Source organism: Lacerta agilis, chromosome 14 (assembly GCF_009819535.1).
Source record: "Lacerta agilis isolate rLacAgi1 chromosome 14, rLacAgi1.pri, whole genome shotgun sequence".
NCBI lineage: Eukaryota > Metazoa > Chordata > Lepidosauria > Squamata > Lacertidae > Lacerta > Lacerta agilis.
This window is the reverse complement of record NC_046325.1, coordinates 12814001-12932497: the sequence shown is the minus strand read 5'-3', so window position 1 is coordinate 12932497 and position 118497 is coordinate 12814001. Positions and strand designations below refer to the sequence as shown.

The window sequence follows — 118497 nt, the reverse complement described above, 5'->3', positions numbered from 1 at the left end:
AACTGTAGATTTGGAAGGGACCCTGAGGATTGCAGGAATCTCAGCTACATCATACACCACAGGTGTTCAAAAACCTCCGAGGAAGGAAAGTTCACCACCTCCCATAGGAGTCTGTTCCACTGTCAAACAGCTCTTACCGTCAGAAAGTTCTTCCTGATGTTTATTCGGAATCTCCTTTCTTGCAACTTGAAGCCATGGGTTTGAGTCCTAGCCTCCAGAGCAGGAGAAAGCAAGCTTGCTCCATCTTCCAGGTGACAGCCCTTGAGATATTTGAAGATGGCTATTGTATCTCCTCTCAAGTCCCCCTTTCCCCCCAGGCTAAACAGACCCAGCTCCCTCAGTGTGGTGCAGTGGTTATGAGAAGTAGACTTGTAATCTGGTGAACCGGGTTCGATTCCCTGCTCCTCCACATGCAGCTGCTGGGTGAACTTGGGCTGGTCACACTTCTCTGAAGTCTCTTAGCCTCACTCACCTCACAGAGTGAAAGGGAAAGGAGATTGTTAGCTGCTTTGAGACTCCCTAGGGTAGTGTTAAAGTGGGATATCAAATCCAAACTCCTCCTCTTCCTCCTCCTCCTCTTCTTCTTCATCTTCTTCAACTGTTCCTCATACTAACAACCTCAAAGTAGAATCATACCGCCCGATCTCATTAATACTAAGGCTAGGTTTCCAGACGCTCGATCATCTTGGTCGCCCTCCTCTGCACACGTTCCAGCTTGTCCATATGAGTGGGTTGATTTGCCCTTCAAGTGCCCCACCTTGCAGGCGATAATGTTATGTTTTGCCAAGGAGCTCGTGAACAGTTACCCAACTGCAGTCTGGGGTGTGCCAGATATTGCACAACTGAAGTGAGGAATATGGGGCAGGAGGTGGGTGAAGTGGAGTCATTGGGCGACTCTACCGTCTCCTCTAACACACTGGACTTCTCCTTCTGCTGTCCTGGGTCATGGGGGGAGACAATGGGTCTGAGTCAGCACCGCACAGAGATAGAGAGTCCTTTGCTCCACTTCCTGTGGGGCTGAATGACTAATGTTTGTGTTTAGATGAATGGAACCTTTCAAAATCTGTAATGCCAGAGAGGATTAGCAATATACCCTCGGCCATAAAAGAGATGTGAAGCGTGTGGCATTAATAACCGAGTCCTCCCACTCTGGGGTGAGGCATGATGAGTCATTTGAAAATTTAAAGCCAGAGCATCTTTTTTTCCCCTCTTGCCCAGAATTAGGGTGACACCATTATCTCCACTGCTCTGTCCTTCCGAGATAATAATAATAAAAAATGGTGTGTTGTTGTTTTTTTTACACTAATTCTGGATCTCTAGTCTGGGGTATGGGGAGCATATAGCTAAACATTCAGTCAGGCCTAGAATTGCTGCAAAGTTGGTATCTAAGATACTAGCATTCCAGACTTCAATTTCAGAGACTCTAAAGAAGACTATACTTTGTTCCGAAACTTCTGTGACAAAGAGCTTGAACAAAGAGGAATGTTGTTCAAATATGCTTCCCCCCCACTTCCAAATAATTTTTTTATTGATTTTTATGTAAATACAAGAACAACATAGAACCACATTAACTTGTCCGGTGGTACATTAAGTTTAATATGCAGTAGACAAGCAAGGTGTTTATTCATGCATTATCAATTCAAGTATCCTCTCCGCAGAGATACCTGTGTTGTGGGTGGAATAAAGGCATTTTCTGTCTCATTTATAAAGGAAAAGAATGGAAGCCAAGTCTTGCCAAAAGGGTCTATTCTTGAAGTGCCTTTAAATTACCCTTCTGTGACGAGAAAAGCATCCTGATAGAGCCATATTCCAAATATTATTTACCCAGATTTCAATGGGGATTTCTGTAGGTTGGTTTTTTTTTAAATAAAAAATTATACTTTTCAAGTTTATACATTTCACTGATTTTCTACACTTCATTAATTTTACAATCATTTTGACATTTCAAAACTTGACTTCCTTCTCCCTCTTTCCACTGTTCCTTGAATTTATTTTTAATATCTTCTGCATATCCAAATTAACCTACTGTATTTTGCTCATTTATTCACCTTCTTTAAATATACACTCTTATAAAACTGCAGGTTGTTTCCAGTATTGGGCTACTGTTAATCGGGCTGCTGATAGTAATAAAAATACTAAACCTCTGCATTTAAGGTTTATGAAGAGGGGATCTCACTGAATACAAATTCAAGTTGGGAAATTTACTTAGTACGTTACAAAGGGAATGCCTATCATCCCTGACACTGGTCCTGCTAGCTAGGGATGATGGGAGTTTGTGGTCCAAAAACAGCTGGAGACACAACCTGCCCTGGTGCTAGAGGCACAGACTGAGCACCTTTCTGTTTTTTTCCTCCAACCTATTTCTTTTCTCCAACTCCCTATTTCTTTCCCCACTGTCTCCTCTTCCTCATAGGACCCTGCCTCTTCCCAGATGATGATGATGATGATAATAATGAGAAATAATAATAATAATAATAATAATAATAATAATAATAATAATAAAATACTGATACCGAACCCATCTGGCCAGGCCTCCCCAACCACTCTGGGTGGCTTGCAACAGAATATTAAAAACACAATAAAACATCAAACATTAAAAGCTTCCCTAAACAGGGCTGCCTTCAGATGTCTTCTAAATGTCAAAATAAAATAAAATAAAAAATAGCACCTTAGAGACCAACTAAGTTTGTTCTTGGTATGAGCTGTCGTGTGCATCCATGAAATGTCAGATAGTTGTTTATTTCCTTGACATCTGATGGGAGGGTGTTCCACAGGGCAGGCGCCACCACCGAGAAGGGCTTCTGCCTGGTTCCCTGTGACCTCACTTCTCGCAGTGAGGGAAGCACCAGAAGACCCTCGGAGCTGGACCTCAGTGTCCGGGTTGGACGATGGGGGTGGAGACGCTCCTTCAGGTATACCCAAAGTGGCATGTTCACTGCCCTGCTCTCAGAGGTTACCAACAAGATTGAGGTTGTTCAACAATATAGCTCAGTTGATAGAGCATGAGACTCTTAATCTTAGGGTCCTGGGTTCGAGAGCCATGCTGGGCAAAAAGATTCTGGCATTACAGGGGGTTGGACTAGATGACCCTCGTGGTCCCATCCAGCTCTACAGTTCAATGATTCTAGTATCCCCTCTCAGCACTTCCGGAGGGAGAGGGGACCCCGAGGAGTCCTATTCCCAGTCCCCACTTTCTTCTCTCACCTGGAACCGGTTTGATGCCCTCCAGCCTCCAGATGTTTCCTGGGGCGGGGCGGGCGGGGCATTCATCGCTTGGCGCGGGTGTGATGCATCTGGATGTTGGCACCGAAGGGGCGGGCGCAAGGAAGGAGTGGCGGGGCGGCTCCTTGACCCAAAGGAGAGGGATTTTAAAGACGGGGGTCGAAGAAACGGCAGAGGCGGCAAATCAGGACGTAAGAGCGGGAGACCTTTAAACCGTTTTAAGAATCGTCCAGAAATCTGTACTGGTTCTCGTACCGTCTGTGAAAGAGAGAGGCGAGAGTAGACGACGGGGTGGAAGCGAGGAGGACAGGGGAAATACGACGAAGGAACCGAGAGGAACAGAAAAGAGAGATAGATAGAGAGAGGGAACGAAGGAAGTAGAAAAAGGTAATTTCTAGCCCTTTTTTCTTTTTTTGAATAACAGAGCTGCGCATACAGTAAATAGCAAATAGATAAAAAGGGGAGAATTGAAAAATAGAAAAGTCAGAAGAGGAGGAGGAGGAAGAGGAGGGTGGCGGTGTCCTGCACACAATAGAAGAAAATAACTTTAAAACAGGAAAGCAAGGGGAGAGAAAGATAAATACAGATTCCAGGGCTGTGTAGTAGGAAAGGCCTGAGATCCCCATGGCGGCCCCGACGGGAGTGGAGCACTTTGCCGAGGACCTGATCTGCTCCATCTGCCTGGAGCTCTTCCAGGACCCCGTGATGCTGGAATGCGGGCACAACTATTGCCAGAATTGCATCGCCCGTTACTGGGCAGAGGTGCCCGTCGGTGGCGGTGGCGGCAGCAGCAGCGACAGCAGCAGCAGCGACGGGGAGGACGCTCCTCTGCCCACGTGCCCGGAGTGCCGCCGGGAGATCCCGGGGGGCAAATTCACGGCTAACCGCGTCCTGGGCCAGCTGGCGCGGAAGACCCTGGAGACCCTGTCCGCCCGGGCGAGCGACGAAGACGCCGAGCCCGACGGGCTGCTGGATGACGAAGTGCAGGGAGAGCTGCTCTTCTGCGCCGACGACGGCTGCCTGGTGAGGGCGCTGCAGCCGGATCACTGGGGGCACCAGTGCATCCCGTTGGACGGGGCTGTGGAGCGCTACAAGGTCGGTAGGCGGCGCTCAAGCATCCTAGATCATAGAATCCTAGAGTTGGGTTCCAAGGGTCATCGAGTCCAACCCCCTGCAATGCAGGAATCTCAGCTAAAGCATCCAGGGCAGATCAGACTTCCCCCCATGCTAGTGCCCTCCAGCTGCCTTTGAATACTCAAATGTGGAAGAACTGTGCACTGGGTTCAGTTACTGAGCCTGAAAACAACCCCCTAGCTTCCAAATCCCTAGCCTAGGCTTTTATTTAACTGTGAGTCTTTGGGAGATAAAGGGGGAGGAATGGGCTAGATCTGACACGTCCGCCCTCCTCTGCTTTTAGGCGATGATGCCTGTTACTTGACTGGCTTCCAAAGAATGGCAAGACAGCAGGGCTGAATTGGGTGGCTGTGGTGCTTCTGTTTATTCCACTGAGCGGGACCTGCCATTTCTGCCCCAAACTTCTACCCTGTTGCACAACCGCCTATTGTTGCTGGCTGCAGTAGCCCGTTGCGCCACTAGGGGGTGCCATGCCGCGTCGCAACTTGCACTTCTTAGGCCCGTCCAGTTTTCAGCGACAGTCAACGCAACCAGAATTCCGCCTCGCTGGACGTTATAGCTTAATTTTTGCAGCTCAGCAAAGCACGTTCTCCACTTAGCTGGCCCGTGCTTGTAGAAACAGGAGAGCATTTTTACATCAAATGTTTTCTCATAATGTTTGCAATTGGACGTGACTGTTACCTGGCACATTCAGAATCGTAATGTAGTAAAGCCCTGTTCGGACTGCCTTATTTCAGAATGCAGGTGTAGGCTTCATGTTTAGATTCCTTACTGTGAAAAGCAAACCAAAGCCCAAGAAGCATATCATTATTAAATTTGCATGCCACCCTTCGTCCGTAGATCTCAGGCTGGTACACAACATAGATAGGAAAGAGCTGGCCTCTGGGTCTCTTATATATTAGCTTAGTATGTGTGGGGAGTTTAAAAGAAAGAAAGAAGAATAAGCTGCAAGAGCCAGTGTGGTGTAGTGGTTAAGAGCGGTAGACTCCTAATCTGGGGAACCGGGTTCGCGTCTCCTCTCCTCCACATGCAGCTGCTGGGTGACCTTGGGCTAGTCACACTTCTTTGAAGTCTCTCAGCCCCACTCACCTCACAGAGTGTTTGTTGTGGGGGAGGAAGGGAAAGGAGAACATTAGCCGCTTCGAGACTCCTTCGGGTAGTGAAAAGCGGGATATCAAATCCAAACTCTTCTTCTCTTCTTCTTCTTTAAGCAATGAGTTCCTTACCTTTTGGTCTGATCTGTGTTGCAATCTCCATGGGGCTGTTCCACATGATTAATCTGGATGTGCAATTTATTCTGTGATACCTGTGGGTCTCAGAGTGGAAGAATGGCTCACACATCACCTGACCGTTACTCATTTTTGAAGAAAAAAAAAAGGATGCCTGTTGCTTGAACCTTGGGCTCAGTTTCGCAACTCTAGGCAAACAGTCTTTCCTAGATGTGATTCAGAGTTGTACATCGAGCTGCTTTAGCTGTATGTTTCCAAACATTTCCGCTAGCTGCGATGCCCTAGAGGGGGCTGCATCTCACCCAGTGGCTCCCTTTAGTTTCACGTCTGCTGTGCCTCTCAGGTACCTTGCCGCTCTTTGGACTGCTTCCCTGACTTTCTTGGTTGGTGAGCTGGTTTTGCATTCACTCTGAGCACCGGCACCTCTGGGTGGGTGTGCGCTGCCTTCTTGCTCAAGCTGCTGCAAGCGTTGATCACTTGCAGAGCCATGAAAACCAGGTGAGACATCGCTACGTGCGTTGTTACTCAGGACGGTGACTTCGCTAAACACGCCGTTTAATAAATACAAGCTGCTAATCCAGGCTTCACTCCAAAAACGGCAGCGTCTGGTGAAAAGGAACATGCCAAATTGGGAAAGGGGGTAGGAAAAAGAAAGGAGTGCAGGCAGTTTATTTTGAAGAGGGTGTCGTTCATGTTGCTGGAACCATGTTGCCATACATCCGGAATCTCCCGGGCAAAGACTTCGTAAGCAGCATCCGGGTGGAAATCGCTGAATTGTCTGGGGAAATCCGGACGTATGGCAGCCCATGTCGGCAGTGTAGATTTTGGCGAATTGCGTTTAAAATTAAAGCTCAAAACATTGGCCAGAAACAAAAACACAAAAACAGAACCTCTTTCACTTTTTGGAATATTGCCAGGTAGAAAAAGTCACGTCCTATTAATAACAACGAACTGGGTGTGTTTCTTTGAGAGGCGGAGCCCAGCATAAAGTTTATGTCTCCTCCTAATGGCTGGTAAAGTGGGCTAATGTTGCCTTTTGGTTTTCCCAATTCCAAGCAACCAAACAACAACAACAACAACAACAACAAGACCCCCTAACCAGGCTATTGATCGCTGTGGCTAGTTGGCGGCCCTACATGAGCAGCAGTTTCCAATGTATCCACATTGCCCTTTTGTGTTCATTCTTTGCCATGTCTGTTTCCATGCAGGAGGTCCTGACAGCTGCTCAGGCGGTGCTGGGATCCAGAGCCCAAGCGGCGAAATCGCTGCAAGAGCAGAGCGCCCAGAAATTTCCGGAAATCTCTGTGAGTCCAAGCCTCTTTGATGCTTCCGCCATTGTTTCATGGAGCCAGGCTGCATGTTACTTAAAGCACACACACTTTTTGCTTTTTGATGTGCGTTTAATGCCCGGTTTGAAGTGTCAGAAAACGGCAGAATCAATTAAGAAACATGTCCGAGAGGGGGACATGAGATAGGACGGAGCCTTAAAGCGCAATCGCATGTAACTTGGGTTATAAACATTGACGTCGGGTGAGCGGGAAGTCGCTAGTTTTGTTGAATTGCAATATAATTGTTGGGTAACAATTTTCTATATGGAAAAAAAGAATAAAATATTCTTCTGAAGGAGGATCTCCACCCCCATCGTTCTGCCCGGATACTGAGGTCCACCTCGGAGGGCTTTCTGGCGGTTCCCTCACTGTGAGAAGTGAGGTTATAGGGAACCAGGCAGAGGGCCTTCTCGGTAGTGGCACCCACCCTGTGGAAGGCCCTCCCACCAGATGTTAAGGAAATAAACAACTATCTGACTTTTAGGAGACACCTGAAGGCAGCCCTGTTTAGGGAAGTTTTTAATGACTGATGTTTTATTGTCTTTTTGAAATTCTGTTGGGAGCTGCCCAGAGTGGCAGGGGAGGCCTGTCCAGATGAGTGGGGTATAAGTAATAAATTATTATTATTATTATTATTATTATTATTATTATTATTATTATTTATTAAAAAGTGCATGTAATGTTTCTGCCACTTCTAAATGAAAGAAATAACAGCCTTGCGCACCCCAGTTCAGTCTGGGAGGCTAACACTTGGCTGCTGGCTTCCTCCCTCAAACAGTCCCTTTTCTCTAAGCACACTGGGGCTGCCGGATCAGAGCCGGTGCCCATTGCTCACATGTCCTCCTTTCCCCTCCATTGCTGTTCCTTCCCAAGGCCCAGCGCCTCCGCCTGGAGCAGCACCTCTCGGCCCAGTTCACCGAGCTCCACCAGTGGCTCCAGGAGAAGGAGGCGGCGATGAGGAGGGAGATCCGGCGCGAGGAAGAGCTCCTCCTCAGCGAGCTGGAAAGGAACCAGCGCAACGGGCAGGAGCAAGTCCGCGTGGCTGAGGAACAAGTGGCAAAGATCCAGGCACGGCTGGAGGAGCAGCTGGACCCCGAAACCTTCCTTAAGGTCAGTGTGTCTCTGAATGAATCTACAGGGTGGGTGAGTGGGTGGTGGGTGGGCTTCATTTCTGGATTGCAGGCAGAGGTACTCCACATCCTGCACATGCAAATGAAATATGTTTCCGTCTGTTTGCTTATTATTATCTGAAAAAATTGGAAGTCCTTGGGGAATTCAGGAAATCAGATAGAGTGTACCTGGTACACTTTGACCATAAAACTAAGAATCGACTGCTGGTGAAGAATAAACAAAACAGGGCCTTGTCCTGGAGTTAAAAATCATTGCAACTGGAATTTGTGTCATACTTTAAACAACAAAAATAGAGGAAACCATTGTTTATTTTCATCCTGGCCTGAGTCCTTGCAACCTTTCTATTTGCTTGTTAGTATCTAGCAGAAGGTATGACAAATCTGTACCTGTGTAGAAAGGGGGTGTCAGGGGAGTGGCACCTGCAAAGGATTCGGATTAAGATGTGGAAAGCAGAGCCAATGAAATCTGCCCGACAGGCGCGCCGAGTTCCACCCAGCATTGTGGGTGCCTGGCACATGTGTGTGATGTCACACGCGTGCGTGATGTCATATGTTGCCGCCGAAGCAGAAGGGCCCGATGGAGCCCCCTGTCACAGCGGAAGGGCCTGGACTGAGTGCCCTGCCACAGCACCTTCTCGGTAGTGGCGCCCGCCCTGTGGAACGCCCTCCCATTAGATGTCAAGGAAATAAACAACTATCTGACTTTTAGAAGACATCTGAAGGCAGCCCTGTTTCGGGAAGCTTTTAATGTTTGATGTTTTATTGCTTTTTTGTTATTATTAATAATATTCTGTTGGGAGCCGCCCAGAGTGGCTGGGGAAACCCAGCCAGATGGGTAGGGAAGGAAGGAAGGAAGGAAGGAAGGAAGGAATAATAATAATTATTAGTCACCCAGCCAGGCACCCACAGTAAAAATTTTGTGTGTGCCTCGGCACCCATGGTCCCCCAGAGATGGTGACTATGCTGCCAGTGATGCAAAGTTTGGAAGAACTGCAAACCCTTTTAGAGAGGGTGGGATTAATTATTATTAGTTATTAAATTTAAACACCGCCCTTCACCTCGGGGCGTTTCACAAGATAGAAATTCAGCATAAAAGCACAAATTAAAAACTTAAAAACAAAACAGTATTCCCCCCCCCAACATTTTAAAGGCTGTAGAATATGAATAAGCCGAAGGCCTGGGTGAAGAGGAACGTTTTTGCCTGATGCCTAAAGAAGGCACCAGGTGGGTTAAAGTTCCATAACAAGCTGTAAACCACCAGAGCGCTGGGTTGCTGAAAAGAAAGAGAGGTTCAACCGAAGTAATTTTTAAAAGCTTTGAATGTGGGGGAAGGAAACCCCCATGGAATAAACACAAGAAACAAGGAAGCCAGCAAGAGCGTTTCCTTTGCTGAGCAAGCCCTAGGCTACAGAAAGTCACCGTGACTGCCTCAATTTATATAATCCGGCTGCAACACACAAATCCAGCCATCATCTTGGATGAGGTCATGAGAAGCCTCGTGTGACAGGCAATTGCATTGCTTGCTTCCGTTTGACCAAGGGTGGAGGACCTTTTTTCTGACCAAGGACTGCATTTCCTTCTAGACAGCCTCCTGGGGGGGGGCACATGCCATTGGTGGGCGTGGCCAGGGGGCAAAAGTGGGCGGGGCAACCAATATGAATCTTTGCCTTTGCACAACTGGTTTCACACCCAAAAAAGCTTGGAGAGCTACTTTTGTCTCCTTGCCCCGAGGCCTGAGGTTCCCCACCCCTGGTTTAGACCTTGGCTGGGATATTACGACCAGTTTTGCGATGGCTTGGGGCCCAAGATGGCCTCTCTCAATATGGGCCGGCCCATTTTCTGTGACTGTCAGGGGAGGCCCAGCACATGGTCCTGTCGAAAGGTATTGCCCATGGGATGGTGTCATGAGGCAGGGCCTGCTTGGTGGTGGCTGTCCCGCTCATGGAACTCCCAACCCTGGGGAAAGTTGGCTGTCCTCATGGTTGACAACTGTTAAGCGTCACTTGAAGATGCATTTAGTCATTCATTCAAACCTTTGGTACATAGACGCAGTGAGGAGTCCATTAGCTTAAGTATTACTATATTTACGGTGCCTGTAGCATCACACTTTTGAGTTTTGATATAGGTTTTAGCTACTATTTTAGCAATGGGTGTTATCGTGATTGACATCTGCGATTGCTGCATGACACTCTGGGTTCCCGTGTGAGGATAATAATAATAGTAATAATAATAGTGATAATAATAGTGATAATAATAGTAATAAAATTTCTTATTTGTACCCCTCCCATCTAGCTGGGTTTCCCCAGCCACTCTGGGCGGCTTCCAGCAAAGCTTAAAAATACATTAAAATGTCACAGGTTAAAAACTTCCTTAAACAGGGTAGGAAACCCATAACGGTGATGAAAAATAATTTAAGACGTCCTGTTTTAAGCAGGTTCTGTGATAGCCAGGAAACTATATTCTAAATGGTCAGAACATCTCTGCAGATTCCCTTTTCCCTTTTTTCTTTTTTTGCAGGACATCAAAGCCTTCACAGAAAAGTGAGTAGACCCTACGACTGAACCTCCTGCTTCTGTTCTCAACCCTCTCAACAAACATGCATTTATTTGACTTCATCTGGGGATGTAACTAGAGCTGTGCCAGCAATATTGTTAGAGGGTGGGCCAGGGTCTTTTGTGGCTCCCGGATCTTCTGCCTCTCCCCATCACTTTTAAAAATGATTAAAAAAACAACTCTGCTTCCAGCTTTCTCTGTCTGCTGTTTGTTTTCGACTCATGATCTGTGATCCACAACTAGAGCTCATTCCCTGCTAAGATCAGGAATATAACACCAGTGCCTTTTGCATCGATTAATCCACACTAGCAACCACTCCCGTGTTTGAATAATGTAATATGACTCATATTTAGGGGCTACCTGTAAATGAGTATTAGTACAAAGAGCAGCACTTTCAGATCTGGCCACTAGGTGGAGATAAAGAGCAGCTTGTGACACTCATAATCATGTATTCAACTTTATACGATTTCCCCCCCTGTTCTTGCAGATATTGCCCTAGTGATGAGAAAGGATCCACACTGCCTGTGGTCGCCCGTGAGTTCAGCCTGGGCCAATTTAAGGGCCCTATTCAGTACATGGTGTGGAAGGAGATGCTGCCAGCTCTGAGACCTTGTAAGTATTGGAGCGATGAGGATTTATTGCCACAACAGCTTGGCATAAAGTGTTTCTGTGATACTGTGGCAAAATCTGCCACTTGAGGCCAGTGCTGCTCTGTAATAATAATAATAATAATAATAATAAATAAATAAATAAATAAATAAATAAATAAATAAATTATTTATACCCCGCCCATCTGGCTGGGTTTCCCCAGCCACTCTGGGCAGCTTCCAACAAAATATTAAAATACAATAATTCATCAAATATTAATAACTTCCCTAAACAGGGCTACCTTCAGGTGTCTTCTAAAAGTCTGAAAGTTGTTTATTTCTTTGACATCTGATGGGAGCATGTTCCACAGGGCGGGCATCACCACCAAGAAGGCCCTCTGCTTGGTTCCCTGTAACCTCACTTCTCTCAGTGAGGGAACCGCCAGAAGGCCCTCAGCACTGGACCTCAGTGTCCGGGCTGAACGATGGGGGTGGAGACGCTCCTTCAGGTATACTGGGCCAAGGCCATTTAGGGCTTTAAAGGTCAGCACCAACACTCTGAATTGTGCTTGGAAACGTACCGGGATCCAATGTAGGTCTTTCAGGACCGGTGTTATGTGGTCTCGGCAGCCACTCCCAGTCACCAGTCTGGCTGCCACATTCTGGATTAGTTGTAGTTTCTGAGCGCATTGCAGTAGTCTAAGCAGGAGATAACTAGCGTATGCACCACTCTGGTGAGACAGTCTGTGGGTAGGTAGGGTGTCAGCCTGTATTCCAGATGGAGCTGGTAGACAGCTGCCCTGGACACAGAATTAACATGTGCCTCCATGGACAGCTGTGAGTCCAAAATGACTCCCAGGCTGCGCACCTGGTCCTTCAGGGGCACAGTTACCCCATTCAGGACCAGGGAGTCCCCCACACCTGCCCACCCCCTGTCCCCCCAAAACAGTACTTCTGTCTTGTAAGGATTCAACCTCAATCTGTTAGCCACTATCCATCCAACAGTGTGTGTGTGTGTGTGTGTGTGTGTGTGGAATCTTGCATCTCTTTTGACCCCTGCCCCATCTGAAGCAAACTGGGATAGCTGAGCTGTTAGAGCATGAGACCCTTAATTTCAGGATCGTGGGTTTGAGCCCCAAAAGATTCCTGCATTGCAGGGGGCTTGACTAGATGACCCTTGGGGTCCCTTCCAATTTTACAGTTTTATGATTCTATGAAGTGCCATGCCTGCTCTTGTACCGAGTGCCAGATGACGAAAGATCTCCATTTAACACAACTGGGTTGCAGCTTGTGAAACTTGAGTTCTTTTGTGGTTTAGGGTGGACATTAGAGAAGAGCAGGGCTTTATCTGAGGAGATAAAGAAATAAAGAACTGCATAACTTTTAGAAGATATCTGAAAGCAGCCCTGCATTGGGAAGTTTTTAAATGTTTGACATTTTAAAAATGTTTTTATGTGTGTCGGAAGCCACCCAGAGTGTCTGGGGAAACTCAGCCTGATGGGCAGTTTATTATTATTATTATTATTATTATTATTATTATTATTATTATTATCTTTAACCACTATGCGGCAGGCAGAAATTTAACAGGTTATGGCTTTCCAAGACTGGAACTATAATTACAGGAAAAGTTTCTCCTGTTGACATTGTGGCTAGATCTACACAGCTATAAAAAAAAACCCCTGTGAAAACGCTCTGTGAGAAACCATTGTAATGCTCACAACTGAAAATATCACTGAGTTGCGATTTTAGCTCTACAGTTCCATCTGGTGCCACAGTGTTATAACGCATTTATAACGCTGCATTTTGTCGAATGTAGCTGAGTTCTCTGTCTGTCTTGTTGTGTGTGGCCCCTGATTTGTCACCAGGCCCTCTAACATACAGTACTTGCCAAACACAATACGAATTTGTATGTGAAACAAAGGATATGCAGATACTTGTTCTCTTTGTGTGAGAAGGGTGGCGGGCCTGATGCACATGCAGTGTGCTGGGCCCAGAAAATCCTCTGCTTAGTGTAGATCTACCCTGCCTTCAACATTTCTGAATGTAATGTAAGGTGTCGGTAACCATTACGTTGGTCGTATCCCAACAGCTCCCTGTCAAATCACCTTGGATCCTGCCACCAACCACCCCAACCTCGTGCTCTCCAAGGACCTTGATAGTGTTCGTCTTGAAGACAACCCTGAGGATGAGGTCCCTGACGGGCCTGAGAGGTTCAGTAAGTGCGTGTGTGTGCTGGGCGCTCAGGGATTTACCTCAGGACGCCATTACTGGGAAGTAGAGGTGAGGAATAAAACCAGCTGGGACATTGGTTTGGCCAAGGAGTCCGTCAACAGGAAGGAAGCCAAAGTGAAAGTCAAGCCCAGCAATGGATTCTGGGCCATCTGGCTGAGGAACGGTAGTGAATACAAGGCCCTTGAGTCTCCCCCCAAGCTGCTGTCCCTCAAGGCCAAGCCCCAGAAAGTCGGGGTCTACCTGGACTACGAAGCAGGGCAGGTCTCCTTCTATGATGCTGACACCATGCTCCACATCTACACCTTTTCGGACATCTTCTCCGAGCGCCTCTACCCCATGTTCAGCCCTGGAGTCAACAAAGACGGGCTCAACGGCGAAGCCCTCCACCTCCTGTCCCTGCGGACATAGCAAAGGCTGTACCTGGAAGTCCCAGCAAGCCCCGCCAGGACCCTGTTTCATTTGCAAACGGTCTTAATTTATGTTGAGTTGCTGGAAAAAGGAGGACTTGGACCAGGTGGTGCCTGGCTAGGAAACCATTGGCGCCCCGTGCAAAGTTGATCTGAGCTTCCCAATGAAAGAATGGGCACAATTCAAAGTGTTGGTGCTGACCTTTAAAGCCCTAAACAGCCTCGGCCCAGTATACCTGATCATTCAGCCCGGACACTGAGGTCCAGCTCCGAGGGCCTTCTGGCAGTTCCCTCACTGCGAGAAGTGAGGTTACAGGGAACCAGGCAGAGGGCCTTCTTGGCAGTGGCACCCTCCCTCTGGAAGACCCTCCCATCAGATGTCAAGGAGATAAACAAGTGTCTGGCTTTTAGAAGACACCTGAAGGCAGCCCTTCAGTTTAGGGAAGTTTTTAATGTTTGATGTTTTATTGATTTATTATTATTATTATTATTATTATTATTATTATTATTATTATTATCCTGTTGGGAGCTGCCCAGAGTGGCTGGGGAAACCCAGCCAGATGGGCGGAGTATAAATAATAAATCATTCTTATTCTTATTCTTATTATAATAAAAGTATGATAGGAGTTTGCATTGTTTTGTGGTGTATCAGAACCTGGGGCACTGCCTTGAAGGAAATATTGGCACAGATAAGGATAGTAATATAGGAGGAGGGAGGGAGGGCAGAAAAGAGACTTGCAAGTAAATGATGAAGTTCTGGACAATGTAAAACGACAAGTGACCTATGCACATTTTTTTAGAAACCACACACCCTCAATTTTGAGTGATGAGGTAGAGCAGCCAGAAGCTAAACGTTTCGGTTCTGAAATGGGAACCAACTGATCCTCCTACTTTAGCAAAGAGGGGGAACTTCTGAATGTACACGCAGGGACGCATTAAAGCCACGTAACCTCAGCCTGGAGAGGGCAGCACCAATATCCCATAGCTTCAGCGAACGATGCCTTTCTGAACATCTCCGAAACTGCCACGTTGACAACAGCAACATTTCATTTTTTATTGGAGCAACAGAGGAAGGCAGAAGTGGAAACGTTTTGCCATCGGAATAAAATGTTTCCTGTTAATCACAGTTAGTGCTGTGTGTGTGTTTGTGCAAAAGCAAATACCTGCAAAGCCCAGGATTAGTCTCCCTAGCTTACTCTCTGCCAAAGATATCGGTAACTCTAGAGCAGGGGTGGCTAACCTACAACCCATCCAGGTGTTGAACTACGACTCCCATCATCCCCGACTGTTGGCTGTGCTGGCTGGGGCTGATGAGAGATGGAGTCCAAGAACTTCCAGAGGTACAGAGGCAACCCTCCTTTCCGGGCTGCTAAGATTCTTTTCTCTTCTTGTAAACAGGACAAAGCGAAATGGTGTCCTCAGACAATTGCCATTCCCATGGAAATAAATGAGAATTAATTGCAGCTCCTTCTGGCTGCAATCTTAACCTTACTTCACTGCTAGTAATCCCTGTTGAATGCAATGGGGTTTTCTTCTGAGTAATGACTGTTCATCTGGATCAAATAAAAGTGCCTTGTGTGCTCCCACTTGCGGTGTCTGACAAGCATCTAAGGGAGCTAGAGGCCCAGATCCCTGCAGAAGCTGTGCCCAAAGAGACATGTTATACCTGGGTGCTTCTGGGAAAGGGAGGGCGCGGGTCTACTGATGACGCCTCAGGGGAGGATGGGGTGATGGTAGAAAGGTATCAGTCGGATCAGCCTGGAGGCTTCTCCTCGGATGATGGGTTGGGTCATGTTTTCAGAGGTGAGTGCAGGTTGTCTGTGTGTCTGAACAGGGAAGGGGTTGTTTAAATTTTAACACCTGTGCACCTTTCTAAAGGAATTTGTGGCTCAGTTCTTCCTTGATCTGTTATATATATATCTGCTCTTGGGAGGCATCAGTTTGGGTGTTCCTTGTTTGGATGCTTGGTAGACGTAAGAGCCGTTTTATTCCTTCCAGATTTCCGGAACAATTATGATGCATTCTGAAACAACACACATATAGCATCCACTATAGTGCGATAGTCATTCACACAGAATTTTACAGGGAACCGACTCAAAATAAGGGAATAATTTCCAGTTTTCCTCTCATCTTCCAAATCTAATTTAAACCACATTTCTTTCCTCCTTAACATTTTTATGAATATTTATATTCCATAATTAATTACTAACGTTTTCTTTTCTTCCTCCGCTTCATTGTACTTCTGCACTTTTCTAATTCCTCTACCAATTTTATCCCCCTACCCTCCTTTCGGCCTCAAAAATTTGGCTGGTTTTTCTTTTTTAAGCATTTTCCATTATATGTTTATTTTGAAGTCAATAGGGGGGATTTGGGGAAGTCAGTTTAAAAGATGAATTTGTTGGATGTATGAATACCTGGCCCAGGAAAGGGGCTGGGCTTAAGCAATGATTTTAGTATAATATGAGGTTAAATGTGGAATGATTTTGTGTGCTCCTGTGAGAGGGGGGTTTGGATATTTTGCTCCCCTCGGTGGGAGAGGGGGGAGTATGAAAAGTTTAACCATGTAATGATTTGTGCTTGTAATTGGAAAATCTTATAAATTTTTAATAAAAAATAAAAAAAAAACAAAATAAGGGAATAATGCTTTATGCATGGTATCTGAGTGCAATAATGTTCAGCTTAAAAATCTTGCTTGAGGCAACCTGCTGCTAGGCAATCTTCTGCAACCTGCTGCTGGGCGGATGTTGCTGGACTTCAGTTCTCAGTACTCCCAGCTAGCATGGCCAGCCGTCAGGGGTGATGGGATTTGTAACCCAACAACATCTCGAGAGCAACAGGCCCAAATGGCTTCCTTCAGCAGAACCTGCATTCTATAGTTCATTTGGAGATTGGTGTTTTCCCATGAATCGGTTTGGCATTACAGCCAGCCTTGGCAAATGCTCCACTGAGTCACCCCCTAAGGCTGTAAAGTATGCATTGATTGATCAGTCAAAACTTGATTTCAAAACTTCATTTTGAGTTTTAAAAATTGCCTCGGGAGTAATTCCAGTGTAGCAAGATCACCATGTGATAGTTCAAATATTAGGCAAATTAACAGAAGCTGGGTTTGTCCACAGCTGTTAGTCTTGGTTGCAAAACATGATCTCCACGTTTACATGCAATCTACTTCTTCTGGAGAAGATCAGGTACTGGGGACAAACAATGTAGCTGAGCTCCTGTCTTCGTGTCGTCCCTGTGAGCTTTCCAGAAGTATCAGCCAGCTCATTTTTGTAAACAGAAAAACGGATTGGCTCAGCCTTCCCCATCCTGAAAACACCGACTGTCACATAGGATGATCAGAGGTCTTCCACGGGTCAGTTTTTCTGGGAAAGAAACGTGTTAGATGCCTTTTCTTTCCAGATTAGATGCCAGGTAAGTGAACAGTTGGGTTTTCCTTTGAGCAGCGGCAAAATGTGTTCCTTGCATGGGGAAAATCCGCAGCATATTCAATTCATGGGATCCTTCAAAGTCCCCTCTGTTGTGCATTCATGTTTATTTGTGCTCATCGGGGTACTGCTGTGGTTATATGTGATGCCGCTCTCAATACTATTTTGCTCCCACAAAAGTTTTGAAGAGGACACGCTGCTTCGTTCCCAACCTTTGCACGCCCCGTAACTTCCTGCTGAAATCCTGTGTGTGTATATTTTTTTCAACTTAGCTCCACACCACAACCCCATACATCTGAACGCTAAAAGGGGCGACTTCCAAGTCGGAGTGTGTGTGTCAGATAAGTTGAAATTAAGTCCTGAAACCTCTGCCAGGGCTCATCCGCCTTTCCTCTGCTCTTTCTAGGCATGGCCTGCACTTTAAACCGCAGCGCCCAAGAACCCTTTCCCTGCCACTCTGGTGCTCTCCCCGTAGAAACACACTCTTTAAAATTCAATCAGCGCAAACAGCAACCCGCAGATAACCTGAATTGACGTTTGCTCTGATTGAGTACTGAAGAGCAGGTTTTTTTTCTGGGAAAACTTCTGGAGGAAAAAGGTGAGTGTGGGTAAACCCTGTGCTAAGCAATGGGAAGAGAACTGTAGATCGTTTGCGACTGGCTAGCTTTCACCATCTATGTCTCTGATCTTCTGCAGCTGAGTCCTTCTCTGTTGCGGGCCATGGCCAATCATTCTTCCCTGGTGAGCGAATTCATCTTTGTCGGTTTCTCTGGGCTGCCGCAGCGGCGAATGCTCCTTTTTGCTCTGGTCCTTTCCATGTACACCGTGTCGCTCGCCGGGAATTCCATCATCACCACCGTGATCAAGTTAAACCCGGCCCTCCACACGCCCATGTACTTCTTCCTGACTAACCTGTCGCTGTTGGAGATATGCTACACAACAGCCATTGTCCCCAAGATGCTGGCTAACCTGTTGTCGGAGAATGGGAGGATCTCTCTCTGGGGCTGTGCTACCCAGATGTACTTTTTCACCCTCTTTGGCATCACGGAATGCTGTCTCCTTGCTGCCATGGCTTACGACCGCTATGTGGCCATTTGCAACCCGCTGCGGTACAGTGTGGTCATGAACCGAGGAGTCTGTGCCCAGCTCTCGGTGGCCTCGTGGTCGGTGGGAGTGATGGTTGGACTGGGTCAAACTAACTATGTCTTTAGCCTGACCTACTGTGGGCCCAATAGGATCAACCACTTCTTCTGCGACATCCCTCCCCTCCTGACGCTAGCATGTGGCGATACTTCAATGAACGTTGTTGCAGTCTATATGGTGGCTGTCCTTTTCATCACAGCCCCTTTCCTTCTGATCCTCGCCTCCTACATATACATCATCACCTCCATTTTGAGGATGCCATCGGCCGAGGGCAGGCGTAAGGCCTTCTCCACTTGCTCATCCCATCTCATCGTCGTCTCCCTGTTCTACGGTTCAGGCATCATTACGTACCTTAGGCCCAAATCCAGCTACTCGGCGTCGAGCGACAAGCTCCTGGCCCTGTTCTACACAGTTGTGACTTCCATGCTGAACCCCATAATCTACAGTTTGAGGAACAAGGAGGTCAAAGTGGCCTTGATGAAAACCATGGGTAGGAAACTACGCTGTGTGGAATGTAAAAAGTGATTGTCGCTGGGATGGTGCCTCAGGGCACTACCCATGTAATAAACCTTTGAATAAAACTTTTCTGACAGAAAACCTGTTTTCATCTAAATTCTTACCACACTTGCTGAGGACATGTGCCTCTAAACAGCTCCAAGCTGCTTCCCTGTGTTCAGGAAACATGAATAATGGAAGGAATTGAGCTCAAATGATGGGTTAAGGCAGGGGCAAGGCAATCCAGATGCTGTGGGATTACAAATCCTATAAATCCTAACCTTCAGCTATACTGGCTGAGGTTAATCTGAGTTGGAAGTCTAACAACATCTGGAGAGCTACAGGTTCCCGCCCCTATGCTAGGTGAACTGCCTCCCACAGAGATTCCGGCTCTGTGTTACTGGAGGACAAATTATGGTTGGTTTGGTAGAGACAACCCAACCGGCACACTAACCAGAATACCAAAAGGAGGTAAGTGTAGGTAATACTCCGATCATTTAATCTGCACCACAGAATGCCCCTGTTAGGTACTTTGGGGAGCAATGGAGATAGATCATGGTTTTCCAGATAATCGAGGTTCATTGGGTGAAACATGACAAAGTAGACAAATTATTAAGCATTAATTCTTGCCAGGCACAGAGGGGCAGGAGAGGGGTCATGGTGCAATTGCGTATTGCATACCTCCAACATCTTGCTGATCAAAATCAGGACCCTCATTTTCTGGTTCTGAGCTCTCATGGGAAGGAGCTCATTCACACGAGAGCACAAGACCAAAACACAAACATCCTTTGCTTTGACATGGACTGGGAAAGTGGGGACCTGTTGCCTATTAAGTGCGAGACAAAAGGTAAGTGTGTATAAGCCCTAAGTAGAAGAGCTGGAGATGGCTTCTTCCTTCCTTCCTTCCTTCCTTCCTTCCTTCCTTCCTTCCTTCCTTCCTTCCTTCCTTCCTTTCATTCTTTCTTTGGTGATCACTTGTAGCCGAGTAAGATTGTCTCCCATAAACACAGTTTTAACAGTGAGTCAGTAAGTGACTGTGGAGGCCAATTCTGGATCCACACATCCTTCCACAGTGGGGACATAGGTTTCTGGATGTGAGTTGATCATGGTGAGGGTTTTGCCAAGCATGCCTTCCTCTTAGCACGTTCTCCCTTTCGTCCTGAGTTCGAGCATCTTCGAAGTCCATGGCACCTTTGGTAAAGGCTGTTCTCTAATTGGAGCACTCACAATGTTTCCCAATTGTTGATGTTTATACTACTTTTTTTTTTTTTAGATTTGCCTTGAGACAGTCTTTAAACCTCTTTTGTTGACCACCAGCATTACGCTTTCCATTTTTAAGTTCGGAATAGAGTAGCTGCTTTGGAAGACGACCATCAGGCATCCGAACAACATGACCAGTCCAACAAAGTTGATGTTGAAGAATTGTTGCTTCGACACTGGTGATCTTTGCTTCTTCCAGTACACTGGCATTAGTTCGCCTATCTTCCCAAGTGATGTGTAATTTTTTGGGGGGGATACATTCATTACCCTTTAGCAATGACCTTCCATAACTGTTTCCATAACTGCTTTGACATAATCTCCTCACAGTTTTGTAACTGCTCTGGGGCTCATTCAGAAGCTGACTGAGCTGCATCTGTAGACGCTTGTTTGTAAGGACTCAAAATACGTAGACAGGGCTTGCTTTCAGGCTCCCTAGGTGTGGCCTTTTAAGCTCGTGAGGGAAGTAGCTGAACTGTGGGGAATGTAAGATGCTCTCTTTACAGGAGGGATGCTGGCCAAACTACTTTATTTAGAACAAACTCAAACACACATCATGCAGGGGTTCACCTAGGGGTGGGTGAGGTCAGCCTCCCTACCAAGGGCCCAGGCCCAGGGGGAGCACAAAAACCGTGACTCTACACTCTGGCTCGGAGTGGTTGGAGCCCACCTGCATGCTCAGAAAATGGACCGATGGAGGAGGAGGAGGGGAAGAGCAGCCCTGACCATGGTTGCCATTGAGAAAGTCACTGGTGGGGCATGAAAAGTAATGAAAGGTAATGAGTTTCTGGTCCCTGGTCTATTCCGACTTCAGAGGCCCCAATACAGCACTGAAAGATACTCGGAGTCCAGTGTGATTTTCATGCTCTTTATTCAGCTCCTAGTAGTGAGGAATGTTGTTGTTGTTGTTCAGTCGTTCAGTCGTGTCCGACTCTTCGTGACCCCATGGACCAGAGTACGCCAGGCACGCCTATCCTTCACTGCCTCTCGCAGTTTGGCCAAACTCATGTTAGTAGCTTCAAGAACACTGTCCAACCATCTCATCCTCTGTCGTCCCCTTCTCCTTGTGCCCTCCATCTTTCCCAACAAGTGAGGAATGTAGTTCCCCCAAAATGTTTGCTTTATATACACTATTTACACAATGGGCCCCACGTGATTGGCTAATTCCGGGATACTCCTGTATGCCAATCGGAATGCGGATTCACTTCCACCTGGAGCTGGATTGGGTGGCTCCTGCAGACCAATCAGACTGCTGCAATCTCAATCCTATTGTTCTGGGACCAGTCAGACTGCTGCAATCTCAATCCTATTGTTCTGGGACCAGTCAGACTGCTGCAATCTCAATCCTATTGTTCTAGGACCAATCAGCCTGCTGCAGTTTAGATCCTATTCAACTCAGTACATAACACCCCTCCCCTCTAAGTTCCAGTCCTGCCTGGGAGGTTGCATCCATAGTCCTCAAGGTACGCTGGCCGCCTACGTGTGCGTTGCGGCCTGGGCTGTTCCCTGGTCATGGGTTCTGGTTCAGGCTCGTGTTCCAAGGCTGCTGGTTGTGATGGGGCTGTTTGGTCTGGCACAACCAGCTCGCTCTGTCGTGGCTCTGGTTCCGGTGCCCTTTCGGCCTCACGGGTCCTCTCAGTATTTACTGATTCTGCCTCCCCTGCCGGCCCCTCCTGCTCTACGGGTCTCAATGCCCCACTGTTCCCTTGGGACTCCTCTGACCTGTCCTCCTCCTGGTTTTCTCCTGGGAATCATCGCCGTAGCTGGTCGCAGTGGCGGCGCCAGCATTGTCCCCCCTCTGTTAGCACCTCGTATGACACGGGGCCCGTCACCCTGGTGACTGTGGCGGGTACCCATGCCGGGCCTGCCCCAAAATTCTTTGCGTACACTGGATCCTGGGCCACAAAGGTCCGGGGGTTCCTGCCTTCACCCACCACTACCTCATCCTGAGCTCTGTCGGGGTGGAGGCGGTCCAGTCTGATTGCGAGGCGCCGGCCCATTAGTAGTTCCGCGGGGCTCCGGCCAGTCGTTGAGCTGGGGGTGCTGTGCTGTGCTAGAAGGAATGTGGCAAGGCGGTACTCCCAGTCCCCTTGCGTCATGCGGCGTAGGGTGTCCTTGGTGGTCCGCACCATGCGCTCTGCTTGGCCATTGGTGGCAGGGTGGAATGGTGCTGAGCGGATGTGGCGGATGGCATTCTGCGCTGTGAAGGTCTGGAATTCTTCTGATGTAAATGCGGTTCCGTTGTCTGAGACGAGAGTGTCAGGGAGTCCATGGGTTGCAAACAGCCTGCGTAGTACCTGGATGGCTGCGGACGTAGAAGTGGATGGTACCAGTGCGACTTCCAGCCATTTGGTGTAGGAGTCCACCACTATGAAGAATGTTTTCCCCTGGAAGGGACCCGCGAAGTCCATGTGCAGGCGTGACCATGGTGCTCGGGCGGACTCCCAGGACTGCACTGGGGCCCTTGGGGGATCTGGGCGGGATTCTTGGCAGGCCTGGCAGTGTTTGACCCAGGTCTCTATCTCTCCGTCAATCCCTGGCCACCATACATAACTCCTGGCGAGGGCCTTCATTCTCACTACCCCTGGGTGTGTCTCGTGTAGGGCTGCAAGGACCCTTTTGCGAAGGGGCTCAGGAACGACGACCCTGCTTCCCCATAACAGGCACCCCTTGTGGGCCGACAGTTCATGTTTACGGGTTGTGTAGCCAGCGAATTCTGGCCCGGGGCTGCTGCTGGGCCATCCCCTCCACACCCAGTCCAGGACCCGGGAGATGACCCTATCTTTCTTGGAATGGTGTGCAACTTCTTGTGCCTGAATAGGGCGGCCGGGAAGCAGCTCCAGGCTCATAACCTCTTGTGCGGGTGCTGGGTCGGGGCCTGTTTCTGGTAGTGGTAGCCAGCTGAGGGCGTCTGCGTGGCCCATCGCTTTCCCAGGGCGGTGAATCAGTGCATACTGGTAGCCGGCAAGGAAAATTGACCACCTGAGGACGCGAGGAGACAGCACTTGGGGGGTCTGCTTTTCGGGGGCAAACAAACCAAGAAACGGCTTGTGATCAGTCACCACGGTAAAGGGCCGCCCGTACAAGAAATCATGGAATTTTTTTACTCCCTTCACGATTGCCAGACCTTCCTTGTCGATTTGCGAGTAGTTCCGCTCAGCTGCGGTGAGTGTCTGGGAAAAGTATGCCACTGGCACCTCTCTTCCATCTGGGAGTTGGTGTCCAAGGACAGCACCGATGCCGTAGGGTGAGGCATCACATGCTAGCACCACCGGCAGCCTCTCGTCGAAGTGTGCCAAGACCGAGTTTGAGACGAGCAAGTCCTTGACTGCCTGGAATGCGGCCTCCTGGCGCTGGCCCCACACCCAAGGGGCCCGCTTGTCCAGGAGTCTGTGTAGGGGCTCTGCTACTGCTGCCTTATGGGGAAGGAAGGCATGGTAAAAGTTCAATAGCCCCAAGAAGGCCTGAAGTTCAGTCTTGCCCTTGGGCGCTGGGGCATCACAAATGGCCCGTACCTTGTCCCCAGTCGGGTGGACCCCTTCTGCATCCACCATAAATCCCAGAAAGTCCACCTGAGGCACTCCTAGTAGACACTTTTCCCGCTTCACCTTGAGACCCGCTGTCTGGAAACGATGCAGAACGGTGCGAAGGCGGTCCTCAAACTCCTCTGCCGTGGGCCCGGCAGCCAACACATCATCGAAGAAGGGGGTGACGCCAGGAATCCCTTTAAGCAGCGAGTCCATTAGATTCTGGAATATGCCTGGTGCCATGCTGACACCGAATTGCAGCCGCTTTACCTTGAACGCTCCCCTGTGCGTCACAATCGTCTGTGCCTCTGCTGTGGCTTCATCTACTGGCAGCTGTTGATAGGCTTGGGCCAAGTCCAGCTTGCCAATTTTTTTTGACCCAGCCAGGGTGGCGAGGACATGGCTGACCACTGGCACTGGGTATGCGTGGGCCATGAGGGCCTTGTTTATAGTACATTTGTAGTCTGCGCAGATGCGGACCGAACCATTAGGCTTGACGGGTGTGACGATCGGGGTTTTCCAGGTGGCATTAGGCACAGGCTCCAGCACTCCTTGCTCCACGAGCCGGTCCAATTCCTCGTCTATACGGGGTTTCAGGGCGAACGGGACCCGGCGGGCCTTGAGCCTGACAGGACGTACTGCGGGGTCCAGCTGTAGGGCAATGGGGGGGCCCGTATACTGTCCCAATTTCCCATTGAAAACTGCCGGAAACTCCTTGCATATGGCGTCCACATCCACTTGTAAGCTAGTGCGGTTCACCCCGGTGACGGCTAGCCCCAGTGGTCCAAACCATGCCAATCCCAGTAAGCTAACGTAGGAGCCCTTGACCACGAGCAAGTCCAGTTGCCGCGTCCGCCCTCGATATTGCACCCTGAAGGTCCCCACCTCCATTGTGGGGACCTTACGTTTCTGGAAGTCCCGGAGGGTGAATGGGGCCGGCATGAGTTTGGGACCCCCACTAGGGCACAGTTTCCTTAAAGTCCGTGCCGAGATTATGGATAGGGTTGAACCTGTGTCCAGCTCCATGTGGCATGGGGCCCCCTCTATCTGTACCTCTACATAAATTTTCTCTATGTTGGGGTGGGGCAACTGGTATACCTGGTAGTCCGTGGTCTCTGTCGAGTTGCCTTGGTGCGTTGGGGCCCGGGACCTGGGGCTTTTGGGGTGGTCATCTGATGCCTGGCATCGGATAGGCCGAGCCCGACACACCCGGGCGATGTGGCCTGATTTTCTGCACAGCCTGCACTCGGCATTGCGGAAACGGCAGGTCCTCCTCTCGTGATTCTCCCCGCAGCTTGCACAGTTCCCTCCTTCTGGTCGATGCAGCTGTGGTGTGTGCACTGCTTGAGTGCGCCGCTGTACTCTGTGCACCTCCTCCCTGTCTGATCCTGAATCGTTGATGAGGTCCTTGTGGTGGACCCTTGGTTGGGACGGCACGCTCGGCCGTGCCTCTTGCATTGACCTCTCGGCGGCTTCTGTTGCCAGGGCCTCCTCCAGAGCGACCTGGAATGTTAGGTCCTTCTTGGCATAGAGGCGTCGTTGCAGCTTCTCGTCCCTCAGGCCACCGACGAGGCGGTCACGCAGCATGTTCTCCAACTCTGAGAAGTTGCAGAACCGAGCGGCTTGGCGGAGGGAGGTCCCAAACCCCGTTATGGTTTCCCCAGGGGCTTGCCGCTTTGCATAGAAGGCATTTCGACGAGCCACCACCGAGGGCTGTGGCGAGAAGTGCCCCTTCAGCCGTTCCATTACTGTTTTGTAAGGAACAGTAGCGACATCATCAGGCGCAAGGAGAGCCCGGGCGATTTCGAATGTCTCCTCTCCGCAGACGCTGAAGAATATCGCCCTCTTCTTGGCATCGTTGGTGACCCCTTTAGCTTCTAGAAAAAGGTGAAACGGGTGGCGTATCCTTCCCAGTCTCCTGATGCTGGGTTGAACGGCGAGAAGCTGCTGTCCGTTGCCATCTTGAGTTCCTTGGGACCCGGAGCTGAAGCCTGGATACACGGTGCGAGGCAGCTGTGCGGCAGGTGGCGTTGTTGCGGTGCTGTGTGTGGCAGTCAGCTCAGCGGGATCCCACCTTCGTCGCCGGAGTCGAGTGTGAATTTCATGCTCTTTATTCAGCTCATAGTAGTGAGGAATGTAGTTTCCCCAAAACGTTTGCTTTATATACACTATTTACACAATGGGCCCCACGTGATTGGCTAATTCCGGGATACTCCTGTATGCCAATCAGAGTGCGGATTCACTTCCACCTGGAGCTGGATTGGGTGGCTCCTGCAGACCAATCAGACTGCTGCAATCTCAATCCTATTGTTCTGGGACCAATCAGACTGCTGCAATCTCAATCCTATTGTTCTGGGACCAATCAGACTGCTGCAATCTCAATCCTATTGTTCTAGGACCAATCAGACTGCTGCAGTTTGGATCCTATTCAACTCAGTACATAACAGTTGCCATTGAGAAAGTCACTGGTGGGGCATGAAAAGAAATGAAAGGTAATGAGTTTCTGGTCCCCGGTCTATTCCGACTTCAGAGGCCCCAATACAGCACCTTGTCAAGGGTGCAAGGGAGCCTAGGTACGCCCCTGCACACACAAGACATGATAGAAGCCCACCAAAAATTTGTGTCTTCAACTACCTGAAGGCCCAGTCTCTGCAGCTCCTGAACTTTAAAAATAAATAAATCATGGACCCGAACTGCTTCAGACTTTGGTGACCTGGAATAACACAGACTGCATTTCCTTAACACTGCAGGGAGCAGCTTCTGGAATGAATATTATTCACAGGGCTGCAGCTTATTGTGCTGGGAAATGAAGGACACCTTTTTGTCTTATCATTGGTCATTGGAGACATAAAGAGATGATTGCTGGCACTGAGGCAGAGCTCTGGCGCCTGCTATTCCCTTGTGCTCCTCATGCTGGGACTTAAAGGGAAAGGCTGTGCTGACAGAGGAACAGACAGACTCTTCCTTGATCTCAAGGCAGATGAGAGGCATTCTTAAGTGTGAATATGCGCCAGTCATTGCAAGTGTGTATTAGCTATTGGTTTAATGGGGGTATTTTTATGATTAAGGTCAAGAATGAAGGAAGCTGGGAACACGTAATGTTTATAAGGGCAAATTGCACTCACCTTTTGCCCCACTCTTTCCAGGTACAGGTCCACACTTAAAAGCTCCATGTCCTCTTTTTTGCCTCGAAGTTTCCCCCATGAAAATATGCTCTTTAGCGCTCAATCAGAGCAAACATCAATTCGGCTTCTCCACAGATTGCTGTTTGCTCCTATTGAGCTTTAGAGAGTGGCTTTTCACAGGCAAAGCTCTGGAACAACAACAACAACAGCAGCAGCAGCAGCAGCAACAACAACAACAACAAAAAACGGCGCTTGGACATGGAGATTTAGAATGCAGACTGTGCTTGGAAAGAACAGAGGAAAGGTGAGTGTAGATAAGCCCTTAGCTAGTACAGATAGAAGGAGCAAGGCTCCTCAGTAGAAAGGATCTATGGAATGGGAGTGATATATGGAATGTTCTGGAAAGGATGTTCAGGTGAATAGGAAGATGTCTTAGATGAGCATTCTCACAGAAAAATTCAAAAATTCACATTCGAGTAAAGACTGTATTAGGCTCAGCAAAATATTAGGAAACGGTGAGCAAATGTTTGAGTTCTCCAGACGGCTTCAGCTGGTTAGGTGGCAAACACTCTTGTGAATTAGGAATTGGTTATGTTAGAAGGGAAGGAGATGAATAAAGGGACACTTCTCCAACTGGAGAGATTTAGAAAGTGGAGTCCCCCAAGGATCTGTATCGGGACCTGTGCCAGTATAATAATGCAATTATACAAATGTATGGTATGGCTGCCTTTGGAATACTGTGTACCGTTCTGGTTGCCTCACCTGAAAAAGGATATTATAGAGTCGGAAAAGGTTCAGAATAGGGCCACCAAAATGAGCAAGGAGATGGAGAAACACCCCTATGAGAAAAGGTTGCAACATGTGGGACTTTCCACCTCCATGGTCGCTGGCAGAAATGCTTCTGGAAAGCAGCTGCTGGAAACTGCAGGAGGTGAGTTCTCTTGTCCATGGGTGATGCTTGTGGGTTTCTCACAGGCAGGCACTAGTTGTCCATTGTGAGAACAGGATGCTGGACTAGATGGTCCATTGATCTGACTCAACTGGCTCTTGTTATGTTATCTTCTTCAAGCAAAGCCAGGGAAGGAACAAAGGAATGGTGACGCCCCAGAGTCTGCCAATTCACAGTCTCAGGATGGAAGGGGGACTGAAGGGAGCAGCATACATTCAGAAGACTCTTGCTAAGTACTATGCAGGTTTCGGGTCTCACTGGTTGTGTGTGTGGGGGGGGAGGGAGGGGAGGAAAGCCCAGATTCAATGCTGTCGTACGGCACAGTATGTATCTCTAACAAAATGGCTAAGAAGCAAGTTTTGACTGAGGGTGGGGTGAGCTATGCTGCCTCTTGTAGATCAGTCTTCACAACCAGGACCTGGGATATAGGTCAGTTGGTAGAGCACGGGACTCTTAATTTCAGGATCATGGGTTTGAGCCCCCACATTGGGCAAAAGATTCCTGCATTGCAGGTGCTTGGACTAGAGGACCCTCGTGGTCCCTTCTAACCCTGTGATTCTATGACCTACACATTCAGATCTGAAGAAAAAGTCTTTTTTTTGTTTGTTAATTAGAAAACTTGAGGGGATAGCAATTGGCATGATAGAGGATATAGATAAGTTGGCAAAAATGTATCATGGGCAATGTAATAAATGCTGGAAATGTAAGTAAGTAGAAGGGACATTTTTTCATATGTGGTGGACGTGCCCGAAAATAGAAGGCTTCTGTGTGAAGATATATAATGAGTTGAAAAAGATGTTGAAAAATACATTTAGTAAAAAACCAGAAACCTTCCTACTGGGTATTTTAAATCATGAAATCCCAAGAGAGGACAGAACAGTCTTTATGTATGCCACAACAGCAGCTAGAATCTTATTAGCAAAAAAACTGGAAGACAGAGGATATACCAATGACTGAAGAATGGCAGATGAAAGAGCTTGCTGAACTGACCGGGAAACTCCGAGACTAGAGGGACGATGCGGTGGAGAAAGATTGGAAAAAATTCAAAGTATATTTGAAGAAGTATGCTAAAATTAGTATTTAAAACAAGCAGGAAGAAATAGTCAAGCTGCAGATATAGAAGTTAGATAAGATGTAGAAATAGATGAAGTAATGTTAAGGTTATTAAATAAGATAAGATGATTAGAGTATTGATATGAGAATAGAAAAAGGTAAAGAAATTACTAAAGATGACGTACAAGGAAAGAAGACGGAGAGGATGTGAGGAAGTCAATTTACAACGTTATAAAGAAGGATAGATAGGTTTAAATAAGTGTTTTTGTTTTGTATTTTGTTATATTGTTTTTTTATTGTATGTAGTGTTCTGTTTGTGTTTTGTTAAAAATTAATAATTTTTTGGGAAAAAATAGATATAGATACAGATATAGATATACAGGTAGAACTTGAGGAGAGAAGCAATGAGCTAGAGAGTGAGCAGCTGGACCCAGGAGAGGGAATAAGTGGTCTGTCAAAATTGTTCTTCCCCTGTGCTTTAGCATAGATATATCTAATCCTCGTTCAAAACCACCCAAGCTGTTGGCCATCACTACATCATGTGAGAGTGAATTATAGGGTTTAAATATGCACTGTGTGAAGAAGTCATTTCTTTTGTTTTTTTCTTGACTCTACCAACACTCAGCTTTATGGGATGGATCCAGGTTTTAGTACTATGTAAGGGAGAGAAAAACCTCTTCCTATCCTCTTTCTCAGCACCATGCATTATTGCGAACACCTCTATGATGTCTCCACGGTATTTGACCCCCCCCTCCAAAAAAACTTAAGAAGTCCTAGTTGTAACCTTCCCACATAGTAAACCGCTTACTAATTTTGGTTGCCCCTTTTTCTGAACATTTTCCATTTCTACAGTATCCTTCTTAGAATCATAGGATTATAGTGTTGGAAGGGACCTCAAGGGTCCAAACCCTTGCAGTGCAGGGATCCTGTCCACAGTCACCCCTGGGTGGGCTCAAACCACCAACCTTCTGGTTACCAGCCAGATGCACTGACTCATTGTGCCACCTTGAGGCTGAGGCCGGCTGACCAGAACTGCACACGGCCATCCAAGTGTGGGGTCAACACAGGTTTCTATAATGGCATTGTAATGGCAGGTTTATTCTTCCTAACATGGTGTCTTTCTTTTCCTCAGCTGCTGCATGCTGAGTTGACATTTCCATTGAGCTGTCCACTTAGGCCCCTAAGGCCCTGCTCCTTAATCAGGCACTGCCAGCCCAAACCCCGTCAGGATAAATGTGAACATTGGATTGTTTGCCCCAAGGAACATCCCTTCACATTTCCTTACACTGAATTGTACTATTTGGCAATTTAACTTCTCACAAACCCAATTTGGAGAGCTCCTCTCAATCCCTAGCATGTCTGCAGCCTTCAGCATGCTTAATGTGTCTCTTATGCTTTCAAACTCTTCCAGGAAAGCTCCTTTCTGAACGGAGAAATTGGGAACGGCACCCTAGTGACAGAATTCATCTTAATGGGGATTTCTAATCTCCCTGTGGTTCGCTTCTCCCTGTTTGCTGCCATTTTGCTCATCTACCTGATCACGCTGGTAGGAAATGGCACAATTCTTCTTGCCATAGGAATTAGCTCTCAATTGAACAGCCCCATGTATTTCTTCCTCAGCCACCTTTCCTTGCTGGACATCTGCTTCCCGACAGCTACAGTGCCAAAGATGCTGGAGAACTTCTTGTTAGAGATCAATACCATTTCCTTTGTTGGCTGTGTGCTACAACTCTACTTCCTGGTGGCACTGGTAGGGACAGAGGTCTACCTCTTGTCTGCCATGGCCTATGACCGCTACGTGGCCATATGCAACCCTCTACGATACACGGTTATCATGAGTAAGAAGCTTTGTCTTCAGCTGGCCGCGGTTACCTGGGTCACAGGGTTCCTCAACTCCTTGCTGCACACAGTCATGACGTTCACTCTACCTTTCTGCAGATCCAATAGAGTCAATCAATACTACTGTGACATTGCACCAGTGCAAGCTTTATCGTGTGCTTCTACTTATGCAGCTGAAATGTTGGTCCTTGTCGTTGGTGGGTTTTTGGGTGTGGGGGCTTTCTTTGTGACACTGGTCTCTTACATCTACATCATCTCCACCATCCTTAGGATCCGTTCTGCTGAGGGGAAACGCAAGGCCTTCTCCACTTGCGCCTCCCATCTAATTGTCGTGCTCCTCTTCTATGGTACCATGATTTTCACTTACATTAGGCCTCTCAACAGCCGCCATCCAGACCGGGACAGGATGGTGAGCATGTTGTCTGGGGTGATTACCTCCATGCTGAATCCCTTGATCTACAGCCTTAGGAATAAGGAAGTAAAGGTGACCTTGAAGAGGGCGATAGTTCATATGTGCTTAAAGGGGGAATGTGTGGCTTAGTTATCTGTATTTCTCTGTTAGATGAAAATGGACACATAAATAATTCTGAGCCAAGGAAGTGTAGTATACCCATTTTTTGAAAGGGAAAACAAAGGCAACATTTTGTCTCAGTTTTTTTGGGATTTTATTGAATACATAAAATAAGAATACGTAAAATAGAAAATGTAAAACTCTCTCCAGACATTTGGGATACGTAATTTCTAATTGGCTGAATGTTCTGCTTGATGTAATATGGAGACTTTTATTCTTGGTTCTCATTGTGCCTCTGGTCACTTCAGTTATAGGTTTATGTTTCCGCATATCTTGCGAGTCAAAGGATGTGGCGCGCCACACTGGTATGGTAGGAGAGGATGGCAAGTGTGGCAGGAAGATCCAAGGGCAGTCAATATTATATTTTGGGAATGGTTCATGTTCTTATGCAGCTGCATTGTTTAATACTTTTTGGATGTCCCATGAGCATATTATGAAGTAGTTGTGTTCTATTCTACTGTATATATCAAGCACTGCTGGGAGTTGTTCCTTTTCCGGTGTATTTCTTATCAATAAACAATTCAGTGCGGTGTGAGGTAATTTTTATTCTGAAAGTGTGGCCCAGAGAAAACAAAGTTTGAGAACCAATTTGGTAGATTTTACATGGCAGAGAAGACCCACCAGGAGGTCATATAGCCAGGCTGAGGAAGACCTGATGGAAACGGATACTGCCAAGATGGTGCACTGTTCAAGTGAGGGCTCCTGTGTGGACTGGAATCCTGATTTTAAGATTGGAGAAATGAGAATCGAAGATAAACTGACAATGACTGATTCACCGATCCCTACATCAGGGGAAAAAGAGGTTGCAGCATGGCCCACTCCCTGTTTTGACACATATTTATTTTCAGGAATGTGCTTGTTTGTTTGTAGCGCTGTAATGAGTATAAGAGATTTGTAGATTGGATTAACAGCAAGGGTTAAGGCAAGAAACCTTGTGAAACTTTGAGAACCTATTATTTCAGCTTTGGGTTTGTTCCAATTGAAAATGTAGATCTGAGGCGAAGACAGGCTACATTGCTGGGGATCGTGTAGGATCAAGGGGCTGCGCGCGACCCCGCAAAAGCGCCCCACATTTGAGGTGGGGAGCGGTCATTCTGGGATTTACTATTTTCGATGACAAGTGGGAGAAAAGATTGCTACATATATGATTCCTGCCATGTCAGATGGGAGGCTAAACATCTCTCTTCTCCCTCTCTTCCCCTCTATAAGGGGGAGATCATTTTCTGTGCAGGAGCTTTCCTTTCAAGTGTTGAAATTTGATGTGGTAGAGTCCACACACAGAGTAACCACTTCTGTCAGCAGAAAGTACTAGGGATGGTGCAGAGAGTGTTCTTGCTTGGCCCCATGTGCGCTGTTTGGATGTTCTTGGGACATTACAGCCATGGACTTTGGACAAAACCATGATTATTTTTATACATCTTCTGAGGACCTTTTCGGAGGGAGCTCTGTGGTAGCAGATGAGATGGAGACCGCTCCATTATTGTGAACAATGAGCTGTGGGACTCACGAGGGAGGTGAAAACACTTGCATGGTCCCATTTTGGGACGAGAGAAATGTGTATGTCCATCGCTATATTTCAACATCAATACCTACAGGGAGCACGATCTCCCTGTGGTTTAATAACCTCTATGGGCTTTGTCTTGGAGGTCACCAAGTACTGTCAATTATAGACATTTAAATGATAAGCCTTCCAACAAGTAGGCCCAGCTCCACATGTGTGATTCTTCAATCTTGTTCTTAATGCTTGGACTCAGTGATGATTTAACGTTGGGATACAATAAAGTTGTTTCTGAGCATATGCAAAATTTCTCCTCCCATTGCTTGGTTAATCCTGCCATCCCCACATAACTGAATAAGCCATTGACTTCAGGTGTCACCATAATTGCTTTTGGTATTCTTATTTATACAGCACCACCCATGTTGGGTATTCATCTGAGGTGCCTCCCTGAGATCAGAGGAATTGCAGATGATTCCATCATCTTCATTACACTTAACAATGCTCTGTGGGACTCATTTAGGAGGGAAAAAACACTTGAATGGCCATATTTGGAAGGAGAGGAACATAGCTTCATTTTTATATCAATATCTGCAGGGATCATGATGTCCATCTAGTTTTACCTTTTCTGGGGGTTTTTCATTATGAAAGTCACTGAGTACCGTCAACTACAGACATTTTATGAAAACTCTCCTAGCTTCTTAGGTGTGTGTCTTCAAGCTTGTTTGTAATGCCCAGACTTTCATGAAGTCTGGTGGGATATTAGAAAGATCATTGCTCTTGGCAATGGTCTTCTGCCAGTGTTTAATTACTGCTGACACCCCCATATAACTAAGGGGTCCCAAGCAGCAGGTCCAGAAATTAAGCAACTTCCACAGGCCTTGATTATTTTCAGTTATATGGAAACAATTCACCAAGCATTCTCCTGTAAGAAAACGAAGGCAAATTAAATATATGTCTAGTACATATGATCACGGAGCTATAAAGATAACTGGGCTTATGAGGGCACCAGAATGCTTCAGCTAAGAAGAATAGATGAAATGTGGTAGCCAGGTCACTACCAGAAGTTCCTACTAGCTTGAAGGCAGGCAGGAAGGCAGGCAGCCACTAGAATTAGGCTAGCTTTCTATACAGAGGGCAAGGAAACGAAAGCCCCCAAATCAGACATGCAAGGGAGGTTCAAATAAATTGTTGTACAGAACAGACAATGGCCTAAATTACCGGTACGTGTTGCACTTCTGCCATTTTTATCTCGAAACAAAAAGGCACAGGAAAGGCCCTCAATCCAGCACTTCACTCACAATCTGGATTGGCCCTCTGCTCCCGTTTTCTGCCTAAAATGCTATGCCAATGACTATTTGACCCTGAACATGCTGGTATGTAAGATGCTATTTCATCATCATCATCATCATCATCATCATTTCAAAGCAGTTTATAGCAATTGTATACACACAATTATTATTATTATTTTTTAAAAAAGGATCACTAGCTATTATGGAAAATGTTTTTCTCAATTGCTTGCATAAGCCTGATAGCAAAGAGAAGATTTCAGGAAACATATAAAGGTTAATATGGGAGGCACTTGCTAATACCTTTCCCTTTCAAAGGACAAGAGGTGGTGTTGGTCATGTTTTTTCTTTTAAGGCAATTGATGTAACATGCAGTTTGTCCTATAAGCAGGAATCACCATCTTGCAGTCCCTTTCTCCAATGCTGCTCAGATACTGGGGCCAATGCATTCAGGATAGGTTGAGGCATGCTTTCTGCTACTTTTCTCTTTGCGTCTGATACTTGCTCTTGGGAGAAACAAGCCAAACTCTGGGGAGTTACCATCTAGAATGCAGATTATTAATGGTGCTGGGAAATGATGCATTGACATTGGCCATGGGAGATATTTGCTGGCATTGCTGAATTAGCTCTGCAGCCTGGTATTCCCTTGTGCTCCTTATGTTGAGATTTAAAGGAGAATGTTGGGTTGCCAGAGGAACAGACGATCCTTCCTTGATCTCAAGGCATAGAAGAGGAATTCTTCATTGTGACTGTTTGGAAGAATGGACGCACACCAGTCATTGCCAGTGAGTATGTAGATATTTGTTTAATGGGGCCATAGCTAAGACTAGGACCAAGGATTAAGGAATATGGGAAAAGCTAAGTTCCGTGCCATTTTTCTAGAAAAAACTCACCATGAACACCTCCCTCGTTCTCTTAGAATGCCAATGACACCCATCTGAGGGGTGCCAGAACTGAGTTCCTGTGAGTTCCCCCTGAAAAAAGCCCAGGTTAAGTTTTGAAGTTAGTATGGTGGGAAGAAATGAGGTTTATAAATAGAAGTCAGTATACCTGGAATGGGAGTGGTACATGGGATGTTCTGCAAGAGATGCTCAGACGACCAGAAATATGACTTTCATAAGCGTTCTTGCAGAAATATTCAAAAATCTGTAATTAGCACACTGTTTTCATTAGGTCAACCCAAGTACCATGAAATGGCGTGCCAGTTTTTGAGTTCTAGTTCTATCTGGCTAGGAGGTAGCAAAGCGAAGTCAATGAAGAGGGAAGAAGGAAAAAGCAGGCTGAAACTGGAGCCCCCGTGTCTGCATCAGGTCACAGTCTCAAGATGGGAGGTGAGGCAGGAAGAGGCAGCGGACATTCAAAGGAGCCTCTGTTAAGTGTGTTGCAGGTTGCACCAAAAGCCCCTGGGCTGGGTAGGCTGAATTCAAAGTTACTCCGTGACACAGCATCTCCAGAAAAATCACCGAGGAAGAAGATGACTGAGGGTGGAGTGAACTCAACTTTCAAGTTGTTGTTGTTTTAAAAAATTGGAAGACTTGGGAAGATAGCAACTGTCATTCTAGAAGAAACAGCTGAAGCTTGTAATCCAGTACTAGAACCCATAAACACCCAAAGAAATTGATTGGCTGTAATCAGTTCAGGAGAATAGAAAGTACTTCAAACAATAATGTGTATTTAATTAATGGAATTTTCCACCTGAAGTTGCAGTAAGAGCGGATGGTTTAGATGGTTTTAAGGGAAGAATAGGCAAATTCATGAAGGATCGATCTATCAGTGGCTGCTAGCTATAAAAGCTAAGTGGAAGGTTATGTTAAAGAGGCTTGCTGGTTCAACAGGGACAGAGTGTAAATGAAGTGGGATGGCTGTTCTCTTCATTCCCTGTTTGTGGGTTTTCCAGAAACATCTGTCCGGATATGAATAGGAAGATGTATTAAATGATCCCTTCATGAGATCCAGCAGGGTTCTATTTTTTTCTTTTTAGCTCTACATAGCTGTTACAATTTATGTATGAGCTGGTACAATTAACGTTTCAAAATGGGAAAAACTCAGAGGAAATTTTTCATTTTAGTAAACCTTATGGTATATCTTTAATAAACCCACCATGGAGGATGGAAGAGTGGATGGGTGTGAGAGAGATAAACAATGGCAGGAGGGACGACAGAAAGGTCATTTTAAAAACAATGCTAACTTGTTGAAGTGTATGGGATAGTTCAAGTTATAAATGGGCATAAATAAGGGAGAGTCAGGAAAAAGAAACCACTCTATTAGGGAAGATTTATTTCCACAATTTTCTATTGTCAAATATCTTTACAAGCAAAGGCGGCCTTCAATTAGCTATGAGTGCAGACTTCAACATTCTTAATATATCTCTGATGCTTTCCACATCTTGCAGGATACCTTATCTCTGAGCAGAGATATGGAGAACATCACCGTGGTGACAGAATTTATCCTAACCGGACTTTCTGATCTCCCAGCTGTCCGCTTCTCCCTCTTTGTTGCCTTTTTGCTCATCTACCTGATCACCTTGGTGGGGAACGGCACCATTCTTCTCGCCATAGGAGCTGACTCTCACCTGCAAAACCCCATGTATTTCTTCCTGACTAACCTTTCCCTGCTGGACATCTTCTGCCCCACAGCTACAGTGCCCAAGATGCTAGAGAACCTCTTGTCAGAGAGAAATACCATTTCCTTTGTTGGCTGCGTGCTGCAACTCTACTTCCTGGTAGCTCTGGCAGGGACAGAGGTCTTCCTCTTGGCTGCCATGGCTTATGACCGCTACGTGGCCATATGCAACCCTCTGCGATACACGGTCATCATGAGCAAGAAGCTGTGTCTTCAGATGGTTGCTGGTACATGGGTCACAGGGTTCCTCAACTCCTTGCTGCACACAGTCATGACCTTTACTCTGCCTTATTGCAAATTGAACAGGGTTAATCAATATTATTGTGACATCCCTCCAGTCTTGGCCTTATCATGTGCTTCTACTTATGCAGCTGAGATGGTTGTACTTATTTTTGGTGGCATCTTTGGTGTGGGGGCTTTTATGGTGACGCTGGTCTCTTACATCTACATCATCTCCACTATCCTTAGGATCCGTTCTGCCGAGGGGAAGCGCAAGGCATTTTCCACCTGTGCCTCCCATCTAATTGTGGTGTGTCTCTTTTATGGGACGACCATCTTCACTTATGCAAGGCCTACCTCCAGCCACCATCCAGATCAGGACAGGATGGTGAGCATGTTGTATGGGGTGATTACCCCCATGTTGAACCCCTTGATCTACAGCCTCAGGAACAAGGAGGTGAAAGGGGCCTTGAAAAGAGTAATTGCTCATAAACGCCCTTAAAGTTGGGAAGGGAAAGTGTGGCTTAGCTATGTGTATTTCTCAATAATATAAAATGGGCACCGATGTAACCCTGATTCTGAACCAAGGAAAAGCAGCATTTGTAAACCCCCCTTCAAAGCCACCTGCTCCCTGAAACTTTTGCTTAAACTCTCACAACAAAAATCTATATATACATGGTTTTTCTTGCTCAGAGTCCTCCTTTTGTAACTGATTTCCCCTCCTCTCTTTTACCCGATTTCTCCCTCGCTGTCAAAATGTATATTGTAAGTAACTTGGGGTGGGATCCTCTTTCTTTTTTTTGCTCATGTACTCAGTATATTAAGAACAACAACAACAACAACAACAACAACAACAACAACAACAACAACTGGGAGCACACAAGACACTTTTATTTGATCCAGACGAACAGTCATTACTCAGAAGAAAGCCCCATTGAGTTCAACAGGGATTACTAGCAGTGAAGTAAGGTTAAGATTGCAGCCAGAAGTAGCTGCAATTAATTCTCATTTATTTCAATGGGAATTGAGCGCAGCTAACGGTCTCTGTATACAACACCTCCTGATTTATTTATTTTTGCGCCTACCTTTTGTTTGTTTGTTATACCCCCTTGAAGTTAAATAAAATTTAACTTACATCTACATATATAATTTAAAAATGTTATTTTATATGTTAGGCTATCGTAGACAGTTCTTTAAAGGTAAAGGTAAAGGTACCCCTGACCGTTAGGTCCAGTCATGGACGACTCTGGGGTTGCGGCGCTCATCTCGCTCTATAGGCCAAGGGAGCCGGCGTTTGTCCGCAGTCAGCTTCCGGGTCGTGTGGCCAGCATGACAAAGCCGCTTCTGGCGAAACCAGAGCAGTGCACAGAAACGGCGTTTGCCTTCCTGCCGGAGAGGTATCTATTTATCTACTTGCACTTGAACTGCTAGGTTTGCAGGAGCAGGGACCGAGCAATGGGATCACGCCATTGCGGGGATTCGAACTGCTGACCTTCCATCGGCAAGCCCTAGACTTAGTGGTTTAGACCATAACGCCACCAGTGTCCCTAGACAGTTCTTTAGGTTACCGGTATATTAATTAAAATATAAGCACAGTGCAGGGATAGCCAACTTGTTGCCGTCCCCTCCAGATACTTTGGACTCCAACTCCCATCATCCTCTACCACTGGCCAGGCTGAATGGGACTGATGGGAGTTGTAGTCCAAAATCATGTGGAGGGCACCACATTGACTACCCTGATGTAGTAGGGTTTTTTTTTTGGGGGGGGGCTGTTGCTGATAGGTTTAATAGAACTTCAATGGATTGAATTTTTAGATATCCCAGAAGGAGCATCTTAGGGTTGGGATGGATACAATATCCCATAATTTTGGTGAAAATACTATGGATTGTACCCCAGAAGGTCTGAATGACAGGACATTCACAATCTATGTACATAATATATGCCTAGGTTATGATATCCAATGCTGCTACATATTCCCCACCCACTTACAGTTAAATACAAACTTAACATAATGTTAACATACTGTTGTGAGTTGTGGGGGGCAGGGTACCATTTTTGAAGGAGCCAGGCAAGTTTCTTGGTGAGTTAATGGGCCCTAAGCACGTGTGTGTGTGTGTTTTGTCTTGTGCATACCTTGAGGTGGAGTAAAAATGAAGTCAATAAATAGGTAATCTCATGTTAGAGCAATGACAAACTTATATAGAGTCCACTATCAATTATCTGTTTGGGCTTCTCTTCTAACATGTAGAGAGATGCATTGTGTAATTCAGTATCACTGAATAAACTCTTGTCACACCATTGTGTTTTTTTATAGTTGTGTTTCTTACTTCTATGATCATGAATGTCTCTTCAATTTTCCACTCTTCATTAACCCCTTTTCAGCATCTGGGGTGGGGGGAACCCACTCACTTCATTTTCATACCCAAGAAATGCAAGTTTCACATGGAAATTACTTTCTATGCAAATTACCAGAGTTTTCAAATATCACCTCCCCACTCAGGTAGAATCATAGAATCATAGAGTTGGAAGAGACCACAAGGGCCATCCAGTCCAACCCCCTGCCAAGCAGGAAACACCATCAAAGCATTCCTGACAGATGGCTGTCAAGCCTCCGCTTAAAGACCTCCAAAGAAGGAGACTCCACCACACTCCTTGGTAGCAAATTCCACTGTCAAACAGCTCTTACTGTCAGGAAGATCTTCCTAATGTTTAAGTGGAATCTTCTTTCTTGTAGTCTGAATCCATTGCCCTGTGTCCGCTTCTCTGGCGCAGCAGAAAACAACCTTTCTCTCTCCTCTATATGACATCCTTTTATATATTTGAACATGGCCATCATATCACCCCTTAACCTTCTCTTCTCCAGGCTAAACATACCCAGCTCCCTTAGACGTTCCTCATAAGGCATCGTTTCCAGGCCTTTGACCATTTTGGTTGCCCTCCTCTGATATATTGCATGTCCATTCCACACACGGAAAAACAAGTATTTGCAAGATTACAAATGATCCACAGAGAGTAGATTAGGAGGAGGAAACTTCACAAAGCAGTGTGCTGCTGCCAAACGACATGCCAATCTAAAACTAGCAAGATGCTCTTAGCTCCCTTTCCCTGCTGGTGTCACTCAGAAATCATTCCCTCCATACGACGATTTCTAAAACTCCTGTGGAAAACACATGCCGGTATAGCAGGGATAATTAATAAAGCATTCAATATCCACTAACTCTGCCAACACTTTTTTATGTAGACAGGCCCACATAACTGTTTAATGCAGACACTTGAATGAGAATTATTTATTGTTTTTATGATGTTTTACATTTTATTGTATACATTACTGTACACAGCCATGTTACATGTACAATATATAAACACTTTTCTAAATAAACGAAACAAACAATCCCCTAGTATTTCGGACCTAATTTGGGTCTAGTTGCAACTGAAGTTTTAAATCCACATTGCTGGAATTTATCCTTTTTTAATCGCAGGTGGAAGAGAGAGAGAGAGTCCTATAGGGATGATTCCTGCCATTTCAGATGGAAGACAAAACATCTGTTCTCCCTTGCATCTACTTTTCTCTATGGAGGAAATTGTCTTCTGTAGAGGAGAGTTCCTTCTAGCATTGAAATCTGACATGGTGGAGCCCACACACAGGGTAACCACGTCATTGAGCAGGAAGCACTAGGGTTGGTGCATAGCGTCTCCCAAATTGGCCTTATGTGTGCCAATCCCTGTGAGAGTCCCGGGGACTTCAAATCCATTCACTTCGGATGACATCATAATTACTCTTGGTGGCATTATTTTTACATCGCCATGCATGCAGAGCATTTATCTGAGGACCTTTCTGGAAGGAGCTCTGTGGTAGCAGATGAGATGGAGACTGCACCATAAATGTTAACAATGCTCTTTGGGACTCATTAAGGAGCAAGAAAGAATTGCATGGTCCCATTTTTGGAGGAGAGAAGTGTGTATGGCCATAGTTAAATTTCAATATCAATATTTGCAGGCACCACGATCTCCCTGTGGTCTTAGGATCACTATGGGGCTTGGGCTTCATCCTGGAGGTAACTGAGTACCATCAGTTATAGATATTTTTATGGACAGTCTTCAAACACATAGCTTCCTTGGTTTAAGTCTTCATGCTTGATCTTAGTGCCTGGACTCAGCCGTGACTTATGCTGGGATGTGAGAAAGAAGGTGGCTCTGAGCATATACAAAGTGCCTACCCCCATTGAATACCACCCCATTGAATACTGCTGCCACCGCCACATGACTAAGGGATTCTAGGCAGGAGGTTCAGAAACCAGTCTCTCAGGTCCCGCTTATTTTCTGTTACATGGAATTTGTTCTTCTGCCATTGAAAGCTAAGGCCACTTAAGCATAGTCACAACTCCTGCCCAGCTGCTATTCTCCTGAGTTTTGTGTAAAACCTGGAGAAGATCTGTTCCATCCCCTGGTGAAATGGAGCACATAAAACATGGACTGGACTTCCTTAACATTCTAGGGAGTCATGTATTCAAATAAATCATATTAATGGAAATGTAGAGTTGGACAATTATTCACAGGACTGGAGCTTATTGTGCTGGAAAATCATCCATCACCTTTTATCTTGACATTGGTCATGGTAGGCAAACATGCTTCCTGGGACTGCTGGTGTGCTCTGAGGCCTGCTATTCCCTTGAGCTCCTTATGTTGAGACTTAAAGGAGAAGGCTGAGCTGTTGGAGAACACACAATCCTTCCTTGATCTCCAGGCAGATGAGAGACATTCTTGAGAGTGACTGGCGAAATGGAAATGCACCAATCGTTGACCGTGAGTATTAGAAGATACAAGCTTAATGGGGCCATCTTTGTGGCTTAAAGGCTTAAGTAAGACAGGAAAAGATAGGTTTGGTAATTTTATACGTTTGAGGAAATGAGACTCATATATCATGGCAGATGTACAAGGAATGGGAGCAGTACACAGAATGTTCTAGAAGGGATGCTGAGATGAATATTGTTTAGATGAGATGAAAATCCATATAAGGGCAATACTATGATCAGGCCAACCAAAATGTCATGAAATGGTGTGGAGGCTTTTGAGTTCTTCAGAACTTTTAATCAGGTAATAACAACGGCAGGGAGAGGACAAATAAATCAGGCTCATGGTGGAACAATAAAGTCTTCATGTGGTGACAGGCACAAGAGAGAATGTGAGAAAATCCAGAAGTAAATAATGACCCAGCAGTTGACCAGGAGGAAGAGGATCTGGTAGCGAGTATATAAAGCTATTACTCTCCATGTTCTTAGCAGTTAGTTAACAACTCCCTGTCAAGCCCTGTAGCTACAGGACACTTGTTCCAGCTTCCACACCAGGTGCTGGCCATTGACATTATCACCACTTACAGGTAATGCACAAAGAAGCTCTGACGAGTCTTAGTAATTGAAGGACCTAAAAATGACTTTGTCAGATGATCTGATCTAAGAACCATCTAATTAAGCATTGCGTTTCTCACACGGGTCAAACATTGGTCTCTGAGAAATTCAGGTACAGGGCATGAATGTGATCGCTAGGAACTACCGGTAATCTTTGCTTCTCAGAGTTATAAAGTGTCTGAGCAGGGACCTTGCATTCCTGCTTAATATGACTAAAGGTTATATGACTAACACTTTGAAAAGCAAAGAAGGCCTTAACTTGTGTATGCCTGTAGCCTCCAACATGTTTACTATAGCGTGTTCTCCCATCGAAGAGAGCACGGGTTGCAGAAGGGTTAAAGGAGCAGCTCCAAGTTAATGGGAGGAGGTTTTGGGCTGGCCACAGCTAGGATTGGTTAAGGTAAGTTGCTGGGGAGTTTAGCATGTTGCTAGTTGGTTGATTGACAGCTCTTGCCTTTAAAACCTAAGTTTGTGAAACTTTGGTTTCACTTTTGCGGTGTGCAACGGATCTTGGTCTGCTTGCTGTCGCTGCAGAGGGAGCTCTTCGATACGGTTGTATTGAATACTTGCTTTATTTGGCCTGCTAGGCTATTCCCTTCCTATCTTTTCCTTCAGTTTAGTTTAAAAAAAAAAAAAAAAAAAGAGCCCTTATTCCCGTCCCTTCTCCTCCACCCCCCCCCGCATCGGCCGTTCCCGTCCGTGCGGGGTGGCCCCGTCCCCCGTCCGCCGGAGCCAGCGCACTCACCACCCGGTTGAGGAGCGCGGCCTCGGACGTTTCCCGGCCTTAGCAAGCCTGTGAGCTATTTTGGGCTCGGGGCAAAGGGCCGCGTCCCTTAGTTGAGAGAGCGGCTTCCCAGCTCTTCCCCTGCAGCGCTCGGCGCCGAGGGCAGGGAGCGTGTCCTGGGTGCCTGGGCCCCTTCTTCCGCCGGTCCGGAACCCGGCCGGGGGCCTGCCGGACGGCGCCTCGCGCCGCGACCAGCGCCGCGGGGCCCTGCCGTGCTTCGCGTCGCTGCGGCGGCGGCGCCGGGGCTGCGGGAGCGCCCCCCCCTTTTTCCGCGGCGGCGACTCCGGCGGCGTCCGGAGCCGTCGGAGCGGAGCCTTGCCGGCGCGCTTCTCACCCCCCCCCAGAGGGTAGGGCCCAGCCGCCCCGATTCTCTCGCCCGCGCCGCAGGAGCGCCGGGCGGGGTCCGCCACCGGGCTCGCCGCCCGGGCCGCAGCGGCTCCGCGCCGGATCGGCGAGCGCTGCGCGGGCCGGGGCGGGGCTCACCGCTGCGAGCCGGCCGCGGAGGGCGGCGGCTCTGTGTGCGGAGGTTTTTGCAGCGTTTCGGCGCTGCCGGCCGGAGCGCTACCGCCGGCCGCTGGCAGAGGGGGGGGGGAGTTTCCCGCTGCGCCCCGGCTCGGTAGGCCGCACCGGGGTGAGCGCGTGGGGCCGCGACCCCGATTTCGGCAGTGCGCTCCCGCCGGCGCAGGACTGCACGCGGCCTGAGAGGGTGGGCCTGCATCTGGGGCCCTTGGCCGCTACGGTGAGGCCTGCTTGGCACGGGAGCGGCCTAGTTCTACGCCACGGTCCTGTCTGGCCTCGAGCAGCTGCTGGGCGGCCTGGGCCTGACTTGCACGCCGGTGCTGTGCGGGCCGGGCGCGGCCTTGCACATTTAATGTTCTGTTAAATTGCAATTTACGACCCGCGGCCTACTTAAGTGTGCTACGCCTGGCTGAGGCCCGACTCATCGGGCGGCCATTTTGTGGCGGCGGCCATTTTAGGTGGCTAGGCAGGCGGTGCCCCCTAGTGGTAACTGGGCCCAGTCCACTTTTTCACACTTCAGTTATTGGACAAACCAGTGCTAGCGGTTGGTTGGCATTTGTGCGTGCTGAACTTTCTTGTCTTGCAGCAAGGATGGCGCCAAAAAAGAAGGCGGCTCGCCCAGCGACCTCCACTCCATCAAAGAGGGTGATCAGGGGACCATCTCAATCGCTGCGATCGCCGACTTCCCCCCGCGCAGCTGGGAGTGTGGAGTCCTTCATCGCCGGCTTGGCGGGTGACCCCGAGGCTTTGGCCCGCCTGGCGTCTGGGTTGGATGGTCTGCTGCAGCGCACGGCCCCTAGGGGTCGGGGCCGCGCGGGGCCTTCCCATCAGGCTGCGACCTCCCCCCCTCCTTCTGAGGAGTCCAGCGAGGAGGGCGAAGGCACCTCGTTGCAAGGAGGGGCTGCCCGAGGTGGCCGGTCAGCAGGGGTTTCTCGCCCTGTGACCCGAGCGGCGGCACGGGCGTCGCCTTCGCCGGCGGCCAGGAAGGGGAGGAAAAAGCGGGGGAGATCCACCACGCCCCGTGCAGGTAGAGGGGCGCGGATTGTTCCGGCGCCTGCTTCAGACACCGCTATCTCACCTGTGATTCTTTCTCAGTCCGCCGCAGATACGTTGGCTCAGGACCCGTCGTCCGACTCCTCGGCTGAGGACAGTCTGCCGGTCCCCACTAAGGTTTCCTCGGGCGGGAAGCGGCGACGCGGCAGGCGTGCCGGAAAGCGTACTAAGCGGCGCAAAGGGGACTCCTCGTCGTCTTCAACAGGTACGTCTTCAGACAGCTCGGATGACGATTCCGACTCCCAACTGGGCCTTTATTGGGGCTTCGGGGAATCGGTGCCAGGTTTGCCAAAATGGGCATGGCAGCGCAGGGCCAACTCACACAGGGCAAGGTATGGTGCCACCCAGGACTGCCTGAATGGGGTACTGTTACCCGATGTAACGGTGTCCACTAAAAAGGCTAGGGACATAGTGCCGGGATGCCACTTATCCTCCAAAATTCGTGCCAGGATCCTGGATGGCCGCTATGTTGATATTTTCAGATTGGCCCCCCCGGCTGACGAGTCGCCTGGCCAGGCTAAGTCAGACTCAGCGTCTAAGAAACGCTCCAGCTCAGCCAGAGCGGAGCGGACCTTTGAGCGCTGGCTGGACTGTTTTCAGGAATACGCGGGCGTAGTGGCAGCTGCTTATCCCCGTAGGGCTCTGCACCTCCTAGTTTATCAGTCCATTGTTCGCTCGGCCTACTCCATGGCGGGCGAGGCTGCGGCAATCACTTACGATGAGAAGTTTAGGCGCAGGGCCCATCGGATACATACTGCTCGTTGGGACCGCAGGGATCTGGATCTGTGGACCACGCATGTGGCCCCGTCCATTGAAAAGTCACCGGCGGAACAACCTAAGCAAAAGGCGGGAGCATCGAAGGCGACCCGCCGGCTATCCTGCTGGGACTTTAATAAAGGGTCCTGCCAAAGGCAGTCATGCAAGTACTTGCACGGGTGTTCCAAGTGCGGGGGGAATCACCCTGCCTCCAATTGTTTTGGTGGGAAGCGGCCCTTTCGGGGCGGGAGAGGGGGGGCCTCACAGGCAGCCAAGCCTGCCCCCTCCCCCGCAGTCGCCGGGGGCAGCAAGTAGCGTCCTTTCCTCCCTGGCCTTCTCCCCAATTAAGGTACCGGCGCTCCTGCGTTGGCTGGACGTTTACCCCAACGCGGTGGCAGCGGCCTACCTGCGGGATGGTTTTGTCCAGGGATTTAGGGTTCCGGTGGCTGCGCTACCCGTGGCACGGAACCCCCCTAACCAAAAGTCGGTGCGTGAAATGCATGAGGTGGCCAGAAAAAAGATTGCAAAGGAATTGGCGCTGAGTCGCATGGGCGGCCCTTTTGAGGCCCCCCCCGTTTCAGAATTTGCACCTTTCCCCTTTAGGGATTGTGCCCAAGAAAGCCCCTGGGGAGTTTCGCCTCATACACAATTTATCTCATCCCAGAGGCACGTCAGTAAATGACGTAATTCCCCACGAGCTGTGTTCAGTAAAATATGCTTCGCTGGACTTTGCTATTAAGTTAATCAGAAAATTTGGCCCCGGGGCCTTGCTTGCTAAATGCGACATTGAGTCAGCATTTCGGCTATTGCCCATTCACCCGCAGGACTTCTGGCTCCTGGGGTTTCGTTTTGAAGGGGCTTACTATTTTGACAAGGCCATGCCAATGGGATGTTCGGTCGCGTGCGCGGCCTTTGAGTGCTTCAGCACCTTTTTGGACTGGGCCCTCCGCTTTAAAACAGGTTTATCTGGGGTGACTCATTATCTCGATGACTTTTTGCTGGTGTCATCGGGGGAGTCGGGAGACTGTTTGTCACTCATGAGGGCCTTTCAGGCCCTGACAGAGGAACTGGGAGTGCCTCTCGCCGCTGGAAAAACGGAGGGCCCCGCAACTCAGCTGACTTACCTGGGTATCCAATTGGATACAGTGGCCCAAACATCACGCTTACCGGAGGAAAAGTTGGCGGCGTTGCGAGGGGTCATTCTTGATCTCCTTCCCTTGAGGAAGGTGACTCTTCGGCAGCTGCAGTCCCTGCTGGGGCACCTTAATTTCGCATGTAGGGTGGTGGCCCCCGGCCGACCGTTCTGTTCACGATTGTATCGGCTGACAGCGGGAATGCGCAGCCCGCACCATAGGCGCAGACTGCCTAAAGAAGAGAAGGCTGATTTGAAGGTATGGTTGCAATTCCTGGAGGAATTCAACGGAGTGTCACTATGGCAGGACGTGTGGAACCTTCACACCGACTTCCAGGTGCATTCGGATGCAGCAGGGTCCCTGGGCTTCGGCCTTTACTGGAATGGGCGCTGGTGCGCGCAGGCATGGCCTACGACCTGGCAAGGGGAGGCAGTCACGCGTGACCTAACCTTTTTGGAGTTTTTTCCCATAGCCGTTGCCGTGCATATTTGGGTCGAGGACTTCAGGGACCGGCGTGTCTGCTTCTGGTCTGACAACCAGGCGGTTGTGACCATTCTCGCGAAGCAGTCCTCGCGCTCGCCCAGGGTATCGGCCCTCCTCAGGGCTTTCGTGCTTCACTGTCTCAGGTTCAATATTGTATTTTCGGCACGGTTTGTGCCTGGGGTCACTAACGAGATAGCTGACGCCCTGTCCCGTTTCCAGATGGAACGCTTCAGGTCGCTCGCCCCGGACGCACAGCTTCTCCCGGAACCCTTCCCGGCTTACCTGTGGACCATTGGCAGCACGTAGTTTGGCAGGGAGTAGCGGCGTCTGTTTCCCCTTCCACCCTTCGGTCATACGACAAGGCCTGGAAGGACTTCCTGGCATTTCACCGAGAGTCGGTGGCTGTGGGGGTAGAGTTGCGCCCATCATCTTCCCAGGTGCTGCAGTACCTGGCGCACCTTTTCCAACAGGGGAGAGCGGCCAGGACCATAAAATTGCAGGCTGCTGCCATTTCCTTTTTCTCTAAGGCCCTTTTTGATTCGGACCCTTGCGCGAAATTTGTGGTCCGCAGAGCGTTAGAGGGCTGGGGTAGGCTTCGCACTCCCCAGGCGGCCGCGAGGCGGCCCATTTCATTTGAGCTGCTTACCAGCATGCGTTCTGCTTTGCGTGCTATTTGCTGGTCTAAATATGAGGCCCGACTTTTTGCTGCGGCCTTCTCCCTGACCTTTTTCGGTGCGTTGCGTATTGGAGAAGTGCTCTTGGAAACATTCGCAACTGGGCTTAACAGGGGCTTGCTCTATCAGGACGCCAGCCTATCTGACGCTGAGGTGACCTTGACAATTCGTAGCTCAAAAACCGACCAGTTGGGAAGGGGTACGGTCATGGCATTGCCAGCCACAGGGCAGCGTGGGCCTTGTCCAGTGAAGGACTTGGCCAGATATTTGGCCGTCAGGCCCGCGGGCGAGGGTCCCTTGCTGATCCATGCTGACGGGCAGCCCTTGACGCGTCAGCAGTTTTCTAGGGTAATGCGCAAAACAATCGCTGCCTGCGGCGTTTCGGCAGTCGGATTTGCCCCCCATTCTTTCCGCATTGGCGCCGCAACCACGGCCGCACATTGGGGTTTGTCTGTAGCGCGTATTAAGAACATGGGGCGCTGGAAGTCGGAGGCTTACAGAGGCTACGTGAGGGGGCGGCGTTAATTCCGGAACTTACATTTTTCTTTTGACCCCCCCAGGTGTAGCGGCCACCCGGATTTGGATTGTGGGGCACAGCATTGCCCACTGGGCTGGAGTTCGTGCAGAGGAATCTGGCCTCGGAGCAGGGCTTGGCTTCCCTCCACATGTGCAGGTTTCTTGGATGGCCAGGCGGGGCATGCGCTGGTGTGAACTGTTGCCTTTAATCCAGCATCGTTTGAATTGGGAGGCCCGCCCTGACGCCATCGTGGTGCACTTGGGGGAAAACGATTTGCCAGCTTTGGACTGCCTTACTCTACGTTCCACAATCCAAAGGGATCTGGGGGTTTTGAGGTCGCTGGTACCTGATTGTAAGCTGTTTTGGTCTCACTGGCTCCAGAGGCAGGAATGGCGGGGCAGTTTCCGCCCGCAGGGTACGGAGAAGGCCAGGAAGCGCGTCAACGCGGTAGCTTCGGCTAGGGTCCTGGAATTGGGGGGGGTTGCTATTAGGCACCCCAGGATTTATGCTCGAGCAAGTCAGCTCTATCGGGCTGATGGAGTCCACCTTTCTCCCCGGGGGAGCGATATCTGGTTGGAGGATATTGCGGAGGGACTAAAGGTAGGATTGGGACTGTGAGTGGTTGGCGGCGAGCTTGGGGTAGCTCGTGTGGCGGTTAGGCATTGGTATAAATTTGCTTGCACTAGGGGTCAGGATAGGCTGGGCCTGCCCCTAGTAACGCTGCTTCAGAGGTATGGATAGGCTGGGCCTACCTCTGAATGCGCGGGGCAGGGGTAGGAAATTGGTTGGGCCTACCCCTGAAAATAAGGGTATTCTGTTAAAAGAATCCAGGGACTCTTTCTGCTTTTGTCCATACCCAATGGTGGGAGGCTTGGGCCAAGCGGAGTCCTAGGGAGCATTTGGGGGAGAAGCCTGGGTCGTTGCCCGACTCCGCTTCTGCCTTAGGTGTTCACCCTTTTCTGACTTCGCCCTCAAAAGCGAATGTCAGCTGTCCCATGGCTGGGGGGACAGTAGTCGGTTCCAATGCCTAAGCAACCACTCACATTGGCTGTATTTAAATAAAGTTGTGGCCAAAATTATGCCAAAAACCCAAACCAAAATTAATGTGTCATGACTGAATTACTGGGGGGGAGCTTGGACGGTAACCTCGACATGCAAAGCGTGTTCTCCCATCGAAGAGAGCACGGGTTGCAGAAGGGTTAAAGGAGCAGCTCCAAGTTAATGGGAGGAGGTTTTGGGCTGGCCACAGCTAGGATTGGTTAAGGTAAGTTGCTGGGGAGTTTAGCATGTTGCTAGTTGGTTGATTGACAGCTCTTGCCTTTAAAACCTAAGTTTGTGAAACTTTGGTTTCACTTTTGCGGTGTGCAACGGATCTCCCGCCCGCCCTCCCTAATTTGGGAACGGTGCTTTTGCTGCTTGACCTTGCTATGCCTGTCATGGGGTTGTCTGCTTTGAAGCGGGAGCCTGGTAGGAATTTATCCGGTGGCTGATTGGCTTTTGTCACTGGTTTTGCCTACTGCGTAGCAAATCGTCACAACTTGTAAGGTTGGCGGTTAGGCATTGGTATAAATTTGCTTGCACTAGGGGTCAGGATAGGCTGGGCCTGCCCCTAGTAACGCTGCTTCAGAGGTATGGATAGGCTGGGCCTACCTCTGAATGCGCGGGGCAGGGGTAGGAAATTGGTTGGGCCTACCCCTGAAAATAAGGGTATTCTGTTAAAAGAATCCAGGGACTCTTTCTGCTTTTGTCCATACCCAATGGTGGGAGGCTTGGGCCAAGCGGAGTCCTAGGGAGCATTTGGGGGAGAAGCCTGGGTCGTTGCCCGACTCCGCTTCTGCCTTAGGTGTTCACCCTTTTCTGACTTCGCCCTCAAAAGCGAATGTCAGCTGTCCCATGGCTGGGGGGACAGTAGTCGGTTCCAATGCCTAAGCAACCACTCACATTGGCTGTATTTAAATAAAGTTGTGGCCAAAATTATGCCAAAAACCCAAACCAAAATTAATGTGTCATGACTGAATTACTGGGGGGGAGCTTGGACGGTAACCTCGACATGCAAGTCATATTTTTGCTTTCAAACTCTTGCAGGAAAGCACGGGGGAGAAATGGAGAACATCACCATAGTGACAGAATTCATCTTAATGGGCCTTTCTAATCTCCCTGTGGTTCGCTTCTCCCTCTTTGCTGCCATTTTGCTCATCTACCTGATCACCCTGGTGGGGAACGGCACCATTCTTCTTGCCATAGGAGCTGACTCCCACTTGCACAACCCCATGTATTTCTTCCTCACTAATCTTTCCCTGCTGGACATCTGCTGCCCTACAGCTACGGTGCCTAAGATGCTGGAGAACCTCTTGTTAGAGAGAAGTACCATTTCCTTTGTTGGCTGTGTGCTGCAACTCTACTTCCTGGTAGCCTTGGTAGGGACAGAGGTCTTCCTCTTAGCTGCCATGGCTTATGACCGCTACGTGGCCATATGCAACCCTTTACGATACACGGTTATCATGAGTAAGAAGCTTTGTCTACAGATGGCTGCTGGTACATGGGTCACAGGGTTCCTCAACTCCTTGCTGCACACAGTCATGACTTTCACTCTACCTTACTGTAAATCTAATAGAGTCAAGCAATACTACTGTGACATCCCTCCAGTCTTGGCCTTATCATGTGCTTCCACCTATGCAGCTGAAATGGTTGTCCTCATTGTTGGTGGGATTTTTGGTGTGGGGGCTTTTCTGGTGACGTTGATCTCCTATATCCACATCATCTCCATCATCCTTAGGATCCGTTCTTCCAAGGGGAAACGCAAGGCCTTCTCCACTTGTGCCTCCCATCTAATTGTGGTGTGCCTCTTCTATGGGACGACCATCTTCACTTACATAAGGCCTTCCTCCAGCCACCATCCAGATCAGGACAGGCTGGTGAGCATGTTGTATGGGATGATTACCCCCATGTTGAACCCCTTGATCTACAGCCTCAGGAACAAGGAGGTGAAAGGTGCTTTGAAGAGGGTCATTGTTCATAAACGCCAATAAAGTTGGAAGGGGGGGGAATATATGGCTAAGATACAATTATCCTATCCTATATCATTATCTACTAAAATAACCCAATCTCTGAAAAAGAAGAACAGAATTTAATCGGTTTTAAATTACGATTGATCAACACTGACAATGACCTGCTTTGATGTTGTCACCTGACATGAGTTTGCTCCTTCTTCTATGTGTCAGCCCTCTAGATATTTGAAGATAGTTGCATGTCAATGTCCCCAAGCCACCCCCCAAAGAATTTACACTACAGACGTAAATTTTGTTTGGGTTTTTGGCAATAATTTAGGCCACAACTTTATTCAATTACAATTCTGTGAGTGGTTGCGTAGGCATTGGTTCAGACTAGCTGTCCGCTGGGACAGAGCTGACTTTCGGTCAGCGATGGGAGAATGCCATCTGGGGAGAGTTAAGGAGGCTGGGGGCAAAACCTCCCTCTCCCCAGGGGTCCCAGGGGTTCTTGCGTGACCCTGTCCCCCTACCGGGGGTTCGGACAAAAGCATGTTGAGCCCCTGGATTCCTTTAACAGAATTCTCTGCACACCATCATCATTCTGGAGGTGGGCACCACCCTTCCAGTAACCAACACAATAACCAATGCCTAACCGCCAACCTTGCAAGTTGTGACTAGTTGCTACTGCAGTAGGCGAAAACCAAATGGCAACAGCCAATCAGCCAAATGGACAAAATTCCTACTGGGCCCCTGACCCAAAGCAGACGACCCCATGACAGGCAGTTGCAAGGTCAATAGAGAGGCCTAAATAAAGGGAGGGAGGGTGGGTGATCCGAAGCACGCAGCCAAGAGGAAGATCACCCTGCGTGCAGAGCAATATAAAGGATGCTGGGCTGTCCATCACAGATTGCAACATTTATTTTTCCCCAGCAACACCCCAGGGTCCTATTGAAGCTATGGCCAGCTAGCAGCCCCGCCCAGCTAACCAGGGAGGTGGCTTGCCAGGCGCCACCGCAACACGTGCTCTAGCTAAAGGTAGAACCCAATCTATCCTCTCCTTCTCCTATGTTTAGCCTGGAAAAGAGAAGACTGAGGAGAGATGATAGCTATATTTAATTATCTAAAGGGCTGAGCAAAGCCCACCAAAAAGGATCTAGCTTCTAAAGCTTCTGAGATTTGTGTAAACACTGGACTAGAACAGTTCCTTACTCTGGTGAACTAGAGTAGCCTACATAAAACATTGGCCTGATTTCCTTAACATCTAGGGAGTGATATCTTGAATGATAATTATTCACAGCACTGTAGTTTATTGTGCTGGGAAATCAGCCATCACTCTTGGTCTTGACATTGGCCATAGGTGGCGAGCAGAGATGTTTCCTGGCATTGCTTGTGTGCTCTGAGGCCTGCTATTCCCTTGAGCTCCTGTTGAGGTTGAAAGGAGAAGTTAGAGCTGCCGGAGGAACAGACAACCCTTCCTTGATCTCAAGGCAGATGAGAGGCGTTCTTAAGAGTGACTGTTTGGAGAAATAGAAATGCACCAGTCATTGACGGTGAGTATTATTAGATACTAGCTTAATTGGGCTATCCTTGTGACAAAGATCAAGGCTTAGGGAAGACGGGAAGAGTGATGTTTCTAAATGTAGAAGTTCGAAGAAATGAGACTCATAAACTGAAGCAAGTGTATATGGAATGAGAGTGATACATTGAATGTTCTAGGAGCAGTGCTCTTTTCTGGGGGTACTCAAGGGTACTGGGTACTGGGATCTTCCTCCCTTCCCATGTTGAAAGTGTTGCACTTACTGTAACAACATTATAGTGAGTACTGGCACATTTCTTCCTAAAAAAGGGAGCACTATCTAGAAGGGATGCGCAGATGAACAGAAAAATGGTTCAGATGAGAGTGGTATAAAAACATTTGTAAATCCATATGAGGGCAATATTTTATCAAGTCAACCCCAATGTAATGAGTTCTTCAGAAATTTTCATCAGGCTGGATAGAAAACAAAGGCAGGGAAGGGGAGGATGAATAAATCATGCTGAGGGTGAAGCCACAAAGTCTTCCATCTGGTGAGAAGCACCGGATAGAATGAGGGAGGACATACACATGAGCTGACAGATGTGGACAGGATTTTCTGAGACAGTAATACCGCATGCAGATTGGACCTCTTGCTGTAAAAAGAAGGCACAAATTTGCTCAGCTAGGGCTTTTGTCCCCACTCACTTTTCTTGATCACCCCTTTGCCATTCTGCTTGCTTCTCCTTCCCACCCCATGGAAATCTGCTTACCATGATAGGTGGGGTGGCATTGTGGCAGGGTCCATGAGACCCTCAGTTACTTCACAGCTCCCTGTCAAGCCCCGTAGCTACAGTACACTTGTTCCAGCTTCCACACCAGGTGCTGGCCATTGACACTATCCTCACTTACATGTAATGCACAAAGAAGCTCTGACGAGTCTCAGTAATTGAAGGACCTAAAAATGACTTAGGCAGTGGAAGACAGGAGTGCCTGGCATGCTCTGGTCCATGGGGTCACGAAGAGTCGGACACGACTAAATGACTAAACAACAACAACAACAACAACAACAACAACAACAATTGACTTTGTCAGATGATGAGATCTAAGAACCATCTAATTAAGCATTGTGTTTCTCACACGGGCCAAACATTGGTCTCTGAGAAATTAAGGTACAGGGCATGAATGTGATCGCTAGGAACTAATCTTTGCTTATCAGAGTTATAAAGTGTCTGAGCAGGGACTCTCTATTCCTGCTTAGTATGACTAAAGGCTATATGCCTAACACTTTGGAAAGCAAAGAAGGCCTTAACTTGTGTATGCCTGTAGACTCCAACATGTTTACTATGTCATATTTTTGCTTTCAAACTCTTGCAGGAAAGCTCCTTGCATGGGGGAGAAATGGAGAACATCACCATGGTGACAGAATTCATCTTAATGGGCCTTTCTGATCTCCCTGTGGTTCGCTTCTCCCTCTTTGCTGCCATTTTGCTCATCTACCTGATCACCCTGGTGGGGAACGGCACCATTCTTCTTGCCATAGGAGCTGACTCCCACTTGCACAACCCCATGTATTTCTTCCTCACCAATCTTTCCATGCTGGACATCTGCTTTCCTACAGCTATGGTGCCTAAGATGCTGGAGAACCTCTTGTTAGAGTGAAGTACCATTTCCTTTGTTGGCTGTGTGCTGCAACTCTACTTCCTGCTAGCCTTGGCAGGGACAGAGGTCTTCCTCTTGGCTGCCATGGCTTATGACCGCTATGTGGCCATATGCAACCCTTTACGATACACGGTTATCATGAGTAAGAAGCTTTGTCTACAGATGGCTGCTGGTACGTGGGTCACAGGGTTCCTCAACTCCTTGCTGCACACAGTCATGACTTTCACTCTACCTTATAGTAAATCTAACAGAGTCAATCAATACTACTGCGACATCCCTCAAGTCTTGGCCTTATCATGTGCTTCCACCTACGCGGCTGAGATGGTTGTCTTCATTGTTGGTGGGATTTTGGGTGTGGGGGCTTTTCTGGTGACGTTGATCTCCTACATCAACATCATCTCCACCATCCTTAGGATCCGTTCTTCCGATGGGAAACGCAAGGCCTTCTCCACTTGTGCTTCCCATCTAATTGTGGTGTGCCTCTTCTATGGGACAATCATCTTCACTTACTTAAGGCCTTCCTCCAGCCACCATCCAGATCAGGACAGGCTGGTGAGCATGTTGTATGGGGTGATCACCCCCATGTTGAACCCCTTGATCTACAGCCTCAGGAACAAGGAGGTGAAAGGGGCTTTGAAGAAGGTCATTGTTCATAAATGCCACTGAAGCTGGAAGCTTGGGGGGGGGAGATGTGGCTAAGATACAATGATCCTATCCTACACCATTCTTTACTAAAGTAACCCAAACTCTGAAAAATAAGAACAGAATTTGACAATCTATTTTAAATTATGATCGAGCAACACTGACCACGAGCCCCTTTGAAGTTGTCACCTGACATTATAATGACCCATGAACCATTGGGTAGTTCTCCATCCAGTCCTCCTGCTGAAAACAGTTCCCCATACTTGAATTATGTGAATCAAAGAAATTGCACTGCAAGATTCCCCTTTACTATGCAGGCATTGTCCCTCCACCCCCAGCAACACTGAATGGAGCCTTAACTGACTTATGTCCCGAATGGTGTCCAAGATACATGTCATAGACCAGAGGTCAGGTACATGGAGACTTTTGCTAGCACCTATTCTATGGCTCTGGAACACTTTCCCCAGGGAAGCCAACCTTGATGCCTTTTGACTCCCTTTGTATTCTGCCAGCTATTTTAGATCCCTTTTAAATTTTTATTTGGTGGTCATTCTCCCCCTGCTCTGTTCCTGTTGTATATGATTAATTATTTTACATTGCTTATTCTTCTTTTTTCTTTTGGCTACCCTTGGAGGCTGCTACATCAGGAGCAGGGTATGAATCTCTAGAACCACGTACAAGTAATTAGAGAACCTTGCTCATATTCCGCTTGTGCTAATCTTGAGGTCGTTTGGCTGATTCTCAGCTTAGCTGGACTCCACTGGCATTAAGGCTCCAGCTCCAGCTAAGCGAAAAATTTTGCTGATGCAGTCAGCTCATCCTCAGTTCTTGGCACATGGCAGAGGTGGGACCTGAGAGCGGGGGGCTTAGGCTGGATCCTAAGCTTCTTCAGCTCAGTCATGTGACCTGACAACCCAAACACCATATTAAAGCCTTGCTTGCCAGGGTTAGACACAGCAGCAGCAGCAGCTGTCCCATTGCTGAACGGGGTTTGTATCTGCTGTAAAATTACGCTTGCTGTACTTACACCAGCTTGCTTTGTGCCAATTTCTTGTGCATCAGATCTGTATAGTGAATAATCAGGGGCGTCGCTAGGGGGGTGCGGTGGGGGCGGTACGCCCCTAGTGGCAGCTGTGACAAGCGGCGGGTGGGGGTGACAAGCGGCAGCCCCTCCCGCCACTCCCCACGCAACGCCGGTCACCCTGGGAGCAGCAGCGCTGCACGGACGGGGTGCTCCCTCGGCCGTGCGCTGTTGCTCCCGGGGCGACGGAGCAAGCGGAGGCGCATGGGGGTGACAAGCGGCAGCCCCTCCCGCCATTCCCAAGCGCTGCCGCTCCCTCCGTCACCCCAGGAGCAACAGCGCACGGCCGAGGGAGCACCCCGTCCGTGCAGCGCTGCTGCTCCTGGGGTGACCGGCCGCGTGGGGAGTGGCAGGAGGGGCCGGTGCCTGACACCCCCACGCGCCGCTGCTCGCTCAGTCGCCCCGGGAGCAGCAGTGTCGGACCGCCGCTTCCACAGCCTCCTTTTGAGCCGCAGAGCTTAAAAGCGGGCTCTTCGGCTTAAAAGGGGGCTGCAGAAGCGGCAGCGGCACTCCCGGAAACGCCCCGGGGGCGGGGCATCGTGACGTCACAATGTGTTGTCACGGCGCCCCGCCCCGGGGCGTTTCCTTTGCCGCCCCGGGTGCCGCGGAGCCTAGCTCCGCCGCTGTCAATAATGTTACACTGAAGTACATTTATACACTAGGTAAAAAGGTACAAGGTAAATGAACCCTGGACAGTTAAGTCCAGTCAAAGGTGACTATGGGGTTGCGGTGCTCATCTCGCTTTCAGGCCGAGGGAGCCGGCGTTTGTTCACAGACAGCTTTCTGGGTCATGTGGCCAGCATGACTAAACCGCTTCTGGTGCAACGGAACACCGTGAAGGAAACCAGAGCGCACGGAAACACCATTTACCTTCCTGCTACAGCAGTACCTATTTATCTACTTGCACTAGCATGCTTTCGAACTGCTAGGTTGGCAGGAGCTGGGACAGAGCAACAGGAGCTCACCCCATTGTGGGGATTTGAACTGCTGACCTTCTGATCAGCAAGCCCAAGAGGCTCAGTACTTTAGGCCACAGCGCCACCCACGTTTTATTAATATACTATATGGGGTCCAGTGCATGGTGTAAACCCAGTTCTTAATTTTGACCCCCCACTCCACATAGAGACAGAGACTTTTCTCCTCATCTGATTCTGCACTTGAAGTAAAGTATGCAACTCAATAAATGAATGTTCTCTCTCTTTTAAGCCCAAGTATTTTCAATTTGCATGTTTATCTTGAACTAAGCTAGGCGAGTCCTTATTTGGTGAACATTTGGACCAGTGAATATTTCTATGTTAAAATGTTAGGATTTTTTTACTGACACCCTGCTGAGTGTCATATCTATTTTATGTTTTTTTTTTTTTTTTAAAAATCCATTAAAATTATTGATTAAAAAGATGCACAAATGGTGGATTGTGTGCTTTACTATTAAGTGCAAGCCCATTATTCATTAAAAGGATTTCTTTCCCTTCCAGACTTCAGTATATTTAAGGTTCTTATATAACATGATTCATCATAGAATCATAGAGTTGGAAAAGACCACAAGGGCCATCCAGTCCAACCCCCTGCCAAGCAAGAAACACCAGCAAAGCATTCCTGACAGATGGCTGTGAAGACTCTGCTTAAAGACCTCCAAAGAAGGAGACTCCACAACACTCCTTGGTAGCAAATTCCACTGTCAAACAGCTCTTACTGTCAGGAAGTTCTTCCTAATGTTTAAGTGGAATCTTCTTTCTTGTAGTCTGAATCCATTGCCCCGTGTCCGCTTCTCTGGAGCAGCAGAAAACAACCTTTCTCCCTCCTCTATATGACATCCTTTTATGTATTTGAACATGGCTATCATATCACCCCTTAACCTTCCCTTCTCCAGGCTAAACATACCCAGCTCCCTAAGCCGTTCCTCATAAGGCATCGTTTCCAGGCCTTTGTACATTTTGGTTGCCCTCATTGCATGCCCACTCCACAAACTGAAAAACAAGTATTTGCAAGATTACAAATGACCCACAGAGAGTAGATTAGGAGGAGGAAACTTCACAAAGCAGTGTGCTGCCGCCAAACGATATGCCAATCTGAAACAAGCAAGATGCTCTTAGCTCCCTTTCCCTGCTGGTGTCACTCAGAAATCATTCCCTCCATACGACGATTTCTAAAACTCCTGTGGAAAACACACGTCAGTATAGCAGGGATAATTAATAAAGCATTCAATATCCACTAACTGCCAACACCTTTTTTTATGTAGACAGGCCTACGTAACTGTTTAATGCAGACACTTGAATGAGAATTATTTATTGCTTTTATGATGTTTTACATTTTATTGTATACATTGCTGTACACAGCCATGTTACATGTACAATTTATAAACACTTTTCTAAATAAACGAAACAAACAATCCCCTAGGGAAAGAGAGAGAGAGAGAGAGAGAGAGAGAGAGAGAGAGAGAGAGAGAGAGAGAGAGAGAGAGGGTCCTATAGGGATGATTCCTGCCATTTCAGATGGAAGACAAAACATCTCTTTTCCTTTGCATCTACTTTTCTCTATGGAGGAAATTGTCTTCTGTAGAGGAGAGTTCCTTCTAGCGTTGAAATCTGACATGCTGGAGCCCACACACAGGGTAACCACGTCATTGAGCGGGAAGCACTAGGGATGGTGCATAACGTCTCCCAAATTGGCCTTATGTGTGCTAATCCCTGTGAGAGTCCTGGGGACTTCAAATCCATACACTTTGGATGACATCATAATTACTCTTGGTGGCATTATTTTTACATCGCCATGCATGCAGAGCATTTATCTGAGGACCTTTCTGGAAGGAGCTCTGTGGTAGCAGATGAGATGGAGACTGCACCATAAATGTTAACAATGCTCTTTGGGACTCATTAAGGAGCAAGAAAGAATTGCATGGTCCCATTTTTGGAGGAGAGAAGTGTGTATGGCCATAGTTAAATTTCAATATCAATATTTGCAGGCACCACGATCTCCCTGTGGTCTTAGGATCACTATGGGGCTTGGGCTTCATCCTGGAGGTAACTGAGTACCATCAGTTATAGATATTTTTATGGACAGTCTTCAAACACATAGCTTCCTCGGTTTGAGTCTTCATGCTTGCTCTTAGTGCCTGGACTCAGCCATGACTTATGCTGGGATGTGAGAAAGAAGCTGGCTCTGAGCATATACAAAGTGCCTACCCCCATTGAACACTACCCCATTGAATACTGCTGCCACCGCCACATGACTAAGGGATTCTAGGCAGTGTCACGGTCACTCTCTCAGACCTGAGCAGCACCCCCGGACGTTTAACGGTATATTGGTAACTGCCCCAACGACATATGGTATCTCCGCTGCCACCAGCCAGTATTTACTCTGGCAATGAATAACTCACTTCAGATTTGGATTGTGGTAAAAATAAACATAAGTTTCTTTATTGTTTGTACAAAGCGTAATGGTTTCAAATGACTTGGTAAAACGTTTAATATAACTGTATCGTTATTCAGATAAGTATATTTCAACTCTCTACCTAGTATTCCAGTAACTATCCCTAATGCCTCCTGTTAATTATTCAACCTGCTCTAGCTCTGCTCATTAGCTCTATCTCCCTCTCTCTATCCCCCTCTAACTCTGACTCAACTGCCTAACTTCTAACCTCAAACTGCCTTTTCTATCCTCTCTAATTGCCTGGAGAGCTCCCATTGGTCAATCTCCTCCCTGCCATGTTAACCCTTGGAGAACCTTTAGGGGTGAAACGCCACATCTAGGAGGTTCAGAAACCAGTCTCTCTACTCGGGTCCCGCTTATTTTCTGTTACATGGAATTTGTTCTTTTGCCATTGAAAGCTAAGGCCACTTAAGCATAGTCACAGCTACTGCCCAGCTGCTATTCACCTGAGTTTTGTGTAAAACCTGGAGAAGATCTGTTCCATCCCCTGGTGAAATGGAGCACATAAAACATGGACTGGACTTCCTTAACATTCTAGGGAGTCATGTATTCAAATAAATCATAATAATGGAAATGCAGAGTTGGACAATTATTCACAGGACTGGAGCTTATTGTGCTGGAAATTCATCCATCACCTTTTATCTTGACATTGGTCATGGTAGGCAAACAGATGCTTCCTGGCATAGCTTGTGTGCTCTGAGGCCGGCTATTCCCTTGAGCTCCTTATGTCGAGGCTTATAGGAGAAGGCTGAGCTGCCAGAGGAACACACAATCCTTCCTTGATCTCAAGGCAGATGAGAGACATTCTTGAGAGTGACTGTTTGGCGAAATGGAAATGCACCAATCGTCGACCGTGAGTATTAGAAGATACAAGCTTAATGGGGCCCATCTTTGTGGCTTAAAGGCTTAAGTAAGACAGGAAAAGATAGGTTTGGTAATTTTATACGTTTGAGGAAATGAGACTCATATATCAAGGCAGATGTACAAGGAATGGGAGTAGTACACAGAATGTTCTAGAAGGGATGCTGAGATGAATAAAAATATTGTTTAGATGAGATGAAAATCCATATAAGGGCAATACTATGATCAGGCCAACCAAAATGTCAGGAAATGGTGTGGAGGCTTTTGAGTTCTTCAGAACTTTTAATCAGGTAATAACAACGGCAGGGAGAGGACAAATAAATCAGGCTCATGGTGGAACAATAAAGTCTTCATGTGGTGACGGGCACAAGAGAGAATGTGAGAAAATCCAGAAGTAAATAATGACCCAGCAGTTGACCAGGAGGAAGAGGATCTGGCAGCGAGTATATAAAGCTATTACTCTCCATGTTCCTGGCAGTTAGTTAACAACTCCCTGTCAAGCCCTGTAGCTACAGTACACTTGTTCAAGCTTCCACACCAGGTGCTGACCATTGACATTATCACCACTTACAGGTAATGCACAAAGAAGCTCTGACGAGTCTCAGTAATTGAAGGACCTAAAAATGACTTTATCAGATGATCAGATCTAAGAACCATCTAATTAAGCATTGTGTTTCTCAGACGGGCCAAACATTGGTCTCTGAGAAATTCAGGTACAGGGCATGAATGTGATCGCTAGGAACAAATATTTGCTTCTCAGAGTTATAAAGTGTCTGAGCAGGGACCTTGGATTCCTGCTTAATATGACTAAAGGTTATATGACTAACATTTTGAAAAGCAAAGAAGGCCTTAACTTGTGTATGCCTGTAGCCTCCAACATGTTTACTATGTCATATTTTGCTTTCAAACTCTTGCAGGAAAGCTCCTCGCATGGGGGAGAAATGGAGAACATCACCATAGTGACAGAATTCATCTTAATGGGCCTTTCTAATCTCCCTGTGGTTCGCTTCTCCCTCTTTGCTGCCATTTTGCTCATCTACCTGATCACCCTGGTGGGGAACGGCACCATTCTTCTTGCCATAGGAGCTGACTCCCACTTGCACAACCCCATGTATTTCTTCCTCACTAATCTTTCCCTGCTGGACATCTGCTGCCCTACAGCTACGGTGCCTAAGATGCTGGAGAACCTCTTGTTAGAGAGAAGTACCATTTCCTTTGTTGGCTGTGTGCTGCAACTCTACTTCCTGGTAGCCTTGGCAGGGACAGAGGTCTTCCTCTTGGCTGCCATGGCTTATGATCGCTACGTGGCTATATGCAACCCTTTACGATACACGGTTATCATGAGTAAGAAGCGTTGTCTTCAGATGGCTGCTGGTACGTGGGTCACAGGGTTCCTCAACTCCTTGCTGCACACAGTCATGACTTTCACTCTACCTTATTGTAAATCTAATAGAGTCAATCAATACTACTGTGACATCCCTCCAGTCTTGGCCTTATCATGTGCTTCCACCTATGCGGCTGAGATGGTTGTCCTCATTGTTGGTGGGATTTTTGGTGTGGGGGCTTTTCTGGTGACGTTGGTCTCCTATATCCACATCATCTCCACCATCCTTAGGATCCGTTCTTCCGAGGGGAAACGCAAGGCCTTCTCCACTTGTGCCTCTCATCTAATTGTGGTGTGCCTCTTCTATGGGACGACCATCTTCACTTACATAAGGCCTTCCTCCAGCCACCATCCAGATCAGGACAGGCTGGTGAGCATGTTGTATGGGGTGATTACCCCCATGTTGAACCCCTTGATCTACAGCCTCAGGAACAAGGAGGTGAAAGGTGCTTTGAAGAGGATTATTGTTCATAATCGCCAATAAAGTTGGAAGGGGGGGGGAATATATGGCTAAGATACAATTATCCTATCCTATATCATTATCTACTAAAATAACCAAATCTGAAAAATAAGAACAGAATTTAATCTGTTTTTAATTACGATTGATCAACACTGACAATGACCTGCTTTGAAGTTGTCACCTGACATGAGTTTGCTCCATCTTCTATGTGTCATCCCTTTAGATATTTGAAGATAGCTATCCTCTCCTTCTCCTATGTTTAGCCTGGAAAAGAGAAGACTGAGGAGTGATGATAGCTATATTTAATTATCTAAAGGGTGGTCACATGGATGATGGAGGAAGCTTGCTTCCTCCTGCTCCAGATGGTAGGACCCAAACAAATGGATTCAAATTACAAGATAGGACTGTCAAACTGATTGTCAAGAAGATCTTCCTGATGGTATTCAACAGTGGAGGGGGTGGTGGACACTCCTTCATTGGATTGTTTAAAGGAGAGGCTGAGGGGATGACGGGACGAGATGGTTGGAGAGTATTCTCGAAGCTACTAACATGAGTTTGACCAAACTGGGGGAGGCAGTGGAAGACAGAAGTGCCTGGCATGCTCTGGTCCATGGGGTCACGAAGATTCAGACACGACTAAATGACTAAGCAACAACAGGGCGACCATTTGACATGGATGCTTTGAGATTCCTGAATTACAGGGGAGGGTGTTGAACTAGATGACCCTCAGGCCACCGTCCAACCCTGCTATATCTAAGCATGATATCACAGTTTGAGTTTTGGATGAGGCCCAGGAAAATCGACTTTCAAAGTCCCCACTCAGCGAACCACACAATTCAAATTACCTCACACGATTATTGTTGGGGGTAAAGTGTGTTTGTGTGGTTTTGTGTATATTGCCATGAGATGGAAGGGTGCAATAAAAATGAAGTAAATAAATCATAGAAACATGGAATCATATATGTACTCTAAATTCTTCACACTGAAATGTTGGCGGAATGACAAACATAAATAGATGCCACTATTAATCATCTGTTTGGACTTTTGTTGTAACATGTTGAGATGTGTTGTGTAATCCAGTTTCACTGTCAATAAAATCTGCCACACCACTGTTTTTTTATATTTGTGTTTCTTACTTCCGATCTGTGAACATGAACGTCTCTTCAACTTTCCCCTCTTCATTTATCACTTTTCAACTTCTAGGGGGGAAAACCCACTCCATTTCCAACCCCAGGAAATGCAAGTTGCACACAAGCTTTCTGATGTAAATTACTAGAGTTTTTAATCACTTCCCCACTCCAGTGTATAGAATCATGGAATTATAGAGTTGGAAGGGACCACGAGGATCATCTAGTCCAACCCCCTGCCATGCAGAAATATCAGCTAAAGCATCCATGGCAGATGGCCATCCAACCTCTGCTTGAAAACCTCTAAGGAACGAGAGTTCACAACCTCCTGTGGGCGACTGCTCCATGGTTGAACTCTCTTACTATTTCCATTCCACTCACAGAAAAAGTGTGACCTGCTCTGGTGCTGTAGCATTTGCAAGATTACAAATGACCCACAGTGAGTAGATAAGGAGGAAACTTTACTTAGCAGTGTTGCTACCAAACTATATGCAAAACTGAAACAAATCAGATCTTATTAGCTCCCATTCCCTGCTGGTTTCACTCAGAGCTGCCCCCCCCCCGTTTTTAAAAACACTTTAAATACTACTCACATTACAAATATCTTGGAATGGAAGTCACCTTGGAGGTTAGGGACCTCTTGAAACAAGGAGAAGAATGGGGTCTGAGGAAAGTTATCCAAAAATACATCCAGCCCAAGTCCTGTAAATGCTTTGCTGTGCTCCTCCCACTAGTTTGAACAACAACAACAACAACAACAACACAGTGGAAAGATGTAGGTCCTGTTCTTGCATGGCACACCAAAACACACATTTTTGGGTGTCGTGCCCTGAAAAAGCACATTTTTTGGGGGGGGGAACCATGGTGTGGAATTGCACAAGATCACACCAACCAAAATGACCACCGTGGTCTCACGATAACTAACAGGAAGATGGCGTCTGGGAAGATGGCATCCCGGATTTTGTCTTCAAGGTGTTGGAGGCTATGTATGAGGAATGAGCAAAGCCCACCAAAAAGGACCTAGCTTCTAAAGCTTCTGAGATTTGTGTAAACATTGGACTAGAACAGTTCCTTACTCTGATGAACTAGAGTAGCCTACATAAAACATTGGCCTGATTTCCTTAACATCTAGGGAGTGATATCTTGAATGATAATTATTCCCAGCACTGTAGTTTATTGTGCTGGGAAATCAGCCATCACTCTTGGTCTTGACATTGGCCATAGGTGGCGAGCAGAGATGTTTCCTGGCATTGCTTGTGTGCTCTGAGGCCTGCTATTCCCTTGAGCTCCTGTTGAGGTTGAAAGGAGACGTTTGAGCTGCCGGAGGAACAGACAATCCCTCCTTGATCTCAAGGCAGATGAGAGGCGTTCTTAAGAGTGACTGTTTGGAAAAATAGAAATGCACCAGTCATTGACAGTGAGTATTATTAGATACTAGCTTAATGGGGCTATCCTTGTGACAAAGATCAAGGCTTAGGGAAGACAGGAAGAGTGATGTTTCTAAATGTAGAAGTTCGAAGAAATGAGACTCATAAACTGAAGCAAGTGTACATGGAATGAGAGTGATACATTGAATGTTCTAGAAGCAGTGCTCTTTTCTGGGGGTACTCAAGGGTACTGGGTACTGGGATCTCCCTCCCCTCCCATGTTGAAAATGTTGCACTTACTGTAACAACTGCATAGTGAGTACTGGCACATTTCTTCCTAAAAAAAGGGAGCGCTATCTAGAAGGGATGCTCAGATGAACAGAAAAATGGTTTAGATGAGAGTGGTATAAAAACATTTGTAAATCCATATGAGGGCAATATTTTATCAAGTCAAACCCAATGTAATGAGTTCTTCAGAAATTTTCATCAGGCTGGATAGAAAACAAAGGCAGGGAAGGGGAGGATGAATAAATCATGATGAGGGTGAAGCCACAAAGTCTTCATCTGGTGAGAAGCACCGGATAGAATGAGGGAGGACATACACATGAGCTGACAGATGTGGACAGGATTTTCTGAGACAATAATACCGCATACAAATTGGACCTCTTGCTGTAAAAGGAAGGCACAAATTTGCTCAGCTAGGGCTTTTGTCCCCATTCACTTTTCTTGATCACCCCCTTGCCATTCTGCTTGCTTCTCCTTCCCACCCCATGGAAATCTGCTTACCATGATAGGTGGGGGGGCATTGTGGCAGGGTCCATGAGACCCTCAGTTAGTTAACAACTCCCTGTCAAGCCCTGTAGCTACAGTACACTTGTTCCAGCTTCCACACCAGGTGCTGGCCATTGACATTATCCTCACTTACATGTAATGCACAAAGAAGCTCTGACGAGTCTCAGTAATTGAAGGACCTAAAAATGACTTAGGCAGTGGAAGACAGGAGTGCCTGGCATGCTCTGGTCCATGGGGTCACGAAGAGTCGGACACGACTAAATGACTAAACAACAACAACAACAACAACAACAACAACAACAACAACAACTGATTTTGTCAGATGATCTGATCTAAAAACCATCTAATTAAGCATTGTGTTTCTCACACGAGCCAAACATTGGTCTCTGAGAAATTCAGGTACAGGGCATGAATGTGTTCGCTAGGAACTAATCTTTGCTTATCAGAGTTATAAAGTGTCTGAGCAGGGACCTTGCATTCCTGCTTAGTATGACTAATGGCTATATGCCTAACACTTTGAAAAGCAAAGAAGGCCTTAACTTGTGTATGCCTGTAGCCTCCAACATGTTTACTATGTTACACTTTTGCTTTCATACTCTTGCAGGAAGAAGAAGAAGAAGAGCTTGGATTTGATAGCCCGCTTTTCACTACCCGAAGGAGTCTCAAAGCGGCTAACATTCTCCTTTCCCTTCCTCCCCCACAACAAACACTCTGTGAGGTGAGTGGGGCTTAGAGACTTCAAAGAAGTGTGACTAGCCCAAGGTCACCCAGCAGCTGCATGTGGAGGAGTGGAGACACGAACCCAGTTCCCCAGATTACGAATCTACCGCTCTTAACCACTACACTACACTGGCTCTCCTCGCATGGGGGAAAGCTCCTCGCCTGGGGGAGAAATGGAGAACATTACCATGGTGACAGAATTCATCTTAATGGGCCTTTCTAATCTCCCTGTGGTTCGCTTCTCCCTCTTTGCTGCCATTTTGCTCATCTACCTGATCACCCTGGTGGGGAACGGCACCATTCTTCTTGCCATAGGAGCGGACTCCCACTTGCACAACCCCATGTATTTCTTCCTCACTAATCTTTCCCTGCTGGACATCTGCTGCCCTACAGCTACGGTGCCTAAGATGCTGGAGAACCTCTTGTTAGAGAGAAGTACCATTTCCTTTGTTGGCTGTGTGCTGCAACTCTACTTCCTGATAGCCTTGGCAGGGACAGAGGTCTTCCTCTTGTCTGCCATGGCTTATGACCGCTATGTGGCCATATGCAACCCTTTACGATACACGGTTATCATGAGTAAGAAGCTTTGTCTTCAGATGGCTGCTGGTACATGGGTCACAGGGTTCCTCAGCTCCTTGCTGCACACAGTCATGACTTTCACTCTACCTTATTGTAAATCTAATAGAGTCAATCAATACTACTGTGACATCCCTCCAGTCTTGGCCTTATCATGTGCTTCCACCTATGCGGCTGAGATGGTTGTCCTCATTGTTGGTGGGATTTTGGGTGTGGGGGCTTTTCTGGTGACGTTGGTCTCCTATATCCACATCATCTTCACCATCCTTAGGATCCGTTCTTCCGAGGGGAAACGCAAGGCCTTCTCCACTTGTGCCTCTCATCTAATTGTGGTGTGCCTCTTCTATGGGACGATCATCTTCACTTACATAAGGCCTTCCTCCAGCCACCATCCAGATCAGGACAGGCTGGTGAGCATGTTGTATGGGGTGATTACCCCCATGTTGAACCCCTTGATCTACAGCCTCAGGAACAAGGAGGTGAAAGGTGCTTTGAAGAGGGTCATTGTCCATAAACGCCCTTAAAGTTGGAGGGGGGGGGAATATATGGCTAAGATACAATTATCCTATCCTATATCCCTATCTACTAAAATAACCCAATCTCTGAAAAATAAGAACAGAATTTAATCTGTTTTTAATTACGATTGATCAACACTGACAATGACCTGCTTTGAAGTTGTCACCTGACATGAGTTTGCTCCATCTTCTATGTGTCATCCCTTTAGATATTTGAAGATAGCTATCCTCTCCTTCTCCTATGTTTAGCCTGGAAAAGAGAAGACTGAGGAGTGATGATAGCTATATTTAATTATCTAAAGGGTGGTCACATGGATGATGGAGGAAGCTTGCTTCCTCCTGCTCCAGATGGTAGGACCCAAACAAATGGATTCAAATTACAAGATAGGACTGTCAAACTACCGGTAATTGTCAAGAAGATCCTCTTGATGGTGTTCAACAGTGGAGGGGGTGGTGGACACTCCTTCATTGGAGTGTTTAAAGGAGAGGCTGAAGGGATGACGGGACGAGATGGTTGGAGAGTATTCTCGAAGCTACTAACATGAGTTTGACCAAACTGGGGGAGGCAGTGGAAGACAGGAGTGCCTGGCATGCTCTGGTCCATGGGGTCACGAAGATTCAGACACGACTAAATGACTAAGCAACAACAGGGCGACCATTTGACATGGATGCTTTGAGATTCCTGAATTACAGGGGAGCGTGTTGAACTAGATGACCCTCAGGCTACCGTCCAACTCTGCTATATTTAAGCATGATATCACAGTTTGAGTTTCGGATGAGGCCCAGGAAAATTGACTTATAAAGTCCCCACTCAGCGAATCACACAATTCAACTTACCTCACAGGATTATTGTGGGGGTAAAGTGTGTTTGTGTGGTTTTGTGTATATTGCCTTGAGACATATATGTACTCTTAATTCTTCACACTGAAATGTTGGCGGAATGACAAACATAAATAGATGCCACTACTAATCATCTGTTTGGACTTTTGTTCACACATGTTGAGATGTGTTGTGTAATCCAGTTTCACTGTCAATAAAATCTGCCACACCGCTGTTTTTTATAGTTGTGTTTCTTACTTCTGATCTGTGAACATGAACGTCTCTTCAACTTTCCCCTCTTCATTTATCACTTTTCAACTTCTAGGGGGGGGGGAACCCACTCCATTTCCAACCCCAGGAAATGCAAGTTGCACACAAGTTTTCTGATGTAAATTACTAGAGTTTTAATCACTTCCCCACTCCAGTGTATAGAATCATGGAATTATAGAGTTGGAAGGGACCACGAGGATCATCTAGTCCAACCCCCTGCCATGCAGAAATATCAGCTAAAGCATCCATGGCAGATGGCCATCCAACCTCTGCTTGAAAACCTCTAAGGAACAAGAGTTCACAAGCTCCTGTGGGCGACCGCTCCATGGTTGAACTCTCTTACTATTTCCATTCCACTCACAGAAAAAGTGTGACCTGCTCTGGTGCTGTAGCATTCACAAGATTACAAATGATCCACAGTGAGTAGATAAGGAGGAAACTTTACTTAGCAGTGTTGCTATCAAACTATATGCAAAATTGAAAAAAATCAGATCTTATTAGCTCCCATTCCCTGCTGGTGTCACTCAGAACTCCCCCCCCCCAATCTTTAAAAACACTTTAAATACTACTCACATTACAAGTATCTTGGAATGGAAGTCACCTTGGAGGTTAGGGACCTCTTTTTTCAAGAGGAGAAGAATGGGGTCTGAGGAAAGTTATCCAAAAATACATCCAGCCCAAGTCCTGTACATGCTTTGCTGTGCTCCTCCCACTAGTTGGAACAACAACAACACAGTGCAAAGATGTAGGTCCTGTTCTTGCATGGCACCCCAAAACACACATTTTTGGGTGTCGTGCCCTGAAAAAGCACTTTTTTGGGGGGGGGGTCCATGGTGTGGAATTGCACAAGATCACACCAACCAAAATGACCACCGTGGTCTCGCGATAACTAACAGGAAGATGGCGTCTGAGAAGATGGTTTCCTGGATTTTGTCTTCAAGGTGTTGGAGGGTATGCATGAGGTATGAGCAAAGCCCACCAAAAAGGACCTAGCTTCTAAAGCTTCTGAGATTTGTGTAAACACTGGACTAGAACAGTTCCTTACTCTGGTGAACTAGAGTAGCCTACATAAAACATTGGACTGATTTCCTTAACATCTAGGGAGTGATATCTTGAATGATAATTATTCACAGCACTGTAGTTTATTGTGCTGGGAAATCAGCCATCACTCTTGGTCTTGACATTGGCCATAGGTGGCGAGCAGAGATGTTTCCTGGCATTGCTTGTGTGCTCTGAGGCCTGCTATTCCCTTGAGCTCCTGTTGAGGTTGAAAGGAGAAGTTTGAGCTGCCGGAGGAACAGACAATCCTTCCTTGATCTCAAGGCAGATGAGAGGCGTTCTTAAGAGTGACTGTTTGGAGAAATAGAAACGCACCAGTCATTGACAGTGAGTATTATTAGATACTAGCTTAATGGGGCTATCCTTGTTACAAAGATCAAGGCTTAGGGAAGATAGGAAGAGTGATGTTTCTAAATGTAGAAGTTCGAAGAAATGAGACTCATAAACTGAAGCAAGTGTACTGTATATGGAATGGAATGAGAGTGATACATTGAATGTTCTAGAAGCAGTGCTCTTTTCTGGGGGTACTCAAGGGTACTGGGTGCTGGGATCTCCTTCCCCTCCCATGTTGAAAGTGTTGCACTTACTGTAACAACTTCATAGTGAGTACTGGCACATTTCTTCCTAAAAAAAGGGAGCGCTATCTAGAAGGGATGCTCAGATGAACAGAAAAATGGTTTAGAGGAGATTGGTATAAAAACATTTGTAAATCCATATGAGGGCAATATTTTATCTTTTTTTAAGTTTTGCTTTATTGTCATTATAGATATTCATCTTTTTACAATCATTTACATAACTTAACACGTTTTACATATTTTAACTTTCTCCCATTTCATACAAATAAATTATTCAGTTACATAATTGTGGTTCACATGAGTGGTATAAAAACATTTGTAAATCCATATGAGGGCAATATTTTATCAAGTCAACCCCAATGTAATGAGTTCTTCAGAAATTTTCATCAGGCTGGATAGAAAACAAAGGCAGGGAAGGGAAGGATGAATAAATCATGCTGAGGGTGAAGCCACAAAGTCTTCATCTGGTGAGAAGCACCGGATAGAACGAGGGAGGACATACACATGAGCTGACAGATGTGGACAGGATTTTCTGAGACAATAATACCGCATGCAGATTGGACCTCTTGCTGTAAAAGGAAGGCACAAATTTGCTCAGCTAGGGCTTTTGCCCCCACTCACTTTTCTTGATCACCCCCTTGCCATTCTGCTTGCTTCCCCTTCCCACCCCATGGAAATCTGCTTACCATGATAGGTGCTGTGGCATTGCGGCAGGCTCCATGAGACCCTCAGTTAGTTAACAACTCCCTGTCAAGCCCTGTAGCTACAGTACACTTGTTCCAGCTTTCACACCAGGTGCTGGCCATTGACATTATCCTCACTTACATGTAATGCACAAAGAAGCTGTGATGAGTCTCAGTAATTGAAGGACCTAAAAATGACTTAGGCAGTGGAAGACAGGAGTGCCTGGCGTGCTCTGGTCCATGGGGTCACGAAGAGTCGGACACGACTAAATGACTAAACAACAACAACAACAATAATAACAACAACAACTGACTTTGTCAGATCATCTGATCTAAGAACCATCTAATTAAGCATTGTGTTTCTCAGACGGGCCAAACATTGGTCTCTGAGAAATTCAGGTACAGGGCATGAATGTGATCGCTAGGAACTAATCTTTGCTTATCAGAGTTATAAAGTGTCTGAGCAGGGACTCTCCATTCCTGCTTAATATGACTAAAGGCTATATGCCTAACACCTTGAAAAGCAAAGAAGGCCTTAACTTGTGTATGCCTGTAGCCTCCAACATGTTTACTATGTCATATTTTTGCTTTCAAACTCTTGTAGGAAAGTACCTCACACAGGGGAGAAATGGAGAACATCACCGTGGTGACAGAATTTATCCTAACCGGACTTTCGGATCTCCCAGGTGTCCGCTTCTCCCTCTTTGTTGCCTTTTTGCTCATCTACCTGATCACCCTGGTGGGGAATGGCACCATTCTTCTTGCCATAGAAGCTGACTCTCATTTGCACAACCCCATGTATTTCTTCCTCACTAACCTTTCCCTGCTGGACATCTGCTGTCCCACAGTTACGGTACCCAAGATGCTGGAGAACCTCTTGTCAGAGAGAAATACCATTTCCTTTGCTGGCTGTGTGCTGCAACTCTACTTCCTGGTAGCCCTGGCAGGGACAGAAGTCTTCCTCTTGTCTGCCATGGCTTATGACCGCTATGTAGCCATATGTAACCCTCTGCGATACATGTTCATCATGAGCAAGAAGCTGTGTCTTCAGATGGCTGCTGGTACATGGGTCACAGGGTTCCTCCACTCCTTGCTGCACACGGTAATGACTTTCACCCTACCTTTCTGCACATCCAATAGAGTCAATCAATACTACTGTGACATCCCCCCAGTCTTGGCCTTATCATGTGCTTCCACTTATGTGGCTGAGATGGTTGTCTTCATTGTTGGCGGGATTTTGGGTGTGGGGGCTTTTCTGGTGACGTTGATCTCCTATATCCACATCATCTCCACCATCCTTAGGATCCGTTCTTCCGAGGGGAAACGCAAGGCCTTCTCCACTTGTGCCTCCCATCTAATTGTGGTGTGCCTCTTCTATGGGACAATTCTCTTCACTTACTTAAGGCCTTCCTCCAGCCACCATCCAGATCAGGACAGGCTGGTGAGCATGTTGTATGGGGTGATCACCCCCATGTTGAACCCCTTGATCTACAGTCTCAGAAATAAGGAGGTGAAAGGGGCTTTGAAGAAGGTCATTGTTCATAAACGCCACTAAAGCTGGAAGCCGGGGGGGGGGGGGTAGGGGAGATGTGGCTAAGAAACAATGATCCTATCCTACACCATTCTTTACTATAGTAACCCACTCTGAAAAATAAGAACAGAATTTGACAATCTATTTTAAATTACGATCAATCAACACTGACCATGAGCCCCTTTGAAGTTGTCACCTGACATTATAATGACCCATGAACCGTTGGGTAGTTCTCCATCCAGTCCTGCTGCTGAAAACAGTTCCCCATACTTGAATTATGTGAGTCAAAGAAATTGCACTGCAACATTCCCCTTTACCATGCAGGCATTGTCCCTCCACCCCCAGCAACAGTGAATGGAGTCTTAACTGACTTATGTCCCGTGACTTATGTCCCGAGCACTCTGAATGGTGTCCAAGATACATGTCATAGACCAGAGGTCAGGTACATGGAGACTTTTGCTAGCACCTATTCTATGGCTCTGGAACACTTTCCCCAGAGAAACCAACCTTGATGCCTTTTTGACTCGCTTTGTATTCTGCCAGCTATTTTAGATCCCTTTTTAATTTTTATTTGGTGGTCATTCTCCCCCTGCTCTGTTCCTGTTGTATATGATTAATTATTTTACATTTCTTATTTTTCTTTTTTCTTTTGGCTACCCTTGGAGGCTGCTACATCAGGAGCAGGGTATGAATCTCTAGAATCACGTACAAGTAATTAGAGAACTTGGCTCATATTCCTCTTGTGCTAATCTTGAGGTCATTTGGCCGATTCTCAGCTTAGCTGGACTCCACTGGCATTAAGTCTCCAGCCCCAGCTAAGCGAAAAATTTTGCTGATGCAGTCAGCTCATCCTCAGTTCTTGGCACATGGCAGAGGCGGGACCTGAGAGCGGGGGGCTTAGGCTGGATCCTAAGCTTCTTCAGCTCAGTCATGTGACCTGACAACCCAAACACCATATTAAAGCCTTGCTTGCCAGGGTTAGACACAGCAGCAGCAGCAGCTGTCCCATTGCTGAACGGGGTTTGTATCTGCTGTAAAATTATGCTTGTTGTACTTACACCAGCTTGCTTTGTGCCAATTTCTTGTGCATCAGATCTGTATAGTGAATAATGTTACACTGAATTACATTAATACACTAGGTAAAAAGGTAAAGGACCCCTGGACAGTTAAGTCCAGTCAAAGGTGACTATGGGGTTGCGGCGCTCATCTCGCTTTCAGGCCGAGGGAGCCGGCGTTTGTTCGCAGACAGCTTTCTGGGTCATATGGCCAGCATGACTAAACCGCTTCTGGTGCAACGGAACACCGTGAAGGAAACCACAGTGCACGGAAACACCATTTACCTTCCTGCCACAGCAGTACCTATTTATCTACTTGCACTAGCATGCTTTCGAACTGCTAGGTTGGCAGGAGCTGGGACAGAGCAACAGGAGCTCACCCCATTGTGGGGATTTGAACTGCTGACCTTCTGATCAGCAAGCCCAAGAGGCTCAGTACTTTAGGCCACAGAGCCACCCACGTCCTATTAATACACTATATGGGGTCCAGTGCATGGTGTAAACCCAGTTCTTAATTTTGACCCCCCACTCCACATAGAGACAGAGACTTTTCTCCTCCTCTGATTCTGCACTTGAAGTAAAGTATGCAACTCAATAAATGAATGTTCTCTCTCTTTTAAGCCCAAGTATTTTCAATTTGCATGTTTATCTTGAACTAAGCTATGCGAGTCTTTATTTGGTGAACATTTGGACCAGTGAATATTTCTATTTTAAAATGTTAGATTTTTTTACTGACACCCTGCTGAGTGTCATATCTATTTTATGTTTTTTTTTTTAAAAAAAAATCAATTAAAATTATTGATTAAAAAGATGCACAAATGGTGGATTGTGTGCTTTACTATTAAGTGTAAGCCAATTATTCATTAAAAGGATTTCTTTTTCTTCCAGACTTCAGTATACTTAAGGTTCTTATATAACATGGATTCATCCTCTGCTGTGAATCCTCAACACTGGATAGCTGGAAGTGTTCCACTTCTGAAACTCAGAAGTTCCAATTTTAGTTGACTTGAACACTCAGCTTCCACAAGTGTTCATCATTATATTATTTATTCCTTTGGAAGAGATAAATGGATGGTGGGTGGGTATTTGAAGACACAATAGATGAGAAAAAGTTACATCTGTTGTGTTCAGAAGTCCTTTATTTTAGCAGCCCATCTTCACATCCTGTGTCTATGGGTTCCATGAAAACAATAAGAAAGATAATTAATAATGCTGGCCTGGCTGGTATATTGTCTTTGGCTTGATAGGGCTTACATGAGCAGTTTTCTTTACTTTCTTTGTTAAAAGGATTCATATATACTGCCTTTCAGTTCAAAAAGAAATACCAAGGCGATTCACCAACAAAACAACAACAGCAACAAAACCAAGACAATAAAAAATAACATTCAAGAGTGAGTCACAACAACCAGGAACAGCAGGAATCAGTATTAGGAAAATGCCCAGGTAAACAGGTACAAGTACAAATGCTACTAGATGCAATCCACAGCTGGAGCCTGCCTGAGGTCCTTGGGGGGCATCATTGCACAAGGTAGAGGCCACCACAGGTTTAAAGCAGGTTGGGGAACTTGTGCTCAATGTACCAAATGTGGTTCTTTGGACTCTCCCCAGTACACAGCCCTCACTGGCCCTGCGACACTCTCTCCTTGGGTGCTTTTGCCTGGCTGAAATGTGTCCTTGAACTGTGAAAATGACTCTTCTTGCCTGGACAAAGAGAAGCATGCGTTTGCGCGGGATGGTGTAGAACCTTCTTTGTGTCTGAAATGCAACCTGTGGCACAAAGGTGAACAGCACCTCTATTGCTCCACCTGTTATTGCTTCTGGCCCCACCCATCATTGGCACATGACCTCTAGAATGCTGCCAAAAAGGGAATTTGGCCGTTGGGCTGAAGAAGTTTTCCCACCCCTGGTTTTAGAATCTCTGTATGTGATATATACTTGTACAGTTTAATGGTGTCTGGAAGGCACAAGTTCCAAATCTCTATTCTAAGATGACTATTACCACCAGTCCAGGGTCTGGGGTATATCTTCTCATGTGTACAATGCAGAGACCTTTTTCCTTTTACAGGCATTTGAACCCTGAATTACCAATGTTTTGTTCAACTTCCCATACCTCTGAAGTAACTTGAGAAGTACCACATTCACCCTAACTGCCTTCCTCGATTTGGTACCTTCCACATGTTTTGGACTCCAACTCCCATCAAGCCTATCCAGCATGGCCAGTGGTTAGAGATGATGGTAACTGTAGTTTTATATTGTGAATCACCCTGAGATCTATGGGTATAGGGCGGTATACTAATAATAATAATAATAATAATAATAATAATAATAATAATAATTTAGTTCAAATCATCTGGAGGACTGCAGATTGACAAAGGTGTCCTAATCCATGCCAAGATTATGAAACATAAGTTTCTTGAAGGCCTCTTTTACTTCTTTGTTCCGGAGGCTGTATATGATAGGATTAAACATTGGCGTGACAATGGTATACATGACAGACATTGCCTTATGGAAGCCTGGGGACTGGTTTTTTGTGGGTATCACATACAGGATCATGATGGTCCCATAATATAAGCTCACGACTAAGAGGTGGGAAGCACATGTTGAAAAGGCCTTCTGTCTCCCTGTGGAGGATGCGATTCTCAAAATAGCTGACAGGATGTAAACATACGAGAAGATGATGAACACAAAGGGCCCTATAGTCACAATGGAGCAGGAGATAAGGACAGCCATCTCTGCCAGGATGCTCTTTCTGCAGGAGAGTTTGGTTAACTGATCCATATCACAAATAAAATGGTCAATTTCATTGGGACCACAAAAAAGCATTGTGGACACTGTCCCAACGGCTAGGGAAGACACTGAGAAGCCAGTTACCCAGGAAGCAATTGCTAGCTGGAGGCAGACCTTGAAGTTCATGATGGTCCTGTAACTAAGCGGTTTGCATATGGCTAAGTAGCGATCGAATGCCATGATTGCGAGGAGTAAGCATTCGTTGCAAGCCAAACCGCTGTATAGTAAGATCTGTGTGAGGCATCCACGGAGGGAAATGGTCCTGTCTTCTGACAGGCAGTCAGATAACATCCTGGGGGTGATGATCGAACCATACAAGGTCTCAAGTACAGAGAGGTTGGCTAGGAAAAAGTACATGGGGCTGTGAAGCTGGCGATCGGTCACGACTAGCACCACGATGAGAAGGTTCCCAGCTACAGTTGCAACGTAGATCAGTAAAAAAAGGAGGAAAAGTAAGATCTGGAACTGCTGGAGGCTTCTGAAACCCAGAAGTACGAAAACGATGGATGTTTGATTGGTCCATTGTACATAGGCCATGGACTCTTTGCATGGGAAGAGGAAAGAAAAAGGGAAATCAAATTAAACTGGAGACAGTACAAAATATCAAGACATCCTGCCTGGCAAACAACATGCATATTGTATCATATTATAAACTAATAATAGAGACAGCACAGTGTAGTGAGGAGGGGAGGGGTAGCCCTCTAGACATTGATAGGCCACAAGTCTCATCATCCCTGACTGTTGGCCTTGCTGACTGGGGCTGATGAGAACTGGAGATTAGAAATGAGAGGATGAATGACCAGAAACAGAGGCTACTCCTTGTTGGACCCCTTCATAAAAAGTATTCCAGGGTATACATCAATCTAAAGCATAAAGATAATTTCTCCATGGTGGCTGCCGAGAGGGAAAGGAGATTATTGTAACTATTGTTAATAAATGATATCAATCAAGACCATATTTCTTCTCTTATCACCCTCCAATGGTAAGTTAAGAGCTATATTCCACACATACTGTTTAATTTGTTATTGAAACCAGCAGCACAGATATGTAAGTCTTGGCAGATTTTTTTTCTTCTTCTTCTAATCTTTCTATGTCTCCATTTTCTTTGTTTACAATAAAATACATTAAAAAAAGTCTGAAGCTTAAAGATCAAGGGAAGGGATAAATTGAGAAGCCATCTAACTTTAGATGATTTCCAGAGGGGCAACTGTTTTAGCTTGAGGCAAGAAAAACAACAAAAAATACTGTGCCACCTTAAAGACTAAAAAACTATTATGGTATGAACTTTCATGGGCAATAGACCAGTTTGGTCACATCCACACCATACCTGTAAAGCAGGCTTATAGCACTGAGAGCCAGTGTGGTGTAGTGGGTAAGAGCAGTAGACTCGTAATCTGGGGAACCGGGTTCGTGTCTCCGCTCCTCCACATGCAGCTGCTGGGTGACCTTGGGCTAGTCACACTTCTCTGAAGTCTCTCAGCCCCACTCACCTCACAGAGTGTTTGTTGTGGGGGAGGAAGGGAAGGGAGAATGTTAGCAGCTTTGAGACTCCTTCGGGTAGTGATAAAGTGGGATATCAAATCCAAACTCTTCTTTAACAGGCATGGCTTTCCCCCAAAAAGAATCCTGGGAACTGTACTTCATTGAGAGTGCCAAGAGTTCTTAGGAGACCCCTTCACAGGGCTACAGTTCTTAGTTCTCTTAGCAAGTCTTTGTGGGAAGCCAAGTGGTATAAAAGTGCTTTAAAGCTGTCATGTGGATGTGACATTTATCAGACGCAAAGTTGGAGCTTGTAAATTATCACCTGCCCAGAAGGTTACAGACACCATACACTATCAAGTAGCTACAGTGTGATTCTGTTTACCACCTCTGGGTTACCAGGAGATTCACCTTACCTTAGATAGGGCCATGTCTCATAGGTATTCAGTCCGTGCTTTGCAGGTCCCAGGTTCAATCCCTGGTATCACCAGATAGAGTTGGGAAAAGATCCTTGGCTGAAACCCACAGAAGGTGCTGCCAGTCAGTGTAGACAGCACTGAGCAAGATGGGCTGATCATTTGATTTAATATAAGGCAGCTTTCTGTTGACCTCTAGGATTCATTGCGACTCACCTTGGTGCTGTTAATTTCCGCCACAGATGGTTGGTCACGAATTTTCACATTTGGAGTATGCTGAAGATGGAGCATTGGCTGGGCTGAGCTGTCATCTGTTCATAATGGTGTTTGCTACATCATATAGATTTCTCCTCCCCAAACAGGAATGCCTTGTTCATACAACTGGTGGGGATGGTGCAGCATGAATTTCTATTGGGAAATGAATTATTAGTCACTCTGCTTCTAATCAAGACACACCTGCGCCACATTGTGGTATATTGTAAAAAATGTTTATTTTAACAACTTAATGGCATAAGAGCTGGATCCTGCTGGATCAGGCCAAAAGCCCATCTAGTCTAATATTTTGTTCTCGCAGTGGCCAATCACATGATAGCAGAATTAGCACAATGTTGATTGCTCCAAGCACATTAAAACATGGTTATATTTTTCATCTGCCTTCATCTTTAAATAATGCTCCCCATGAAAATACTTAGGCTAGAATAAATCGGAGACACTAAGATTTGCAAACAAGTGTAGATTTTACTCACAGATTTTGAGAAGTTACATCAAACAAGTCTCCATCTGTTAGCAGTAGAATGAAGAAGAAAAAAAGGTACCAAATGATTAAAAAAGAAAGAACTTGGCTTCCTTGCAAAAGAATCATGCAATCCTTGCATTAGCAAAGATTCAGGCTGTAAAAACCTCCTTTTAGAGAGACATTTCATTCACGTGCAGCACTTGCTGTGCTGGGAGCCAAAACCACATGGCTCCTTTTTCAAGGAAACAGTAGAAAGTGACAAAGGGGTGGTGTGTGTGTGGGGGGGGGGAGGAAGCAAATTCTGCTGGGAGCCTGCTAAACTTCACCCACTGGCAACCTGAGCTCAGGGCTTAGGTTAACCCTTTTGTGTATACAAGCGTGAGTCAGTTACTATATCATAGCTGTCAAGTATCACGTATTTCCCGGGATTCTCACATTTTTTAACACGTTTCCCGCTGCAATCCCGGGTTAATCAAAAACCCGTATATTCCCGTATATTCCCTTCCTTCCCCGTCTCCCCCGTTCTTTGTCTGCTGTCAGTAAGAGCCAGACTATCTGCAGACAGGCAGCAGCCAGAGGAGGGGGGAGGAGGAGGAGGACTTGTAAGCGCCAAGGGGAGGGACTCGCAGCCTCGCTCCGTCCTGCTTCTTTCTTTGCGCGCAGGCTCCACGCGCTCCATGGGACTCGGCTGAGGCGGGAGTGGCGCTGCCGCTGCCGGTATTTTCTTCTTCCTCCTCCTCCTCCTGGGGGTGCTGGGGGAGCAGTTCTCCTCAGCTGCCTCTCGCTCGCTCGCTCTCCTCAGGAGCTTCGCCAGCTTTTAAAAAGCGGATAAGCCTCACCGCCAGGCAAAACGGAGTCGGGAGTCCCGAGTGAGATTGGTGAAGAGGAGTGTCTGAGCAGCGCCCTTCTAGTCTCTCCCTTCCTGAAAACCCGCAGACACATTTACCTCAGCTCTGAATGAGGAGGATCGAGCGGGCCCTGCTCTCCTCTCCCCTCCCCAAATCCTGCGCTGGGCAGGAGGGGTGGGCGGGGGGAGTGTCGGAGGAGAGAGAGAGAGAGGCTGGCGAGGGGACTGTTGCCGGCTCCGCCTCTTCTTCGGCGGCTCTCGCCTCTCGGGCAGCCGGAACCGCATGCGGCTGCGGCGGCAGCTGCTGCGGCGGGAAGAGAGCCCGGAGTGGAGGGATGTGGGGCTTGGGGTGAGGCAGGATCTTTGGCGTCTTCTCCGCTCCGGTCCTGGTGGCCGTGGTCTGCTGTGCCCAGAGTGGAGCCTCGGCATATTTTCCCATTGGCTCCGCCCACTTTTGCTTCTGGCCCCGCCCACCACTGCCATGTGACTATCATAGGTGAGGCTGCTGATCCCTTATTTTGAAATCCGAAAGTTGACAGCTATGTACTATATATTACAACAAAGAGATCTATATTTCAGTGTTGGAAAGTTAAATCATCATTGTCTATTTTACTCAGTGGTCTGAATATTTTACTGCCCTTTCCACATTTGAACATGTATCTCATTACCAACAATCTCATTTGAATACCTATTTGGACAAATGGATGACTCCTGTTCACAGGTCTGTCAAAAGTATTTAACTTTTCATCTTCTAGGAGCCAGGCCACTGCAACGGGAAGAAATACTTTAATACTGGGTTAGGAACTGTTGGGATCTGTGGATACTGCCTCATGTGGTGAGCCACTGAGCTGCAGGTAACAGCTTCTGAATGATGCACCCTGAGGTCCTAGACTCACTCCTTATTTCCAGGCCACTGGATCCCCCAAGGCAGGAAGACATATAACTGGTTTCTTATTTCAACAGAACTTTACTCAAGCAACATGGTCTTCCAGATCTCTGGCATATTCTTGTACCCTTAGTTGTGCTTTGGACTATCCCCATGACTTTCTTCCAGGCCACAGTTTTGGTTGGCCCTTCTCTGCATCCTCTTTGAATGCCTTTTCCAGACTTGAGTTTGTTCTTGAACAGTGATAATCTCTGTTGTTTGCCTGCATGGATGTGTCTGTATTCGAAACCATTGATGATTGCATTGCTGGAATGCAGCATACTGTAGAAAGTTCAAAGTCCCATCAGTTGCTCTGCCTATTTTTCACCTCTTGCCACTGCAGTCATGGGAAGGTTTCCCACAAGGGGAAATAGTCCTTGTGCGGAAAGAAGTTCTTGTCTCCTTGTGTTCTAGAAATGCCCTTAAGATGTGCTTTCATATCCCTTGCGGAATGCGAGGGAAATAATGAGTCAGAAGGAAGAATTGCTTGAGGGGAAGAAATACAAGCAGTTTCCCTTTCCTGAGACCATTAAGGAGATCGAAGCCTAAAGAAGATTGGCGAAGCCTGGAGAAGTCCTTTTGCTGTACGCGAGAGCCGCATTTCTAAGACCAAGTGGATGAAAATTGCACCCTGGAGGATATAGTAGCAGACAAAAAGATTGGGCTGGCGAAGGATCTGGAAATTAGGGACAGAACTGGGAAAGAAAGGAAGTTGTTGGAGGAAGATATACAGTAGCTAATGGCTCCATAAGGAGATAATGTCACAGGAACCCAGTGACAAAAGCAGGCAGGAATGGATATTTACTGATTGTGAGTGAATCATTTGGAGGGCTTTGAAAAATGCACGGCCTTGTTTAGTCACCGCCTGTGCCTCTCATCCCATCTGCACCTGTCTAAGGCGTTTGTGCTTTTTGGACTTCTGATGCTATTCATCTTCAGTTCTTCTCCACAAAGTACATCTGAGCAGGAAAAGACAACTAAGAACCTCCACCCCTCCCCACATGCCTTTCATTTTCTTGTGTAATGGTTAAGATCTTGAGATATGAGCTGAAGTCAAGCACATCAGGCAAAGACATGGGAAAACAACTCTGATGTGGTTACAGGTGGGTAGCCGTGTTGGTCTGCCATAGTCGAAACAAAATAGAAAATTCTTTCCAGTAGCACCTTAGAGACCAACTGAGTTTGTTCTTGGTGGGTGAGTTTCTCCCCCTACACTCCAAGATCCAATCATCGACCATATTAAGATGCCGAAGGTCTTACCATCCTCCTTTCAGAAGTGACAGTTGTGTTATCTATCTATCTATCTATCTATCTATCTATCTATCTATCTATCTATCTATCTATCCCATCTGTCCTCCAAGGAGCTCAAGGTGGTGTGCATGGTAGGTTAGACCGAGAGATGGTGACTGGCCTAAGGTCACCAGTGAGTTTAATAGCTGAATGGGGATTTGAACCCTGGCCTCCCAGGTTCTAGCCCAACACTACACCACACTGGCTCCATATGTGTGACTCAGAATTCTGTGAGAACGGTGTTTGTGTGGCTTGAGAAGGGAATGCAGATTTAGTTGGGATCCAGGACTGCGAAGGACTCAGCTGTAGACTTTCCTTGAAAGGAAGGACATATATGATGAATGAGGAGTCAAGGGTAAAAGAGGGTCCTGATGGAATGGAACAAACTGTGGCACAGAGCAGACTGCATGTGTGAACTGATGTTTGGGTGGTCCTGTCTTCCAAGTTAAGGTTTCTTTTGCTTCCAATCTTGTGATCAGGGCTGGGCATTCTTCCACAGCAAGTAAGGTTGAATTCTGCACCCTCTGTTAATCAAGTACATTTGTGGCTGCTTGATAATTTTTTGGGGTAGGTTATTTAACTACTGCTAGTTATGGGGAGGGTTGAGTGTCTCAGTTAGGTACAGAGCAGAGGTGGAGAACCTCAGGCCTAGGGGATGAATGTAGCTCTCCAGGAGGCCTCTCTATCTCACCTGGTCTTCATACTCTTCTCAAGTGCCCCTGCCTGCTTGGAACCTGATGTTAGGTAGCAGATGTTGTGGAGGTTGCCTGAGTTCTCCGAGAGCCTGTGCTGGTCAGAGTAGACAATACTAGATGGACTAACAGTTTGATTCTGTAACAGGCAGTCTCATGTGTTCATACAAAACCCTGACCCCCAAAGCTCAGCCCCCTTTCAGTAGCTTACCAGGTACCTGTATGCACCTTGAGGACTAGCTACTTCCTCCTTATTTAGAAAAAAACAAAAACAAAGCAGAAACAATGCTAAAATCCATCATATATACAAATAGTGCTCTCATTTGCTGAACACTTGTCCTTATGTAGCCAAAATCACACCATCTGCACATAAGAGGGAGGTATCAGGAGGCTCAGGGGAGCCTCAAGGTTTTTCCTCAAACTACAATTTATTTTTTAAGGAAAAAACGCAAGTAGGGACCATTGCAAATAGTCCAATTAAGACTGTGAATGGTCCGTGGCCATGGAATATTTTTGGACCAGGGGTGGGGGATGGAAAACCAGGTGGGTTGGCCAATGGAATGATTCGGAATGTGAGCACATTTTGTTGCAGGTCTCCCTTCTAGGACACCGACCTTGAATAATTCTACATTATGTATACCCACTTACTTACTTACTTACTTACTTACTTACTTACTTACTTACTTCCTTTGTTATGCAGTCAGAGCCTATGCAATGCAAGTGTTGAAGCATGTACACAGTCCTATGTATAGCTGAAGGCCCGCACTCATTCTCTTAAAGGTGCCATTTATTTGATAGCCAAGGACCACCGTTTTGTGTGCAGAATCCTTGTAGAATCCATGCATTGCATACAGAAGGCTACGAGTTCAATAACTGGTACCACCAGTTACAAATGACTGCTGGTAAGATAGTTGGGAAAGGCATGTACCTGAGACCTTAGAGGTCCACTGTCAGAGTCAGTAATACAGGGCTAGATGGACTGGTGGTATAAGGCTGTGCTGGGGAATCTGCCACCTTTTAGGTGCTGTTGGACTCCAACTCACATCAGCCCCAAACAACTTGGCCAATTGTCAGGGCTGATAAGAGTTGTAGTTCAGGAGTATTTGGAGAGTTACAGGTTTCTTTGACCCTGTTTTAGGTTACGTTCATATGTTCACAGGTTCAAGCTACCACCATGAACCCAACAGACTTCGGAAACCATACAATCCTTACTGAATTTATCTTGCTGGGATTTGGGAATCTTGGCTATCTGGATCTCCTCTTCTTCTTCATCTTCCTAGCGATCTACATTGTGACCATGGGGGGCAACATCCTCCTCATTGTGCTGGTGGTATCGGACCACAACCTTCACACACCCATGTACTTCTTCTTGGGAAATCTGTCTTGCTTAGAGATCTGCTACAGTTCCAACATTATGCCCAAGATGCTTGCTGGCCTCATCCTCTACCAGGGCAAAGTCATTTCTGTGGCAGGCTGCATGACACAGTTTTATTTTTTTGTTTTCCTGGTAGTTGCTGAGTGTTATCTCTTGGCTGCCATGTCTTACGATAGGTATGTGGCAATATGCAAGCCGTTGCTCTATGTGATTGTTATGGACGGCAAAACTTGCATTCAGCTAGTGGCAGGGGCTTGGGTAAGCAGTTTGCTGGTTATTAACATATCAATATATTTAACCCAGCAATTAACCTTCTGCGGTCCCAGCACAATTGACCATTTCTTTTGCGACTACAGCCCATTGTTAAAGCTGTCATGCAGCGACACCCACATGATGGAGCTGGTAACTACTCTTCTGGCAGGCCTGTGCTCCCTGCCACCCTTTGTTTTAACTCTGGCTTCCTACGGTTCTATCATACGAGCCATTCTGAGAATCCCGACCACTGTTGGAAAGCAAAAGGCCTTCTCTACCTGCTCCTCTCACCTCATGGTAGTGTCCATCTTCTATGGCACGATCATTATTGTCTACCTGTTACCAAGAACGGACGCAATGCGAGATTGGAACAAGGTCTTTTCTCTCTTCTACATAGTCCTGACTCCATTGCTCAATCCCCTCATATATAGCCTGAGAAACAGGGAGGTGCAGAATGCTTTGAATAAAGTGCTTCTTAAATTACCCACTTACAGAACTGTAGCTTAAGACGTCTGGCTACTTAGGACTGGGGCCACCTAAGTCCTACTCAGAGCAGACCCATTGAAATGAAGGAACCAAAGTCTGTCACTGAACACAATGGCTCTACTTTGAGTTGGACAGCACTAGATACAACCCTTATATTTGTCTTGAAGAGAGGAATGAGGAATCTCAGGCACCTCTATATAGCCTTCAGCACTTTCCCCAGGCCATACATCCCTTCTCAGGCCACTTGGCTCAGGTGCCCATGTTTGTATCCTTTCAAGCACTTTTGCCTGGCCGGAATGTGACCTTGAAGTGTAATGATAATGCTGGCTGGAGTGTGGTGTGTATATGTATAGAAGAAACCTTTGTGTCTTGTGTGACTAGAATGCCACTTACTGTACAAAGATAAGATTCATATCCATTATGCAGATCACTTTCATCTCTTGACCTGCCTATCACTTGCATCTGGCCCTTGGAAGGTTGCCCACAATGAAATGTGGCCCTTTGGCTGAAATCCCCCCCCCCCAACCCCTTCTTTAAAAGATATCATATTCCTTTGGAAGGGTCAGCTTTTGGCAAAACATTATGAGACTGGAGTTTAATTCACCTGCATCTCAAAATTCTCTTGTTTCTTTTTAAATATGATGTGTGTCATCTATCTAGTGCTTCTGTGGGATTGGAGTGAAACTGGCTTTGCTCGTTCAAGATGAAATTCTACATTTCAGGTATGAAAATAGGTACAATCCAATGGCTTGATTCTGAGAGCAGAAGAAGCATTTTAGAAACTGCTAAAAACTTTCATTTAATTGGCTAAAAAACAAAATTAACCCCTGTTCTAAATGTGGAAAAAGACTCAGAAGTTTGGAGCTGATTGAACAACAGCGTTTTTAGTGCAGCAAAATTCTTTGAGCTGTGTTATGTACTGAGGAGTGCCAGCTTGGTCCTGTGACCATGGGTGCCCAGGGGTGGCCCTGGAGCCGAAATTTGTGGGTGCCCGGCCCCTTCAGGGGGAATTTTGTGGGTGCTCGGGTACCCAGGGCCCCAGGGAGCTGGCACCTATTTATGTACTAGTCTGAGGGATGCATTGGCACTCCTGAAATCTCTCACTGCTTGGAGACATTGGGGTGCACGTAACAATATTTTGCTGTGATAGAAATGCAGAAATGCAACACAATTCGTGACATAAACAAACATAGTTTGAGAAGATTAACTAAACCAAAAAAACCTAAAAGGAGCAACTCAGGAACATGAAAACTTTTGTGATATTTGGCATTGCATCGCAGGCAAGACATTACATCATATTACACAGGAGGTCATGCAGAAACTCCATACACTACTTGTTTTGCAGCAAAGAGTGGAAAAAAAATATTCTGATCAGGGTTATATAGGCAGTGACATACGTGTGTACAAGCTCATGCTGGATCCTACTTGTGTGGAACAAAGCATTGATGCTGATATTTATTGAGTGATTCCCCCCTCCCAATCAATCTCTATTTTTATTTTTTAAAATGCATCTCAGTGGCATAAATACTTCTGTTGGTATATTAGTGAAACCAGAATTCTTTCTATTCCAGCTATAATAACGTTGATGGCAATTTTTAATAGTCTAAGCTGCTTAACTGCTGGAGATGCAGCTCTCATATTCCCAGCTCCAGTGCAGAGCCTTCCTTAACTGATGAATCAACCAATGCCAACGGCATACCTTCTTTGGGTTCAGTTCTTCCTAACATGTAGTTATACTCTTATGCATCATAGGGAATAAATAATACAGGCAAGCCCCCATTTGCATAGGGGGTTGTGTTCCTAGCCCCCCGTGCATCGGGAGAGTGTGCATAAGCCCTATTCCACACACACACATGTCGTTCCATCCCTTGTTCTGCCCCCATTCTTCCCCCCGCAAGTTGGTGGTCACATGTCAATTGAACACATGCAAAATGGTCACCACCTATACTGTACAGCAGAGTGGTGTAATGGATAGAGTGTCAGACTAACACCTGGGAGACCAGAGTTCAAATCCCCACTCAGTGATGAAGCTCACTGTGTGACTTTGGGCACTTTCTTTAACTTAACCTCACAGATTTGTTGTGAGGATAAAATGGGGAAGTGGGAGAAACATGGGACTCAGCTACACTGACAAAGAAACACCACTTTATATGTGTTGTTTATGCATCCCAACACTGTGACACTGGATGGCATTGTGGAGTCCCGTTTTTGCTAACCCAATTTCTCATACAAAGCTTGCAACGTGTTTAACTGAAATGCTTCTTTGATGTGTGGATATAAATGTAATTAACAAAAACCTACCAACAAGGAAGTATCACCCACCCACTCCTAAATCCAAGAGAAACTCTTAGGACTGGTGTCAGAGGTCAGCATCACTGGGCTTCTACTGAGGCCCACACTCCAGAGGGAGGAGGCACTGCTAACCCTTGATGTCCCCAAGCCGTGTTGCTCACTGTCACTTCCTGGTCACCAGCACTCTGCAAGCAGTGACACTAGTGAAGCAATAGGGCAGCCACCTCCACTTGCCTTATGCTGTTTCTGAGTGGTTGTGTGGCTGGAGGTGAGAGGAGGCAAGTGAGTAGGCAATGAGGATATCAGTGAGGGAGAGATGGATCCATTCAGAGCATCTTCTCCCAGGACTCCCCAAAGCCTGGAATCATCACTTGCAACCACTGGGAGGTGGAGGAAAGGGAACAAAGAGGCATTGCAACACACCCACCCACCCACACCCACCCACGAAGAATTATTATTTAGCCACCCTCCATGCTGAACCTCAAGCACATGACAAAGATCTCCTTATTCCACCAGGTGTTTTAAGAAAATGTTCAGGCATCTGTTCAGTTTTATTGGTTTATTCTGTGTGATTTATTTTATGTACACCCCTTACAGATGCTAATGATGAGGTACTATACTATAAATGCCTTAAATGTTATTGTTATTCTTATCATCCCAATATCTTACCTGTCCTTCACTATAAAGTCCCTTCACTATAAAAATACAGTATCAATAGATTCCTGCTGTAGTGCAACAGATAAATGGAATTGGTTTGGTACAGCTAATTATTATCTAAGGAAGACCTTCCTTCCTTGCTATTGATTTCTTGAAAGCAGCTTTTATCTCTTTGTTCCTCAGGCTGTAAATAATTGGGTTGAATGATGGTGTCACTACTGTGTAGAGGAGAGAAAGGATCCTGTCACTGTCTAGGGAATAGACTGATTTGGGTCGAACGTAGGTGAAAGTGACAGTTCCGTAGAAAAGAGAAACGACAATGAGATGCGAGGAGCAGGTGGAGAAGGCTTTGCGCCTGTTCTTGGCTGAAGGCATCTTTAGGATGGTGGCGATGATGAGCATGTACGACAACAGGATGAGCAAAAATGGTACCAGGATAAAGAACACAGTTACCGTAGCAACTGCCACTTCATTCTTGAAGGTGTCTGTGGTGGCCAGTCTCAAAACAGGCAGAATATCACAGAAAAAATGGCTGATTCTGTTAGGGCCACAATAGGGAAGAGTAAATATAGAAATGGACTGGCCCAAAGCCACCAAACTACCAATAGCCCATGAAATAGCAGCCAGCAGAACACATTCCTTAGGGCTCATGATGCAGGTGTATTGCAGAGGTTTACAGATGGCGACGTAGCGGTCAAATGCCATGACGGAAAGAAGGCAACACTCAGTAATACCAAAGAGAATAAAGAAATACATCTGAATCCCGCAGCCTACAAAGGATATGGTCTGATTCTCTGACAGTAAATGTTCAAGCATCTTCGGGATGTGGTGTAGCCGATCTCCAAAAAGGACAAGTTCCGGAGGAAGAAGTACATTGGTGTGTGAAGGGTAGGCTCAGCAACCGTGATGATCAATATCAGGCTGTTCCCAATCAATGCCACCAAGTAGAATATTAGTACCAGCAAAAAAAGGAGAGCTTGCATGCTCTGGAAGTCTGAGAAGCCCACAAATACAATCTCAGTCAAACAGGACTGGTTGCCTCTTTTCATGTCATCATCCAGAGGGGTTCTTGGAGACATAACAAGAGCTGCAGATAAAGAGACGAGGGTTAGAATTACAGGCAACCCCTGATTCGTGTGGGATTGTGTTCGTGGCCCCCGTGTGCATTGGCGGAATGCACATAAGCTCACCTGCCCTGCTACACCCTGTTCTGCCACCAGTTCTACCCCATTCTGCCCTCTTCTGGGTCCAAAATGTTGGAGGTCACGCGTCAATTGAATGCTTGCAAAATGAGCACCAACCTGTAATTCAAGTGCCTTAGGTATGTCAAATAGAAGATTTACATCCTGATTTTTTTCCGTTTTTACTCAGAGGTAAGTCCTGCTGAGTTCAATGGAAGCAATCCCTTGGAAAAGTATGCAAGGGGTAACAGTTTTAGTATTTGTGATCAATGCATTTTGTGTGACTTTGCAGTCTTTCAACTAACCTAAGATCAAACCCTTCTGAATTATGGTGCTGGAGGAGACTCTTGAGAGTCCCATGGACTGCAAAAAGATCAAACTTATCCATCCTTAAAGAAATCAGCCCTGAGTGCTCACTGGAAGGACAGATCCTGAAGTTGAGGCTCCAGTACTTTGGCCACCTCATGAGAAGAGAAGACTCCCTGGAAAAGACCCTGATGTTGGGAAAGATGGAGGGCACAAGGAGAAGGGGACGACAGAGGATGAGATGGTTGGACAGTGTTCTCGAAGTGACTAGCATGAGTTTGGCCAAACTGCGGGAGGCAGTGGAGGATAGGGGTGCCTGGTGTGCTCTGGTCCATGGGGTCACGAAGAGTCGGACACGACTGAACGACTGAACAACAACAAGATCAACTCTTGTTGGACCTAAGAACATAAGAAAAGTCCTGCTGGATCTGACCAAAGGCCCCTCTCATCCAGCATCCTGTTCCCACAAGTGACCGGCCAATGGGAAGCCTACAAGTAGGATATGAGCATGGCAGAGCTCTGCCCACTTGTGATTCCCAGCAACTGGTATTGAGAACCATACCACCCATAAGGCCAGTGTGGAGAGCCTTGTCCTCCATGAATTTGTCTGAGCCCCTTTGAAAGCCACCCAGGTTACCACACCTTGGGGTCGTGATTTCCATAGCTTAGCGACACGCTGTGTGAATAAGTATTCCCTTTTGTCTGGATCTCAGGCTTATTTGTCAGAATTGCTCCTTTCAAATTTAAATGTGGTTTCTCTTGAATTCTAGGCACCTTTAAAATAATTTGAACTATACTGATCTATCAGTGCTTGGTTCAGATGGTGAGGAAGACTCCAATGAACTCCAGGTTCATGCCTTTAGTAAGTCTGTGACCACTTAATAAATAATTGATTGATTGATTGAGTAAGGATCCCTGTTGGAGAGTTTTGAGGTCATGTGCTAAAATATTTCATAAACCTAAAACGTTTTTTCTACACCTTCTCATTGACACAACAATGGGAACTTCTACTAATGTACAGTCATCTCAGGCCCGTAATGTGTAACCATCTCCACAAACAAATTATGCAATAGCTACCTACAACATAACAAAATGCCCCCCCACAATATGTTGACCAATTTTCTACTTAAAAACCACATAAACACTATCTCCTTCCTTTTATGAGTGAAGGAACCAGCCAGCCAGCCGACCAAACGACCACACCCTTAGGTAACCTATGGTAGACAGACCTTACATTTCTGTTAGCTTTCTGCTAATTTTCAGGTAGATGACAAATGTCCACTGAATAAAAACTGGAACTTCTGCACCGTTCATTGGGAGGTCCAAGCACTAAAGATTCTTTTGCTGCAATGCCGCTTCAGTTAGTACTATATCTGGAGAATATCTTTCTTCAGATACTTTGTTGGTTACTGGCATCATGGTACTAAGCATGGTTAGAAAAGGGCCTTTTAAATTCTCATTTGGTCCATGGGACCAGAATTCTAAAGGGACTTGGTGGATTTTCTCCTTACAAAGCTATGAGGCAAAGGCATTGTTAATTGCAGTAGGATTTGGTAAACAAACGGCAGGGGGAAGGTTGGGGAAGGAATCCATTGAGTATTTGGTTTCTGAGCAGACATCCTGCCAGCGTGATGATGAACCATACAAAATTGATGGGCAGAGTTCCATTTTTTCCCATGCTTGGAGCTACAGAAAGTCAATCTTTTGAATTTGAATTCTGTCAGGTCTCCTTTTCACTGCCATGTCTTCAATATTATCTGCTGCTCCCATCACTTGAATTCCAAGGTGTTTAATTAATTGATGACACAGATCTTTTATTTGGCGTTTCAGGGAAATATCATTGCAAATGTACTATATGTAAACTAAACAATATAAGCGACATTATAAAAAGAACACAATTTAAAACTTTTAAACATTCAATAACCTTAAGCTATCCAGCAATCAGTCCAGTGCACCCATACTGTATTATTGGAATTCGTTAGATTGGTGAGTGTGAGAGATGGGGGCCATATCAGTGGTGGCCCCAAATTGTGGAACTCCCATTCAATTAATACTGGTTTGACACCTTCAGTTATCGCATTTGATAAAGTCTTGAAAATGTCTCTCTCTGCAATTTTCTGTCCTTAAAAGAGTTAAGGTCAGATGTGGGGAACCTCAGGCCCAGGGACCGTCTCTGGGCCACCTTCCTCCAGCCCTCCCTGCTTATGGTCCTACTTCATACCACAACTGTTTTTGCTTGGCTGAAATGTCTCCTTGAACTCTGATAAAATATATATGAAAAGTTGAAACTTCTGGGAAAAGGGGCACAACTTATTCTGAAAAGGGGATGGGACCACTTGTCTTTTAGTTTGACATAAATTAAGTCCTCTATTCTTCTCATATTGGCCACAAGTGGTACAATATTTGCATAATATGTTCAAACAGCCTGGCCCCAAATCAGTATTTGAGCTCCTGTACTTTCTCAACCATCTTTAAAGGCTGTCCATGTAAGGTGATCCTGTGGATGGGTATTTCACAGATGGGAACACTGATGTGGGGTTTGCAAATTCACAAATGCATGTTTCAATAGACAAGCACTGGCACAACACAGTTAGGACACATAAGCAGGAGTCATTACTACCATATGGTACTCATAGTTGATAAGCTGTGATCATGCTTACAATTAATACTAATTGTTGGCTTACTATAAAAACTCACTTAAAGTTTAACTCAGCTACATTGTCTGACCATTTTAAATAACAGCATCATTCTAAAATAAAAAATAAAAAATTACCCTTAGTAGCATGGGGAGTTGATGATGCTGCCTCAGAATCTTCTGAGTAGCATTGCATTAGTGATTCTCTGTTCCAAGTTGATTTCAGATCTAAAATTGAACACTTGGCTACAGGGACAAAGCTCCAAAGTGATCAATTGAGCACTGTCCTTGTGGAATCAATGGAGAGTTTTAATTAACCTCCAGAGAAATTAAATGAAGAGATGCAAAGAACTTTCTTGTAATTCCAGTACGAGTCTAATGGGTCCTTCTAGGAACCCTCAGCATGCTCTGAAAAATGCAGTTTCCAGCAAGAATTCCCACATGGAAATGACAAAGGAGGAGAATGAATGTCACTGATTTAAGCTAGGCAAGGGAAGAATTGGACATATTCTGTGTAGGGCAAGGGAATATTTTTCAGACCCAAGGTCACATTCCCTCCCAAGCAACCTTCCAGGGCCTACATACCAATGGTGGGTAAAAGTGGGTGGAGCAATGATTGCAAATTTTACCTTTGGACAGTGCGCTGGTTATGATGAACACTCTTACACGCTTATCTATCATCCATCCAGGGAAGCAAGGAGCTTTATCAAAATAGAAAGATACATTCCAGCCAGACAAGCACAACCAATGAGGGTGGAAAATAGGGCTGGTGAGTGGTGTGGTCTGGGATAGAGGATATAGCTGCAGAGGAGGTGTAGCTTGGGAAAACTCTAAGATAGAGAAGACTGGGGGATCCTATTTGGACCCTACAGCTGAGGTTCATGTGTGTAGGTGAGGGTGTGGTAAAAAGGTAAAGGGACCCCTCACCGTCAGGCCCAGTCATGTCCGACTCTGGGGTTGCGGCACTCATCTCGCTTTATTGGCCGAGGGAGCCGGCGTACAGCTTCCAGGTCATGTGGCCAGCATGACAAAGCCGCTTCTTGCGAACCAGAGCAGCACATGGAAACGCCGTTTACCTTCCTGCCTGGAGCGGTACCTATTTATCTACTTGCACTGGTGCTGGAGGAGACTCTTGAGAGTCCCATGGACTGCAAAAAGATCAAATTTATCCGTCCTTAAAGAAATCAGCCCTGAGTGCTCACTGGAAGGGCAGATCATGAAGTTGAGGCTCCAGTACTTTGGCCACCTCATGAGAAGAGAAGACTCCCTGGAAAAGACCCTGATGTTGGGAAAGATGGAGGGCACAAGGAGAAGGGGACGACAGAGGATGAGATGGTTGGACAGTGTTCTCGAAGCGACTGGCATGAGTTTGGCCAAACTGCGAGAGGCAGTGGAGGATAGGGGTGCCTGGCATGCTCTGGTCCATGGGGTCACGAAGAGTTGGACACGACTGAACGACTGAACAACAACAACAACAACTTTTGACGTGCTTTCGAACTGCTAGGTTGGCAGGAGCTGGGACCGAGCAGTGGGAGCTCACCCCATCATTCGAACCGCCAACCTTCTGATCAGCAAGCCCTAGACTCTGTGGTTTAACCCACAGCACCTCCTGGGTCCCTGGCTGTGTGTGTGGCTGGGTGTGGTATGGTGGCACAAAGTTTGCATTTCATTCATTGTGCAAGTTGTAGTGTGGTTGTTCCATTTAGAAAACCCACCAGACATCTATTAATGAATGTAAGCGTATATTGAAGACTGAAGCAATACTAATAGTAATAATAATAATAATAATAATAATAATAATAATAATAATAATAACAGGCTGTGTCCAATGCTAGTCAGAGTAGACCAACAGAAATTAAGGGACATAGACAACTTAGGTTCATTAATTTAAATGATGAGAAGTGACCTTCACTTGAGTGAACCAGCATGCCAAATATGAAGGTTGAACTGTGAATCTTCCATGGCAGCTCTCCATGGTGCTGAAGGTTGGTTTTTTACTTCAGTCCACTGCAGGTTCAAGTTTGTATTGGCTGATCAAATCCCCACCAATAATGTGTGTGCGCGTGAGTGCGTGTGCAAAAAACAGGGGCCTGTGGAAACCTATGTAGAAATGAGCGCATGACGCAATTAGTAACCCAGATCCAGAGCCTGGCTATGTTTATGACAAGCCAATGGGATCAAGTGTTCTGGTTATAATTATTGAATTATAGTGGTGCTGGTGACATGTATTCTGTTATTTGCCGATGTGATGTGTGCTGCATTTGCACATTTAAGCACTATCTAAATGAGAAAAATAGCAGATGTAGTGAAAGGAAGGCGCTTGCATAAAAGGGATTATCATAAAAGAATGATGGGGGGGGGGAAATGGGAGAGGCTGAAGGCAAGGGGTGATGTGGGGGAGAGTCATTAGTGTGGCTTCTTTGTTTCTTTCTCATCCACCCAGCTTCAACAATCCTCTGGCCACCTTTATCTCTCTGTCAAGGTCTCTCTCTCCACCATATACTTTTTGACAGCTGTATCTTCTGGAGTCCTACAACTGCCACATTACCATGTTTTATGTTTTTAGTGAATCCTGTAAATATATGCATTTAACGAGGATGGTCACCTGGAGGCAACAAAGTGGGATAGAAATGACTCTGGGTGCTCCATGGTGAGATCAGGGAGCTCTAAGGGAAGAGAGTGTATAATTTTGCCTCACCACGTAGTGTGAGCTTAAGTTGGGGAGATGACAGCAGATTGGAGTGCTACTGCTCACTTTAAACACAACAACAACAACAACAACAACAACAACAACAACAACAACAACAACAACAACTTTTTATTTCTTATACCCAATCCACCTGACTGGGTTGCCCCAGCCACTCTGGGCGGCTTCCAACAAAAATACAGGAAACAACCCAACAACAACAAGAACACCAAACATTAAAAGCTACACTCTTGCATACCTGGTTGGTAGGGACTGTTATCTTTGTTGTATTACTACATTTTGGAACTACTAGTACTTATTATGGTCCACATATATCAGTTGTTTTCATTTATACTATTGTTTTAAGAGGTTGTTTTATCCAAGTGTTTTGCACTTCTAGAAAATGTGGAGTAAATTTTTTTTTGTATTTTTCGATGATGTTTTTATAATCATGTAAATCATTCAGAGGTTTCTTTGAAATATAGAATGGTATATAAAATTATCTGCCTTCCTACCTAATTAACTACATACATACATACATACATACATAACAGTAAATGAGCCAGCTCTGTGTTGAGCTGTGTTGAAGGTTACTTAGTAAGCAGGGATTTGGGAAATTGCACTAAGTAACTAAGAAATTGCACAGCCATGTTCTAATAAACATTGAAGCTCAGTTTACGGATACAAATTTACAGGGATCTGCTCTCTATTATAACCGGTTGGGCCTTTCACCAGGCATAAATCACATTGGCCAAATGGATCTCCCTCAGGAAGACACTGCTGTGTCTGGGTTTTATATCCCTTGGTTATGTAGTATGATCAATCAGAGTATTATTTATACTGCACGCTTAGGAATATTCCTACAGCAACCCACCAAGTCTAGTTTTGATACTTTTCCAATTAGTATCAGGAAGGGCTGTGGGTCAGGGATAGAGCATAGGCTTTCCATACCAAAGATCCCAGGTCCAACTTTATGATTCTGTGATTCTATCTATTTAGGTATTACTTTTTTTTTTTTAACTACAAGCTGCTTCAGGCAATGTACATGACTCTCACCACCTTATCCAATGTGATAGGTTTATAGAAGAGAGAAAACACTCAGTGGCTGAGTGAGGCTTTAAAGCCAAGTCTCTCTCAATCAAAGTCCAGCACTCAAATGATTTTCTGATGTTTAGAGGAGCTGGATAAGTCGACCAAAATAAAATCTTGAACTGCTGACTGGTTCTTCAGTTCCATGTGTCTGATAGTGCTGACTTGTGCAGATGAATAAATTTATTGGGACTTAACCACAGGCCAAATTCATGAAGACAAACCACTATCCAACACTAACTCTCAGTAGGGATCTACCTGTGAGCTTCTTCAGTGCCTCTTTAACGTCTTTATTTCTCAAGGAATATATGACAGGGTTGAGCACAGGAGTTACCACTGAATAAAGGATAGCAATAACCTTGTTTTCTTCTTGGGATGAGGTTGAGGTAGGCCTGATGTATGTGTAGATGATGGTGGAAAAGTAGAAGCTGACAACAAGGAGGTGGGAAGAGCAAGTGGAGAAGGCTTTCTTCTTCCCTTCAGTAGATTGAATTCTAAAGATGGTTGCCAGAATCAACAAATATGATGTTAACGTCAGCAAACAGCTACCCATGGAGAAGACAGCATCAGCTACATAAGCCATGGTTTCATTGAGGCTGATGTCTGAGCAAGACAACATCAGCAAAGGAGGCAAGTCACAGAAGAAGTGGTTGATGACGTTGGAGTCGCAGAAGGAAAGGCGCAGCACAAGCCCTGTGTGAATGGCAGAATTGATCATCCCCGCCACCCACACTCCAGCCACCACCCCGATGTATACTTCCCTCCTCATGATGACTGTGTACTGCAAAGGATGGCAGATGGCGATGAAGCGATCAAAGGCCATAAAGGAAAGCAGCAATATCTCTGTTCCCAGAGCCCACAAGAAAAAGTAAACTTGGGCTATGCAGCCGGAAAATGAGATGGTCTTCCTGGAGGCCAAAGTATTCTGGAGCATCTTGGGAATTGTCACCGAGATACAAAACATGTTTGCTATGGACAAATGGATGAGCAGGAAATACATGGGGGTGTGGAGCTTGCGGCAAGTGCTTAAAGTGAAGATGAAGAGGAAGTTGGTTGACAAAGCAGTTGCATAGATTAAAGTGAACCCCCAAAATATGATTTTCTGATGTTCAGAGGAGCTGGATAAGCCGACCAAAATAAAATCTTGAACTGCTGACTGGTTCTTCAGTTCCATGTGTCTGATAGTGCTGACTTGTCCAGATGAATAAATTTATTGGGACTTAACCACAGGTCAAATTCATGAAGACAAATTCATAGAGGATGGACCGTGATCTGGAACCCCCATGTTCATAAACAGGACATTTTTCAGTATATTCACACATCTCCAGTGGGATCAGTAGGAAATAAGAAATAGGTCACACAAAATTACATGGCTGTCAACTGTTGCAAGGCAGTCAAAAGCTGCTGACAAAGACAAATAGAAGACTTTGAGGTGTGAATTTAGCAGTCTCTTGCAGCCTCCAGCCACTCCACATCCTCTACCCTGTTAGGCTGTAAATCGGGGATGGGGAACCTGTGGCTCTCCAGGTGTTGCTGGACTACAACTCCCATCATTGCTGATCATTGGCTACACTGGCTGGGAACGATGGGAGATGAAGTCCAACAGCACATGGAGGACCGCATATTTCCTGCCCCTTCCTGCCAAAAGTTCTGTGGAAACCTACACTCCAGACATGTCTCATAGTAAGTTGGTGAGGTGGGTGTCACATAAGTAACAGTCTAGGACAGGGTTTCCCAAACTTGGGTTTCCAGCTGTTTTTGGACTAAAGTTCCCATTATCCCTGACTAGCTAGTGATGGGTGGGAGTTGTAGTACATAAGCAGCTGGAGACCCAAGAAATTATCTTATCTTATCTTATCTTATCTTATCTTATCTTATCTTATCTTATCTTATCTTATCTTATCTTATCTTATCTATCTTATCTTATGGAAACCCTGGTTTAGGACCACTATTGATCCACAGCTGATTCTGAGCTCTGGCCAAGGCTATCAACTTATTTTATAGCATGTCAACAGTATCTGGTCTTTGACACCTACTTCCTCTTACTTATGAGTAAAAACACATGCCAGCTTGAATTACATATGCTGATCATGTAGACAAAGCATTACCCCTAATAATAAAGAAAACATCCACACCAGAATCTCCTGCTCTAAGTTTAAAATTAGCTCACCTGGACGCAGCAGCAGGATTCAAACGCTCCATATACCTGAAGATGTGAGGCAAAATGAAACTCATCTCATTGATGATGATCCCCACCCCATTCTGCTAAGCCAGAGAAGAATGGAAGAATCAAGTGGAGAAACCAACAGCAAACATAAATAGTGAGTGAATGGTTCAAGTGCAGTGTTGGTGCCATAGGGACAAAACCCTCAGAGGCAGTAAAATTAGGAATAGTCTAAGGATGTAAGGCTGCCATTGTGGATAATTAGGATCATTGCTTCTGATTGCCTGGGAACCTATGGGCCCAAGGAGGATGGTGTGGGTTATTATTTATTTATTTAGTATTACATGTATATCCAAAATTTCCTCCGAGGAGCACAAATGTGGCACATGTGGTTATCTACCTTCTCTATTTTATCCTCACAACAACCCTGTAAGGTAGGTTTTGCTGCAAGATAGTGGCCCAAAGTCACCCAGTGAGCTGCATGGCTGCATGGGGATTTGAACCCTGGCCAAAGTAAGGGCATAGAGAATCCATTCACAATGTCCAACTGCAAATTCCATATGGTAGATATGTAGTTCTAAAGAGTATAATCCTCTGAGAACTTCAGCTTTTTCTGTACAGTCATATTTATATAATCCACTGCTTTCTCCCAAGTATTTGTTCAGTCGTTCAGTCATGTCCGACTCTTTGTGAACCCATGGAACAGAGCACGCCAGGCACGCCTATAGGGACCCCTGACCGTTAGGTCCAGTTGCGGATGACTCTGGGGTTGCGGTGATCATCTTGCTTTATTGGCCGAGGGAGCCAGTGTACAGCTTCCAGGTCATGTGGCCAGCATGACTAATCCGCTTCTGGCGAACCATTTACGTTCCCGCCGGAGTGGTACCTATTTATCTACTTGCACTTGACGTGCTTTCAAACTGCTAGGTTGGCTGGAGCTGGGACTGTGCAACAGGACCTCACCCCGTTGCGGAGATTCGAACCACCGACAAAGTATAGGACATTGCAAAAACGTGTTTTAAAGAAGCATTATCTTTATTACATCTCAAACAAAATGCTGTTTTAGTTAATACAAATCAAATATTATTTCCTGTTGAACAAGTCATCATTTAAGGTGCAATGACACCCCTGTAATAGAAGTTTAAACATTGTCCAGTTGTTTAGGCAATATAGGAGCCTCCTTTATTTCATTTATATATTAATATCTGCATATCAAATTGATTTTTGTGTGTGTATGTATGTGTGTGTGTGTGTGTGTGTGTATGTATGTATGTATTTTTGTATGTGTATGCGCGCACACACACACACACACACACAGAGAGAGAGAGAGAGAGAGAAAGGGTTTCTAAAAAAAGTGTCTCAGAAACTGAAAATGCTGCTGGCCAAAACAAAGTTGCTAACAAATGTTGAAGCTGTAGATGTTACTATTTGCTTACATCCAATAGCTGATATTTATCTCATAACACACAGCATGCTAAAAATTCATCTTCATCATCTATTGATTGGTCCAAAGTCAACATACCCACTTCCATCCAATTTATGCATATCACCATCTTTTTCTGATTTTTAAAAGTTGGGTTTCTCATAGGAAAAGGGGTCAAATTTATTATTATTAGGCATTGCATTCTATATTTTTTTAACTGATATTATTGTTTCCATATATTATTATTAACAAAATGGTCTCAACATAAAGTGTGGTGATTAGTGTCTTGTACTATGAGCTAGGAAAACTGAGTTCAAATGCCCATTCAACTATGAGTCAAATACCATCTCTCAGTCTATCCCACCATGAACTCATTGGATGGGATGCAAGAAGGGAAATAAAAAGAAATTTAACATCTCCTTGCCAAAACATAAAGTCCCTGGCTAATGCCATCTTTCACCTTCTTCAGCTATGGTCCTCCTTCTTCCTTACTAACCTCTCTTTACTGTTCATCTCAGGCCTAAGTATAATGATGTAGATTTTAGGGAGGAAGATGCAACCCAATAAGCCAGCAGTAGAGGCCAAGATGGAGAAGATCTCCACAGCCACCATGTATTTCCCTTTGGTGCTCAGATAAGTGGGGACAAAGGACAGCCAAACACTGCAGAAGACCAGCATGCTGAAGGTAATCAGCTTGGCTTCATTGAAAGTTTCAGGCAACTTCCTGGCAAAGAAAGCCACAGAGAAGCTGACAATGGCCAAAAGACCCATGTAGCCCAGAATCAGGTGGAACATGATGTCTGAGCCTTCATTGCACTGCACTATGATTTGCCCATCCTGGGAGTGCAGGTCAAACTCTGGGAATGGGGGAGAGGATGCCAGCCACCCAAGACAGATGCCAGCTTGAATGAGAGAGCAGAAGGTGATCAGGGATCCTGCCAGCCTCTTCCCAAGCCATTTCCTCAGGCTGTTCCCAGGCTTGGTCACCATGAATGCCAAAACCACCGTGAGGGTTTTGGCTAACACACAAGCAACAGCGATGGAGAAGACGAGGCCAAAGACGGTTTGCCTCAAGACACAGGTCACCTTTGTAGGCCTGCCAATGAATAAGAAGGAGCAGAGAAAGCAGAGAAGCAGAGAAGAGAGCAAGGTGCAGGTGATGCCCCAGTTGTTGGCTTTGACAATGGGAGTGTTCCAGTGCAGAGCGAAGGTCCCCATCACAACAAGTGTGACCAGGGAAAGCAGGAGAGCCGAGGAAGCCAGAATTGCCCCCAAGGGCTCCTCATAGGATAGGTAGCTTATTTTTTTCGGAATACATTGGTCCTGAAAGGCATTTGGGTGGTGATCATCTGGGCACTTCTCACACTGATCTGCATCTGAAAGTGAGAAGCATGCGTTTAGCATTTCTTGAAGCAACAATTATTAATATTATTGATACCGTATATTATGCTGTACACGAAACATATTACTGATCTGATGAACCAAAGCCTATTTTTTCAACCAAGTGATGGTTCCTCTCTGAGCATTTCAGCTGTACTAATCAATCCATTATATTTATTTGTCAGGGTTAGAGTATACTGATTGATTTCAGTCTTTCCCCCTTAAACATATCTATCTCTTCATCCATCCCCATGTCTTTGTATTTCAAGGCTTGAGCCCAAGTGTTTTCATTTTACACTTTCCGTAATTTAGTTTGGGAGTGGATGAAACAGCCATGTAGCCTGTCATTTGCTCACTGGGAAAATCTATACTTGACAAGAAATAACTGTTCCTAAGGACTGAAACAGTTTGGATACAATAGAGAAAATTGTTCACTAGTTGTTGATCACAGAAGATGAAAATTTGTTCGCAGCAGGTTCAATGCTAGTTGTATGCCAGAAAGTAAGCAGACATAATAAGACTAAGACATGTATTTCGATGTTGGAGAGGAAGATGGGAATTCCAGTTGACTCAGGTTTCTTCACTTACCCTTCTGGACTGAAACCCTCCCTTTAGGGCACGGAACACAGTCATAGCAACAGATTTGCTTTCCCTGCTGGGCAAACATACTCTGTCCAGGGTGGCAGCTCTCAACACAGGTGGAAATGGGTAGCATCTAATGGTAATGACAAGGAAATGATTTTCAATGGAATAAATCTTATTGTCATCTATGTCCATTTAGAAGCAGAAAGGTCACAGTATTGAAATTAAAGGATGGCTGTCAAGCATTTGCTCCCTGGGCAAGCATCAGGCCCCCTGATAAAGATGCTTTGTGCTGTCACCTAACCATTTGGCCATCGCAGCACATTTTTGAATGGCGAAGAGAACCTAGTGCCAACCTTCTCCTTCTGGATGGATTAATTCCTCATAACCGAATGCTGATTCCCTCCTGGAGGGAGAGAAGAGCTGAAATAAGGAGCCAGCAGCAGATGCTTCTTCTCCTTCTTACCAAATGTACTTGAACTTGCAGATTAAAATATATAATGCAGGTACGTGTTACTTACATTACTAATACACCTTACACATATTTTTATCTTAGATAAATACTGTTACAGACTGACAGCAGCACAACAGAACAATCCCGCTGCTGTAATTGTTTAGACTGTTCATAACTGCCATAGCTGTAGAAATTGACATAACTATTCCCTCTTAAAATGTGTGGGGTATTTTGTGGGGGGCTATTGCGTTTTTAAATTTTCTTATGTATTATGTATGTATCCGTTAGGTATTTTGTGGTTTTATATCTTTATTCTGTGAAATGCCCAGAGACATCCAGTTATATGGCAGTATATAAACTCATTCATTAATTTAATCCATCAATCAATTACCTCAGGCATATGACAGCACGGAGTTCTATAGCCTTTTGAGCACAAGCCCTTTCCTTAGCCTTTTTGGATGCTTCCACCCCACACATTATGGCCAAGCCTGCAGGGAGTTTGGCCTCACCACCAGCCTAATGGAGACCAACATCCTGGGACAGGATATCACCGGCACTCCATCCATCAATATGAGTGACCACACACTTCAGGTGGTAGATGATTTCCTTTCTACCTGGGCTCTGCATGGTGGGACGGAGTCTCAAACAAAGATTACTGCCAACAAAACATTTTGGAGCACAACACTTGCCAATTCCTGACCCAGAAATACCTTGTTCCTTAACCCTGAGCTCCAAATTTGAACAAAGTAACCAAAATAGTATTTCATCAGTGAGTACCAGAGCTTGCCTCCTCACACTTCTCCTTTGTAGCCATCTCTGCTTTCCTGGATCTCCTGATCTTCCCATAAAAGATAATGATGATAATGGATGATGATTAAAACAAAACAAAACAAAAAAAGTCCCACCCACCTGCTTGAACTTGGGATTCCATGCAATGGCACCTCCATCCACTGAGAACTCTTTTCCTGGGGGGGCCTGAGGGTCCATCCTCCCCACTCGGACTCTCTGGAAGGACGCATTGGGAAATGTGACCAAGTTGAGAAGATCATAGCCACCTGCGTGCTGCCCCTTCTCTTCAAAAGAGATTTCTTCACCTGCACTGTTGTTGAAGTGGATGTTTTTCAGAAAGGAGTGGAGCTAGATTGCAGGAGGGGAAAAAACCATGATCCTTGGAAGCTAATACGCTCTCTATCTCCCGTTTGCAAAGTGCACCTTTGGATTCTTACTACAATTTATAATATACATTATACTGGGTACTTCCCCCCAAAATCCCCCCATTAACATGTGAAACTGCCATGTGCTGACTCCAATCATTTGTCTCAGTAGCCCAGAACTTTTTACTCCCAATTGTCACAGTGCTATATGGCATACACCTGAGGTTTCAACCCAGTTCTGATACCAGAGGACAATCCTGCCCCTTGTTCAGCCCCACGTAGGAGAATCCTGGGATGGATTCATTTAACAAGCTTTGAATGTGCAGTTTCCAAAGCATGTGGCTCTTAACTGAGATAAAGTCCCTCCCAATGACAGAACTCAACAGGGAAAATCCCCAAGGCCTCTCCTCCATTGCAGGGTTCAGTGTGAAACATATGAAGCAGTAGTAATAACACCTGTGCTTGTAACATTGAGGAAAGTCGTTGACAGTACCTGCCAGGGATTAACTTTTGGCTGCTTCCGTCTCTCGCCCAGTACTTTCTGTTTGGCTCTTGTTGAATACATGCTATGGAGAGCATGTGCTACAGCATGGACGGCATTGTAGATGGTGTAGCTCTGGCTGGACATTTCCATTTCAAACACAGGTCTAGTGAGTTTTTCCAGCTTCTCCTCCCCAGTGCAGGGTTCCTGAGTTTTGCCAATTAGATTGTGATCTGGAAATGAACAGAGGAATGCAGTGGCCCAGAATTCCTGGATGAAATAAAGATTTGGCTGCCATGGATTTATGGTCTCTAGAAAGTCCTGAAACCCTGGAACTGGATTTGAATGGAGTGTAAATGACAAGGTGCCATTGAAGGATATGGAAGGGAATGTGTCTCCATCCAGCACTGCAGTGAAATCCCATTGAGCTGTTGTAATCCACACCCTCTCCAGAGGGTATGTATAGTAAACCTCATAGGAAATTAAAATCAGTCTCAAACCCTCTAGAGACTGACTGTCTCCGTAGACAAGAATCACATTCATTTGCCTCTGTGTGAGAGCAAATATGATTGGTCTCAAATTTTGTTGAAGTAGCTCATGACTTAACCATTTTGTCACTAGTGGGATCACCAGTGTCCAGGAAATGCACAGATTATTTTGGAAAAGCCTTGGTCTTAGAGTACGAAGGAAGGTTTCTCCACTGTCATCATCTGAAACAAGGAGGCCAATCCAGTTCCACCCAAACTTCCTGAGTAGCCAAACAATGCCATCATACTGAGCTTCTTCATTGGGGACCATTTGGAAGAAGGAAGGGAAGCGCCTTTGGTCTCCCAGCACTGGATCCAAGGAGCCATAGCTGAGCTAAAGGGAAAGGCATTATATTTTTAAGAATCCAAAGATCATCTATTTGTTCAAAGAAACAATACTTCTGAATTGTGGTGGTTCTGGGAGACGTTTCTAAGCAGGAGGCTGGGTGCTCCCATCATCACATGCTTTGTGGCATGCTAAGGTTTTGAAGCATGAGATGTTTGAGTATTAGTATTATGGGTTTATATGTCCCCCCCTGCAGAAATCCCAACCCTTCTTGAGATGGCAATGTAGGCAACGCATAGCTAGGAGACTTTAACATAGTCTTATATCCATACAATGTCTAATTTAGGACCCTAGTGTAGAAAACCTAATGTAATTGTATTGAAAACTGAACTGGATGCTCTTTTGGGGATTTCCTGTTTATGTCTGCGTTTGTGGCTGTATCTATGCGTGGCCAAGTCAAGTGAGGAAGAAGAGTCCGACAAAGGAGAGGGAGGAGAGACAGATTCTGACTCTGAATTTGGCAAAATAAAAAATAAAATAATTCCTTCCAGTAGCACCTTAGAGACCAACTAAGTTTGTTATTGGTATGAGAAGTAGCTGAAGAAGTGTGCATGCACACGAAAGCTCATACAAATAACAGATTTAGTTGGTCTCTAAGGTGCTACTGGAAGGAATTATTTTTATTTGTTATTTTGTTTCGACTAGGGCAGTCCAACACTGCTACCCACGTATAATCTGAGTTTGGCAGTCTTCAGGAAGGAGCAGGCCCAGTCCCTCTTCTCCAACAAAAGTTCACAGACATAGAGCAGGCACAGGCAGTTCGCAAGAATGGGGAGTTTAAGATTGTGGTGGTGGTGGTGGTGGTGGGTTACTAGGCAACCATAATCAGATAGACAGAGGTCTGACAGTCCTTTCTTTGGAAAGCGTAGATTCCCCCCCTCCCCCCGCTACTCTGAAGAGCTGAAAAGGTCAGACTGGAATGGAAGTGTACAAGGGGAAAGGCTTTTAGTTCACATTTTTCCTGTTGTGATTAACTGAATAAATTAATCCAACCATAAAAACTGTCTGTGACTTGTTAATTCTGATCGGGGCTTGGATGGCTGCCTGGAAATCATTACACTATGTATCTACACACATACCTGTGGCATCTTGTAGGTGCTTAATATAATGGCCATCTGAAGGGAGTTTTGGGAGGTGAGCCCTCCAATGACAGCAATTAATTTTTCTTCCCCATTACAGTGGTAATTGGGGGGATTTCGTTGTCCCATGAAAAGAAGAGCAAGAGTGTTCCCACAAGTTCGCGAAGGATTAAAAGCATTCTCATAAAATGTTGATCCCAGCGTGATGTTGGATAAGAATCTGCCATTCTTGTTGACCTCTTGCATTGCAAAGATGAAGGCAAGAACATGCTGGTAGTTTTTCGGGATCATACTGCAATGACACAGAAATGACTGCAATACTGGCAGAGAGAAACAGCTGTGTTTCAATTTACATTTTGACTTGTGAATCTATGTACCTTGAACGTTGCAACCCATAGGACAGGAACATTTTATTCCAAATAATGAAACTACAAGAATCTCCTAATAGAATTTGATTAGATGTATGTGAATGGTGGATTCCAAGAGATCCCATGTTGTACTGTGGATGAATTTGTGGATTTGGATTTGGGATCCTCTGGACCATAAGTTCTTAACATGCCAAGTTCAGTCAGGCTCTAATTCTGTCCCCATTTAACTACGTTCAAAACCACAAATACAATGGAATATAATACTGAGTGAAGCTGATTGTATGTTCCCAACAATCCCTATGCCTCTTTCTTATATACAGTGTCCATGCCTACTTCTCATTTAGTTTCTTTGACCACCACCTTCCTTCCATTTCTGAAACATTAAGTATTCATGGGAATGTATTCTTAATTGAGCCCGGAGAAGAACTGAACATTACACAAAGGTGGTCTAACCTGTGGGCCAAAAGGCCTTTTTTTTTTTTTTTAGCAGCCTTTATATTTGAGCCTAAATAAGGGAGAAAGATGAGAGAGAGATGGAGTGGGATGTTCTTTCACATTCTCTCCCTTTCTTTCTTTACTGCCTTTCCCCCGCACTGCCTTTTGCATGGTTGGTCTTTTAAATTTCTCCTTTGATGCAAGCCCAAGCCATTAGCAACGGACAAGAGCGCATTGTTTCTGGGAAACGCAAGGTCTGTGTCACCCAGGCTCAGACTTGTCCTAGTGGAAGATGATGAATCATTTGTGGAAAACAGCTTAGCACTGCCCTCCTGCCAGATGGAAAGTGCTACCTGTAGCCCTGATGCAGTTGCATGCTTTATATATATATAAAATGAAATTTAGAAACAAAACCTTCCTCTTTTTTTTTTTATTCAACTGGATTTGCTTCCCCAGTAATCACACACAGGATTACAAGTTGTGATCACAAAAGCTTCCACTGGAAATTGTTTTCTTCCATGAAAACTTGTGTTAATGAAAATTGTTCTTGATCCCAAGTATTGGTGAAGAAACATCCCACATTCCATTGGCCTTGATGGAACTCTCTTTCATGCGGATCTGTTTTAAGCTGTTTAACACAGTGGCAGTAGTGATGTATGGAAGTGAGACCTGGACCATAAAGAAGGCTGATCGCTGAAGAATTGATGCTTTTGAATTATGGTGCTAGAGGAGACTCTTGGGAGTCCCATGGACTGCAAGAAGATCAAACCTATCCATACTTAAGAAAATCATCCCTAAGTGCTCCCTGGAAGGAAAAATCCTGAAGCTGAGTCTCCAGTACTTTGGCCACCTCATGAGAAGAGAAGACTCCCTGGAAAAGACCCTGATGTTGGGAAAGATTGAGGCCACAAGGAGAAGGGGATGACAGAGGACGAGATGGTGGGACAGTGTTCTCGAAGCTACCAACATGAGTCTGACCAAACTGCGGGAGGCATTGAAGACAAGAGTGCCTGGTGTGCTCTGGTCCATGGGGTCACAAAGTGATGGACAGGACTAAACGATTAAACAACAACAACACCACTCTGGTGCAAAGGAATTTGATTAGTCCCATGTGGCACTGAAGACTGATAATGGCTTTATTTCTGCTAACTCAAGTGGTGGGACCTAAGTCTGAATGTATCCTAGAAGGATTACAGGAGAAGCAAAGACAGAAGCTAATGCAGTTGTTTATTTCATAAACTCAGGAATGATCAGTGGGCCCAGTAGATGATTCCCAATAAATACGTAACTACTTACTAGGCAGAAAATGAAGGGGAATGGGGGTCCTCTGTTAATTTCTGCATTCTGAAGTTTGCTTGTGTAACGGATACAAATTCACCAATGATCATGTCTGCCGGAAGACCATATGAAGTTGTTTGAATTGTTGGTCTCAATCTGCATGAGGAGGAGGAGGACAAACTCTTGCTAGAAGAACAATGCAGCAGCAACAGCAGGAAAAGCAGGTGGAGCGCAAAAAAGTCTTGGGTTGAACTGCAGCTGGAGGCCATCATGTTTACATTTAATTACGAACAGCATTTCAGTCTTGGCTAAAGTTATAGGGAATCTTGGCTGCAGGGTGGCATGCACCAGCCTCAAATCCACCTCCCTAACTGTATTCATGTAGGTTGATAGGACAGACACCTATATAGACTACAACACAGCATCATCACATTTGGAAAGGGCTGTTTATGTGGCTGTTATTGTGCCTGGCGTCTGATTTCCCCTGGGATATTTGGTAGTAGTGATTCTGATCAATAATTATAAAAATTACAGGGTGGGGGATCTGTTTTGCTCAAGTCCTCAAGTCTCAGAATAAGGAAAGTGCTATGTCAGTGTGATCCCACTATAGCCTTTGCGAAGCAGTGCCTCTCACGTATGATATATCCTTCTGAACTGATACAATTTGAGACTTGTGCAGGTTAAAGAAAGAGGCTTGTAGATGTACATATCCCTTCTTCTGTTCCAGACCATCAGCCCTTCTCTCCCATTGCTGTCAATCATGCTCCATGGTGTATCAAGGGGATGTTTCTCCCATGCAATGTAGGCTTTTAAAAACTTTATCCTTTATGTATCTAATCTGAGCTCTGCTAGTGAGCAGGAGCCATCTACTCTAAGCCATATGGTTAAGCTCTCCCTCATAACAGCATCCCAGGTAACCCTGTCATTCCTCTAACTCCATCAGATGCTGTCCCACATGAGATTCTTGTCTCCCCCCCCCCCACAAGCCTAAAGCTAGTTTAAAGATAGAGAGCCAGTGTGGTGTAGTGGTTAAGAGTGGTAGACTCGTAATCTGGGGAACCGGGTTCGCGTCTCCACTCCTCCACATGCAGCTGCTGGGTGACCTTGGGCTAGTCACACTTCTCTGAAGTCTCTTAGCCCCACTCACCTCACAGAGTGTTTGTTGTGGGGGAGGAAGGGAAAGGAGATTGTTAGCCGCTTTGAGACTCCTTCGGGTAGTGATAAAGCGGGATAGCAAATCCAAACTCTTCATTGGGTCCCCCGATAGTATTGGATCGCAACTCCCATCACCTTTATTCACTGCCCATGCTTACTAGGGATGAAGGGTGTTGCATTCCAACAACTTCAGGAGACAGCATAGTGAAGAAAAGATCTATTCCATGGATACTACTGCCCTGGGACCTTTGACCTATTTACATTTCATGAGTTTGAGGAGGTAGTCTGTAGGCTGAGACACTTCTCCTTCCCAATTCCTAGGTCCAGCAAGAGTTAAAATTGAAGCAAGGATTCATATTTTTTGAATGGCCAAATTAGGTAATGAGCCATTAAGGAAACAAAGGGAGTGGCTCTGTTTGAGACAGCAAAGGTGTGGGCCTCCCTCTCTCAGCTCTAGGGTAGTTAGAAAGACAAACACAGAGTTGGGAGTTATGTGACCTAGAGACTGGAAGCAAAGTTGCATACTGGGAAGCCAGAGAGGCAGAGTGGTGCTTGATTTCTGTTTGAATCCAAGGGTGCAGCTATGAGAGAAACAAGGCCTTCTGATGCTCTGAACCCTTCCAGGTTGTATATGTGTGTAAAAATAGCACAGTTTCTGCTGTAACTCATTCCAAAGGAAATAGAAAATTTTCTATTTTGTTTCGACTATGGCAGACCAACACGGCTACTCATTCCAAAGGAAACACACCTGAATCCCTAGAATCTCACAGTGCTGGGAGATTGGGGTGGTGTGCAGCTCGCTGAGATGACCGGGAACCCTCATGACCAGAGGGACGACGCGGTGGAAGAAGAATGGAAGAAATTTAAATTGTATTAAAAAAATTATTGTATGATTGACAATTAGATATAATTTGGAAGAAAAGGTAAAACTGTAGATGTAGAGTTTGGTTAAGTGTATATGCTGTATGAGAGAATGAGTTATGATATTAGTTAAGATTAATGATTTTTTATAGTAAAATAAGATTTTTTAAGATGGTAAGAAATTACTAAAGGTGATTGACAAGGAACGCAGGAAGTGGAGATGAGAGGAAATCAAGATACAATGTAAAGGATAGAAATGAGTGATGGTAATAAGTTTTTTGTTTTTATTGTAGGTTTGTTTTTCTTTTTTATGTTTGTATTGATTTGTATTTGTTTGTTTTATGGTTATATTGTTTTGTATTTGTGTGCTTTTATGGATTGTTGTTTTATAAAATTTAATATATATATTTAAAAAAAGAAAAAAGAAAAGGCCCACTTTTGTGTTACCACTCTCTGGAGCTATTGTGAAGGAGGCACACAAAAAGGGCCTCGGATGATAATCACAGGGTCTGGATTGGATCCAGGAAGAAGAGGAGGTCCTTGAGGTTCTGCATTCCTGAGCCATTTTAGGCTTTACAGGTCAAAACCAGCACTCTGAATGGCGCCTGGATTTATTCCAGCCTCAGTATATTTATGGTGAATATTTGTTTAAAGCTGGATGAGGACAGTTGCTAATGAAACCAGATTTTAATGTGCTTGGAGCAATCCCTGTTGTTCCAACTCTGCAAATAGGGAGAGTAAGAATTTCTCTTGCAAACCTCCCCCTCTAACATACCAGAGAGCTCATAAGAGCAGAGAACAAGGGTCCAAACTGAACTATAAATCTTGGCTGTTCTGCCAGGCCTTCCTTGCTTCACCATTCTGCTCTCCTCTTCATTGTGTCCTATCTTGGTGTGATTCAGGCCTCAGCTGTCTGCTATGCCACCACCAACGATGCCGTATCTCCTCAGTTTGTGGCCACCACGTACTTGGCTGCGACCACCACTGCATTACGGGAAGTGGCTGCCGGAACCATACACACTTCACTTGCCACCTCCTCCAACCACTGGCAGAGGAAGAGGAGTGTGGGGGGAGCACACTGCCCCCAAAGCATGATCCCGTGGGGTGCCATCGTGGCTGTAGCCACACCCATGCTTGATGCCATGCCCCCACAAATAACCCAGAGATGCATTTTAAATAAAAGCACACATTCTACTCATGTAAAAACACGCTGATTCCCGGACTGTCCGCTTGCAGGATTTAGAAGGCAATTGGACTGGATCTGGGCCCCAGGCCTTAGTTTGTCTACCCATGTCCCAGGCCCTTGGAAACTAGTGTTCAAATCCCCATTCAGCCATGGGTCAGATGCCATCGCTCAATCTAAGATTTTTCACACAGTTTTTGAGAAGACAATAGCGAGAGAGTGAGAGTCCTTGGATGGCACAGAAGAATATATAAAAAATGGAAATAACATCTCCTTGCCACAACATAAGGTCCCTGACTAACAGCATCTCTTTCACCTTCTCAACTATGGTCCTCCTTCTTCCTTGGCTGTTCTGCCAGGCCTTCTTTGCTTCACCATTCCACTCTCCTTCCCCCTCCTCATTGTGTCCTATCTTGGTGTGATTCAGGCCTCAGCTGTCTGCTATGCCACCATGAATGATGCCGTATCTTCTCAGTTTGTGGCCAACATGTACTTGGTTGTGACCACCACTGCATTACGGGAAGTGGCTGCCTTAACCATAAACACTTCACTTGCCACCTCCTCCAACCACTGGCAGAGGAAGAGGAGTGGGGGGGAGCGCACTGCCCCCAGAAGCATGATCCTGTGGGGTGCCATCATGGCTGTAGCCCCGCCCATGCTTGACGCCATGCCCCCACAAATAATTCTACTCATGGAAAAACACGCTGATTCCCGGACCATCCGCTTGCCGGATTTAGAAGGCGATAAGGCCGCATCCGGGCACCAGGCCTTAGTTTGCCTACCCATGTCCTAGGCCCTGGGAAACTAGGCTTCAAATCCCCATTCAGCCATGGGTCAGATGCCACCTCTCAATCTAAGCTTCTTCACAAAGTTGTTGAGAAAACAATAGCAAGAGAGGGAGAGTTATGTTCTCCTTGGATGGCATAGAAGAGGGAATATAAAAATAAAGGAAATAACTTCTCATTGTGACAACATAAGGGCCCTGACTAACAGCATCTCTTTCACCTTCTCAACTATGGTCCTCCTTCTTCCTTACTAATCTCTCTTTGCTGTTCATCTCAGGCCTAAGTATAATGATGAAGATTTTGGGGAGGAAGATGCAACCCAATAATCCAGCAGTAGAGGCCAAGATGGAGAAGATCTCCACAGCCACCATGTATTTCCCTTTGGTGCTCAGGTAAGTGGGGACAAAGGACAGCCAAACACTGCAGAAGACCAGCATGCTGAAGGTAATCAGCTTGGCTTCATTGAAAGTGTCAGGCAACTTCCTGGCAAAGAAAGCCACAGAGAAGCTGACAATGGCCAAAAGACCCATGTAGCCCAGAATCAGGTGGAACATGATGTCTGAGCCTTCATTGCACTGCACTATGATTTGCCCATCCTGGGAGTGCAGGTCAAACTCTGGGAATGGGGGAGAGGATGCCAGCCACCCAAGACAGATGCCAGCTTGAATGAGAGAGCAGAAGGTGATCAGGGATCCTGCCAGCCTCTTCCCAAGCCATTTCCTCAGGCTGTTGCCAGGCTTGGTCACCATGAATGCCAAAACCACAGTCAGGGTTTTGGCTAACACAGAAGCAACAGCGATGGAGAAGACGAGGCCAAAGACGGTTTGCCTCAGGACACAGGTCACCTTTGTAGGCCTGCCAATGAATAAGAAGGAGCAGAGAAAGCAGAGAAGCAGAGAAGAGAGCAAGGTGCAGGTGATGCCCCAGTTGTTGGCTTTGACAATGGGAGTGTTCCTGTGCAGAGCGAAGGTCCCCATCATAACAACTGTGACCAGGGAAAGCAGGAGAGCCAAGGAAGCCAGAATTGCCCCCAAGGGCTCTTCACAGGATAGGTAGCTGATTGTTTTTGGAATACATTGGTCTTGAAAGGCATTTGGGTAGTGATCATCTGGGCACTTCTCACACTGATCTGCATCTGAAAGTGAGAAGCATGCTTTTAGCATTTCTTGAGGGCACAATTATTATTATATTGGTACTTTCTAATATGCAGTATTAGAAGACAGGAGTGCCTGGCATGCTCTGGTCCATGGGGTCACAATGAGTTGGACACGACTGAATGACTAAACAACAACAAATATGCAGTACACGGAACTTATTACTGAGTTAATGAACCAAAGTCTACTTTCTCAACAGAGCGATGGTTCCTCTCTGAGCATCTCAGCTGTACTAATCAATCCTTTTATATGTATTTGTCGTGATTGGAGTATACTGATTGATTTCAGTCTTTCCCCCTTAAACATATCTATCTCTGCATCCATCCCCATCTCTTTGCATTTCAAGGCTTGCAGCCCAAGTGTTTCTTTTTTACACTTCCGTAAATGAGTTTGGGAGTGGATGTAACAGCCATGTAGCTTGTCATTTGCTCATGGGAAGCAATAATTATTAATATTATTGATACCGTCTATTATGCTGTATACGAAACATATTACTGAGCTGATGAACCAAACCCTAAATTTTCAACTAAGTGATGGTTCCTCTCTGAGCACCTCAGCTGTACTAATCAATCTATTCACATTTATTTGTCAGGGTTAGAGTATATGGATTGATTTCCGTCTTTCCCCCTTAAACATGTCTATCTCTGTATCCAGCCTTTGCATTTCAAGGCTTGCAGCCCAAGTGTTTCTATTTTACACTATCCGTAATGGAGCTTGGACGTGGATGAAACAACCTATACATTTGCTCATCGCAATTTTTTATGAATAACTGTTCCTGAGGATTGAGACTGAGTGGATACAATAGAGAAAATAATTCACTATTTGTTAATAACTGAAGATGAAGATTTGTTGGTTGCAGGTTCAATGCTGACAAAAGGGAATCTACGGAGTGCAATCCTAACCATTTCTACACAGATGTATGTCATGTTGATTTCAATTGTGCTTACTCCCATGTGGACGTAATTTCACACAATACTGTATACTCTTGACTGGCTGTCCAAAGGGGAGGGGAGATTAAAGAAGAATATGTATCAGTAACATAAACACATGTGCTGGGCATCCATGACAGAAAATAAGCAGACATAATAAGACTAAGACATGATTGTCTATATTGGAGAGGAAGATGGGAATTCCAGTTGACTTGGGTTTCTTCACTTACCCTTCTGGACTGAAATCCTCCCTTTAGGGCACTGAACACAGTCATAGCAACAGATTTGCTTTCCCTGCTGGGCAAACATGCTCTGTCCAGGGTAGCACCTCTCAACACAGGTGGAAATGGGCAGCATCTAATGGTAACGACATGCAAGAGATTTTGAATGTAATATGCTTGCTTCTCTACTGAAATCATATTGTCATCTATGTCCACCCTTCTCCTTCTGGATAGATTGATTCCTCATAATCCAATGCTGATTCCCTCCCGGAGGGAGAGGACAGCTGAAATAAGGAGCCTGCTTCTTCTCCTTCTTAGGTGTGCAGGAGCAGGGAATGAAGAACCATTATGAGTGAGACAAAGAAGAGGCAAGTTCTGGTTGTTGGTTATGAAAGATATTTAATATAGTTGTTATCCATATTTTGGATGTTCTCTGCAGATGACACAACCTTGACAGTGCTCTCTGAGGAAGTTCTCACCAACCATTATGTGGGAATTAAACTCTAGATCCCAGGAGACTTCCGGATGGGCTTCATTGCAATCAGCCTGGGGGAAATCTCGCTCTGAGGTTCCCCAGCATGGCAAGGGAAAGGGGTGCCCACAACTGCGCTGCGGACCCCACAAAAACCCCAGGTTGAGCATCCTGGGGGCATGGAGATCCAGCGGCTGCTCTAAATGTCTCCCCAGGTCCCCAGTAAGTCCTAATAAGAGCTGCCGAGAGCGAGTGGGCGGGAGACGGAGCACTGAGGATCCAGCGGCTACCCTTGCTGTGCGAAGCTGCGTGTGCTGATTGACAAGGAGCACTCCATTTCTCTGCAAATTTGGGTTGGATCAATTGAAATGTGAGTAAAAAAGACATTTGAGAATAATTGGTAAAGACCAAAAGGCTTAAATTACGGAGGTCGGTCCCTGGCCATTGAAACAGAAGGAACAGTGCAACATTATAACCAAGGCGGCTGCCAGAGTGTCTTCGGGAAAAAAGGAAAACTTCTGCAACAATTCCCCAATTAAGGGGGAATAGATTTTGGATTTATTTGTAGCAATTTTGGAATCGAAAAAAGAATTGCTCGTTCTCACGGGAGGTCCTGAAAGTTTTAGCGAGAACAAAGGCATCATGGCTGCTGGGATTGCAGCATAACGGATTTGTTTTGACTACAAAGTTGTTTTTTGACCTTGAAAATGAAAAAAATGGTCTGCTGCCTTCTAGAAAAAGACTTTGGAACTTTTACAAGAGATGATGCAGACCTTAGGACTTTCAAACGCAACTTTGGAGAACTCAGGAGTGAATGTAAATATAAAAAGAATGGAATTGACAGCACCAGTCCAAAAGGAAAAAAAGGAGGAGAAAATAGATGGGACAAAACCAACCAAAGATTTGTTGCCAAATGGAAAAAGAATGAGCAGTAAAGTACACAAAGTAAAAGGACTGTCTTGGAAAGATGAAGATACAGAGGATGGAATCTACAAAGAACAGTATAAGGAGGAAACATGGAAAACTACACTGGAAAAGATGAGAAGTTTCCAAAAGACAGCATGGACTGGCTGTTGGGCTCAGGAATGGGTGAGGGTTGGAGTGGGCTAAAAAGGATATGCTTGTTTAACTTTTCTCTACATATGTGGTAAAGACCTTAGGATTTGGACATTGGTGTTAACGTGGAAAGGTTAAGAAAAATTAGCTAAAAATATCGGGACCGGAGGGAGGGAAGGGTGTGGAAAAAGGAAGAAATTTAGGTTTATAAAATTAGGTTGAGTAGGATAAAATGATAAGGGTTTAGGAAAGTTTCAGAAGTATCTAGGAGCCGAGGTTTAGTAAAAAAAATATAAGGAGTGAATATCGATATTGTATGATTTTATGTAATAGGATAAGGAAAAAAAATATAACAATTGTTTCAAAATAGATATGATCATGAATTCATTTGGGGGGGGGGATCTGAGGAAGTCAATAGATAATGAATTAAAGGAAAGGATGAATGTTTGGTCTATGGAATAGGGCCAGACTTAAGCAAGGATTTTTTGTATGTTAACTTTGTTAAATTTAAAATGTTTAATGTTTTTTCTCTGTGAGAGAGGGAAATGAAATTTGCTCCCCCCCCAGTGAAGGGGGGGGGAGAGGATGAAAAAAATTAACAGCTATGTTAAGTGCTTAAAATTGTTAAAATCAACAAAAAATTAAAATAAACTCTAGATCCCATTTACCGAGTTATGTGGAAGTTAGCCCTGGTCGTTTGACCTGTTATTTAGTTCCCTTTTCCTCCTATAAAAACTTAAAATTTACTAAATTTTTACTTAGTGTACTTTAACTTGCAGATTAAAATAAACAATGCAGGTATGTGTTACTTACATTGCTAATATATCTTACATAGATTTTTATCTAAGATAAATATTATTACAGACTGACAGAAGCGCAACAGAACATTCTGCTGTATTGTGTTTTTAATATTCGGTTGGGAGCCACCCAGACTGGCTGGGGAAACCCAGTTAGATGGGTAGGGTATGTATGCATGTATGTATGTATGTATGTATGTATGTATAAATAAATAAATATTCCTGCTGCTGTGTTTGAATTGCTCATAACTACTATAACTGTACAAACTGACATAACTATGCCCTTTTTAAAATGTGTGGTTTTTTATGGGGTCTATTGGGTTGTTTTTACTTATTTATGATTATGTATTATGTTTTTTGTGGTTTGATATGTTTATTTCATTCTGTAAATAGCCCTGAGACATCTGGGTATAGTGTGGTATATAAATTCAAACAATCCACCCATCAATCAATCAATCAATCAATCAATTGCATCAGGCATATGAAAGCAAATCGTTCTATAGCCTTCAGAGCACTAGCTGTTTCCTTAGCCTTTTGGATGCTTTCATCCCAAACATTATGGGTCAACCTGCATGGAGTTTGGCCCCACCATCAGCCTGATGGTGACCAACATCCTGGAACAGGATATCACTGGCACCCCATCCATCAACATTACTGACCACACACTTCAGGTGGTAGACAATTTTGTTTCTACTTGGCTCCACTTGGTGGGACAGAGTCTCAAACAAAGATTTTTGCCAACAACACATTTTGGAACACAACAGTCCCTTTTCAAGAGCTTTAAACACTTGCCAGTTCCTTACGCAGAAATACATTGTTTTTTAACTATGAGCTCCAAATTTGAATAAAGTAACAAACATAGTATTCCATCAGTGAATACCAGAGCTTGTCTCCTCACACTTCTCCTTTGTAGCCATCTTTCTTTTACTGGATCCCCTGATCTTCTCATAAAAGAATATGATGATGGATTAAACAAGAAATAGTCCCACCCACCTGCTTGAACTTGGGATTCCATGCAATGGCACTTCCATCCACTGTGAACTCTTTTCCTGGGGGTTCCTGAGGGTCCACCCTCCCCACTCGGACTCTCTTGAAGGACCCATTGGGAAATGTGACCAAGTTGAGGAGATCATAGCCACCTGCCTGCTGCCCCTTCTCATCAAAAGAGATTTCTTCTCCAGCACTGTTGTTGAAGTGGATGTTCTTCAGGAAGGAGTGAAGCTAGTTTGCAAGAGAAAAAAAGACACAGACCTTGTCGACTAATACACTCTCTCTTTTCCATTTGTCAAGTGGACATTTGCATTTTTACTACCACTCATCAGTACGTTATAGGACATCGAAAGCTGGCTTACAGTGAGTGAAATCATTGCTCTATATAGCTCAGCCATTTCTACACTGGTTGTTACTGTATTTACTCATAGTCTTTCCCAGTATGATCTTTAGATGCTGGGGTTGAACATGGGACCTTCTGAATGCAAAGCAGATGCTCTACCATTGAGCTGTAAGCCTTTCCAGTTCCAATACCAAGAGACATGACTTGGCATGCTTTTCAACATGGCATTGATTCTGGGTACTTCAGAAACTTCCTCCATTAACATATGAAACTGTCTTGTACTGTGTCAACCCATTGTTCTCCGTATCCCAGAACTGTATAATCTGAATTGCCACAATGTTACAGGACATACACCTGAGGTTTCAACCCAGTTCTGATACCAGAGGACAATCCTGCCCCTTGTGCAGTCCCAAGTAGGAGAATCTTGGGATGGATTAATTTAAAGAGATTTGAATGTGCAGCTTCCAAAGCGTGTGGCCCTTAACTGAGATAAAGTCCCTCCCAATGATAGAGCTCAGCAGGTAATATCCCTAAGGCCTCTCCTCCATGCCAGGGCTCAGCTGTGCAACATATGAATCAGTAATAATAACTTCTGTGCTTCTAACATTGAGGAGAGTAGTTGACAGTACCTGCCAGGGCTTAACTTTTGGCTGCAATCCTCTCTCACCCTGTACTTTCTGTTTGGCTCTTGATGAATACATGCTATGGAGAGCATGTGCTACAGCATGGATGGCATTGTAGATGGTGTAGCTCTGGCTGGACATTCCTATTTCAAACACAGGTCCAGGAAGGTTCTCTAGCTTCTCCTCCCCAGTGCAGTGTTTCTGAGTTGTGCCAATTATATTGTGATTTGGGAATGAACAGAGGAATGCACTGGCCCAGAATTGCTGGATGAAATAAAGATTTGGCTGCCATGGATTTATGGTCTCTAGAAAGTCCTGAAACCCCGGAACTGGATTTGAATGGAGTGTAAATGACAAGGTGCCATTGAAGGTTTTTGAAGGGAATTTGTCTCCAACCAGCACTGCAGTGAAATCCCATTGAGCTGTTGTAATCCATACCCTCTCCACAGGGTACATAGATAAAACCTCACAGGATACTAAAATCAGTCTCAAACCCTCTAGAGACTGACTGTCTCCGTAGACAAGAATCACATTCATTTGCCGCTGTGTGAGAGCAAACATGATTGGTCTCAACTTTTGTTGAAGTAGCTCATTAGGTAAAAATTTTGTCACTAGTGGGATCTCCAGTGTCCAGGAAATGCAGAGATTATTTTGGAAAAGCCTTGGTCTCAGAGTACGAAGGAAGGTTTCTCCACTGTCATCATCTGAAACAAGGAGGCCAATCCAGTTCCACCCAAACTTCCTGAGTAGCCAAACAATGCCATCATACTGAGCTTCTTCATTGGGGACCATTTGGAAGAAGGAAGGGAAGCGCCTTTGGTCACTCAGCCCTGGATCCAAGGAGCCATAGCTGAGCTAA

General features: G+C 45.8%; 13 protein-coding genes and 1 pseudogene across 13 annotated transcripts; 10 read left to right on the top strand and 4 right to left on the bottom strand.

Moving 5' to 3' along the window:
• The first annotated feature begins 3643 nt into the window (after positions 1 to 3643).
• Positions 3644 to 14044, top strand: LOC117058303 (zinc-binding protein A33-like). Its single transcript, XM_033169386.1, has 6 exons — positions 3644 to 4317; positions 6794 to 6889; positions 7787 to 8023; positions 10561 to 10583; positions 11084 to 11208; positions 13273 to 14044. The coding sequence occupies exons 1-6, from the start codon at positions 3847 to 3849 to the stop codon at positions 13821 to 13823; spliced, it is 1503 nt and encodes a 500-aa protein (XP_033025277.1). The 5' UTR covers positions 3644 to 3846; the 3' UTR covers positions 13824 to 14044.
• A 3753-nt stretch (positions 14045 to 17797) lies between these two features.
• Positions 17798 to 18915, top strand: LOC117058509 (olfactory receptor 10AG1-like). Its single transcript, XM_033169699.1, has one exon. It carries the CDS (start codon positions 17968 to 17970, stop codon positions 18913 to 18915), a length of 948 nt encoding a protein of 315 aa, XP_033025590.1. The 5' UTR covers positions 17798 to 17967.
• Positions 18916 to 27653: 8738 nt separating this feature from the next.
• Positions 27654 to 31176, top strand: LOC117057508 (olfactory receptor 5V1-like). Its single transcript, XM_033168357.1, has 2 exons — positions 27654 to 27725; positions 30208 to 31176. Exons 1-2 carry the CDS (start codon positions 27654 to 27656, stop codon positions 31174 to 31176), a joined length of 1041 nt encoding a protein of 346 aa, XP_033024248.1.
• A 5218-nt stretch (positions 31177 to 36394) lies between these two features.
• Positions 36395 to 37333, top strand: LOC117057507 (olfactory receptor 5V1-like). Its single transcript, XM_033168356.1, has one exon. It carries the CDS (start codon positions 36407 to 36409, stop codon positions 37331 to 37333), a length of 927 nt encoding a protein of 308 aa, XP_033024247.1. The 5' UTR covers positions 36395 to 36406.
• A 12925-nt stretch (positions 37334 to 50258) lies between these two features.
• Positions 50259 to 52575, top strand: LOC117057506 (olfactory receptor 5V1-like). Its single transcript, XM_033168355.1, has 2 exons — positions 50259 to 51071; positions 52504 to 52575. The coding sequence occupies exons 1-2, from the start codon at positions 50259 to 50261 to the stop codon at positions 52573 to 52575; spliced, it is 885 nt and encodes a 294-aa protein (XP_033024246.1).
• A 64-nt stretch (positions 52576 to 52639) lies between these two features.
• On the top strand, positions 52640 to 54987 carry LOC117058824 (annotated as a pseudogene).
• Positions 54988 to 61275: 6288 nt separating this feature from the next.
• Positions 61276 to 62202, top strand: LOC117058651 (olfactory receptor 5V1-like). The gene has a single exon (XM_033169955.1). It carries the CDS (start codon positions 61276 to 61278, stop codon positions 62200 to 62202), a length of 927 nt encoding a protein of 308 aa, XP_033025846.1.
• Positions 62203 to 66357: 4155 nt separating this feature from the next.
• Positions 66358 to 69629, top strand: LOC117057505 (olfactory receptor 5V1-like). The gene is made up of 2 exons (XM_033168354.1): positions 66358 to 67170; positions 69558 to 69629. Exons 1-2 carry the CDS (start codon positions 66358 to 66360, stop codon positions 69627 to 69629), a joined length of 885 nt encoding a protein of 294 aa, XP_033024245.1.
• A 1680-nt stretch (positions 69630 to 71309) lies between these two features.
• On the top strand, positions 71310 to 72236 carry LOC117058562 (olfactory receptor 5V1-like). The gene has a single exon (XM_033169796.1). The coding sequence runs from the start codon at positions 71310 to 71312 to the stop codon at positions 72234 to 72236; it is 927 nt and encodes a 308-aa protein (XP_033025687.1).
• An 11377-nt stretch (positions 72237 to 83613) lies between these two features.
• Positions 83614 to 84573, top strand: LOC117057504 (olfactory receptor 11A1-like). Its single transcript, XM_033168353.1, has one exon. The coding sequence runs from the start codon at positions 83614 to 83616 to the stop codon at positions 84571 to 84573; it is 960 nt and encodes a 319-aa protein (XP_033024244.1).
• Positions 84574 to 87618: 3045 nt separating this feature from the next.
• On the bottom strand, positions 87619 to 88550 carry LOC117057503 (olfactory receptor 10A4-like). The gene is given in 2 exon segments (XM_033168352.1): positions 87619 to 88328; positions 88331 to 88550. Coding segments are annotated over 2 exon segments (930 nt in total).
• A 7074-nt stretch (positions 88551 to 95624) lies between these two features.
• LOC117057502 (olfactory receptor 13G1-like) lies at positions 95625 to 96572 on the bottom strand. The gene has a single exon (XM_033168351.1). The coding sequence runs from the start codon at positions 96570 to 96572 to the stop codon at positions 95625 to 95627; it is 948 nt and encodes a 315-aa protein (XP_033024242.1).
• Positions 96573 to 99450: 2878 nt separating this feature from the next.
• On the bottom strand, positions 99451 to 101032 carry LOC117057501 (vomeronasal type-2 receptor 26-like). The gene is made up of 2 exons (XM_033168349.1): positions 100954 to 101032; positions 99451 to 100361 (listed from the first exon to the last, which is right to left on the bottom strand). The coding sequence occupies exons 1-2, from the start codon at positions 101030 to 101032 to the stop codon at positions 99451 to 99453; spliced, it is 990 nt and encodes a 329-aa protein (XP_033024240.1).
• A 10245-nt stretch (positions 101033 to 111277) lies between these two features.
• On the bottom strand, positions 111278 to 113451 carry LOC117059334 (vomeronasal type-2 receptor 26-like). Its single transcript, XM_033170975.1, has 2 exons — positions 113367 to 113451; positions 111278 to 112188 (listed from the first exon to the last, which is right to left on the bottom strand). The coding sequence occupies exons 1-2, from the start codon at positions 113443 to 113445 to the stop codon at positions 111278 to 111280; spliced, it is 990 nt and encodes a 329-aa protein (XP_033026866.1). The 5' UTR covers positions 113446 to 113451.
• Positions 113452 to 118497: the final 5046 nt, after the last annotated feature.

Coding starts and splice junctions, on each gene's coding strand:
- LOC117058303 (XM_033169386.1), top strand. CDS start 3,847: ATGGCGGCCCCGACGGGAGTGGAGCACTTTGCCGAGGACCTGATCTGC. Junction 8,024..10,560: donor ACCCCGAAACCTTCCTTAAG/GTCAGTGTGTCT, acceptor CTTTTTTTGCAG/GACATCAAAGCCTTCACAGA. Junction 10,584..11,083: donor ATCAAAGCCTTCACAGAAAA/GTGAGTAGACCC, acceptor CTGTTCTTGCAG/ATATTGCCCTAGTGATGAGA.
- LOC117058509 (XM_033169699.1), top strand. CDS start 17,968: ATGGCCAATCATTCTTCCCTGGTGAGCGAATTCATCTTTGTCGGTTTC.
- LOC117057508 (XM_033168357.1), top strand. CDS start 27,654: ATGTGGGACTTTCCACCTCCATGGTCGCTGGCAGAAATGCTTCTGGAA. Junction 27,726..30,207: donor GCTGCTGGAAACTGCAGGAG/GTGAGTTCTCTT, acceptor AAACTCTTCCAG/GAAAGCTCCTTTCTGAACGG.
- LOC117057507 (XM_033168356.1), top strand. CDS start 36,407: ATGGAGAACATCACCGTGGTGACAGAATTTATCCTAACCGGACTTTCT.
- LOC117057506 (XM_033168355.1), top strand. CDS start 50,259: ATGGAGAACATCACCATAGTGACAGAATTCATCTTAATGGGCCTTTCT. Junction 51,072..52,503: donor ATCCAGATCAGGACAGGCTG/GTGAGCATGTTG, acceptor CATTGGCCATAG/GTGGCGAGCAGAGATGTTTC.
- LOC117058651 (XM_033169955.1), top strand. CDS start 61,276: ATGGAGAACATCACCATAGTGACAGAATTCATCTTAATGGGCCTTTCT.
- LOC117057505 (XM_033168354.1), top strand. CDS start 66,358: ATGGAGAACATTACCATGGTGACAGAATTCATCTTAATGGGCCTTTCT. Junction 67,171..69,557: donor ATCCAGATCAGGACAGGCTG/GTGAGCATGTTG, acceptor CATTGGCCATAG/GTGGCGAGCAGAGATGTTTC.
- LOC117058562 (XM_033169796.1), top strand. CDS start 71,310: ATGGAGAACATCACCGTGGTGACAGAATTTATCCTAACCGGACTTTCG.
- LOC117057504 (XM_033168353.1), top strand. CDS start 83,614: ATGAACCCAACAGACTTCGGAAACCATACAATCCTTACTGAATTTATC.
- LOC117057502 (XM_033168351.1), bottom strand. CDS start 96,572: ATGGAACTGAAGAACCAGTCAGCAGTTCAAGATTTTATTTTGGTCGGC.
- LOC117057501 (XM_033168349.1), bottom strand. CDS start 101,032: ATGTTTGCCCAGCAGGGAAAGCAAATCTGTTGCTATGACTGTGTTCCG. Junction 100,362..100,953: donor GAGGGTTTCAGTCCAGAAGG/GTAAGTGAAGAA, acceptor TCTCACTTTCAG/ATGCAGATCAGTGTGAGAAG.
- LOC117059334 (XM_033170975.1), bottom strand. CDS start 113,445: ATGTTTGCCCAGCAGGGAAAGCAAATCTGTTGCTATGACTGTGTTCAG. Junction 112,189..113,366: donor GAGGATTTCAGTCCAGAAGG/GTAAGTGAAGAA, acceptor TCTCACTTTCAG/ATGCAGATCAGTGTGAGAAG.